This window comes from Canis aureus, chromosome X (genome assembly GCF_053574225.1).
Source record: "Canis aureus isolate CA01 chromosome X, VMU_Caureus_v.1.0, whole genome shotgun sequence".
Lineage (NCBI taxonomy): Eukaryota > Metazoa > Chordata > Mammalia > Carnivora > Canidae > Canis > Canis aureus.
Window position 1 is genome coordinate 33,318,151 of NC_135649.1, and position 144,179 is coordinate 33,462,329.

General features: G+C 38.3%; 1 protein-coding gene and 1 pseudogene across 1 annotated transcript; both read right to left on the minus strand.

The window, feature by feature from the left end:
• Nucleotides 1-2,130: 2,130 nt before the first annotated feature.
• On the minus strand, nucleotides 2,131-84,033 carry WDR44 (WD repeat domain 44). Its single transcript, XM_077889825.1, has 20 exons — nucleotides 83,539-84,033; nucleotides 55,387-55,420; nucleotides 48,875-48,949; nucleotides 43,607-44,243; nucleotides 42,980-43,110; nucleotides 41,737-41,832; nucleotides 39,887-40,023; nucleotides 38,994-39,077; nucleotides 35,348-35,454; nucleotides 34,437-34,588; nucleotides 29,762-29,900; nucleotides 28,474-28,538; nucleotides 17,256-17,369; nucleotides 12,448-12,570; nucleotides 9,007-9,198; nucleotides 8,724-8,825; nucleotides 8,199-8,314; nucleotides 7,219-7,346; nucleotides 6,507-6,641; nucleotides 2,131-3,244 (listed from the first exon to the last, which is right to left on the minus strand). The coding sequence occupies exons 1-20, from the start codon at nucleotides 83,613-83,615 to the stop codon at nucleotides 3,150-3,152; spliced, it is 2,739 nt and encodes a 912-aa protein (XP_077745951.1). The 5' UTR covers nucleotides 83,616-84,033; the 3' UTR covers nucleotides 2,131-3,149.
• A 26,375-nt stretch (nucleotides 84,034-110,408) lies between these two features.
• On the minus strand, nucleotides 110,409-111,216 carry LOC144309337 (18S ribosomal RNA; annotated as a pseudogene).
• Nucleotides 111,217-144,179: the final 32,963 nt, after the last annotated feature.

A 144,179-nucleotide genomic window follows, 5' to 3' on the forward strand; every position in this document is an offset into this window, starting at 1 on the left:
AAGACAGTTCCAAGCCTCTTACTTGTTTCTGTGGGAATCTTCTCCGCCAGACTGTAAGCTCTTCTGGCACAGGAATGTTGCCTTACTCTTCTCTAGTCCCAGCAGCGCTCTGTATATAGTAGGTGTTCAATAAACATTTGCTTAATGAATCAGTCAGAAAACTAGAAACAGTGAAACTGGGAGGGAATGTTTCTCTTTTGAAAAGTTATGGGGAAACATTAAATTTCAAACATGTCTCTACCTTGAATCCCCATAGTAATTGAGGTTATTTAAAAATATTCTACCCTTGGAATAAGCTGTTTTTCTTTAAAAATAACTGAAATGCTTAAAGAATATTTTGATGATTTTTTTTTATGAGTGAGGCTATCTGACCTCTGATTTTCAAAATTACACAATTGAAATCAGGACTTGAGAGATAATAAATTGTTAAATATATATTTCAAAGAATAAAAAGTCATTGCCTAGTCATTGCCTAGTCATTGTATCATTTGAAGATCAGAGAAGGTGGCATGCTAAATTATGTTGAGTCGTTAACAATTCCAATTAAGGTAAGCAAGAGAGAGAAAAACTCAAAATGACTTTTCAAAGAGCTTTTAATAAAAATCTTTTAAACTTGTTTTGTTCATCTAGCACAGTGGTTTTCATCTTGCCACATTAGGTCCATGATGAAATTTTCAAGGAAGGAAAAATTGGAAAATAAGGGAATATGGTTACTTTTTTGCCCAAAAGCTAGGTTTATTCACTTTAATAGATTGTTCACTGCTCTAAGATGATAAGATTGTACTTAACTTTTTAAACTATCAAATGTTCACTTTTCTGAAGAGGTGATCATAGATGGCTTAAAAAGTGTCAAGTTGGCAAAAAAAAATGTTGGTGCTTTATGTCAATACCTAAAATGATATTCATCTATGAAATCTCAAATGTCTAGAAAGCACTTCTATATACTTTTTTGTGGGGGGAGAAGTCTAGAGGGCACTCAGGGATTTGGGAAAGGCTGTGAGAAATGTACATTTGTTGAATACACCTACTTGTGAGGCAAAAAGCTTTATACATACATGATTTCTCAGTAAATCTTTACAATTTCAGTTAGGTGTTCTCATATTATAGATAAGGAAATGTAAATATAAGATATATAACTTACCCATGGAATGTACTAATAGAGGGAACCAAATCTAAGTTTCTCTGATTCTATAATCTGTGCTCTTTCCTCCACACCACTTATTAAATTGAGTTTCTAATACTCATTTTAGGGAGAAATATTAATCAGTTTTTCTTTGTATATATCTTGATTCTGTGTTCCCAAATTCCCCTTCTGACTTAGAAATCTGCAGTGTATTTACATAGTGATAGCAAACATTTAAAAAACTAAATTTAGAGACATTTGTATTATTCTCTCAAAATAGCATCCCAACTATTTTTTTTGCCTTTTTGTTCCAGAAACTGCATAAAACCTGTCAGGAAATAGTCCTATGGCAATGCTCCAAATATCTGCAGTTGAAATGATTAGCACCACAGTAGACTACAAGTCTTTGGACAGAAGTCAGTGAAAGCCAAGCTGCCTCAAAGAAGTTGAAGACATCAAATTCTCTGTAACACTAAACCAAACTCACTGCCACCCAGATTTTGAGATTAAAGAAACTGGTTACAAAGCCAATGGCATAACAATTCCATGTGTCAGGTAGAGTACAGAAGAGCGAGCAGGGGGGCGGTGGGGAGAGTACAGCACTGGAAAGAGAAAGCAAGGCAAACAATATGTAATTGTTTGTAATATGTAAAAAGCAAGGGGAGAAAGCAAGGCAAACAATATGTAATGAACCAGAATATCCAGAACACTCCAAGACCATGCTGATTAATAAGGATATGATCATGGCTCTCCAGCTTCTCACTCAGATATGGAAAACAAGTAGAGTAAAAAACACATAAACATACAGATGAAATCTTAGCAGTGTTCTTTTTAGAATTAGAAAAATTTTTTTTCTTAAAGGTATGTAGCTAATGCATTATAACTTAAGGGTCCAAAATCCAGTGTTCTGCTTGCTAAAAATCAAAGTATAAAACAAGACTTTATTTTTCTTCCATTCCTCAGTTTACCAAAGTCATTTGAAAATAAAGTCACATATTTAACAAGTGTTTGGCGACCAACTTTTAATAATACATATTTAATTTTCAGAAACATATGCTAACCATCAACAACATGATCAGGGTTCCATTGCCCCAGATGTTATTTCATTGGTACATTATATCAATATTTACAAAGGCTTTCAAATTCAACAACACAAAACAAAACAGCTTAATTTTTAAAACTACAATGCTTTAAAAAAATGTAAACAGTTCATTTTTACATTATTGTAAAAAAGAAGACTCACTCCTTAATGCGGCTTAATTTTTTTACGTGAGCAAAGCCTGGTGCTCATGGATAAAGAATGAAAAGAATTCTTTACATAGAAACATTGTGCTCCAGTGTGGCAAGAAAAAAAAAAGAAAAAGAGGAAAAAGAAAAAGAAAAGAAAAAAAAGAGAAAAGAAAAAAGAAAAATGATATATATACATACAAAGAAAAGAGTCTTAAGTCCACAATTTAGACCACAAAAAAAATCTTATCCCCAAATTGAGAAATTTATAAAAACCATTTATACATGGTTGTTGACCTATTGAAAACCTGTATAACATTTTCAAAACAGTAACTCAGTCAATACCACTTTCCTGAAAAATGAAGTTTTGTGCAAAAGAAATGGTTTAAGCTAGAAACAAGACTCCCCCACCACTCCCTGTAAGAGGCCAAAAGGGCCACTGAAATAATTTAACTGTTAGATTTAGTGCATGTAACCAAAAGGCACACACATGTGATTAATATATTAATATATTTTCATGCAGAAACCTGTGCATGTTCACAATTATGTAACAAAAACACAAATATAACAAAACATAAAGCCTAATGTCTGGCAATGTTATTCTAGCCACATTTCTTTCTAGTCTATCAGTCCAGGGTTTATAGATCATTAACACTGCCTCTCAAAAAATATATTATATTTGAACTTCCAATAAAAATTAAAACAAAAAGATGTTAGCCTGAAACACTATAATATACTTTTTTCAGTTCTGATACATATAGAAACTTACTGATATGTTTATTTTAAATGTCATTTCAAATTAAGATACATTTTTCCTTTTGTTAATAAACACTTTGATTGCTCCAGTGAAGTCAGCCGAAAGAAGAACTTCTGTATTATCTGTCTTCATAATACCTTAAAAGCATAAAAAAAAGGTTTTAGTTGATTTTAAAAGAATACAAAACCTGAGGTTATAAGTGCCACATGTCCATGACTCCACACCTTTCCCCCATGTTTATAGTCTTCTCCCACCTCCAAGATTTTTTTTTTAAGTAATCTCTATATCCATTGTGGGGCTAGAACTCACAACCCTGAGATCAAGTCACGTGCTCCACGGACCAAGCCAGCCAGGCACCCCTCAGTCTCTTCTTTCCAGCTCGCTCTTGTAATCTTTTCATTCTCTTGTACTCTCCTCTTTCTGAGGCTCACTTCCACTTACTGTGTGTTACCTGGTCTTTCCCTGGCTTGGAGAGATTACAGACCTTTGGGGCCTGGATGCCTGGATTTACTCCCAGGGAGCCCAGGCCTCTAAATTGTCCAATGCTTCACTTCATGGCAGGAGACTAGCATATTATTCAGCCCCAGGACTAGAAGGCTGACAAAACAGGATCAGCTGGGCCAAGTGTGTTGCTATCAGGGGGGTCTCTAATAAGGTTGACAGTAAGGTTCATTGTACAGCAGACATACTGCAATTGCCATGAAATGAAGTATACATGATCACTGTGTAAATACTGACAGCAACTTTTTTGCCTCTATGTTTTTTTTAAAGAGTTATTTATCCATGAAAGACACAGAGAGAGAGGTAGAGACACAGACAGAGGGAGAAACAGGTCCCCACAGGAAGCCCGATGTGGGACTTGATCCTGGGACTCCAGGATCACTCCCTGAGTCAAAGGCAGACACTTAACCACAGAGCCACCCAGGCGTCCCCAGCCTCTATGGTTTGTATTGAAGAGCTATATGGCTATGCTGAATGGCAAAATGCCTACCTCTTATATTTGCCAGCAAAAATCATTTAACAAACAAAGTTTGTTAACTATTATGCATAGGCAAAAGCTGTAGATTTATAAAGGACTGATCAGTAAGGAAGAAAATAATCCAAATTGAACTGAAAAGTTGTGTACAGAATGAGTTAAGACAAAATGGCTTCATTTAGATTCGCTAAAAACCTATCCTAAGCCTGTGAACATTTCAGAAACTTACTGATATATCCTTTGATCATATCTCAAAGTTGTGCTATGCAGCAGCAGCAAAGGACTTGGAATATGAGATATGAGAAAGGCTAGAAGAAAATAATTCATTGTGTACAGATAAATGCTTTGTAAGATACGACAATAATGATGTCTCCTATGCAGCAGACGTTTTGCTAGACACTATATATTCTCTTTAATTTTTACTACAACCTTATAAACTGGGTATTATCACTATTTTACACATGCGGAAAATTGAAGCGTAAATTGCCAACTATGTCAGAAATAGAGAGGACGATCAGATAGGTTTTATGATCTCATACCATAGTTTTCAGAGTTTATTCTTACATTTTACCTCAATGGGTACAAAACAGCCATCACAAATCTGAGTATAATGCATTAAAAGTTGTGCCTCTTTAAAAAGGATCCAGTGAGTCAATTGAACCCTGTTAATATGGTGGAGTTTTGAAAAGTTTTTTTTTTTAAAGTACTTTTTCATCTTTCCTCAAGTTGTTTTATTTTTTTAAAATTTTAAAGAGATTTTATTTATTTGACAGAGCGAGAGAGCACAAGCAGGGGAAGTGGCAGGCAGAGGGACAGGGAGAAGCAGGCTCTCTGGAGCCCAATGTGGGGCTTGTGATCATAACCTGAGCCAAAGGCAGACACTTAACCTACTGAACTACCCAGGTGCTTCTCTCAAGTTGTTTTAAAAGCTAGAATTTTCAGGGGCACCTGGGTGGCTTGGTTAGTTGAGTGTCTTGATTTCGGCTCAGGTCATGATCTCAGGGTCAGAGATCAAGGCCTGTGTTGGGCTCTGTGCTCAGAGTGGAGTCCCCTTGGGATTCTCTCTCTCTCTCTCTCTCTCTCTCTCTCTGTGTCCCCCTACCCCACACCATTCCATACTTTCTCTAAATAAATTAATTCTTAAAAGAAAAAAAGCTAGAATTTTCAGTGAAATGTGTAAGGGACATGTACAGAGTATAAAAAAGGTATCACTGGGAAAAAAAAACCCAAATGACTTAAGTTAAAAGAGAACACTAGATCTGATTCTGAGAAAAAAAAGAAAAAGTAAGTATTTCTAAACAGGCATTTAGTAAGGGTTTAATAATGCTGATTTGGTTTATTTTTAAATCTTGTAATTGAAGGACATACTAGACTGAAGTTTATCTATGCTGCCACAGAAGAAATAGTGTATTTGGTACAATGCACAGTGTAAATAATACTATAAGGGAAATTACTTGAGATTAAATGAAATAAAAATATTTATGAACTTTTAAGTATTCAAATACTTTTAGAAGCCCTGTTTGTATACTGTATCTTTTGTTGTGGCTTTAGAACTCTCTAAAAGGTCTGGTTGTAGTCTCTAGAGTGAAAAAGAACATTTAATAAACTATTCTGCAATTCATTTGAATAATAGATTTGTTTTCATTAACTAGTCCAAATTTTTTTTAAGATTTTTATTTTATTTATTCATGAGAGACACAGGCAGAGGGAGAATTAGACTCCCCATGGGGAGCCCGATGCAGAACTTGATCCCAGGACCCTGGGATCATGACCTGAGCCAAAGGCAGATGCTCAACCACTGAGTCACCCAGGTGTCCCGTAACCTGAGCATTTTATATAACTGAAATTACTCCTCATTTCTCTATGCATATGGTACAAATTGCAAAAAAAAAAAAATCAGAGGCTTGTAAATAGCTACAGATTTGAGAGGTTACAGAGCTATATATGTATGTGGCAAGTAGAAAAAGACACTGCTTTCATTTTGGTTTAATTCATTTGTTCAACACATGCCTATTAGGAGCGGCTACATGCAGGCAAGCACTGTGCTAAGCACTGGCATCACAACAATACATAGGACATTAGCAAGTCTCTGTCCTCAGAATGACAGTCCACTAGAAGAGACAGATAATAAAGAAATTTTGCATTTGTATGTCTTGTTTCCATTTCTCCAAGCAGAACTGCCCATAAAAAAATTATGAGCTTTTAAATTTTTCATTTTTAATTCCCAGGTAAATTTAAATGAAGTCAAGTTTGCAAGAAATAGGCCACTGAAATATTTAGCAAGGGATACTCCCAACAATTATGTTGTAAACAAGAAATATTCTTCATACACATGAAAACCTCACAATACCCTATGTAGGTCAATGAAGCTACTAAGTGCTGACTAGAAAAAAATGTAGGACAAATAAAATATGAGTACCTACCAGAGGGCACAGTATCCAAAACTTCAACATCTTCACCTTTTTCATTCCCTTCTGACTTTTCAGATTGCACATCCAAAGACAACATCAAACTTGGGTTTGGAGCAAAGATGGCTGATGTAACAACTGCATTGTGTGCTGGGGAAAAAGAATTTACTTCAGGATAACAAATAAATTTGATTCTAAACATCAAGACAAGAAGTATCATATGCAAAAAATACAGTAGTGTATGTTATATATGCTAATATCCTTTAAAATTAATACATAACTATTTAAAATCCAAAAATATATTCTAAAAAATATTACATATAGGCATACCGGAGAGACACTGCACATTTTGTTCCAGATCATTGTAAAAAAGTGAATATTGCAATAAAGCAAGTCAAATGAATTTGTTTCCCAGTGCATATATAAAAATTCTGTCTACACTGTACTGAAGTCAATTAATGTGCACTAGAATTAGGTCTATAAAGACAATGTACACATCTTAATTAAAAGGAGGTATGCCTGTACAAGTTCTGAGATTTCATGACTTCCCAAATTTTAGACAAGTTTTTCCTTGGTACAGAAAATTCAAACAAAGCCAAATACAAAGCAAAAGTGGTTATAACTGCCAAATTGTCTCTGAAATAATACCTGTACAAATTTACTTGTAATACATCTCCACTTTAACTTTATTCACTTAGGAAACACACAGAAGAAGGCATTTAGTTACCTTTAATACCTTCCCAAAAATCGTTACGGTCTCTCCTGACTGAAGTAAACTTGCTGAGGTCATGGTAAGTACTCCAGATATAAACATATTTATCTTCTGAACCACTAACGAGGTAACTAAAATCATGGCTAAATTTGGGAAAGAAAGAAAAAAAATCAGTTTTTTTTTAGGTTTTCCTCTATCACTGCTTCCTACTTTAAAATACCTAAGCCAACACACAAGAGAGCTTGTTGAAATCTAGACTCCTAATCTTACTCCAGAGGTTCTGAACATGCAGGTTTGACATAGAGGCCAGAGGCACAAGGATGCTCATTAAAGCTCTAGATAACTGTGCTGCTAGTTAACCCACATTGAGAGAAATACCTACTTAACAAGATGAAAGAGAGAAGCAGAACACTTCACCAATTAAATTTCTCGGTAATTACTGGGTAATTCAAGAAGAAAGGAGAACTGTTAAGAAAAGGGCTGAAAGAGGGCTATAAGAAGAGGCAGTTATTTCAGGAGAGCCTCCAGACCCCAAATTAAGAGTTCAAATAATAATGTTCTGTAAAGGTGTAAATATAGGACACTGTAACTTTAGGGTGTTAAAAGGCTTTATTAGCTTCAGTAACTAAAAGGATAAAGACCATGGGTGGGTGGCAGGTAAATTTCCTCTTAGAAAGCTTACATAAAAGTACAAAAGCACAAACTCTGGAGCCGGGAGTGAGTCTTCTAATCCTAGCTCTGCAACACCTAGTGACTTTAGACAAATTACTTAATTTTCTGAGTCTTAGTTTCTTTGTCTGCAGAAAAGGGGCAATTCCAACTCTATCTACTAAATAGGTGGATAAGGTGAGTACTGCATGATAATAACATGAGATCAGTTGTAAAAGTGCAAAGTAACTAGAAACACCATATAAACATAAGGCATAGATCAAAGAAAATATGGGAGTAGATGAGAAATATTCTGATCTCTTGAGAATTTCTCATTGTCAATTTACCTGAAACTTGCTTTGATCTGGCTGCTGCTGTTGACATAACCCTTATACTTCATGGAGAGTGACAAATCTCTAAGATCATATAGTCTGATTCTGGAGTCATTTGAGGTTACCAGTATCTAAACATAAATCAAAGGAAAAGTTAAAAACACCACCTTTTACTCTAAGTTGTTTTTTTTAAGATTTTATTTATTTATTCATGAGACACACACACACACACACACAGGCAGAGACATAGGCAGAGGGAGAAGCAGGCTCCATGCAGGGGAGCCCAACGTGGGGCTTGATCCCAGGACTCCAGGATCACACCCTGGTGTGAAGGTGGGCGCTAAACTGCTGAGCCACCCCTTTTACTCTAAGTTAACGTATAACCAAAAAGTGTATTACATATACATATACAGAGAGAATATACCTCAAAACTAAAAAAGACTGTATTCCATATGAAAGAAAATATAAGCCAAGACAGTAGGAACTTTCAGGAGTCTATTATATATAGTGTGAAAAGAGATGGTTCTGAATACTGAGTACCTTATTTTCTCCAGGTAAAGGTTCAATACCAGTAATTTTTCTTCCAACTTTGTTGCGTCCTCTGGTAGATCGGACATGTATTTGTGTGTGGTATTTCAGATGCTAAAATGAAATCACACATTTAAAATATGAGAATTAGAAGGAATCTCAAAGATCATCCAATCCAGCTTGCAGACAGGCATGGTATTACTTGCCCCAATTTATAATGCCCAGAGAGGATACACCACTTTACACAAAACTGCTAAGTATTCCATTATGAAATTTACACAAGATAATCATTTACCTCTGTATCATAGAAAATACATCTGCCATCATATGTCCCAATCACTGCGTATTTGCCATTCTGACAGAAATTTGCAGCTGTGATCAATTTTGTTTGACCGTCTACTTCATTCCATAAAGCAACTTTTTTGTCAGGTATGTTCCAAAGGCGGAGCTTTCCATCCAATGACCCACTTAGAAAATACCTGTCATCCTAAAGGTGTTGCAAAATAGAAAACTCTCATTTTACCAGATCAAGAAAAATTCATTAGGAAATCAAAACATAAACATATTAGAAATAATGTTTAAAATATGTAGATTCCATTTATAAAATATTATTCTTCAAGCATTATTTTTTTAAGATTTTATTTTTAAGTACTCTCTACATCCAATGTGGGGCCTGAACTCACAACCCCAAGATCAAGAGTCACGTGCTCCGAATGAGCCAGCTGGGTGCCCTCAAGCAAGCGTTATTAACTAAAAATAACAATTAGAAACTTCAGTATTCACTTTGGAGAAATGAATTTCTGACTACTTTATCATATCCTTAAACTGTTTTTTCCAACGTAAGAATGTTAATGGATAATGTACTGGGAGCATATATTGTGTAGAATGGTTCAAGAAGTTTGAGGAATTCTGGGTTACAGAAAGTTAAAGACGATTCTCAGTTAACATGCATTCTCAATCTCCAAAAGAGGAATAAACTAGGTAGTGTTTTCCAACTTATATAAGCAGGGACCATTTTGGGGGAAGTGGGTGTTGTGGTTGAGGGAAGTTAGGCAGGAACACCTAGCAGGGCTAGCACCTTCAAGGAACATGCTTTGGGAAAAACTATCCTATAATGATATGTTTGTCCATATCCTCCTCTGGGATACATGTAATGCTTGGGTAAAAGAGTAACACCGGTTAGCCCACAGAACCAGTTATTTTGTGGGAACTTTGACACCAGGTCAGTAGGAAATCACTTCAGTATTCAAATTCTCAATCTCAAAGCAGGGGTTCTTGACAGGTGGCAAAGCTGGCCCCACAGGGGACATCTAGCAATGTCTGGAGACATTTTTGATGGTCTCAACTGGGGGTGGGGAGTTATTGGCATCTAGTGGGTAGAAGCCAGGAATGCTGTTAAACATTTTTCAACGTACAGGATAGACTTTAATCCTTTTACAACAAAGAATTATCCAGCTCAAGGGATGCCTGGGTGGCTCAGCAGTTGAGTGTCTGCCTTTGGCTCAGGCATGATCCCAGAGTTCCGGGATTGAGCCCCGCACTGGGCTCTTGCAGGGAGCCTGCTTCTCCTCCCTCTTCTGTGTCTCTGCCTCTCTGTGTCTCTCATGAATGAATAAATAAAATCTTAAACAAAAAAGAAAAAGGAAAAAAAAAGAATTATCCAGCTCAAAATGGCAACAGTGCCAAGGGTGAAAAACCCTGCTATAAACTAAACCAGGCCTACCACTAAGCTGGTCTAATTTTTTAGAAAATATTTTTAGTTTATTTATTTATGAGAGGCACACACATAGACACACACACACAGAGAGAGAGAGAGAGAGAGGCAGAGACACAGGCAGAGGGAGAAGCAGGCTCCATGCAGGGAGCCCGATGTGGGATTCGATCTGGGGCCTCCAGGATCAGGCCCTGGGCCAAAAGCAGGCACTAAACCGCTGAGCCACCCAGGGATCCCCTGATTATGCATTTTTAATTTACCAAAGTTCTTAACCAAAGTCTTCTAAGGTTCAAAATTATTATGGTCTTACACTATAAGCCTGCCCAGGAAGGGAAATTATATTGAGGGGAAAAAAAAGTTCATTCTTCTCTATCTGGGGAAAAAAAGAGAAAGAAATGTAACTAAAATGTTCCATTAATATGACAAAGGTTCTTAAACATAGAGCGAAGAGGACATGAATAGAAATAGGATTTATACATTAACATAGGGGAGGGTAAGTCAGGTCAACTCAAATCCTCCACTTATTTAAATCTAGCTAGTGGAGCAGCACCAGCATGGGACTTCCCTTGTGCTTTTAGTTGCAGAGTGAAAATTAATTTAGCCTTACTCATTTGGTGGCTCTATCCTACAAGGACATAAGATAGGTCAGCAATTCCATGATGAATTTTCCTCCTTTAGTTGAAATCATACGAAATACTTCCTTTTCAGAGGAAAGAAACTGAGATTTTCTACATTGAAAATGAATTAAGATGGCTGGCTCATTTGGAAAAGCATGTGACTCTTGATCTCAGTGTTGTGAGTTTAAACCCCACACTGGATGCAGAGCTCACTAAAACAAAACAAACGAAACAAAAACCCCACAATACCCCAAAACCAAACCAAAATCCCAAAACCAAAAAACAAAATATTTTTAGATGTTAAAAGGGAATTCAGTATACCTTGTAATGCATTTTGGTCTTTGGCTCTTTCAGCCTTTTCTTCTTTGTCTCTTCCCACTCCACACCTCCCGCTATTCTTGCCTATTTGCTTCCCTATATTTAATTAATCTACCTGCTATCTCCTTTTCTTCCTCCATCTCCAGTCTCTCTTGTCTTTAACAGGACACGTTATTTTATTTATACTCAGCATGTCTTATTAAAGATCTGGGAAGGCTTTTCATTCTTACAGTTAGACCATAACATTTCCAGTTTTTCTAATACAGATTAGCAAAATATTTCCTTTCTCATTTTTTTTTTAAAGTAGGCTTACACGCTAGCCCAATGTGGGACTTAAACACATAACTTGGAGATCAAGACCTGAATTGAGATCATGAGTCAGATGCTTAAGGGGTGCCAGAGTGGCTTAGTTGGTTGAGCATTCGACTCTTGATTTTGACTCAGGTCACAACCTCAGGGTTGTGAGACTGAGCTGCATGCTGTTACAGAGCTCTGCACTCAGCGGGAAGTCTGCTGGAAATTCTCTCCCTCTGCCCCTCCCTCTCCCTCTGCCCCTCCCTCTCACGTTTGTGTTCTCGCTCTCTCAAAAATAAATAAATAAATCTTAAAAAAAAAAAGAAGGGCACCTGGGTGGCTTGGTCAGTTAAATATCCAACTCTTGATCTCAGCTCAGGTCTTAATCTCAGGGTCATGAGTTCAAGCCCCACACTGGGCTCCATGATGGGTGTGGAGCCTACTTTAAAATAAATAGGGGGGCCTGGATGGCTTGGTCAGTTAGGAGTCTGCTTTTGGCTCGGGTCATGATCCTAGGGTCCTGGCACGGCCTCACTTTGGGCTCCCTGCTCCATGGGGAGCCTGCTTCTCCCTTTCCCTCTGCCTGCTACTCCCCCTGGTTGTGCTTGTATGCTGTCAAGCGAATAAATAAAATCTTTTAATAAATAAATAAAACAAAATGAAACACTAAATTAAGTTGTTCTTAACTATGTGGCTGTTAATAACTTTTTTTTCTGTAGTCCAAAAGCCCTCAGGGACACCAGGTTCCCTTGCCTTCTTCTGGTCTAATAAAAAATACATAAAAATTACTTACTCTTGGATGGAAAGCTATGGCAGTGACAAAATCTATATGTTGAAAACAGCAAAGGCATTCTCTTCTGGAAATGTGCCATAACCTGACCGTTTTATCCATCGAAGAAGAAAGCAGGAAGTAGTTCTATCAAGAAATTGACATTGATCATTTTATCACCCTATGAAAAAACACTACTTGTACAATTAAAGGCTTTTATTTTCAGTCCTATGTATTTCAATAGTTTTGTTATTATACTTAGCATCAGAAAGAACAAGATTATCCAATTCACTTGGAAGATCCCATTTTTTCCCAGTTACATACCATATTCCTTCAATTCTAAGACTTTTTTTATATTACCTGTTCTGAAATTAGGAAAATCTTACCATCTATGTCAAAAGAAATCTGCTAGGCAACAAGAGAGGACTAAGGTGTGCCTTAGTTGTTATAGTCTGCATGAGGCTATGAGTATAAGGCATCCATTCATTTGACTGTCACTTCAGTTCAGTTATTTTGACACTGGCAACACTAATTTATTTTAACTCACACAAATTCCCTAAGTGACACTTAAAATGCCTTCAAAAAGATTACCCTATAATGCAGCAGGAAAATGAAAAGTTATTGTGCACCTGTCATACCCTAGGCAAGAAAATGAGAGAAAAGAAATTGTCAAACATCTCGGAATAAATCACAGAATTTTCAAAGCTATAAGAGGGTAGTGTAACTGCTTTAGGCACTATGATGGCTCAACCCAGGAACCAAACATATATCTGTCAAAAGCTTCCAGCTGGCAGAAGTTCATTAACTTTTCAGCATAATCTATTTAAGGAGAGAACTATGAGTTATAATGAAGGAGAAAACACAAATGAGACCCTAGTGTTCTTTGGTATGTCTAAAGGTGCTAAACAAATCAAAGCAATGATGACATTTATTGAGTACTTGCAATGTGCTAAAAGTTTTTCTCAACACTATGCTATGAGGTTGGTTACATTATTATCCCCCTTTACAAATGAGAACACTGAGGGACAGAGATATTAAATAATTGTCTAAGACTACACAGCTCATCAGTGGCAGAGTGGAATTCAAACTTAGGGAGTCTGCCCTTCGGGCCAGGCTGTAACCACTACACTCTTCTGCAGAGTGCTTAAGTAGAACATGTTTTAAAAAAAGCAATAAGATGCTTAGTCATTTGCTAAAAGTAATAAAGAATCTTTAACATTTGAATGTAAAAAGGCTTAAGTGCAAATATTGATTTGGATACATTGCTGCACTAATAAATATGTGCTATTTGGGGCTAGTTTTAAAAGTGTATGCGTTATGTGGTATACCTGTTTTATTTTTTTTTAAGATTTACTTATTTGAGAGAATGTGGCCATGTGTGCATGGTGGGAGGAGCAAAGGCAGAGAGTGAGAATCCTCAAGCAGACTCCTCACTGAGAGAGGAGCCCAACGCAGGGCTCAATCCCAGGACCTTAAGGTCATGATGTGAGCTGAAATTGAGAGTCTGACATTTAACAGACTGAGCCACACAAGCGCCCCTGTTTTTTAAACAGATAGCGTAACATACAATTAAAAAATAGAACTTTAGGGATGCCTGGGTGGCTCAGTGGTTGAGCGTCTGTCTGCCTTTGACTCAGGGTGTGATCCTGGAGTTCTGGGATCAAGTCCCACATTGGGTTCCCTGTAAGGATCCTGCTTCTCCTTCTGCCTGTGTCTCTGCCTCTCTCTGTGTGTCTCTCATGAATCAATAAATAAAATCTTAAAAAAAACCCAGAATTTTGATAAAAATGTTACTCAGACATCAAAAAGAATGAAATCTTACCACTTGTAATGACATGGATGGAACTAGAGAGTATTATGCTAAGTGACAATAAATCAGAGAAAGACAACTATGATATGATCTCACTCATATGTGGAACTTAAAAAAACAAAACAGATGAACATAGAGGAAGAGAAGGAAAAATAAAATGAGGTGAAATCAGAGAGGGAGACAAACCGTAAGAGACTCTTAACTTTAGGAAACAAAGTGAAGGTTTGCTAGAGGGGAAATGGGGTAACTGGGAGATGGGCATTAAGGAGGGGACTTAATGTGATGAGCACTGGGTGTTATATGCAACTGATAAATCACTAAACTCTATCTCTGAAACTAATATAACACTATTCATTAATTGATTTTAAATTAAAAAAATAAAGATGGTTTCTACATAGAAAAAAAAGAACTTTGAAAGATTTATAACTTTTGAAACATCTAATAACAATTATTTTTATTTTCAAGTTCCACTCAGTTCCAGAAATGTTCTGAAGAGTATGTACAGTTTTCTATTTTCAGTTCATTAATAAAACTGTATAAAACCCAAATCTATGTATATCAACAATATTCAGATAAAAAATAAAAATAAAAACCCCCAAATCTATGGTCTGCTCCCCATTAAACTCATTTTATTCAATTCTTGCAATACTCTATTGCTTTAAGCATATGAAAGAAATATGAAAACATCCCTAAAAGTGAAGATACTGAAGACTTATTAAGATTTGTTCTGTTATGCTAAGAAGATTCTGTTCAATAAATACTTATTGAATAAATGAAATTAAATAATTTTCTTGAACCAAGCAGTATCTTCAGAGTCAAAGAAATTAGATTTAAACCTAAGTTCCACCCATAATTAGTTTTGTGATCTCGGATAGGTCAGAGACCTAGTCTCCTTATCTACAAATGAAATATTGTCTACCTCACAGGTCACTTTAAGAATTAACAAGGTAGGTCGCCTGGGGTGCTCAGTCCCTTAATTGTAGGACTCCTCAGGTCATGATCTCAGGGTCCAGATCTGGAGATCAAGCCCAGTGGTATCGTTGGGCTCTGCACTCAGCAGGGAGTCGTTTCCCTCCTCCTCTCTCCCTTTGCCCTTTCCCCTGCTCGTGTATTCTCTTTCTCTCCTTCTCATAAATAAATAAATAAATAAATAAATAAATAAATAAATAAATAAATAAATAAATAAATAAAATTTTAAAAAAAGAATTAACAAGGTAATTCTCATTACCTGGCACAAAGTAAGTCTTCAATAGATAGAACAATCACTATAAATACTGATTATGCTAGATACTGAAGAGAAACAAAAGTAAAATAAAATCTGGTCCCTACTTTGGGCCTTAGAATCCTGTTGCAAATAATATCTAGACATGTACATAAGTAAACAGGTAAAAAAGAAAGCAAAAGAAAAGAGCACAGAGACAGATAAAGGCCTTATGAACAAAACCAAGATTCCTGGAGAAGAAATTCTGCCCTAAGACTCCAGTGTGACTCCTGCTGAATTTCTAGCCTGCCAGTCTGCCCTACAGATTTCAACTTGCCTGCACCCACAGTTGAGTGCTCCAATTCCTTGAAATAAATCTCCTTATGTATGTATGTTCTCTTGGTTGTATTACTCTGGAGAACCCTGACTGATAAGTGGTCAACGGAGAGCTCATTTCTTCCAGTCAGGGTTACATCCCATAAAAAATATTGGGTTGTTTTCAGAAAGTAAAACGAGTGAAGGTTCCCAAATATGTGTGTACTTTGTACTTATCCCCAATGAGTATGATTATTAGATTCTGGAAACTTCAGATTTGTATCTTCTGACAACTCAGATTTCACACAGGGTGTGGGAGGAGTATAAAGATACAATTAGGGCTCAGTTTAAGACCAGACTACCAGGTAAGGTCTAAGTTTTTTCCAAGTTAGAAAAAGACATTATGACAGATGGATTTTTTAAAGCATCCAGAATACCTAAACAATTATGACGGGAGCAGCAATTCATAAATGGAGTGATTCAAAGTTGGAGCTCAGGGAAAGCCTGACTTGCCTATATATACCAGTAGTAACTTTGTGGTACATGAGGTTCACTTGACACAGTGAAAATATATGTGCAACACTGATATCCCTCTGCTGGTATTTTGTTAACTCAGTTGACTTTTCTCAGTTTAAGGCTTTTATATTTTTAAAGCTTTTTTATTCATTTATTTATTTGAGAGAGAGAGAGAGAGAGAGCGCACATGCAGTGGGAGGAGGAAGCAGAGAGAGAGAGAGAGGGAGAAGCAGATGCTCTGCTGAGCAAGGAGTCCAATGTGGGGCTCGATCCCAGGACCCTGGGATCATGACTTGAATTGAAGGAAGACTTAACCAACTGAGTCACCCAGGAGCCCTAGTTTAAGGCTTTTAAATATTACTTCCCCCTCCAATTCTAAATATATTTTAGATCCTGATTACTGACAAATGTTAATCACAAAGGAAATATAGGGTATTATGCAAGAATTCCAAACAATGCTTCATGCTTCAGACGCCTTAAATAAAATGTAAAGTATCCCTTTAAGTTTCTGCAAAACTGCTAAGATACTTGTTCAGTGGTGGAACAGGCCCCTCTACTTCTGAAATAATTTTGCTCTAAGGGAAAAAACCAAAATGATGACTTATTAAAGAGTTACATATTGGTAAACTTAATGATTCAATAAATATAGATTAGCCAAAGCAGTCTTGCTTAGATCAGACTTCACCATTGTAGCTGCAGTCATATCCACTTTGCGAGGATAGTTACATTGCAAAATTACTTCATAAAGAAGAAAAAAGTATAAATATATAGAAGTTCGGGACAGAAGCTGTTAAGTAATATATACATTTTATTAGCCTAACTTGATGTTTCTCCTCTTTTTAACCGATTACTTTGTAGATAACTCCCATGAAATATATATAACCATTCAAAAACTTGACAGTGTGACAATCATAAGAAGAAAACACTTGTTTTTATCCCAAAGTCATAATTACATAGAATTAATACACTCTTCAAGTAAGAATTTCTTACTTTAGACCATGAAAGATCAAGAAGATCAGCGGTGTGTCCTTTATATTTGCAAAATGGCCGCTGCCGAAAAGGTGCATTTTTATCATCAGGATCTTCATCAGCTCCACTGCATACCTATTTAGATATAAAGACAAAGGTTAAAACTAGAAAAACAAAAGCTTCATACTCTTCCCACCCCATCCATTCTATCATTTTGTATGCTGCCTAACTGAAATCTTGATCTACCAGTAACAAACTCCCCTTTATGATGAATCTACTACTTATCACTCATCCATCTCCTTGTTCTAATAAACCAGGATCATCCCTGAAGACTGTGCTATCACAATCTCTCCCTCCTTAACAGAGCCCCTACTTTGTCCTTTTCTGAGCATCTGTTCCTTCCGGAGAGGTGGGAGCCAGCACCAGGGGATGAATCATGATCGGTCTTGAGCTCATTCCCTTTCCCAGTGATGATTGATTTAGGCATGGGCATGTGCTACAGTTTTTGTCAATTAGACATGAAGGAAAGTGGTGGGGGAGACAGAGGAAAGGCTTCCAGAAAGATTTACTCACTCTTAAAATGGGCATACTAAAGGGATGTTCTTCTTTCCTTCCTCTGAACATTGCTGTCCGTATGACACCTAAGACTGTAGTTGCCATCTAACTACCGTGAGGGGAACAAACCAAAGAACAACAGACAAAGAAGAGCAAAGCAGGAGGATGGCAGGACCCTGTGTTCCTGATGACACTACAGAGCTGCTGAATTAACCAACCCTGGTACCGCCTTACCTCCAGACTTGCTTCCTCATTGTTTAAGCCATTTTCAGTTGGATTTCTGTTATTTGAAGTCAAAAGCATCCTGACAGAGGTAGGTAGAAAATAATGCCATACATGTGTGCCATGCATTTAGTTTACAACATGCTTTTGTATTCATTATCTGAATGAATCCTAACAACTCTGTCAGGTAGGTATTAACATTATGAAGATGGAGATATTAAGAAAAAAACCTGAGGCTCAAAGAGATCAAAATAACATATTAAAGCTCACACAGCCACCTGTAAACAGCAGAACCAAAGCAGAAATACAACCATATGTCCAAAAATTGTCCCTCAAATGTTTTAGAGGATGTAGCATAGGCAAAAATACAGAGTTGTTAGCTAATAGGCCTTGCATATTTAGGTAGGATGATGAGGATGGGGGAAAAGCGTCTGGAGATATAACAGGGGATTAGGGTAAAAAGGTACTTTGAGACCAGATCATAAAGAGCCTCACATTTGTGGCTTAAAAGTTCAGATATTCTAAGGCAGTGGAGAGCCAGGACAGGCTTCTGAAAAGAAAAAAATAACACGATGTGACCAGTGCTTTGGAAAGAGAAAGCTGGGCAGTAAGGTAAAAGATGGTAGGGAGAAAGAGTTGGAGGCAGGAAGAGCAGTAAGTGTAAATAAGAATGAGGAAGGCTTAAACTAGGCCAGTGGCCATAGGACAAATAAAAACTACTACTACTATTTGCCTAGAACTTTACAGTGTATAAAAACATCTTTATATCTACTGCAAAGGTAGAACAGCTACAAGAGATGCTGTGACCTTTTGCCAAGCACTCCTAATCCTAGAGGACTACAGCTTCATCCTCTAGTTGTGTGTCAGCCTAGAGAGCACAGAAGAACACATAAAACTAAACAGGGTTGCCCTACTGCATAAAATTCAACCTTTTGCTAAATAACCATTTACATTTCATTAATTCCTCAGCATCATTCCTCTAGCACTGATTCCAGATCTTATTTTTCTCTTCAAACATCCATGTTCTTCTCCTTGTACTCTACATTTTCTTTCAAAATACTTTAATACATCTTTTTGATTATAAATACATGACCAGTGTAGACAATTCAGAAAGCATTGGAAGCAGAAAAACTAAAATTAAAACATAATTTGCTAACATTTTGATGGCCTTCATCTTTCATTTCTTAAAAAACATTAACTGAAATCATTGCACACATGATTCAGTATCTTCCTTTCCATTATACCATGAACATTTTCAGTAATTCACTCTCTGAAAACATTTACTAGCTGCATATGGATGTGCCATAATTTAATCATTCTCTAACTGGTCATTTAGACATTGACAATTTTTTGTTAGAATAGCAATTCAATGAACATCCTGGAACATGCATCTTTATCCCTATTTTATTATTAAGAGTATTACAGTTAAAAGGTTTAAACCCAAGACTTTTATACTATCTTCTGTTATTTGTTTTTAATAAAAGCAGGTATGTTTACTAAAGAAAATTTTAAAAGTACAGACAAGTATAAAGAATCAAATAAAAATGGCCTAAAATCTCATCATCTAGAGATGACTACTACTAATAATTTAGTAATTTCTTTTTTCCCCCCAAAGATCTTATTTTCAAGTGATCTCTACACCCAACATGGGGCTTGAACTCACAACCCTGAGATCAAGAGTCACATGTTCTACTGACTGAGCCAGCTAAGTGCCCCAACTTTAGTGTATTTCTTTGAAAAAAAAACTTTTTTTATAAGATTTTATTTGACAGAGAGAGTGAGTGAGAGAGCACAAGCATAGAGAGTGGCAGAGGGAAAAAGAGAAGCAGACTCAGGGAGCCCGATGCAAGGCTCCATCCCAGGACCTTGAGATTATGACCTGAGCCGATGGCAGACGCTTAACTGACTGAGACACCCAGGCACCCTTCTTTGAAAATTTTTTTAACCTCACATTTTATTTTGAATATTTTTAATGTCATTAGTCTTTGAAAATAATCTAAGGACTCCATAGTATTCTACTTCAAGCATTATACCATAGTTTTTATTTTCCAACTGTTAAAAATTTAAATTGTTTAAATTTTAACTATTGTTAGAATACTAAGATGAAAATCCTCTTACTTACATCCTTGAGCCTGATTATTTTTTTTAAAAAAGATTTATTTATTTGAGAGAAAAAGAGTGAGCATGAGCAGGGGGAGGGGCAGAAGGAGAAGCAGAGGCCTCGCTGAGCAGGAAGCCCTATGCAGGGTTGGATCCCAGGACCCTGGGATCACGACCCCAGCCAAAGGCAGACACTTAATTGACTAAGCCACTCAGGCACCCCCGATTATTTCTTCTTGACAGAATTTTTAAAAAAGATTTCATTTATTTATTCATGAGAGACAGAGAGAGAAAAAGAGAGAGAGAGAGAGAGAGAGAGAGAGAGAGGCAGAGACACAGGCAGAGGGAGAAGCAGGCTCCATGCAGGGAGCCCAACGTGAGACTCGATCCCGGGTCTCCAGGATCACACCCTGGGCTGAAGGCAGCACTAAACCGCTGAGTCACCTGGGCTGCCCTCATGACAGATTTTTAAAGGCAGAATTATTAAAGGTAGACTCAACCAGTAAAATGTTATGTATTCTATCTATATGTATTCTCTATAAGCAGATATCTACATCTAGAGAGATATTTATATCTCTAAATAAATATATATAAAACTTTATTATGGCCATTTCAAATATACATGAAGTAGAATAATGTAATAAATAGAATGAACTCCATACATCCATCACCTGCTTTAATGATTATGAATATTTTACTCATCTTGTTTTATCAATCCTTGCACGTTTACATATTTGCTTATTTTTTCTGGAGCACTTAAAGCAAGATCTAAACACCAATGATTTTACCAGTAAATAATCTTTATGTATTTCTAATTAATAAGCCCTCTTAAGTATAACTACCATGCCATTATTACACCTAAAAAATACCATTTGTATCATCTAATATCTAACCTATATTCAAATATCTGGTTATCTAAAAATGTCTTTTAAAGTTGGACTGCTATGAAAACTTGTAAGCCTTTTGATATTTATTAGCACTATTTACCAGTTATTGTGTTAATTATTTGAGATAAAATAAATAATATAATTCTTATCATTCTTATATTCTAGTCTCAGTATTTAAAAGCTAGAATGAATCTTTTAAAATATGTTAGATTATATTATTCTGTGTTCAAATACCCTGGCACAGAGTCAGGGCTCATAAAATGTTAGCTGTCGTTACATAAATTGATGTAGTACACTAAGTGCCTTTAACAGAAATATGAGCAAAATACCTTGGGGGCAGTGAGGGAACATATGAATAATATATACTGGATGCAGCAAGAAATGCTTCAGTGAGGACTCTTGAGTCTTAAACCAATTGGCAAGGCAAATGGGAACAGCATATGTAAATACATGCAATCAACAAAGAATCTGACATTTTTGTTGGGGTAACAATGAACATCTGAGAAATGGCTCAGAACACAAGGTTTGTGAAAGGGAAGGGTGAAAAATAACACTGAGAGCTAAGGTCAGGCTGATCTCTGCAAGACTGAGCCACAATAACGAATCTGGACTTAAATCTATAGGGAAAAAAAGAGAACCCAAAGCAGTGCTTTAACAGGAAAGGAACTAAATCAGGTATGTTTTATAGGAAAGTAATTCTGTTAGCAATGAGGATGAAAGACTGGAATCTGGAAGAATAGCTATTATGATTCAAAGTAAGAGGTAAAGGCCCAGATTACAAACAGTGGAAATGAAAGGCCAGATTCCAAAGACATTTCTGAGATCCAGTTGGCAGGATCTGGTGAATGAGCAAACGCTGAAGGAGAGAAAAGTAAAAAGTGATCACAGTTTTCTAACTCAGAAGATGGTATGGCTTTTAACTAACTGACATCAAATACATTATCAAAGGAGGGGTTATCCAGGGAAAATTATATATTTTTTTAAAGATTTTATTTATTTATTCATGAGAAACTCACAGAGAGAAAGGCAGAGACACAGGCAGAGGGAGAAGCAGGTCCCACGCAGGGAGCCCGACTTGGGACTCGACCCTGGGGCTCCAGGATGACGCCCTGGGCCAAAGGCAGGCGCCAAACCACTGAACCACCCAGGGATCCCTGGGAAAATGATATTTAATTCTGCTTTGGATATATATTATCATCACTGATGCCTGTTTTTCCCCATGCAGAGCTCCTTCACATAAACTGTCCATCGCATCTTTATACTTCAGTGCCTAACACGTAGTAGAAATGTAGTAATTGTTGTTGACCAAACCAAATCTAAATCAATGCATATTTTTGAAAGATTTACTTATTTTAGAGACATATTTTTTAAAATTTATTTATTTTAGAGGGCATGCATGAGGTGAAGGTCAGGGGGAAAGTCTTCAAGTAGACTCCCCTGAGCATGGAGCCTGATCTCACCACCTATGAGATCATTACCTGAGCCAAAACCAAGAGTCAGACATTTAACCCACTGAGCCACCCAAGAGCTCCTGAATGCACTTTATTTTTTAAAGATTTATTTGAGAGAGAGAGAAAACACGTGTGTGTATGTGTGCAGGGTTGGGGGAAGGGCAGAGGGGCAGGGAGAGAGAATCTCAAGCAGACACCCCACTGAGAACAGGACCTGATATGGGCCTTGAGCTCATGACCCTGAGATCATGACCTGAGTCGAAACCAAGAGCCACACGTTTAACCTAAGCCACCCAGGTGCCCTTCAATGCATATTTTTAAATAAAATGCTGCACATGTACACTTTCACAAAAATTACCTCTCACCTCCATATAGCTAACTCCTTTCATCTAAATTTTAGATTTTAATAATCTTGAAGGAGATCAGACTATGTCACCCCAAAATATTCCCTTCGCATAAAGATTATTTTGAACTGGAGGCAACTGAGAAAGAACAGACACAAGAAAAAGTCTCTGCCCTCCCTGCTTCTACTCGAAAGCAGAGCAAGAAATTCTTTGTGAGGGTGTCTCCCCTTCATCTCTTCCTTGCCAAGAAGGGGAAAGTACATCTTACCTCTGGAGATAGTTACTAAATAATCCTTATCCTCCATTAGTTTCCCCCAATATTTTTACCTGGTCACAATTTATTCCCTTTAGGGGAGTAAATTTGAGCTTTAGGCCCAACCCCTTTCCTTCTGGCCTGGTCACCTCTCCACAAACTTACCACCTTTGTTAAAATCATATATAAGCCCCTGGGTCTAACTGCTTCTTTAGGTATTCAGTATTTTTCTATGAAGGCCTCCATATACACATATAGTGAACTGTTTCTCCTGTGAATCTGTCTTTGGTCAGGTTATTCGTGGATCCCAGCTACAATCCTGGCTGTAGAACCTAAGAGAGTAGCAAATTTTTTTCCCTCCTTAAAATCTTCTCTCAAAAATTCAAAGCAGCAGTTAAATGCTATAACACCCATAATGATGTCCCACTAATCAAGCACACCAAACACAGATTTAACCCAAGAAAAGCACCAATTCCTATATAAACAACATAGTTACAACTTCTAGTTTCAAGCAGAAATTTTACAAATCTCTACCATACTGGAGCAAACTCGGCACATCCTCTTCCTTTCTTCCATTTCTTCCATTTACAGAGCTACTTTTGTAAATCAATAGGAATGGAGAGAGCATAATAGGCAGAATTCTAGGCTTGGCATGACCAATGAAGAGGTTAGGGATCTTGGGTGTGTCATTCTCTATGCCCAGCCATAGTACAGGTAATTCTAAGTACTCTATTTTACATGAATGCTAACAAGAATGAGGATGTAGTTCAGAAGAGATAAGTATATCACTATCATAAGAAAAAAAGAACACACACATCAGGAAAATAAATCAATGAATACACTGTATATACTGCCCCTCACTGTAGCTAGTGCTATGATAAAAGATAATATCAGATATCATACTCCAAAGGCATATGAAATCGAGGCCTCTTCTAACCACCCCCTAACAAAATGACAGAAGTGAAAGAAACACCAATCTTTTCCTGAAAACAACAGATATAAACGATACTCAACTACTATAGGAAAAAAACCTCAATACTCCAGGGGGTCACTACTTTTTGTATCAAAGAAATACTATGCTCCTCATTTTGAAAGCCTATATTTTGGGCACCTGGGTGGCACAGTTGGTTTAGTGACTGACTCTTGGTTTTGGCTCAGGTTGTGGTCTCAGGGTCGTGAGACTGAGCCCCCAGTCAGGCTCTGTGCTTGGCATGGAGTCTGCTTGAATTTCTTTCTTCCTCTCCCTTTTGCCCCTCCCCACACCACATACTTGTGTACAATCTATCAAATAAATAAATCTTTAAAAAAAAGGCCTGTATTCAAACAAGCTCAGGAATTACTTAGGTTTTTTGGGGGGAGGGGGAAATGAGGTAAGGGTGGATGGATGTAGTTAAGAATATGGGGGTGCCTGGGTGGCTCAGCCAGTTAAGTATCTGTCTTCAGCTCAGGTCATGGTTCCAGGGTCCTGGGATTGAGACCCGCATTGGGGTCCCTGCTCAGCAGGGAGACTGTTTCTCCCTCTCCCTCTTCCTGCCACTCCCCCTGCTTGTGCTCTCTCGTGCTCTGTCAAATCAATCTTTTTTTAAATTAATTCATTCATTCATGAGAGACAGTGAGAGGCAGAAACATAGGCAAAGGGAGAAGCAGGCTTCCTGTGGGGAGCCCGATATGGGACTTGATCCTGGGACCTGGGACCATGCCCTGAGTCAGAGCCAGATGCTCAACCACTGAGCCACCCAGGTGTGTATAAATAAATAAATAAATAAATAAATAAATAAATAAATAAATAAATAAATCTTTAAAAAAATCTGTCAGTAGGGGGGCTTTTGGGTGGCTTAGTCAGTTGAGATTCCAATGCTTGATTTCATCTCAATCAGGTCATGATCTCAGGGTGATGGGATTGAGACCTGCATAGAGCTCCAAGCTCAGCACAGACTCTGCTTGGTATTCTCTCTCTCCCTCTGCTCCTCACCCCCCCGTTGCAACTCACACGATCTCTCTAAAATAAATAATAAATGAAATCTTTAGAAATACATTAAAAAATCGGTTAGTAGGACTGTTGAAATAAGTATAATACAAGATGGTACAAATAGTTCCTGTTTTTTTTTTTTTTTTTTTTTTTTTTTAGTTCCTGTTTTTAATAGTAGTCAATGCCTGTAAGATTTATGGTGAATTAAACTAATAAAAGCAAAACCTTCTCTCTAAAGCAAAGTGGTTAAATTTTTTACCACTACATTAGTCAGTGAAGGCTTTATAGAGGAAGTGAGCCTTGAAGAAAGGGCAAACTTTGAATAGAAAGAAGGGAGGTTACAGGCATCCAGATAAGGAAGATAGGAACAAAGGCACAGAAACAGGAATTCAAAACCGATTCAGGCCCACCACAGTCAGGCATGCGGTTAGGTTCCAAGGGCACTAAAATCCATAGTACAGATTTTTGCCTTAAATCAGCCCAGAGCCTAGTCAGTGAGAAAAACTGCCAAAGAACACACAGTAGTGGTATCAGTGTCAAAGTATCTGTAAAGTTTTGTGAGAACACAAATGAGGAACAATTTTGCCTGCCTGATTCAGGGAAAATAATGAGAGAAGATAAGATATTTGAATTGAATCTTTTTTTTCCTTTTTGAACTGAATCTTGAAGGATGAATAGAGTTCTGCCCTGTGAGAAAAGGGGACAGGGAGGGCACTGTGGGCAAAGCAAACAGCAGACAAAGGCAATGAACGTGAAATAATGGTTAGGGTACAGTACAGACAGACCTAAGTCCAGTGTGGTGAGCAGGGTGCACAGGCACCAGGGAATTAGAACTGAGTTAAAAAGGTAAGATGAGGGGGATCCCTGGGTGCCTGCCTTCGGCCCAGGGCATGATCCTGGAGTCCGGAATCGAGTCCCGAGTCAGGCTTCCTGTATGGAGCCTGCTTCTCCCTCTGCCTGTGTCTCTGCCTCTCTCTCTCTCTTTCTCTGTGTCTCTCATGAATAAATAAATAAAATCTTAAAAAAAAGGTAAGATGACAGGGTGCCTGGGTGGCTCAGCTGGTTGGGCCTCTACCTTCATTTCAGACCATGATCCTGGGGTCCTGGGAAAGAGCCCCACATCAGGCTCCCTGCTCAGCGGGGAGTCTGCTTCTTTTTCTGCCCCTCCTCCAGCTCATGTTTGCACTCTCTAATAGAAAGTCTTTTTAAAAATTTGCATTTACTATCATAAAATATACATACATACACACACACATATAAAGGTAAAATGAGGCAATATCAGGAAGGGCCTTATTCTGTAGGCGACAAGAAGCCATCAAAAGATTTTAAACCACAAAATGGCATCAGATCTGGATTTTGGGTAAAAAGCTAATGGTAGTATAGAAAATGAATTGGGTAGAGACCAAAGACAGAAAAAGCAATTAGGAGGCTATAGCAAACATCTCAATCAACATTGAGGGCTGAGATATGTGAGTGACAATGGAGAATGAGGGGACAGATTCCATGGGGATTTGTAGGCAGAGTAGATAGAAATGTATAACTAATTTGATATGTGGGTAAGGAAAAAAGTAAGGAGTATTTTCTGATGGAGTTAAAAAAGTAAGGAAAAAAAGGTAATGGAGTATTTTCTGATGGAGTCAGAAACGTAACTTATGGATAATGATGCCATTAAAGAAGGCTCAAAAGAGAGAAGCAGGGCTGTGGGTAGGTAATATAAATATTTACATGAGTGACCATTAATATCTAAGCCAGTTACTGAAGCCAGCCAGCTGGGGATAATCCTAGGCTACTCACCAACAACCCCAGCTAGTCCATCACCAAGTGCCAGAGATCCTACATCTTCTACATCTCTCAAATTAGCTCATCGTTATAGTTTCTAGACCCACTGTTTCATAAAGTATTTGTTTCTCTCCTGGGTTAATAACCTTTTAAATGGTATCTCCCTCTGTAGCCTGGACCCCATCTAATTGATGCTTTACAGGGTTTACCAGAATGCTCTTCCTGAAACAAAAATCTGAACGTTTTAACTCAGCTCCTGACTGAAACCTCTCAGGACCTCTCCCCTCCTCCCCCCCAACCTGTAGCTTGCAGGACAAAGTCCAAATATCTTGGTTTAACACAAAGGGCCATTTAAAATGCTAATCCTGCCTTCCTCTCCTCCAACTCTCACACATGCCTGCTCTACTCTAACAACATGGGACTTCAGGTAGCAGCACCGTTAACATGCCATCCTGTTTCAGCCTCCAGGCTTTTCCACTGGCTGTTCACTGTGACGCTTTCCTTTCTTCCTTCTCTCACACACTTAGCTCCTGGCTCACAAACAAAGCCTCCAGGAAGATTTTCCCTCATGCTCTGATTTGTAAAGATAACTCCTATACTTGGGTAGTACCTTCTATAGAATATTACCATCTAATACTAGAATTGTGAATGTATCTATTTCATGAGTCAGCATAGTCTCTGAGGGCAAAGACTATGTCTCATTTGACTGCAGAATCTAGCAGTATCTGGCACACGTAACAAGCACTCAAAAAATATTTGTTGAGGGAATTCAATTTTAGACCTATTAATTGATGTGCTTGGTGAATACACTGACAGAGAGACTATAAATACTGCTACGTGAAAAGGGTAGCATGCCCAATAATATCTTATTGGTTAAAACCCATAAAGCTATTCAAAGGAAACAAGAATTATGAAGGTAGAGCCAATTCACTTGAGGCAACAAATGAATATGTCATATAAGGATGGGCAAGGATACAACCCTGAAAAACAGCACCATTTAAGTGGAAGAAAGAGACAGCAAGGGTGTAGGAAGAGAACAAGGAATAACAGAACCATAGAAAGCTGAGAGGAATATGTCAAATACTATAGAGACAATGAAATTTCAGGAAAATACTGTTGAGCAGGTGAACATTTTAGGTTCTTTGTTTACATCCCCTTGTCTAGATCAATACACAAGGAGCACAGGGAACAGCTTAGAAAAATATTCTCCATTTGGCTTTTTAGGTTTAACATTGGTTATTTTTAACCTTCCAGCTATCAGATCAAATGAAAATCATTAAGATATTTTAAACTACCTGAAACTGTCATAAAATATTTATTAAACCAATAAGATAGAAAAATTAAAATATTTCAATATCTTTTTTTCTTTTCTTAATCACCCCTTATTCAGTATCCAATGTTTTTTTAAATTGTAACATGGATTTGAGGGGAGGGGATTTTGTTTAATTCAAATTTGCATTACTAGTTTAGTAGCTGGAATAGTATCATCCACTGTATGACAGCTTTTAAATACCACAATTTTTCATTTACCAATTCTAAAAGAAGAAACTCTTGTTTCTAATGTATCTTAATTTACTGCTTTCATGTAACTATAATTGCTGCTAGACAATAAGGTACTTCATGGTAAACAAATCAAATTATAGCAGTTAACAAGAGTAATCAGAAAATACTGAACATACCCCTGTATCTGTATCAGACTTTGATGAATTCAGACTTTCCTGAGAAGGGGATGGGGACACACGTCCTAAAAACAATAATTATAAAAACGTATGTAAACACACACAAAACATCAATCAGAAATAATGATACAGCAACACCTAATTAATAGTCATATAATGTAACATTCTGAAAAAACACATTTTCTAAATAAGTGAAGCATTAATTCTTTGGCCATCAAAATATTGGTTATCATTTTTATCATAACATCTTTATAACCATATAACCAATGTAATAAAATATTTTAAAATCCTCATTATTCATAGTGAATACAAACAAGATGAACAATAAAGGGGCACAAAGGGCCTGGGGTGGTGTAAGTCTCAATGGCCACTAAAAACGTCTTTCTGCTCCAGGCAGGGCAATAAAAGAAATGTAAACATAGTTTAACTTTTTGCGAACCCATTATCTTAAATTATGTATAACACAATGCAAGCTATACCCACAGGACCACTAAAGTATGTGAGGCCTCATTTGCCAGTTTAGTGGATCTTCCTAGATTTCTATATTCCTCAAATTGGTGCTTCAGATATACTCTATACTCCAGCCCATGGCTACTTATTCTTTCTCCCATCCCTTAACTTCTTGGTTTCAGCCCTGGTTGACCGGAGTGAGGATGGGAGTGAAAGGAAGGGGTTTGTGAACAAAATTTATTGAAGTTAAACAATTATAAGAGAAGGAACCCATAAACATAAAACTCTCATTTCCATCAATTCTAACTCTCCTGGTAAGTTATCAACATACAGAACTAGTTTACATAGCTGTAATCACGTGTACATGTATCACATTCTGAGGTTTCCCTCTGCCATTTAACCTTTTTTTCATATACCTCTAATGTACTGACAAATCACATTTCCTTTTCATAGATGGGTCTCCTTTAGCTTTCTTTACGTATTAGATGGATATTATTATTTTCATTCTTTTTCTAGATTAATTAGGTTATTTCATTTTAAGCCAGGGGAGAACTAAAGGTTGTCAGGGGAAACCAAGTAACTTTGTTCTCAACAGCTGATGAAATAAACTCTGCACTACACTTCAAAAGGGATAAAGTCAAAAGCTTTATGGTAGTATTTTCCATGGGATTTATATGCTTTTTTTGGTGTTGACTTCTGTCCTACTTTTAGGTTTGTGACCATTATGAAAAGTAGTGGTTATTGCAAATGGTTGCCAGAGAAAGACATTATTATACCTAAAATATAAAAACAACAGATGTCTCTAGAGTTTTAAAGCCCACAGGTGAATGAAAAATACCTTCGGTATTGTATTTCATTCTCATATTGTTGAAATAGTCAAAAGCATTTTTTAGAGCCCATATTCTCACTACGTTATCTTGTCCAGCTGAGGCAAGTAATCGGCCACAGTGAGAAAATTTCATGGTCCACACAGCTCCCTATGAAAACAAAGAAAGGTTCAAAGTTATTACAAAGGGTGACGGGCACTGAGGGGGGCATCTGATGGAATGAGCACTGGATGCTATACTATATGTTGGCAAATCGAACTCCAATTAAAAAAAGTTATTACAAAGTTGAAACTTTTTTTTCAAATACTTTATTTATTCATGAGAGACACACAGAGAGAGGCAGAGACATAGGCAGAGGGAGAAGCAGGTTCCCCACAGGGAGCCTGATGTGGGACTCAGTCCCAGGACCTCTGGATCATGCCCTGAGCCAAAGGCAGAGGCTCAACCACTGAGCCACCCAGGTGCCCCTAAACCTTTTTTTTTTAAGATTTTATTCTTAAGTCATCACTACACCCAATATGAGGCTTGAATTTATAAGCCTGAGATCAAAAGTTGCATGTTCTACCGACTAAGCCAGCCAGGCACCCTTAAGAGTCGAAACATTATTTTAAAGCCAAAGTAAAGAATTATTCCAAATTATACATCCTAAGATAATGCTCACATTCTGATACGACCTGAGGCCAACAGTTCAATGATGCAACAGCACAAAGAGGAACTTTTAGGAGAAAGGCAGAATAAGAAAGCAGCATTTTACCATAATCTAAATTAACAAGGTCAAAGCACAAGCCTTGTCTACAAATTAAAGGAAATGGAGTTCCAAGATGGCCAGAAATCATTGTAAAAACACAAATAAAATCTCAGTCTCCTAGCTGAACATAAGGGGGAGTGGCATCAGAGGAGACAGAGCCCTCAGGATACCACTGATACTCTTGATCAGGGCTGAGGGAAATATAAGTTCACATTAGCAGTGACTTTCATTGCATTGGGCATTTATAAAGTGTTGGAATCATGTGGTCTCATCCTGTTTTTTTTCTCCCTAGAAACAATGTTTCACAGTATATGGTCAGAATTCCCAGATACTGGGCACCTGGGTGGCTCAGTCAAACACCTGCCTTCAGCTCAGATCGTGATCCTGGGGTCCTAGGATGAGCCCCAAGTCAGGCTCCTGCTCAGCAGAGAGTCTGCTTGTCCCTCTCCTTCTGCCCCTCCCCGCTACTCATGCTTGCTCTCTCTCAAATAAATAAAATATTAAAAAAAAGAATTCCCAGATACTGCTAACAAAGGGACGTATGTATGTGTTGGGGGGTGGGGGTGGGGTGATTAAAGAACGTGAACCCTTAAATTGGAAAACCCAAATGCTATTACAACAAATACTGTTAAAACTACTATTGTATTATAACACATATCTATGCAGATCAAAAAGATTATCCAAGTTATGGGGTGCCTACTTATTTGGGAGACCATGCAACTCTTGGTCTCCAGGTCATGAGTTTGAGCCCTATGTTGGGTGTAGAGATTACCTAAAAATAAATAAACTTAAAAAAAGATTATCCAAGTTAGAGGCAACAGCTCATTTACTGAAATAACATTCATTTCCACAAAATTCCAGTATATTAAGAAATTTGTTATTGGGAGCCTACTAAAATGAGACTTTACTTAAAACTGGAAATAATGAAAGTGAATCAAAACAGTACAAGGGTGAGTGGGTGACGGGCACTGAGGGGGCCACTTGACGGGATGAGCACTGGGTGTTATTCTGTATGTTGGTAAATTGAACACCAATAAAAAATTATTCTATTAAAAAAAACAGTACAAGGAAATTCCTCAAGGAAGTTATCAGAATCAAATATTTTATGTGGAGATCATAAGCACCAAAGTCTAAATTCTAATCTGGCTGCCATCTAATATGTTTACAGTTGTTTCCTTCTAGTTAAGCCAAATTTTGGATTTAAAATCTAAATAAATAAAATATTTTTAAGAATAAATAAATAAAATAAAATAAAATCTAAATAGACACAGATTCCCTGATCAAAAACTCATAGCATCATCTGTCCAATCTAGGAGTTTATTACCACCTTCCCTGTGTTCCTAGCCTTTTCAAGGGGTAACCTACAATATCACTTGTGCACTTTATAACTACTGTGGTACATTTTAACTCTGGTAGAAAACATGTACCTGTCTTCCCTGGTTTTAGCTGCCATTTGACAAAATACACTGACCTACTGCAATATTTGTGTTAATTATTTAAAATACACTCAGGGAGGGGCAGTTGGTTAAGCATAAAACTCTTTTATTTTGGCTCAGGTCATGACTCTGGATAGTGAGTTCAAGCCCCACATCGAGCTCAGTACTCAGCAGAGTCTGCTTCTCCTTCTTATTCTGCTCCTTCTGCTGCTTGCTCTTTCTCTCAAAAAAAATAAATAAATAAAATAAAATATCTTAAAAATATGCCCAGGAAGCATTTTAAATGTCTTCTAAAGACACAGACCACCCTGTAAATTTAACTGCTTTAAAGTTTGGTACCTTTACACAGCTTTCTTAATGATACAGGCCTAGAGTTTACTTATTCAATAACTTTCACTTCTTGAGGGATGCCTGGGTGGCTCAGTCAGTTAGGAGTCTGACTTAGGCTCAAGTCATGATCCCAGGGTTCTGGGATTAAGCCCCATGTCAGGCTCCTGGCTCAGCAGGGAGTCTGCTTGTTTGTCTGTCTGTCTCTCTCTCTCTGTTCCCCTTCCTGTGATCAGGCTTTTTCTCTCTCAAATAAATAAAATTTACAAAAATTCAAAAACTTTCACTTCTTGATATTTGCAAATGAAGTATCTGATAAAGGGATAGTATCCAAAATATATAAAGAACTTATCAAACTCAACACCCAAAAAAAGCAAATAACACAGTTAAGAAATGGGCAAAAGACATGAATAGACATTTTTACAAAGATATCCAGATGGATAACAGACTCATGATAAGATGCTCAATATCACTCATTATCAGGGAAATACAAATCAAAACCATGATGACATATCACCTCACAACTGTCAGAATGGCTAAAATTAACAACACAAGAAACAACAGGTGTTGGCAGGGATGCAGAGAAAGGGAACCCTCTTGCACTGCTGGTGGCAATGTAAACTGGTGAAGCCACTCTGGAGAATGGTTTCTCAAAAACCTAAAAATAGAACTACCCTATGATCCAGCAATTCCATTACTAAGTATTTACCCAAAGGATCCAAAAATTGAGATTCAAAGGGGTACATGAACCCTGATGTTTATAGCATTATCAATAATAGCCAAACTACAGAGAGATCCCAAATGTTCATTGACTGCTGAATGATGAATAAAGAAGATGTGGTATAGGGCAGCCCAGGTGGTTCAGTGGTTTAGCGCCACCTTCAGCCCAGGGCCTGATCCTGGAGACCCGGGATCGGGTCCCACGTTGGGCTCCCTGCAAGGAGCCTGCTTCTCCCTCTGCCTGTGTCTCTGCCCCTCTCTCTCTCTCTCTCTCTCTCTGTGTCTCTCATGAATAAATAAAATCTTTTAAAAAAAGATGTGGTGTGTATACACATATATATATACACATATATATATATATATATACACACACACACACAATGGGATACTACCCAGTGATCAAAAAGCATGAAATCTTGCCATTTGCAATCACATGGATGGAGCTAGAATGTATAATGCTAAGGAAAATTAAGCCAATTTGAGAAAAACAAATACCAATATGATTTCACTCATACATGGAATTTAAAAACCAAAACAAGGCAGCCCTGGTGGCTCAGCGGTTTAGCGCCGCCTTCAGGCCAGGGTGTGATCCTGGAGACCCTGGATCAAGTCCCATGTCAGGCTCAGGCTCCCTGCATGAAGCCTGCTTCTCCCTCTGCCTGTGTCCCTGCCTCTCTCTCTCTGTGTCTCTCATGAATAAATAAATTTAAAAAAAATAAAAAATAAAAAATAAAAAAATAAAAATAAAAACCAAAACAGATGAACATATGGGAAGTGGGGGGGGGAAGGAGAGGGAAACAAAGCATAAGAGATTTTTTTTAAAGGATTTATCCATTCATTTGAGAGAGAGAGAGAGAGAGAGAGAAAACACACATGAGTGGAGGGAGGGGCTGAGGGAGAGAAAAATACAATCTCAAGCAGAGTCCCTGCTGAGTGCAAAGCCCAAACACAATCCAAAACCCCCGAGATCATGACCTGAGTTGAAATCAAGAGTCAGATGCTCAACTGACTGACCCACCCAGGTATCCCAAACTGTAAGACTTTGAATAGAGAACAAATTGAAGGTTGATGGAGGGAGGTGGGTGGGGGATAGGCTAGATGGCTAATGAGTAATAAGAAGGAACTTGCTGTCATGAGCACTGGGTGTTGTACGTAAGTGATGAATCACTTAACTCTTATTCCTGAAACCAATATTGTACTGTATGTTAATGAACTAAAATTAAAAACAAAACAAAACAAAAAACCTTTCAGTTCTTAAATAATCCAGAAATAGACTGTATTACCTAGGCAATAAATCATTATTAGTATTAATTTACTCTTCTTTTTTTTTTTTTAATTTACTCTTCTTGAGTCAGGTTAGCAAAATTATATACCTAAGAGATTGGCTTTATAGAAGCCAATATACTTCTCTCAATGAAAACAGAGTCAATCCTGAAAAAAATAAAGGTTGCTTACCATATGCTCACCACTAAGATCTTGTACCACTTTGATCTGATCAAAATCATAAGGTCCTTTGAAACCATGTGCTGCTTTGAATTTGACTGGTCTTGTATATGGCATTCCTTCATCATCACTTGATGAAGGATCATCTTGATCAGTATGAAACACTGAATAGAAAAGCAATATAGAAATAATCACTAGCTAATGTAGACATAGCTATCATATGTTCATATCTACTCTTCACCAAGAAAATTCATTAAATGGAAAAGCAGTATCTATTACACCAAATAGCATATTGGTTAAGAACATGTGATCTGGTGCCAGACTGTCTGGGTCCAAATCCAGCTCTGCCATTTATTTGTCTATGTGACCATAGCCAAAGCACTGGACCTTTTGTGCCTTGGTTTTCTCATCTATAAAATGAAGATAATAACAGTACTTACCTCATAAGGTTTTTATGAAGGTTAAATGAGTAAATACTGGTCCAAGTGCTTAGAACAGTGTCTGGCACAAAATAACTACTGTATTAGTGCTTATTAAAAAAAAATAAATGAGTACAATTCCCACAAAGGCATAGGAAGTTAAGATCTGAGCAAATTTAGAATATATTCCTAATTTTGAAAATATTCATAAAAATGAAACAGCCTTACAAAACTAGCTTACAAACTGATCAATGAATACTCATCGCTTCCAGGTTGTCATAGTTATAGAATATGTAAAAATTCATGTTTAAGATGAACAAATTTATTTTTCTTCCTCTCATAAAATTAACTGATACCTACAGTACCATGATATATTGAAGTGCTAAGATGTTTGCTAAAAGGCTCCTTACTTTCAATAAAACAGAATGCTTCTTATAAATTATAAAGTATTTGAATGATTACAAATCAATTAAATATTCATTTGCAATGTTCTATTTCACTTACCTTCATCTCTAACACTTTTAACTTTATTCACAGCACGCTCACCATATTCCTCTGCAAGGTGCTTTGCTCTCTTTACTGATTTTCCTAAGAACTTCTTCAATTGAGTCCTTAGCAAAAATGCAAAAAAAAAACAAAATTATTTTTAAGATATTACCTATTTGAGACAGAGCAAGGACATGAGTAGGGGAGGGGCAGAGGAAGATGGAGAAGCAGACTCCCTGCTGAGTCTGCTCAGTCCCTGTCCAGTCCCAGGACCCTAAGACTGACCTGAGCTGAAGTTAGACTCTTAACTGACTGAGCCATCCAGGTGCCCCCCCAAACCAAAATTATTTATTAACTAACTATAAAAACTCAACAACTAACAAATAATCTCATCAGCTGTGATTAGTGTATTATAATGGACAGTATCATATACTCTGGAGTATTTGTTTTCTTTCTTTGTTTTTGAGGGAGAGAGCAAGTGAGCGAGCTCAAGCAGGGGTAGGGGATGGGCACAGGGAGAGGGAGAGAGAGAATCCCAAGCAGGCTCCTTGCCCAATACAGAGCCCGACAAGGGGCTTGATCTCAAAACCCCGAGATCATGACTTGAACCGAAGGCAGGTGCTTAACTGACTGAGTCACCCAGGTGCCCCTCAAGCATTGGTTTTCAATGGTGAATAATAAATTGGCAGGGATGGGGTGGGAGGGGAGTGTTTAAAGTGCATGAACCTGAGACCCACCTGCAGATCATATGATTTAGAGGGTCTGAGGTGGAGCTATTAATCTACAGTGAGAATGTCTTTGAGAAGACTACTTTAAAGAGCAATCCTTGGGACACCTGGGTGGCTCAGTTGGTTGAATGTCTGAATCTTGCTTTTGGCTCAGGTCATGATCTTGGGTCATGATACTGAGTCCCACATTGGGCTCTTGAGCTCATCAGGGGGTCTACCCCTCCCGTCCCCCTGTTTGCACTCATGCTCTCTTTCTCTCTCCTCCTAAAATAAATAAAGAACTCTTATAAAAAAGTAATCCTTAAAAAAACATTTTGCCAATATAAAAACTATAGGGGTGCCTGGTTGGCTCAGTCAGAAGAACATGTGGACTCTTGATCTAGAAGTTCTGAGTTTGAGCCCCATGTTGGGTATAGAGATTACTTAAAAATAAAATCTTAAAAAAGAAGCAAACTATAAGGAGGGGGCACCTGAATGACTCAGTCGTTTAAGAATCTGCCTTCAGCCCAGGTCATGATCCTAGAGTCCTGGGATGGAGCCCTGAGTTGGGTTCCCTGCTCAGCAGGAGTCTCCTTTTCCCTCTTCCTCTGCCACATCCCTGCTCAGGTTCACTAAATCTCTTTCTCTCAAGTAAATAAAATCTTAAAAAAAGAAAGAAAGAAACTATAAAGGGATATTTACTTACAGAATAAAATGTTTGGTACCCTATGATGGCCTTTTGTCTCTTCTCTTTCAGTTTGGGTATTTGCATGCAATACAGTTAGGCTGAGCTTTCCCAGGAAGTATTCCCAAACACAATGTAATACAAGTATGCACTTCAACTGTCCATAAACAGGACTTATTTATTGCTTTTTAAGTAATCTGTCTCAAATTTCATATATTAAGATCATAAAAAATAAAACACAGTACATAAATGATATTTAAAACCAAAACAAAATTTACAGGAGGCAATTTTTACCAATTCATGGAACTCATGATGTTAAAGGGTAGTATTTGAAAGAGTTGCTAAGCCATATATAGAAAGATGTTCACTGCCACATTATTTACAAAACATAAAAAGTAGGGAAAAAAGGCATAAAAAGTAGAGAAAAACTGAGTTTTCATCAACAGAGGAATGAATAGGTGCTGGTATATTCTTACAATGGAATGCAATAAAATAAATGAGGCAAACCTCAGTTCTTCAAATGTACCAAGCTCTTACTCATCTTGGGGCCAATGCCATGTTATTTCTGCCTGGAACATTCCTCCCATGGTTAATTTCTACTCATCTTTTAGGTCTTGGACCAAACAGTTACTTCTCAAAAAAAGCCCTCAAATCTTTTTTTTTTTCTTAATGATTTATTTGAGAGAGAGAAGAGAGGGCAGTGGTCGGGGGAAAGAAAGCACAAGAGCACAAGCAGGGAAAGCTGCAGAGGGAGAGGGAGAAAGAAGAAGAGTACCCCACACAGGGCTTGATCCCAGAACCTGGGATTATGACCTGAGTTGAAGGCAGATGCTTCACCAACTGAGCCAGCCAGGTTCTCCCCTCCTTGACTCTTTAGAGCAGATTTTCCTGTTTTCTACTCCCACAGTACCCCATACATTTCTTTTATTGCAATTACTACAAATGTAGTTAGATTTATGTTTCTCCTACTTAACTGGGAGCTCTAGGAAGGCAGGGACTACATTTGTCCTAACTATTGTATCTGCAGCACTGAATTCCCATATCTGGCTGATAGAAAGGCTACAATATATTTATTATTGGTACTGATATAAAGAGATGTTCATTACAAATCAGATATTTTTTTTTTTTTTTACAAATCAGATATTTTTAAAAAGCCAGCTGACAAGGGCACCTGGCTAGCTCAGTCAGCAGAACATGTGACTCTTGATCTCCATGCTGAACATGGAGCTTACTTTTGAAAAAAAGGCAAATAAAGCAAGCCAATAAACTATAGGCGCAGTATTAATCCTGCTTTTGTGAGGGAAAAAATTCTAGGCAGAATACACCTAATTATTAACATTGGTTATTTCTGGATGAGGAGACTTTCATTTTCCATATTTCTGTATTAGTTTTTTTGTTCTTGTTGTTAAAGGAATCTTTATACCTAAGATGGGGCTTAAACTCACAACCCTGAGATCAAGAGTTGCATGCTCCAACCAGTCCAGGCATCCTTGTATAAGTTTTGATAATAAAAAAACACAGATGATAAACCATTTTAAAAATTAATATAAGAGGTGCCTGGGTTGTTACGTGCATTGTGGGTAAATCTTTTCTGAGAGTTCTCAATGCTTTCTTTGATACACTTCCCATACTAAGGAAAGATCAGACTATAGTGAAGAATTTGCTTTGGGGCCTTAGACTCATCTGCCTTTGGCTCAGGTCATGATCCCAGGGTCCTGGGATAGGGCCCTGTGTGAGGCACTCTGCTCAGCAGGGGAGTCTGCTTCTCCCTCTCCTTCTGCCTCTCCCCCTGCTTGTGCTGTTTGTCTCTCAAATAAATAAAATCTTTAAAAAATCAGAAAACACATTAAGATAACATAAAATAAAGGTAAAATGTAATTTATGTAGACTGTAGGTGTCACTGAAATTGAGAAAAGGAAATTTACCATGAACTGGAGTAGTATGGAAAATTGTTTAGTTGGATTTGAAAGCAACGTCAAGAATAATCATGTTCTACTAACATTTCTGGTCCCTACCATCAGAAAAATAATACAGGCATGATGCAAAATTTATTGATCATTTACTATTTGTCAAATGCTATAAAAATGACCACCAATACAGCCTCAAGCAACTCCTGTTCCTGGGAACAGGAAATGGTGGTGGTAGATGGACATATAAACTAGATAGAGCACAGACTTAAAATAGTATGGCAATTCTCTTATTTTTTTTTTTAATTCTCTTATTTTTTTAAATAAAAGCTTGAAATAAAGAAAAGGAATGTACTGTAACTCACGTTTTCTGTTTTAACCTTCCACCATCAGTATCTGTTGTCTGAGATTGTAACTTCTCTTCATCATCTGACTGTGCTGCGTCATTACTACAAGAGGGGGAAGAAGTCATTTTAAAAGAAGCCATTTCCCCCTACACCTCTCAACAATCTCTATGTATATTTACTATATATTTACTATATACTCAGGTACTCAGAATAAGAAAAAAACTATGTTAACATACTTTATAGAAGTTTAATTTTAATAATGATCCTGAGACTGTAAGAAGTGAAAGGTCAAAGAATAGAATCTTTAAGCATGGTATAATGTACAAAATGCAAGTGAAAGCAATTTAGGAACTTATGGAAAACCTACTACCAACAAGGCTTCTTGCTGGACAAAACATGCTGCACAGAAATGACAAATTAACTTCCTCTTTGCTTTTCAGGCACATCATGTATTACACTTTATCAAGAACTACTTTCAATAATAATCACTTCTTTGATCTACATACATCTCAAAGTCAATCATCGCACTGTAAAGTCATTTTCTAGCCTACAAAGATAATACAATTACTTATAAAATTTGTAGTACTTAAAGCCAGGTTTTAGAAAACCAGGTCTTCATTCCACATGGCTTTTTACCCTCAATATGTTTCAATAATGTCTCTAGTATTATATAAATCATTTTAAAAGTGAAACAAAATACTATGAGATTCAAGAGATATTCTATTTTCCTCAAGTAACTTTATGGTCTTAAGAGAGAACAATATTGAAGAATTCATATATTAACTCTTAAATCCAAATTTTAAAAAAGAAGACTGCATGAAATCAAATTAGGGACTGCTATAGTTCATAAACACAGAAATCTTCACCACTCTGAAATATTACAAATGATAAATAATAACAATAGGCCATACCTTACATATTCCTTAGTCCTTCTCATGATGTGTAGAGTGAGAGGATTAATACCTGTTGGCAGTTTCTCTTCTGCAAGACTCAAAGGTATTTCTTCTCCAGTATCTAGGTTCTTAATCATGACACTGGCTAAAATTTCCTGAGATAAATAAAAATAACACCAAGAGGACCTATAATTTAATTATCTTTTTGAGTCTGCAAAATTCTCAATTAAGCTAAGGACTTTCTAGATATATTTAGTACTGTGTACAATAATTTTTAACTTTAGTGAGATACAATTCATACACTGAAAAATGCACTCATTTAAAGTGTATAATTCAATGATTTCGAGTAAATTCAGAGTTGTGCAACGATTACCTTTAAGTTTAGAACATTTCCACTACCTCAAAAAGAAACTCCATATCCATTAAATGCCATACCTCATTTTCCTCTCCTCTCATCCTCTCATCCCCTGGCAATGACTAATCTACTTTTTGTCTCTATGGTTTGCCTATTCCAGACATTTCATATAAATCAAATCATCTTGTATGTTTGTCTTTTGTGACTGGCTTCTTTCACTTAGCACCATGTTTTCAAGGTTCATCCATACTGCAGCATGTGTCAGAATTTCATTCCTTTTAATTTCCAAAAAAACAATCCATGTGGTTTGGATATACCATATTTTATTTATCCATTCATGGGTGATGAATGTTTGTGTTATTTCCACACTTTGGTTATTATGAATACTTGTGTACATTTTTTGTGTGGACATATATTTTCATTTCTATTTGGTATATACATAGATACAAAGGAGTGGAATTGCTGGGTCATGGTAATTCAATGTCTAATATTTTGAGGAACTGCCATACTGTTTTCCAAAGTATAATAATTTTTAAAAATATATTGCTTAAAAGAAATGAAAACTGGGGCACCTGGCTGGCTCAGTTGGTGAAGCATGTGCCCCTTGGTCTTGGGGTTGAGTCTGAGCACCATACTGGGTGAGATTACTTAAAAATAAAAAAATCTTTAAAAAAGAAAAAGAAAGAAAAAAAGACATGAAAAATAAGATTTTTGCATCAAAACTTTATTTGGAGTAAACTGGCCAATCGATGTATACTAAATTTTAATGGTAAGAAGTAAGCACTTAGTCTGTATACTGTGCATCACTTAGCAAGTATAAAAACATATAACATATAAAAAGAACATCAAGTTCTTTTTAAGCCTACCTTCTATTAAATTTGGACCTTGTTTTCAATACCACGTAATGGTATAAAAAGGTAAGTTTAAGTTAGAGTTGCAAACTCCAGAATATTAAAAAAAAAATCTGGGGTGGCTGGCTGGCTTAGCCAGTAGAGCATGGGACTCTTAATCTTGGGGTTGTGAGTTTGAGCTCCATGCTGGGTGTAGAGTTTACTTAAAAATAGATAAAACAGGGACACCTGGGTGGCTCAGCAGTTGAGCATCTGCCTTTGGCTCAGGGCATGATTCTGGGGTTCCAGGATTGAGTCCCACATCAGGCTCCCCGCAGGGAGCCTGCTTCTCCCTCTGCCTGTGTCTCTGCTTCTCTCTGTATCTCTCATGAATAAATAAATAAAATATTTTAAAAAATAGATAAAACAATAAAAATGTTGCTAAAAACTAAGAAAATCATCAATTTTCATTTTTTTCTTCTACATTTTTTTGCCTAACAGCGATAAACTTTAAATTTTTTTAAAATCATGGTAAAATATTTTTAGTTGTATATGCAGTGGTATTAAGCACATTAACAATGCTGTGCAACCATCACTACCATTCATCTTGAGAATTTTTTCATCTTCTCATTATGATTTTTATATTTTATGTTTTTAAGAACAAAAATAAAATCTAATTATACCTCATCAGTAAGCTCTCTTCCAGAGTTGGATCTAGGTCTCTGAGGGCCCATCACCTCACCTGCTACAGTCTGCCCATCAGGTGCTTTTCCATTTTCCTAAAATTACAATTTTATAAACAGAAAGTGACTGAGTCGATTTTTATAAACACTCAATTATTCATTACCACACACAGTTCTAAAGAATTCCATAATTCACATAATGGAGCCTACTGAAAATTTAAATGAAACACTCCATTTCAGTCTTTTATTATTCCCAGCATGCTGAAAAACACTAAGTATCAAAACCACTGCTGCCCATGAAATAATGTCTTAGTATTTGAAAGCAAATAAATGTTCTATTTGAACCTGACCCAAAAGCAGTTCTCTACTACCAGAATGCCAGCACTAAGACTGACATTAATCAGGACTATACTTGTGCTTATCTCGAAGGCAGGGATTGGCAAACTTTTTCTATAAAGAGCCAGATAGTAAATATTTTAGGCTTTCTGTTTCACATGTAATGTCTATCATGTATTCTTTTTTTTCACCCTACAATCCCTTAAAAATGAAAAAACCATTCTTAGCTCCGGGACCCTACAAAGACAGGCTACTGCCAGTCTGGGCTCTAAAGCTAGAGCTTTATGACAAGATTGAAGTGGCATATCACCAATGACAAGATTGAAGTGGCATATCTTCCAGTCTGCTAACCTGTCCCAACCACAGCTACTACACAAGTAAGCCTTGAGTCCCAGAAATTGGGCTATGGTAAAATTCATGCTATCAGGTGCTTTCTATTGCCTCCATATGGATATATAACGTAGTATATGAATGTTTTTTTCATGATCAGGTAAAGGAAATTATAAATGAAAGTCCTCAATTTTGACCACCATAGGTCAGGTAAATGAAGACTGTAGTTGATGCTTATTAACATTATAATAATATTACAAATAGCAGCATCTTCCTTTTTTTATATTGCCTACTGCATGCCATGTACTTGGCATAGCTCATTTCATCCTTACAAAACATCTTCAAGGAAGGTTGTTCCCTCATTTTATCACAGGGACATCTGAAAGTCAGATATTAAATAGTTTGTTAGAATCACCTAGCTATGTAGTAGCAGAGCTAGAAAGGGGATATAAGAAGGCCAGGTTTAAGGACAAAGAAATATTCTGCCTGGAGAAGAAGGAAGGTTCAACAAGCAACAAACCAGCCAGCTGTGGAAAGTTGTTAAAGCCTATGTCAAATATAACATGAATTTACCAACCTGGGCAGTAACTATTTTATCTCCACTGGTAGCACTTGCCAAGTCAAGAGAAGGTTGAGAATCCTTGACTGTATTCTCTGAAGCCATGTTCGTACTTAGGAGAGTATCAGATGTAATATTCTCTTTGGGAACTGCAATGACGATGATGATAATAATAATAATAATGATGATGATGATGATGATAATGGCAATAACTAGTATTTATATTTGGAACCTTATATAGAGCTTGAAAGCACTTTAACCTTTGTCTGATTCTTACAACAATCCCATGAGGAAAGTGGTTTTATTACTCTCATTTTATATATGACAAAACCAGGATTCAAACAAGTTATTTCAATTTCTCAAAGCTATACAACTTATACACGAAGAGATCTATGTCTTGAATTCAGATCTTAAGTCTCCAATGGTAACAGATTTGAAAATTTGAAGTCTACTAAAATGTTCAAACATAGTAATGTAACTTACTACCAATGTAAACATTTTCTCTTTTCATTACTAAAATAACTTTTATAACTTGGTCATGGTCATCAACATGGTTATATATAGCATAACTGAAACAAAACCAAAAAGTCAAATAGCTTCAGCTCCAAAATCTCTCCACAAGTTATTTCTCAATTAAATACTTGCCGTCTAGATCAGGTGTTTTAAGGGCCTCAAACTCCAATTCACTTTTCTTTTTTCTTGGTGGTGGAGCAGGTCGAGATGGAGGTGGGGGTCTAGGAGGTGGGAAATTAGTTGGAGGGGGAGGGCGTGCTGGAACAGGCTTCTTTGTACTTGCCACAATGTCAGGTTCTGGAGTAAGCTGTCTTGGGGGTTTGGCGGGAGCCACTTCTTCCATGGCAGCAAAATCTTTAGTAGATAAAGAGTTTGAGGACACAGGTTCTAGAACCTCACTTCCTTTGGCTTCCACAGCTTCCTTGTTCAATACTTCTGTTTCAGTTGCAGGCACATTATGCTGCTCAGTTGAACCTATTTCAGTTAACTTAGTGATTTCATCTACTGACTTCTCATAGATGTCATCAGAAGGAAAACATCTTTTTGATTCTAATTCAGTTTCTTCAATTGCATTCTGACTTTCTGCTTCTTTGGAATCTTCCTGTAGTACTTGATCTATGGCTAACAGTCCAGGTATATTGCTAAGATCTGTTCCAGCTACAATAGAACTGGCAGTAGCCTGATCAGAGTGTCTTTTTCCTTTGGAATCTGAGGAGTCATCTTCCAGCTGTAGTACTTTCTGACTCTCCTCAATAATACTTTCAATAATCTGATGAAAGGTTAAAAAGAATTTTTTTTAAAAAAATGAAGCTATTTACAAGAACATAGTAACAGCTAATCATTTACATAGTACTTACTATGTGCCCTGGGAATGTACTGTTCTTAGCACTTTACATTTTTTAATCTCTACAATAACCATATGAGTTAGCACTCTTAATATCATCATTACACAAATGAAGGAACAAAGGCATAGAGGGATCAAGTGATTTGTCCAAGGACACACAGCGAGTAAGTGATGAAGCTGGCAAAAATCCCAGGAGTTTGGTTCCAGAATCTGTTCTCCTAACCATTATAATAGGGAATCTGTTAGTATGCATAATCACAAAAGTTCAACCAACCCCGTAAAATAAAAGATCAAACCTAAATTTACATTCAGACTCTTCATACCCTTGTCCATTTACATATTTATGCCAAGTTAGTTGCAGTAACAACCTGCTGCTTTAGTTAACAAAACTGAGAATTAAAACCACCTAGCACAAGAATTCGAATTGTTTAGTTCTGAACTCAAGCCTATGACAGAAAAAGCTAGGAGATGCAGGGAGATTAACATCCTTTTTTTTTTTCAAGATTTTATTTATTTTTTCATGAGACACAGAGAGAGAGAGGCAGAGACATAGGCAAAAGGAGAAGCAGACTCCTCACAAGGAGCCCAATGCGGGACTTGATCCCAGGACCTGGGATCAGGACCTGAGCCAAAGGCTCAACCACTGAGCCACCCAGGTGCCTCAGAGGTTAACATTCTTAAACTATACCAAATGCTCCACTATTCATCGAAATGGCAGAACCACGAGTTCAAAAGCTCAGCTCACCTTGCCTTTTCCCCCCGTTTACTTCTTTTTTTTTTTTTTTTTAAAGATTTTATTTATTGGGATCACTGGGTGGCTCAGGGGTTTAGTGCCTACCTTCAGCCCAGGGTGTGATCCTGGAGACCCGGGATCGAGTCCCACATCAGGCTCCCCGCATGGAGCCTGTTTCTCCCTTTGCCTGTGTCTCTGCCTCTCTCTGTGTGTGTCTCTAATAGAGGGAGACTATTAAGACCTAGTCTTAATCATACTTTGACCAGAGGAATATTAACTAGAGTCCACCTACTTTGTCAACTAGGTGGTTACTGAGCACTGAATACCTTAGTGATAACAGAAGCCAGTGGGTTGAAGAATGAGTAAGAGTGACAACACAGAGATAGCACAATCTATGTTTTCAAAAAGCTTGGCTATAAATGGAAGAGGCTGCAAGAAAGTGACCCAGCATTTTTACAAGCTGAGGGGAAGGAGCCAACGGTAGAGTTAGATAAAGTTCTGGAGAAGAAAGGAAAGAGGACTATTGTGTATTAGACCAGTACACATATTTTCCATTTAATCTCTGCACAGGCTTTGAGGTAGCTAGATTATCTCCCTCCTACAAAAACAAGAATCTGAGGTAAAGGCATTAAGAATTTTGTCCAAGGTTCCACCACTAGTAAACTACAAGGTTCAAAACTGAAATCCAGATTTTTCTCAAAAATCCAGTGTTTTTTTTATATTATACCATGCTACTTTGGACAGGAAAAAAATAAGTTCTCAGACTTGAAAAAGAGGCAAAAGATGAAAACAAGTCTGCAGGTAAGGGAAGTGAGAGCAGATGAAAAGGAGTAAATTCAGGCTTCTTAGTCTTTAATGTCTATGTGTGGTAGGAAACAAGGTTATCTGCTTTTGAAAGCAAGCAGGATACTAGTGGGCACAGTGAGCATGAGGTGACTATTAAGGTCTGGAATAATCACTATGCATAATGGAAATGCTAATACCAGAAAAGGGGTTAAAATGAGCTTAAAAATCATAAGTCTTCCCCAATCCCTTATCCCTTCACTGAACTCCTATCATTCTTACCATTCACTATAGTGTGAATTATAATATAAACACAAAGTAGTATATGGGCTAGCTCTATATAAATACTTTCCCCATAACAGATAATTAGTTTTTGAAACACAAGGCCCATATTTTATCCCTCTTGTTATGCCCTCATAGCACCTACTTACAATACCTAACCCTGTATTCCCCGCCCCAACCCTCAGGTTTTAGAAGGTAGCAAACAGGGAAAGACGAAGAGAACAACGAGAATCAAGACCAACACAGAGATGAACAGGCTAAAGCAACTGTTCATTTCACATCACCTTCCTGCTTCAAAAAACTCACTGATTTTCCAGTAACTGTAAAATAGAAACCAGATGTTTTAGTATAACATAAGAGGCATTCCCATAGTTTGGGCCTAACTTTGGGCTCTAATGTCATTTGTAACCATTCTGCACATTTCTCTTTTCCATGCCTTTGGTTATGCCTTTCAACTGTCATCTTTGCCTGTCCAAATCTTAACCATTCATCAAGAACCAGCTCAGATGTTACTTCTTCCATTAAGTCTTCCCCATTCCTATCTTCAAGCAGAAAGTAAAGGCTCCCTTTCTGCCCTTATAGTTTGTAAGTTTATACAAACACATTTTACACTCAGTTTTGTGTTTAACTAATTTCTTCTACTAAAACGTAAGTTACTGGGGACAGGGATTGTCTTGTCTGGTGCACTGTATATTCCCACAGCTTTTATCATTCATATGTGATACTTAAATCAATTGAAAAGACTAGAACTTAAAAAGTGAGACCTAGTCTTAAGCTTCACTCAGCTGCTCTATAGTGTTTACTATTTTTTCAGTTTCTAAAGTCTCCTTAAAAATTACCTTTATTGGCCACTATTAGTTACCCATTTGTATCCTAAGAAAAAATTCTTGAAAAGGAAAACTAGTGGAAAAAATAGAAACATTTCAAGTTTTCAACAATAAGAATAACTAGATACATTGTAATATATTTGCTTCATAGAAAACTGAAACATCAAATGAAAACTGAGTATTGAAACTGTAGAAATACAATAAAAACTAATGATGATAAGAGGAAAAGGTAAAATATAGAATTCTATTTACACTATTATTAGACAAAACAAAACAAAGTCATGCAAATGGGTGAGAACCAGAAAGCAAAGCTGAAAAATTAAGATAGCTATTTGTTACAGTGTGAACTATGGGCTATTCTGATTTAAAAAGAAAAAACTGGTTACTACTTTTGTTCCCTTATTTATGCTGATATACAATAATACCATTTCTCCCCAAAAAATCCTTTTGAGGGAAAAAAGTATGATCAATATTAAAATAGAGAGTTCACTGGGCACTTGGGTGGATCAGTAAGTTCAGCATCGGACTCCTGATTTTGGCTCAGATCATGATCTCAGGGTTATAGGACAGGCTCCATGATGGGCAAGGAGCCTGCTTAAGATTCTTGCTCTCTCTATGCTCCTCCTCTCTTTCTCCCTCCTTCTCTAATAAATAAAATAAAATACACTTAAAATATGGAGTCCATTAAATTTATAAATTCCGGGGCACCTGGGCAGCTCACTTGTTTAAGCATCTGCCTTTGGCTCAGATCATGATCCCAGGGTCCTGGGATCGAGCCTCGAACTGGGCTCCCTGCTGAGCGGGGAGCCTGCTTCTCTCTCCCCCACTCCCCATGCTTATGCTCTTTCTGTGTCAAATTAATAAAATCTTCTAAAAAATTATAAATTCCATAAGGTTAGAACAATGGATTCTCATCAAGGGTGATTTTGCTCAGCACTCCTCCCCAGACATTTGGTGATGTATGTAAGATATTTTTAGTTGTCATGATAGGGTGCAAGTAGGGAGGAATCTATTGATGTCTAGTGGGTAGAAGCCAGGGATGCAGCTAAATACCCTACAATGCACAGAAACGTCTCTCCTTCCCTCCAGAATGAAAAATTATTCAGCCCAAAGTGTCACTATGGAGAAACTCTAGGATAGAGAATGCGTCATTTTGCTGGTCTCTGGAAACCCACCAGCCAGAACAGAGCAAGGGGTACAGAAAATACTCACAAGTAGGAGAACTGAATGAACACATAGTATCCTTTCTCCTCCCTTTTTATCCTGATACTGTGAACTACTCATTGTCAAAATTTTTATCTTGTGTTCAGTTTCTTCTAGTAAACCAAACTCTGAAGCTTTAAAGAATCAAATTTTTAAAAGGTATCAAAGGCACTATTACAGTAATGACTTTGTGCAACCTCTAACTCTTAAAGGCATCAGAATTTGCTGCACTGAGCCTTTCAATACCTTTAATTCTTGGTAGTTACCTCAAGAATAGCTACAACTTAGGGATGCCTGGGTGGCTCAGCGGTTGAGCACCTGCTTTGTGCTCAGGGCATGATCCTGGGTTCTGGGGATCGAGTCCTGCTTCGGGCTCTGCCTGTGTTTCTGCCTCTCTCTCTCTCCCTGTCTCTGTCTCTCATGAATAAATAAAATCTTTTAAAAAGATAGCTAAAGCTTATTCTAATAAAAATGCAAGCATAAAAAATCAAAATACATTACAAAACAATTTTGTACTGTTTCAAGGAAAAATTATCAATTAGTGTGTTTATGAAATGACCTCTAAAAAGCATGATGTGTCTTCAATCTCAAATTCAAGATTCAAGGAACATTTAGTGAATATCCACCAAGTATACTGCACTACAAAAAATATAGAAAATTTTCCACTTTAAATATACCATATGTATATGACATCTGTTAAACCAATACTGACATTGTATCTTACCAACCTTTTTAGACACATCTTGTTTCAGTTCTTGTACAGGAGACTCATTTCCAACTTTGTGTGCAGTGTTCTCAGTTTCCTATATTAAAAAGAAAAACAGATCAAATGATGACACTTTTTCTTTAAAATTCTTTTTAAGATGGGTACAAATTAGAAAACATAACCTTAATAAAGCAGCGGTCCATGAAGAGCTTAGATGTTTGTATATGGAAAGATGCCCAGATATTTTATGCCAACAGGGATAATGTGATTTGCATAAGGTTACGAATCAGCAATTTTCTATATTTCTATAGCAATAGGTTATTGCCCCATAAATGTGCCCATCTTTTTAATATTAAAAATTGTACAGGAAGATAAAAACCACCAACTACCTTTATAGCTTAAAAAGATGAAGGACTTAAAGCAAAGGGTTGAATCAGGATTGCTATCTTTCCCACAGTATTGCACCATAAATACACATAAATATAAAAGTACATAATACAGAAAATCACATTCAGAGAATAGTTTTCTTAAAAATACTACATGCTTTAGATGAAAGGAATCAAGACAACCAGAAGTTAAAGTTCCGCAATAATAGATGAAAAAAATTAAACCCACCAAAAATACATATATATCTACGTATACATTCATATACACATACGTACATATATATATATATTTGGGAGGTTAGAGAAGGTAGAGAGGGATACAGATTTTCTGCTGGGAAAAAATTCTAGTAAAATAAGACAATTACACATTTGCAAATATAAACATAGTATTCATCTCCATCCTAAATTGTCATTATGTTTATATAAAAATAGGAATTTGAATGCTACTAATGATACTGAGAAAAAAACTTTTCATATTTTTTGGTACACATCACAGAGTTAGAGAAGGTTCATAATAACCATTTTTGACAGATAAGCAACCTAAGGCACATAACGATGTATCTAAGTATCAGGGTAGCACTTATACAAGTATTAGGATATGACCATGACAGGTACTGTGATAAAATTACTCCAGACCAGTATAATGCTAAAGATTTAATGTGCTAGAGAAATTTCTGTAGTACTTCTGTTATCTTCAAGCTGAAAAGCTGTTTCATGGAATTTTCAGTGTCAGGTAAAATCCAAACTCTATCACAACCCATGAGGGCCTACATCTTTGACCTCATCTATATTTCTCACTTCCCCTGTCCACCACAACCCCACATTCACACTTTGGCCAATCAGATGACTCTTTACCATCTTTAGGGTGATAACTCAAGCATTATCACATCAGAAAAGCCTTCCCTGACCACCTTAAAATAGCCTTACCTGCTTAACTTTCTATCACATTATCTATATTTTGTTTCTTCATTGTACTTATTACCACCTGAAATGACCATTTACTTGCTTATTCTTTTGTCTCTTCCCTGCCCCACTAGAATGTAAGCTTCATGAGATCAAGGCCTTTGTTCCATCTACCACTATGTACCTAATACCTAAAGAGTGCTGGGCAAAAGTAATTATTTGCTAAATGAATGTTGAATAACGCATGGCTCTGGCTTTTCTTCAGTAAATACACGTACCTTAAGTTTATATATCCTTTAATCAAATCCTGGTTTTAAACTAAAAGAAAAAGAACTCTAATCAGAACCAGTTAGTAAGATAATCTTGACAAGATGGAGAGAGAATACTTGAAAGCTGATAGTCATTAAGAACAGTTAATGCATATTAGAGAAACACCTGTAATTATCTTACGAATTAAGTATATTTATCCAATTATCCTCCAATAACTGTTCATTAGTAGGAAAATCAGAAGTACTATACAACATTAATTCCATGGGTATGTTCCTTAAGTTAACCTAAGCAAAAATGCACACTACTAATTCCTCTACCTCAATATAATTTGTTTGAATTAAGTACTTAAAATCATCACAGATTAACATTCTCACATTGATCAAAACTGCCAAGCAGTGATTAGACTTCATTTTATTTGGCTTCAAAAAAACTCTCCTGGACTTTGAACCTTTGAAAGGTATCAAGCTCTGTAAGGTAAACTGTGGTTAAGTCACAAGTTTGATGGAGTGATATGGCACCTACCAGAGGATCTAATCTCTAGAGAAATTAATCAAGATTTCTTAGTAAAACTTGATTTAGTACATATATAGTCATCTATGATCCTCTCTCAGTGATGTCAAAGGTCCAGGTCCTTCCCCTAGCACCTTGATCAGGCTGTGGAGGTAAAGCAATGGAAGCCAAGAATATGCCTGCAGACGACACCAACTCAGACTTCAGACACTCATTTATTACCTCCTTCTGGAGATGGACTGCCCCATTACTAAAGCACGAGGCCTACCAAATCCCAGCTTCCCACCATCAGGCCATTTCTTTAACCCATTTCTATCACAACCCCAGAAATATACTTCCTTAAGTAGTATGTTGGGGGGGGTGGGGGCGCTGGGTGGCTTAGTTGGTTAACCATTTGCCTTCAGCTCAGGTCATGACCTCAGGGCCCTGAGATAGAGGCCTGTCAGGCTTCCTGCTCAGTAGGTGTCTGCTTCTCCCTCTCCCTCTGCCCGGCCTGCCACTGCCGCCAAGTGTGTTCTCTCTCTCTCTCAAATAAATAAAATCTTTAAAACAATAGAAGTATGGTAGGATCATTCAATTTCTAGCAAGTCAGACCACTGTCTCCCTCCATCTCTGTTGGATATTAGAGAACTGCCTGTACTTTCCAGAGTATTCAGTTCTACAGTTTGAGCTTTTGAATTTTAATAAGCACATCCAAAAGACTAATCATTTTCACAAATAAGTTGCACAAAAGTAATCTACACTCAGGGAAATCTTATTATCTACTAAAGAACAGTGAGCTAAAAATGTCAGTTTTTTAAAAATTCAGGTCACTTCTAGTTTTTACTAGTGAGGAAGGGGAAACTATTAACAGTGACCAAAGTGAAATTTTATGTATTTATTTATTTACTTTTTAAAGTTTATTTATTGTGTTTTTTTTTAAGTAATCTCTACCCCCAAAGTGGGGCTCGAACTCATGACTTTTAGATCAAGAGTCACATGCTCTTCTGACGAAGCAGCCAGGTGCCCCTAAAGTGACATTTTAAAAAACACTTTATAGAGATGTGATCTCTACTCTCTTTTGCTAAGAAGGGGGGGCGGAACCCACCACCACCAAGAAACAACTGTTAAATAATGGCCACAACAGTCCACTGATTCCTATCAACACAATCCCTTTGTTCAAGTCTTGACCTTCTAACTGCCTCTTAACCATTCTCTGTGCACTTAGTCTCTTGCCTCCAAACCATCTCCCACCCTTCCACTCACTCCATACCTTTAGTTAATTCCTCAGCAAAAAAAAAAAAAAAAAAAAAAAAAAACCTCTGAAGAGCACAACTGGTAAGACAGATAAAAATTGACTTTTAAAATATCTTAAAAATAAATAAATAAATAAATAATAAAATATCTTGCTTCAGGCAGCCCTGGTAGTGCAGCGGTTTAGCGCTGCCTGCAGCCTAGGGCGTGATCCTGGAGACCCTGGATCAAGTCCCAGGTCAGGCTCTCTGCATGGTGCCTGCTTCTCCCTCTGCCTGTGTCTCTGCCTCTCTCTCTCTGTGTGTGTGTCTCTATGAATAAATAAGTAAATAATCTTTTAAAAAATAAATAAAATAAAATATCTTGCTTCAAAATTTTAAAGCTCAGAGTTTTTTGAAAAAGATTTTATGTATTTATTTGAAAGCGGGGGGGGGGGGGCAAGGGAGAAAGGGACAGGCAGACTTCATGCAGAGCTGGAGGTGGAACTCGATCCCATGATCCTGACATGGGCTGAAACGAAGAGTTGGATGCTCAACCAACTGAGCCACCCAGGTGCCCCAAAGCCCAGAGTTCTTTTTTTAAAATTTATTTCTTTGACAGAAAGAGAGCACAAGCAGAGGGAGCAGCAGAGAGGGAGAAGCAGACTCCCCACAGAGCAGGGAGCCTGATGTGGGGCTCGATCCCAGGACCTTGGGATCGTGACATAAGCCGAAGGCAGACGCTTAACTGACTGAGCCACCCAAGGATCCCTAAAGCCCAGAGTTCTTTATTTTTTTTTATTTTTTTTTTAAATTTTTTTTAAAGTTTTTATTTATTTATGATAGTCACACAGAGAGAAAGAGAGGCAGAGACACAGGCAGAGGGAGAAGCAGGCTCCATGCACCAAGAGCCCGATGTGGGATTCGATCCCGGGTCTCCAGGATCGCGCCCTGGGCCAAAGGCAGGCGCCAAACCGCTGCGCCACCCAGGGATCCCAAGCCCAGAGTTCTTAAGCTGACATTCAAAGTTCATTGAAATCTGCCCCCACCTCACTTTTCCATCATTTCACTGCTGAAACATTTATATTGGTCACACCAGTCTTTCAATGCTCCCAGCAAATTCTGTACCTTTGCATATTAATGAGCTCATACTATTGCCTAACATACAATGCTTTCCCAATTTTTCTCTATCTGCCTATGCAGATCTCTTCCATTGCTCAAAGCCCAGCACAAGTTCTACCTCCTCCCTGAAACTTTTCTCTTCTATTCCAGGTACCCATGCTCTCCTATTGTTTTATCTCCCCCAAACTCCTTGGAGCACTTAGAAGTCTATTCTATTCTACAAACACCAATATCTCGTATACATCTCTCTTCTGTGAGATTGTAAAATCATCAAAATCAGGACTAAACCAAATTCTTCTTTGGATTGCTTAAAATATCAATAGATATGCTGTTATACATGATATTCACTCAAGAGTCTGAGTACATTCATGCTACAGACAAAGGAATAAACTGTTGATGCATGCAACAACTTGGATCTCAATCCTTTGAGGCAGTCTCAAAAGGTCACACACTATATGACTGCATTTATAGGATATTCTTAAATGACAACATTACAGAAATGGAAAACAGCTTAGTGGCTGTCTGGGGTTAGGGATGATGTGAGGGAGGGAGTGTGTGTGAATTTATAAAAGGGTAACACAAGAGATATCTTTGTGGTGATGAAATAGATCTGTATCTTGTGGTGGTAGTTATACAAATATACATATGTAATAAACTGAAGCAAAACCATATACTCATATTGTACCAATGTCAAATTTCTGGTTTTCATATTGTACTATAATTAAGACATAACCACTGGGTGAAATGGATGAAGGATACATAAGAGTTCTCTAAATTACATTTGCAGCTTCTTGTAATCTATAATTATTTCAGAAGTAAATAGCAATATCCAACTTTGTGTTTATTTACTAAATATGTATATTTTCTATCTAATTTTATTCAAGTTAAGCACAATCTATAATTACTGAGATAAAGTAAATTTCACAAACCTATTTCTTATAACCAATATAAATATCTTAGAGCTAAGTGGCTTTAAAAACCTACAGGCATAAACAGCAATCATCTCTGGATATGGGGATTGGGAGGTGGACAATGAGGAATGAGAGGGAAGCTACATTTTCAACCATCTACTTTTTTGTACTAAGCAAATTTTAACCATGTCCATGCATTATTTATAATTGTTTTTATCAAATAAATACAAGAGAACTTTTATAAAATACAAGGAATGAAGAATTATGATTTAATCTTAAGTACTCAGTTTAAGAAAAAAATTATCATTAGCTTTCAATCTCTTGCATATCCTCCTCCATTTTTATTATATTCTTTCTCCCTCAGACATGATTGATACCTTCAACTTTGTGTTTGTCACTCCCTTGCTGTTCTTTATACTCTGTGCTTCTATCTCTAAACAACACATTATTTCGTTCTGCATGTTTTTGATCTTAATATAAATGGAATCTTACTGAATGTATCTTACTGTGACTTGTTTTTTCCCCACCCAACACTATGGTGCTGAAATCCATCTATGTCATTGTATATAATCAATTCATTCATATCTACTGCTATAGAATATATACCACATGAACACACCACAATGTATCAAAGAGATGAATATCCAACGTGTATAAACAGAAAGTAGGGACACTAAAAAAATACAGCACGTTTGAGATTATATATACATTATATATAGTCATACACAAACATACACATACAGTATATACTCTATTTGATGTAAATAGTTCTGTTTGATGATATTCATGGACTTAAAATGGCTTTCCCTAGCATAACATCTCAATACCAAACTCCTTTGCTTGGAGATAAGGCTGGGATTGATTTTTATATATAGTAATGATACTGAAGCATGTGCCCATAAGAAGTATACAAGTTTTTGGTTATTCCACATTTTTGTCATGCAAATATTACTTTTTCAATTAACATACACACATATTTTATAGTATTCTTCTATTCTAAAAATTATAAAACAAAATTAGTGGAAATCTAAAAAACTTACAGTCCCTTCCTTGTAGCACAGCATTTGTTTAGAAATAACAATCACACCTAGTAAGATACAATGACAATATTACTTAGCAAAAAATAACAACAAAAGAAAACCAAGATTTACATAAAATAGAAAAATGAATGAAAAGTGTACACAATTTGTGGAGATATAACTCTCAGAAAACAAAACTTACCTTTAATGTTGAAATTCCAACCTTTCCTGGAGACCTGTACAGAAATAAAAGGAAGGAGGTGTTGAATAGTGGAGGCAAGAAGGGAAATACTTCTATACATTTATTAAAGACACTTTATTAAAGCCCATATTTTAAAAAACATTTATACATTTTGTGATTGGAAAAAGTCTTCTGTGCACATAGAAAATGTAGACAACACAAAAAGTAGAGAATAAAATACAAGTAACCCATAATCCTACCATCTAGAGATTTGAGTATGTACCTTTCATCTTCTCAGATACATAGAACATAGAACACTATAATAAGCATCCTTGTAAATAAAATTTTGTGCTCTTCCACGATAAATTTCTTGAGAATAAATATTCTAGGGACGCCTGACTCTTGATTTCTGCTTGGGTCATGATCTCAGCTTTGTGAGATCAAGAAGGGTTCTTGATGGTAGGGCTCCACAATGGGCATGGTGCTTGCTTAAACATTCTCTCCCCCCTTCTCCCTCTGCCCCTCCCCCACCCAGGTCATGTGCCCTCTCTAAAAATAAGTAACTCTTAAAAACAAAACAGTAGCTATATAAAATAGTGCCCACAATTTAATTGTAGTGCCTAGACAATATAATTCCATGTTAACAAAGGACAACTTCCAAGAATGAAAAATATATTCCCAATTATTTGGCTTCCCTGGCAAACAAACTGCTATGTAACAAAGTCCTCTTTACCCAGAGGTGATTAGACCAAGGCTATTCCGATATTTAAAAAAAGAAAAAAGAGGGTGCCTGGGTGGCTCAGAAGATTAAGCCTAGGACTCTAGATTTGATTCAGGTGATGATCTCGGGGTGGCGAGATCAAACCCTGCTGAGGGCAGAGTCTCCTTCTCTCCTTCTCCCCACCCCCCCTCACTCTAGTGCACTCTCCAATAAATAAATCTTTTTTAAAAAGAGAGAAGGAGAGAAAAGATTCCAAACAAAGGATGTCTAAAACATAAGTGCAATCAAAAGAACATAAAAACAAAAAACCTTGAAGAAGCCTGAATTTCTATGTAGCACATATTCTGAATGCCAATTAGGAAAAAAGAAATCATCTGCTTCAGAGGTGTAGCAGCAAAAGGAAATAAGATTTAAAAAATGTAGCCCCCCCCAAAAAAAATGTAGGCCCCATATGAGGTAGAGAAGAGAAGAAAGAGAAAATCCGTCTTCCTCATGAGCCTCACTTTGAGCAATCTGGCCAGGTTTTTTAGCTGTCAAAAAAAGGAAAAAAACACAGAATGGGGAGTCACATTTATCTGTTATGTAACAGATTTCATAAAGAGCACTTTCTAGCCATTGATTCACAGGATCTAAATTATGGGCCAATTGTTGACATATGTGGAAATATTCCAGCTTGGTTCTAACAGGACTTTACATATAGTCATGTACAAAGTATAAGGAGTAATTTATTACTTCCTTTTGAGAGCCAAGGGGACATAGTGAAAAGAGCAAGACCTTTCAAGCATATGGACCCTGCTTAAATGTTCTACCATTTACTCTACGTGCGATCTTGATCAAATCATTTAATTTTTCCAAGCTTCAATCTCCTCCTCTGTAAAAGAGGGTAAAGAGGGTAAAAGCACTCTACTTCATAGAACTTCTATAAGGATTAAGTGAGAGCACATGGGGCATGCACAGTTAAGTGGTAGTTTCTTCAGAAGCTTTAAATTTAAAAAAAAAAGCTTTAAATTGCTTCATTGAAACTCACAAATGAGATTCAGCCAGTTTCTCCAAGATACTGTCAGCAGTGGGGAGCCTGAGATCAATTTCTGAAACTCAGAAAAGATAACCCACAGGCTGTCATCAAGCTCCAGCCCATTTACCAACAGGGAATATGAATAAAATCAGATTATATTGAGCTGGTGATTAAAATGGAATCTGGTTTACATTTTGAGATGCCATTGAACAAAAAACTAGTAACAAAAAAACACTCATGTTTGAAACATTTTAAATGTTACAAGGTTGTTATGGTCTTGGTTAGCAGTAAAATGTCAGGCTACTATACCTTTTTCTAGGCTTATCAAGCCTAAGATTGTCTTTAACAGGGTAGCTTGTAAGAACAGCTTGTTTGTTTGTTTGTTTATGATAGTCACACACACACACAGAGAGAGGCAGAGACACAGGCAGAAGGAGAAGCAGGCTCCATGCACCGGGAACCCGACGCTTGTCTTTAACAGGGTAGCTTGTAAGAACAGCTAGCTTGCTTGCTTGCTTGCTTGCTTACTTACTTATTTATTTATGATAATCACACACAGAGAGAGAGAGAGAGAGGCAGAGACACAGGCAGAAGGAGAAGCTCCATGCACCGGGAGCCCGACGCGGAACTCGATCCCAGGTCTCCAGGATCGCGCCCCAGGCCAAAGGCAGGCGCCAAACCGCTGCGCCACCCAGGGATCCCTGTAAGAACAGATTTCTTTTGTGATACATTTTTGAACCATTTATAGAACACTGGCATCTAGTAAAAGTGAAAGCACATTTGTAATTTGTGAAGTTGGCTAAAATGATGTGTATCATGTGCCAAGATGAGAAAAGAACAATTCGTTTTACCCTAAGAAACAGTAAATCATTATTTAGTATTCCCACAGGAAGTGTTCCTAATGGGGCATTGTAATAATAATAAAACAATGGCCATCATTTATTAAGCAAGTGCCCAAAATCTTGCTAAGACTTGCCTTGTTTTAGCTTCTTTTGTCCTCACAACTTTCCTATGAGGTAGTTTTATTACCTTCCTTATTTTACACAACAAAAACAACTGAGGCTTGGGTCAGATTAGGTCATTTAAATTGCACTGCTAGTAAATAGTAGGGCCAGAATTAGACCCCAGGCAGTCTGACACAAGAGTCCACTCTCTAAAATACTTTGCAGTATTGCCTCCTTTCTGGGTAAGGCCTTAAAAGATGATTATGAAAATATTCTAATTGGTGCTAAGAATGTACGAACACTAAAGTAAAGGCAATTAGTGCTGCTTCTTGGGTTGGACTAGACTGATTAAAGTCAAAAGCTCTGAATTCTGATCTGCCTTTAACAACTACAATTAACACCTAATTGATTTGGCACTGCCAGGGAATAAAAATAATGAAATGTTCCATATATAAAATTTCAAGAGAGACGAAGCTTCTCTTTTAGTGCCAAACTTCTGAAAGTATTTTAATTATTTTTGAATTTCCATTTCAAAAGCTGCTTGTAAATAAGTACATTATAGGCTAAGCCCTGCCATTCCAGTAATCTTTCCCTTGAAAATACCTTCTTAAACAAAGGATATAAAATTTTCCCTTTCTTACTGACTCAGAGTAATTATGCTCAAATACCACACTACATTTTAATATAGTAATGCCCTTCAGGGACATTTATTTGTGGGGAATTTATTTGCCTTCACACTACAGGACCCTAGGCTATTATGCTTGGAATGTCTGTGTTTTACAGTTTTGTGTCTCTTTCCTCAATTTAAGTGGTCATTTTAATTGGTCAGTTCTTACAGTTGGCCGTGTGCCTGTCTTTAAAAGCTTCTCTCCCCATCTCCTTCTAATTTTTGCTTCTAATCTCCATTGAGCTGGGAAACCAGGTTTTTAAAAATGGAATTGTATGCTAAAGGAAGAATCCAGAGATTCTGAGTGAGGGTCTCCCCATGAGAATTTTTGTGCATGACTTTACTGTGGACTTTGTGGCACTATTTTTGATTGGTTAGAGGCTGTTTAAGTGATTATTTCTTATTTTCAGCTGTACTTCAGAATCCATTAGCAAAGTAGTAGTTGCCCAGTAAGCCAGGTATCACTAATCTTTGGTATCCCTGGACAAACACTCAACTCCTCTGTTTCTGAGTCTCTAACTTCAAAGTCGAGATAACATTATACTATTTCAAGCTGATTATGTGCCTAAAGAAAACAATTCATGTTCAAGTTTGGGGACAGGAGAAATGGGCATCTAGAGGTCAAGAAAATTGAGTTTTCCCAACAAACTAAACTGCATGACCTTTAAAAGCAGAAGTTTTTAGAGTTCCTGTAATTTTAGGAAATTTTAAGACCCCTCATTAGTTCAGGAGTGAATAGGTTAATTTGTACCACAACTAATGATCTAAATTTTATACCCTTTGATTTCCCTTAAACTTGAGATATACTGTAGGAAACACTGACATAATCCAACACACACATCCAGAAATGTCCAGTAATACTTTTTCTAGTTAACTAGAAAAATATTCCTTCAAAATGTCTGTAGATACTAAATATTGGAAATTAGATTCCTTCTTTTTTACAGGTCAAGGTCAGTAATTTTTCCTAGAAAAAGTCCAAATGCCTACATAAAATAACTTTTACTGCACCACACACAAGTGAAATCTTTAAAGAATTCTGAAGTGGGGTGCCTAACTGGCTTGATCAGTAGAGCAAAGGACTCTCAATCTCAGGGTTGTGGGTCCAAGCCCCACATTGGGTATGGAGCCTACTTAAAGAAAAAACAAAACAAAAAACTCTGAAGTACCAGGTAGACATATTTAAGTATTGGTGGTATACTTCACTTATAACCTAACAAAGCAAAAGAAGGTCTTCAAAAGTTCATTTAGAAAATTTTATCATAGGATATTTTCAAATGAAATATTTTCAACGTATTAAATATCTGATTGACAAAGCTTAAATAATAAATGTGCAAAAAAATGTACTTATGAAGGTGAACAAAAATATAAAGGCTAAACTTCCTTGATTATCTAATAGCAAAAGAAAAACTTCCAACATACTAATACTAGTTACAAACACAGAAAATCTTTGATTTTGTACCAGTTTCTGAAATTGAAGACACTATCTACCAATGGCACTATTATATTTAAACATGAAAAACAAGTAATTTCTAAAGCAGCTTCACAATAAAATCTGTTGTAAAAAAGTATTGATACTCTACTTAAAAAAACCACATTAAAATTATTTCTACTGTGGCTTCCACTTAGATTTTGAATATAAAAGCCATTTTCAAATTAGTACTTCAGTAACTTTCAACACAGAATATCTTAATTCACTATATCCTGTTTTTAAAAAGGTTTTTAAAATTTATTTGAGAGAGCAAGAGCAAGAGCCATCACAGAGGGAGAGGAAGAGGGAGGAGCAGACTCCCTGTTGACCAGGGAGCACAGGTGATGTGGGGTTCCATCCCAGGCCCTGGAGATCATGACCTGAGCCTAAGGCAGACACTTAACAGACTGAGCTCCCCAGGCACTCTTCATTATATCCTGTTTTGGGTAAGAAAGTTGTTTTCATACTTGTTGAGTTTATACTAACAAAGCTCATGTTTGAATATAAAATAATGTGTGACAGATGCTTTCTCAAAGTCCCCATCCATCTAGCATTTTAATTATCGTTTTCCTTTTGCAGCTAGGGTATTTGTGTTTAGAACAATTCATCTTAATGTCTGCACAATAGAATTTTTAAAATTTACATGGCTTCCAAACATTGCTTTGGTGATTTGGCAAGACAGTATAGTAACTATTTTTCTTTTATAAACTCTGACCTGATTTGGCAATAGCCTTCATATACCTCCAGCAAAATTTCATTAGAATAATAAGGTCACTACTCCCAAAGGTAGGTGCCTATTCACTAGACTTGGATCTGATGACAATGACCGCAACTTACCTAAAAGTTGCCCAAGTTTCCATAGGAAGCACAATGTTTAATCCTTTATAAGCTCTGACATAACAATACTGCATTCAATACAATTTCAGTGAAAGCTAACAAATATGTAAGCAACACAACGTTTTATTAACCCCTTTAAGATAGCTTGACTTTGGAACTTACTAAACCTGACTCTCTAGTAATGTTGAGAACAGTTCTCATATACTTCGGAAAAACAAAATCAATCTTATAGAAAATGCATAACAGTAGCCTACTTTTAAGAGATTTGGATGCACCACAACTGTGGGTTTTCTGTCACAGGTGTTAGACATGAGTCTATATATCTATTGATGTTACCTACTGTTAAAGGTATTTACAATAATTGTTTTTAAAATACTGAAAGGAAAACAAAACAAAACCCCAAAATCCTAAAAGGACTTTAAAAAAAAGGACTCAGAAGGGAAAAATAACAGTTATTAAAGATTTTATTTGAGGGATGCCTAGGTAGCTCAGCGGTTGAGCTGCCTTCAACTCAGGGCGTGATCCTGGAGTCCCGGGACCGAGTCCCAGACGTCGGGCTTCCTGCATAGAGCCTGCTTCTCCCTCTGCCTGTGTCTCTGCCTCTCTCTCTGTGCTCTCATGAATAAATGAATAAAATCTTTAAAAAAAGATTTTATTTGAGAGAGAACCAGGAAGCAGGGGGGAGAAGCAGAAGGAGAGGGACAAGCAGATTCCTCACTTAGCCGGGAGCCTGAAGTGGGCTCTATCTGGAAAGAAGCTTAACCACTTAGATCAATGAACTCATTTCACATGTGAGGAAAATGAGGCTAAATCATTTCCATTCATGGAAAATGCTAGGCACTGGGTGTAAGATTTTTTTAAAATTTATTTATTCATGAAACACACACACACACACAGAGAGAGAGAGAGAGAGAGAGAGAGATATGCAGAGACACAGGCAGAGGGAGAAGCAGGCTCCATCAGGGAGCCCGATGCGGGACTTGATCCCAGGTCTCCAGAATCATGCCCTGGGCTGAAGGCAGCACTAAACTGCTGAGCCACCCAGGCTGCCCGGCACTGGGTGTAAAACAGTGAACAAAGCCAATATGATCCGGACCATCCTAGAACTTAAGATCAAAGGCCTAGTTAGGATTAGGACACAAGGCTCTTTGCTGATTTTAACAACCCATGCAGCCTGTGAACTTCCCTAATAATTCTAAAAAAAAAAAAAAAAAAAAAAAAAAAACGGGTCATGGTTTCACATGGGTAGGTAGCCAATCAAGTAAAATTGGCCACTTATTAAGGCTTTGAAAATCCAAAGCTTTAATAATCCAAATCCACCACAAATTGCCCAGGGAAGAACAGGGGACCCAGAGACTGAAAGGGCAACATGACATCAATTTGGAAGTAGAGGGGCTAGAAGTTTAGCTATATAGTAAAATAACATGAGGATTCAGGAGATATGGGGTTTAGCCCTGAATCTGCTAGTAACAATGAATGTGACCACAGAAATATATTCTGGGGGAGTTTTTCCAGCTTTGAATTACGGCCATTTCAAATGTATACAAAATTGGGAGAACGTTATGAACCCACATAGACAACATATTGACAATGTTCAATAATGGTATCAATATTCTTCCCTCCACACCCCTGCCAGGTTATATTAAAGCAAATTCCAGAAACTGTTTTATTTTTACCCATAAAAATGTTATGTATCTAAAAAAGACTTCTGGGCAGCCCGGGTGACCCAGCGGTTTAGCGCCGCCTTCGGTCCAGGGCGTGATCCTGGAGACCCCGGGATTGAGTCCCACATTGGGCTCCCTAGAGACCCAGGATCAAGTCCCACATCGGGGTCCCTGGAGTCCCGGGATCAAGTCCCACATCAGGCTCCCTGGAGACCCAGGATCGAGTCCCACATCGGGCTCCCTGCATGGAGCCTGCTTCTCCCTCTGCCCATCTCTGCCCCTCTCTCCGTGTCTCTCATGAATAAATAAAATCTTTAAAAAAAATAAAAAAGACTTCTATTTAAAACATCACAGTAGGGGATCCCTGGGTGGCGCAGCGGTTTGGCGCCTGCCTTCGGCCCAGGGCGCGATCTTGGAGACCCAGGATCGAATCCCACGTCGGGCTCCCTGCATGGAGCCTGCTTCTCCCTCTGCCTGTGTCTCTGCCTCTCTCTCTCTCTCTGTGACTATCATGAATAAATAAATAAAATCTTTAAAAAAAAAAAATCACAGTACTACTATCAAATTTAACAATACACTATTATACAGTCACGAATTCATATTGCCCAGATTATCTCAAATTTTTTTTTACAGCTGGTTCCTTTCAATTAATACCCAAATAAGGTCCATGTGTTACAATCAGTCGATTGGCTCTCTCAATCAATAGGTTCCCCTTCAATCTCTTATTTCTTGCAGTTTATATATTGAAGAAATAGGTTTTTCATCCTGAAGAGGATTTTTAGGGCAGTGAAACTACTCTTTATGATACTATAATGAGGGGTACATGTCATACATTTATCCAAACCTGTAGAATGTACACCAAGAGTGAACCCTCAGGTAAACTATGTACTTCGGGTGATTATGTCAGTGTAGACTCATCAACTGTAACAAGTGCACCACTCTGATGTGGATGTTGATAATGCGGGAGGCTATGCATGTGTGAGTGGGAGGAGGTAAATGGGGAATCTCGATACCTTCCTCTCAATTTTGCTATGAACCTATAACTGCTCTAGAAAAAAATTAAGTCTTGGGGCACTTGGGTGGCTCAGTGGTTGAGCATCTGGCCTTTGGCTCAGGTCATGATCCTGGGGTCCTGGGACTGAGTTCCACATCAGGCTCTCCACAGGAAGCCTGCTTCTCCCTCTGCCTATGTCTCTGCCTCTCTCTCTCATGAATAAATAAAATAAATTAAGTCTTAAAAAAACCCAACCAAACAACAAAAAGAAACTAGGTTGTTCATCCTGTAGAAATTCTCATGGTCCGAATTTTGTTCACTGCATCTCCACAATGTCATGTCATAAAAAATATTTTAAAGGAAAACATGCAGAAGAAATTGTAGGGATGGAATGGGCACATATCCAAAGAAAACTGCAAAAACCTGTAAGAACAATATCAGAAAGATTGGTGCTCAGAATGTGCTGGTATTTAAAAAAAATACCAGCTTTGATTTATATTCAGAGTAAGAACAACAAAAGGTACAGGTCTGCTTATATGTATAGGCAAATATTAGAATGGAAAAGGCTGTCTCAATTCTTTCTTTTTTTCCAATTAAGATTACTGAGAGTCAAACCAGAAAAGGAAAAACAAATCATAGAATGAGGAAACTGAATCTCAAAGCATTCAAGGAGATAAAAGTACTTAGATAATCTAAATGAGTTCAGTTCTCCTGTCCTAGACAAATTATATCCCAGCATACCCTGAGAATTTACACAGCTTACTCCCTTATCTAAAACCTTTAAAGAATCAGAGTCTGGAAGAAGAAAATGAAAAAAAAAAAACACTCAATGGTTAACAGTGGAAAGTAGATGTAAAAACTATACACAGATTCAATTCTAAGCAAAATTCTTAAGTACATTAATGGTTTAAAGGCCCTAGGTGTGGGTAAAAGATAATCATTAAGAGTAAGTATTCACAGAAAGCCTGTCATATGAGATTAACCTAATTTCCTTTTCTGATAGGGTTACTGGCCTATGATATAAAGGGAATATTGTACACATGCAAAAAAAAAATATCTGGATTTAAGCACTAAATTTTATAATACTCTCACAATATCCTTTTTTAAAAAAAATATTTTATTAAGTAATCTCTACACCCAATGTGGGGCTCCAACCCACAACCTAGAGATCAAAAGTCACATGCTCTACTGACTAAGCCAGCCACAGATAGCCTTGTAGACAACAAACAGATGTAGGCTAGAATATATTCAGGTAGGTTTATAACTGGTTGAACATTACTCAAGGTAGCTGATTAGTGGATCAATGAAAAACCATAAGGAACTATTAAATAATTTCTCCTGTGTTCTATTCTACTTTTTTTCTTAAAGATTTTTTATTTTTTCTTAAGATTTTATTAATTTATTCATGAGAGAGAGAGAGAGAGAGGCGGAGGGAGAAGCAGGCTCCATGCAGGGAGCCTGACGTGGGACTAAATCCCAGATCTCCAGGATCACACCCTGGGTTGAAGGCAGTGCTAACCGCTGAGCCACCTGGGCTACCCATCTTAAAGATTTTTTTGTTGTTGTTTTTTTTTTTTAATTTTATTTATTTATTCATAGGGACACAGCTAGAGAGAGAGGCAGAGACACAGGCAGAGGGAGAAGCAGGCACCATGCAGAGAGCCCGACGTGGGACTCGATCCCAGGTCTCCAGGATCACGCCCTGGGCTGCAGGCAGCGCTAAACCGCTGCGCCACCGGGGCTGCCCTCTTAAAGATTTTTTAAAGTGATCTTTACACTCAATGTGTGGCTCCAACTTACAACCCCGAGATCAAGAGTCTCATGCTTTACTGAGTCAGCCAGGTCCCTCAATCCTACTTATTCATTTATTTTTAAAGATTTTATGTATTTATTCATGAGAGACAGAGAGAGGCAGAGACATAGGCAGAGGGAGAAGTAGGCTCCCCCTGGGGAGCCTGATATGGTATGGTACTCAATCCCAGGACCCTGGGGTCATGGCCTGAGCCAAAGGCAGATGCTCAACCACTGAGCCACCCAGATGCCCCCCTTATTCTTATTAATGTCTTGAATGTGGACACAGATGGTACATCTACCAAATTTGCAGATGACACAAAGTAGGAGGGATAAGGAATATACTAGCTGACAAGACTCATAAGTATTTTAATACATTAGAACAAGAAGCCCAATCTTAACAGAATGCAATATAGTAGGGATAAATGTAAAATGCATGATTGGAGAGATATGACTTAACAGCAAACCAGATCAAAACATTTAGACATTTTTGTTGATTGCTCACAGTAGAGGCTGTAATAGGGTGGCTGAAAAAAACTAGTGTAATCTTAAACTGAGTTAACAGAACTACTATGCCCAGGGCAAGGGGAGTGGTAAATTCTGTTCTACTTCACACTGATAAGAACACCCTTAAGAATACTGTGTACCAGTGACGCCTGGATGGCTCAGTCATTTAAGTGTCCGACTCTTGATTTCAGCTCAGGTCATGATCTCAGGGCCGTGAGGTCAAGTCCCATGTCAGGCTCCATGCTGAGCAGGGAGTCTCCTAGGGATTCTCTCTCTCTCCCTCTTTAAAATAAACAAATAAATAAAACTATGTACCACTGGGATATCCACATTTTAAGAGAAATACTGATGAGATAGAATATATCTGAAAAAGAGAAACCAATTTAGTGAATGTTCCAGAAACCAAGTAGAATGATATATAGAACTAAGGATACTAACTATCCTGGAGAAGATAAGGAAGAAATGAATGCCTCTTTACTTTTTGGATTTGGGATTTATTTTGCAAAGTATAGGCAGTGAAACTTTGCATATTATCTAATTTTCTCATTGAAACATATTTTTTAACTTCTAAACTGTTATTTTATATTTGATATGTACAAAGAAGTGTATGTAGTATATGCATGTCATTATGAAACATAACAAATAAAAGGAACCGAGATTTACCAAGTCACCTGAAAATGAGTATAGCATCAAGACCAGTATGGCTACTGTGTTGCTCTACTCTATCTGCTGCCTTTCCCTTAGAGGAAACCACTAGCCCAGATTTGTTTTTTGTTCTTTCTTACTTTATCATTTAAAAGCGTAAGTTATCCCTAAACAATACATTGTTAAGTTTCGTTATTTCTGAGCTTTGTTTTCACTGATGCACTTTCACAGAAAAAAGTGTTGGACTCTAAAATAAACACTGCACTCAAAAAATTTTAGTATTCCTGTCAGAATAAAGGCTACCTTTATCATTACACAATAGTTGTATTTAAATCTCACAACTATGCCCATATCCACCAGTCTCCTTCCACTTCTTCCCCACCTAGGCCTGCCAGATTTAGCAACTACAAATATAGGCTGCCCAGTTAAATTCCAATTTCAGATAACAAATACATTTTCTGTATGTTTATCTAAAATTGGAATTTCACTGGCAGTTCTGTATTTTATCTGGCAACTCCACTCCACACCCAAGTTAATTAAGTGGACAATTAACCCTATGATCTGTTAGTGTGTAATAAAGAGAAAAAGTGGGAGGAATTGCCTGGTCAATGTCATCATATAAATATTCATCTAAGTATTCAATAGTGTTCACTGATCAGGAAAAAAAATTGCACTTGTGTGAATTCAGTCAAAGCTTTCCCACAGTGCATTCAGTATATATGCCTAAATGCAAATACCACTGTATAAATGCAGTTAAGTACATTTTTCAAAAGCACTCAGTGAAGAGTAGGAAGGTATATTATTAGCTTAATTATGTTGGCTTATATTGTCCCCTCACAAAAAACAAAAACAAGATGGCTACTGTAACAAACTGACAAAATCTCTAGATATGTAAATTGACTTATAATCATTATTTAAAGATATCTATATCATTTTGAAGCTGTCCTCAGTCAACATGTTCAAAATGAGGTTAACTTATATAGGTCAACGTCAATAGCCAACTTTCTAGATCAATATCAATTAAAATTATGTTGTCATTAAAAGGGGATTCAACTAGCACCTACCTGGCTAAGTAGGTGGAGCATGTGACTCTTGATCTTGGGGTTGTGAGTTCGAGCCCCACATTGGGTACAGAGATTACTTAAAAAACTAAAACCTTTAATAATAAATAAATAGGGAGTGCCTAGGGGGCTCAGTCTGCTAAGTGTCCATTCTTGATTTTGGCACAGGTCATGATCTCAGGGTTGTGAGATCAAGCCCCTGTTGGGTTTGGCACTGAGCATGAAGCCTGCTTAAGATTCTGTCTCTCAGGATCCCTGGGTGGCTCGGTGGTTTAGCACCGCCTTCAGCCTAGGGCATGATCCTGGAGTCCCTGGATCAGGTCCCACATCAGGCTCCCTGTGTGGAGCCTGCTTCTCCCTCTGCCTGTGTCTCTGCATCTCTCTCTCGGTGTCTCTCATTAATAAATAAATAAAATCTTTTTTTAAAAAAAGGATTCTCTCCTACCTCTGCCTCCCCTGTGCCTACCCCTTTCACACACTCACGCTAAATAAATAAATAAATAGAAATTCAATTACTATATATACAAAATCTTTTTAGGGCACTCTTCATGTTATAAAAAGGATACTAGAAATATTTCAGATGTAGTATTTCTCAATCAAAATACTGCAATATGAGGTATGTGCTTCCCAAGTCTGTCATTACATAATCTCAAAATCCTTCCACAACCAGAATCACTAATAGCTCTAGATTTGGATTTAATCACTTAATTAATCATTTAATCACTAATAGCTCTAGATTTGAATGGCAATCAATACAAGTGTGTATTAAGAACCTTTATAGGGATGCCTGGGTGGCTCAGTGGTTGAGCGCCTGCCTTCGGCTCAGATCATGATCCCAGGATCCAGGATCAAGTTCCGCATTAGGCTCCCTGCAAGGAGCCTGTTTCTCCCTCTGTCTGTGTCTCTGCCTCTCTCTCTGAGTCTGTGTCTCTCATGAATAAATAAATAAATCTATAAAAAAAGAACCTTTATAAATTCCCCCAAATAGAAGCTAGTTGCATGCACTGTTTTGCCTGGCTTACTGCAAAACCCACGTTTTGAAATCAGGTATTGACATGTCTGACTATAGGTAGGATTCTTGGTTTTTCAGAGCTTCAGCAAGTGGTTTCTCTCCAGGCAATCATTGGATCACCTTTCCCAATTTTAAAATTAAATCTTCAGCACTCATATGATGAGGCTCTAGGTTAATGAGGCCTTAAAATCATGGTGCATGTGCTTAAGTCTACTTTTGAAAAGAACACTGCATTTCTGTGGTTTCAAAGAGCCAGATCCCATAAACCACCCTACCTCTAAGGTTCTCACCCTTTAGCTACAGACACATCCTTCTGCCTTTTGGGCTTGATGTTCCTTTACCTCTTACCTGAGGGTTGTTATCTGAAAAGCAAACAAACACAATCTGTAAGCCTTTTGAGAATAGGGAGGAAGGAGAGTGCAAACTAAACCTCTATTTGCCACCTGCTTCATAGTCAACTAAACAACAAGGAACTCAAAGACCCACCTCCTGCAGTACACAAATAAAATATTAAGAGCAATCTCACACTTAACATTCACATCTCTAGACTTCGTACTATACTAGGTGAAAATATACCAAGATAATTTGGCAACACACAAAAACATGGACAAAGTCTTCTTTTTCTGTCAGTAAGAGGACGCACCTTTTTCTAGGCTCCGAGAAAAAAAAAGGTGGTTGGCTCTTGAAGGAGCCTCTTGCAAAATTCCTGACAGACTCCTAAAGAGGTAAAATGGAACAATGATATGGAAGAAGGAGTATAAGTGAGTCAGCTGGAATAAAGCTGGGGAAACATTTTTTTTTTTTATAAGAAGATGACTACCAAGGGCTTAACAGAGAATTACCCTACAGCTTGATTTTGTTTTTATCCTCTTCTTTTTGCCTTTGCCATCAGGAAACTATAAAAGTAAAATAAGCTTATGCAGTTTGTCAGAGAACTGAATTGAGCAGAACAAAAAAACAGCTTGCCTGTACAAAGAAGGTGCAGGGATTCTAAGGTTCTTGAGGTGAATAGGCTATGAGCACAGATAAGGCCTTACCAAGTCATTAAAGTAAGCAGGTAATTAAAGAGTTTTGATTTCTAAAACCCAGTAAGTTGAAATAGGAAGATCTAATGGTAAACTAAGACCAACACACAAGTGGCTAAGTCTAAGTTAGGAATCAGAAGGGTTCTGGTGATCAGAAAACCCTGGCATGAAGATTTTCTCCCCACTTAGGCCAGGCAGGAAAACAACATCAAACACAAAGCCAAAAACAAAGCCAAAAAACCACAGAGTTGAACAAAAATTGTAAACAGTTCAAATTTAGATAAGATACCGTTTTAGCTTTTAAATCTTGCTCTAAGTGCCTTGTTTTTAAAACTGGAATTGAAGTGTTATATACTGATTTTATTATATAAGATTTTATTTCTTTGAAAGATAAAGAGAATGCATGAGCACATATGAACGTCCTTGAGGAGGAGCAGAGAGAGACAAGCAGACGCCATGCTGAGTGTGAAGCCTGAGGTGGGACTCAATCTCATGACTCTAAGATCAGGACCCAAGCCAAAATCAAGAGTTGGGCATCCAACTTACTTAGGTACATTTTTATGGTAAGTTTTATTAATCATATATGAAGGAGTAAAATCACTCATAGAAAGTGGTAAGTCAAATAACATCTTCAAGTAATAACAATACTCAAGTTAAAGAAATGAGATCTAAGAGAAAATCATTTGCTGGCCTTTCAAAATCAAATCATTTGTAAAAATAAACAAATTAAATAATTTGTGACAGTACCACACCTATTCTCACAACTCTAAGTTGGCTGCTACCAAAAGTGACAATCCCAACTCAACCTGAAAAGTCTAGGAATAGCAGGAAAGAAAGTGTTAGGCAATCACAAATGACTCTTATTTTCCTAGTACAGCCTTAATGTCATGTTTTAACTAAGCTGTTGAAAACGGACTCATTCATATTTCCCTAGATATATGGCAATACTAATTTATTAACAAGATTAACAAAAAGCCAAGAATATAGTTATAATTATCAAACAGGGAACTAACTGAACCCTAGAGATGTGAATTACTACTTCTATTATTCTTTGAAAGGCCATTTTTAGTTTTAAATACTATGAAAGCCATGAAGTAGAATATATCTAAAATACCTAATAACTGGGATCCTGGGGGGGTCAGTCAGTTAAGCGTCTGCCTTCAGCTTAGGTCATGATCCTGTCCTAGGATCAAGTCCTATGTCAGGGTCCCTGCTCAGTGGGGACTCTGCTTCTCCCTCTGCCCCTACCTTCTGCTCATGCACATAAACACTCTCTCTCAAATAAATAAAATATTTTTTCCCAAAGATTTATGTATTTATTCATGAGAGACAGAGAGAGAGGCAGAGACATAAGCCGAGGCAGAAGCAGGCTCCTTGCAGGGAGCCCAATGCGGGACTTGATCCCAGGATCACGCCCTGAGTCAAAGGCATACTCCCAACCGCTGAGCCACCCAGGTGTCCCACCAAATAAATAAAATCTTAAAAAACCCTAATAATGATTTTATCCATATTAATGGGAATAGGTGGTGAAAAAAATTTGGCACAATAGCTGTTTTTTTTAAAGCAGGTTTTGTGGCAACATTTATAAATAATCTTTAATAAAATCAAAGAAAACTTCATAAAGAAATATAAATCTAGTCACATATTTTTGTTTTTTTTAATCACATATAAATTACAAACTTAAAGGAGATCCTTAAGCAATGATGTGCATTCTGTCTAAAATGACAATCTGATTTTTCAAAACTGATTTATATAATTCATGCAGCTTTATGCCATATTCCTGAAAGAACATCTTGATAATCTATTTACTAACAAAAATAACAGAAAAATATATCTGTTCCCTGGGCCTACTCAAGAATTCTTTTTTTTTTCTACTCAAGAATTCTAAACTAAAAACATTCTAGTTTGCACATTTACAGACATTTAATAAATACCCACATTAAAAACAACTCCAGGAAAAGGCATCTATCTCACAATGTCCCAATTTGCCCAAGTGGGTTAGATAAAAGTCACATCTCTTAATGATTTTTTTTAAGATTTTATTTATTTATTCACAAGAAACACACACACACACACACACACACACACACACAGAGGCAGAGACATAGGCAGAGGGAGGAGAAGCACGCTCCATTCAGAGAGCCTGATGTGGGACTCGATCTTGGGACTCCAGGATCATGTGCTGAGCCAAAGGCAGATGCTCAACCATTGAGCCACCCAGGCGTCTCTCTCTTAATGATTTAAAGTAATTTCTAGTAAAATCATAACAGAAACAGGTAACTAAATTTATGACTGCCTAGAGAAGTCAATACTAACACAGTCATGCTAAATCACTTTGTAACTTACTCTTTAAAAATAAACAAGAGGCTGGGTGGGCTATGGGCCATATCTGAAGCTTTAGCAAGTTAATGTGCTAATATGATTTTTGCAAGTTATCTAAAACATGCAATAGTGTATTAATCTTAGAAAGGAAAAGGTGGGGGCGGGGCGCCTGGCTGGCTCAGTCGTTGGAACATATGACCCTTGATCTTGGGTTGTGAGTTCAGGTCCCACACTGAGTGAAGAACTTACTTAAAGAAAAAAAGTAAATGCCAATAGGATCAGCCTATATAAAAATTTGAACTTTAAAGAATCTGTCACAATCCTCCTTTAAAATTTTTTACATAAATCAATTCTATTGTCAGTGAACTTATTATTCAGACTTTGAGATTCTTCCTTTTTCTCCTTCTGAGTTTACTGCTCATTACCAAAGATGGGCAGAGGAACAAAAATCAAACCAAACCATTCTTTTTTTTTAATTTTTATTTTTAATTTACTGCTGTCTATGATAAAAGCCTCGATGGAAAAAGAGGTTGTAAACTAATGACTGAACTGAGGTTTTGGTGTAACTGATAGCTTTTAATTATTCATGTTCTCCTTCCATGTCATGAATAGAAAAATAAGCATACTTCAGTACATTTAATATTAAGCATTTTATTTTATAAATTTTATATTATATAACTATGCTTTATGTATTTGAATTTCTATTTTTGCATACTTTAATGAATATGTATTAAAGACTCAATACTCTAGAAAAATCTCAAATTACCTTAAATGCTTATTTACATAAAACATTCTGAGTGGCACATTTATTATTAATTATAAAAAAGGTTATTCAATCTTAGATCTTAAATAGTAATTACTGATAATGTTATTTTTCTAATTAGCTACGAGGAATGCATTTTTTCCTACTAATTTGACAGCCAAAAGAGGTTTGATTAGGTGGAAAATATTAATAACTACCACATGCATTCATTGTGACTGCTAGAAAACAGCTTTCAAGGAGAAGAAAAAAAAAGAAGCATTGTGTTTCCAATTAGTGGCTTGTAGCCAAAAATATGATCAGTTATACCAAAAAAGCAAAACAACGCCCCCCTCGCCAAAACTGTGGCCTAAGTAAACAAGTGACAACAATCTCCAAAAGAAACACAGAAAAAAAAATCCAGGATCAAGACTTTTTGATGAAGCACAGAAGCCCAATCAGCAATAGCTCACATCTTGAGGGGTTTTCTCTTAGGAACAAGGAACATACTCCACGAAATGTAGTTAGAAGTATCTGGGATTCCAGCTCTTGCAGCAGCAAGGTCATTTTCTGACCCAGCTACTGTACCATAATCAATTCCATCAAAGCTTAAAAAGAACATGAAAAATACTGCTTATTGTTTTATTTTTTTTTTAGAGATTTTATTTACTTATTTGAGGAAGCGAGTGAGCGCACAAGCAGGGAGAGGAGAGGGAGAAGCAGACTTCCTGCTGAGCAGGGAGCCAGATGCGAGACTCTTATCCTGGGACTCCAGGATCTTGACCCAAGCTGAAGGCAAATGCCCAACCCCCCGAGCCATCCAGGTTCCCCTGCTTTTTATTTTTCTAAACAATAAATTATACATACCCAAATGGCAGGAGAGTTAGTCTCATCACTCTAACAATTCACACTTAAAATATAACATCACAAATGTTTACAGTTTAGAAAAGGAAAGTAGGGAGAGACCTAACGTTTTATATTTTCATTCAAAACCATAATCTAATTACCACAAAGTAGTGAAGTTCCACTTCTGTTGGCTAGCCCTTATCTACCTTGGACTGAGTTTTATTTGCAAAATTAGGATAAAAATTGTCCTACCTATCCCACAAAAATTGTCCCTTCTGCCTCATAGAGCTGCAGGATAATCAGAAGAGATAATGTGACTAAAGAAGTACCTTTGAAAACTCATGCCCAACACTGGTTGACAGCATGGCATTATTCTTTACACATAACAACACACAGGACTATAATACTTATTATGAACCCATTCATCCCTGGAAGAAAAAATTGATAACAAGAAATTGATATGACTACGGGATAACTGACAACACCTCCCAAGGCTTCACTGTTCACATTTAATATTTGCTGAGTACAGGATGTCCTCAAGTTACAAAGGTTCCATAAATCCAAACCACTGTCCTTGCCTCAGCCCCCTCCATTTCCTCCGTCTTTACTCTTATAGGAACTGGGGTAGGAGTGGGGGTGCAGATTTGGGAAAACCAGGAAGTTCAAAAGTAGAAGAAAATGTGAAGAGAAGTGGAACACCACAGAGCATGCCTACTCACCATCCCTATTACCATCTAAACCTTTTGTTGCTACTACATAGCAGCTGTGAACATCTCTCTCTGCTGGGAAATAAGGCAAAAGTTAAAGGTCAACAGCCAAGAGCTATGGCCTGGAACAAAATAGGGACAGTAAAGTTCACTTAAAGGAAAAGAGACTGATCTCAGTCATTAGCCTTAATCTCTAAAGCCAACCCAATATAGATAAAATATCAATTGCAAAGTATTGACAAACCTACTCACTTCCACTCACAAATGTACTAGTTTTATCAAGCTACTACCTATTCATTCTGCTCACCTGTCTTCCATTAACCCAATAAACCTACCCCCACAAGTGGAATGCTAACCAATCCCACTTACCAACACATCTGCTATATCCGATTTAACCAATCTTTCCCTAACTCTTCCCAAAGACCCAGCTGTTATAGTGGCCATCACAGTCCCTTCTCAGTTGTAAGGGACAATAAGTTATTAAATGCTAGTGAATTTCTGTAGTAATGACACTGGGTAAACGAAGGAGAAAGCTGGGGGTAAATGAGATGGATATTAAGTTCATCCTTGGCTAGTTTTTCCAGTTCGAGAGCAATGCCAGAAAAAAACACTCCCACCTCTTCTCTTGAGCCTACTTAGTAACCAGGATGCTTGCTTCTGAGAAAGTGGGTTTGAATACAGCTTCTACATTCTATTCATTGGTTCTCTAGAAAGTTTGACCTGTGGTTCATAAGAATGCCTACAGTTCAACGAGTTTGTACCGGAATAGTCTATGACAATTAGTGGTCAAGTAGGTTTTATACAGGTATGGCTTGCTCTGTACAGGTTACCCACTGGAAAATATTAAGGTTTTCTGTCAGAAATTTCCATTTAAAAAAATTTTTTTATCTTCCCCCTCACTCCTCACTTTCTATATAAAAATGATCAGGATTAGGGCCCTATGGAAAAGTAAAGCTTTTATTGCCCTTAAATCTATTTGTGGAACTAAAATAAAGTTCTCTTTTGAGCATTATCAGAATTTCACCACAGTTTTGATTAGGATATATTAGTCTTAAAACGAAGCCATTCAAATCATGATTTCAACAAGAATTCAAGCCAGGAACATTTATTAATTCACAAACTTACAATCTTAGTACATAATCTTCTAGTTTAACAAGATAAACATGTTTTGAAAAGTAAAAAAATAAAAATAATCTTAATATTAAAATTCTACTTTGAGTTTAAAAAGACATTATTGTTATGTATAGAAACAGGAATACTGGCTAAATCTTTAGCAGATTAATAACCTTGTCCAATTCAGTTAACCTGAGATTATTAACTGTGCTTATTTGGAAGTTACATCATACAATATTAATAAGCATGAGCACCAAACAGTAACACAAATACTAATAATGCACAAACCAATTTTATAAATCCTAAATATTTCTTCAATGTTTTTTTTTAATTTTTATTTATTTATGATAGTCACAGAGAGAGAAAGAGAGAGAGGCAGAGAGACACAGGCAGAGGGAGAAGCAGGCTCCATGCACCGGGAGCCCGATGTGGGATTCGATCCTGGGTCTCCAGGATCGCGCCCTGGGCCAAAGGCAGGCGCCAAACCGCTGTGCCACCCAGGGATCCCTTCTTCAATGTTTTTAATTTTTTTAAAGATTTATTTGACAGAGAGAGAGAGAGAGCGCGCTGCTGCAGGGGGAGAAATAGAGGGGAGAGGGAGAAGTAGGCCCTCTGCTGAGCAGGGAGCCCGATGTGGGGCTTGATCCCAGGACCCTGGGATCATGACCTGAGCCAAAGGCAGATGCTTAACCCACTGAGCCACCCAGGAACGCCCCCCCCCCCTTTTAAAAGTAACCTCTACATCCAGCGTGGGGTTCCAACTCATGATCAAGAGTCATGCTCTTCTGACCGAGCCAGCCAGGTACCTCTTCAATATCCTTATTTTTAGCAAGACAAGTAAACATTTATTGAGGTTTTTAAGAGATTAAAAAGTACTTGTCAAGTAAATAGAAAGGCTTATAATAACGACCTCCACTACTATCCAGTCTTTACCTTTCCCTTCCCATTTATTCGAAGGCTGCAAAAGAAAGATAACCTTTCCTAATTTCTAAACAATTTTCTCAAGTTAGAATGAATTAATCTAAGAGTCATTCTTTCTATAACCCACAGAAATCATTATTGTTAGAAGTCAGATTGCTTATTTGGTAGCTGCTGATGAATCAAGGTGCTTTTATGTCACTTCAGCTAGTTTGTGATGATTTGCAAATTTATTTCTTAACTGATCACTCTTGATCTTGAAATTTATTCTAGCTGATATTACAAAAGGATGGCCATTGGATGTCAGTGATGCAATGTATTCAATCTTCAAGACAATGACTAACAATGGAACTGGGAACATTAGTGTGAGGAACTGTTGCCTAAATGCATTCTTTTTAAATTCTGAAGGCTTAAAATGTTTGGAGACAAAAAGTTTTTGCGGACTTAAAACTAATTTACCCAGATGGAATGCCAAACTATAAACTGCCAGACAGCTGCAGCTGGCAATAAAATACTAAAACCTGAAGAGCTTTAACAGAACCTGATTATATGGTAATCCTAGTAGCTGAGACAAGGCAAAGGAGCTAGAAGAATAACTGATAGGCTGATTGCTATGGCAACCAAGATAAATTTGTATACTGACTGGGGAAAAACATAGGGGTTGCCATCAGGTATGAGGCCCACATTAAGTTTCACATGCTTTTTCCTCAATTTTAAATCATGAGATGACAAACTAACACAAAGCCCACTCAGTCTGAAATAAGAGAATGGGGTTCTGCTCTAAAGAGTAAGGAAAGCCCCCAATTAAAGGTTTATCTGAATAATATCCCACAGCTAAAAGAGAACAGACCGAGTGAAAGTTTGTAGAAATTAGTTTAGCTCTGGGTAGAAAAACAGAAATGTAGGTTATTTATCAATTTAAGTTAGATATCAGGAGGACATCATAAAGTACCTACAGTTTTTGTTACTTTAAATTTTGTTTAAGGTATTTCTTATGGGCTATTAATCTCTTACAAAAAGGATTATTTAATTCACACTGTGTAGATGCGAATCTAAAACAATAGTAAATGGTGTGCTTTGTTTTATCTCAATTATCTACGCTCCAGGAAGCAGCCTTATAACCTGGTCTCTATATTGGCTACTGGGGCTATCTTCACCCCCTGTGCCTCAATCACCACCCCCATCAACCAAACCCTTCCTCCACCTACACTACCCCAGGAAGTAATTACCAGAATTGCATGCAGAGTATGAGGAGGAAACAAACAGCATCTTTAAGGGGTTTGCCTGGTAAATTCACCTGACTTTGTCAAAGTTAAAACAATGAAGAGAACACAAGGAAGGTTGTATAATGTAAAGGTTACCCAGTAAGTCTCAAATACCAAAAATCAGAAATTATTTACTGTTCAGTGAGCCCACCACTGAATTGCCAACATCCTAAAACTACATAGGTTTTCAACATCTTAAAAATTAAATTTTATCTACTCTATGTTATGCAGTAGGTTATCACAAGAGCCAAGTAAGCTTTTCAGTTTACAGGAGTTTGTACAGATTGAAAGTGAGCCCCCAAACTGCCATACTAATACGAACTGTCCTATCTCCATGAATCACCAATTGACAGTTGGAGGTCACTAAATTTAGAGCCTGAATTTACCTTACATGTAGGTCTGTCCACCACCACCCCCCCCCCGCCCCGCTTCAACATGAAATTACGTGGGTGTGATAAACAGCTTTTACAAATATATTTCTATCAATCCACAAAGCCAAAAGCAATCAATAATCTGGGATTTATAAATATAATCTGATTAAATGCCAGTCTATGAACAGCCATTTTAAGGAATCTTTCCTAAAGTAACCCATATTGCACAAATGTTTTTAATCGAAATTTGTATCTATTTTCACTTCAGAGGGAAATATTTCTGATGCCTAAGTAAAGTGAGAAGCTTAAGTTTTCAACAAAGGCGGCTATGCAACTTTTTGTTTTCAGATTGAACAATTCTTCAGGACAGTCTGATCTCAGTTCTCATGACTTAAAAAAAATAAAGACTTCACCATTACTCCAATCTAAAATGAAAGACTAGTGGGGCACTTGCCTGGCTCAGATGGTAGAACATGCAACTTTTGATCTCAAGGTCGTCAGTTCAAGCCCCATGTTGAGCATGGAGCCTATTTAAAAAAAAAAAAAAAAAAAAAAAAAAAGACTGACTGGGGCTCCTACTAGACTCCTGAAACTAAACTGAGTAACAATCACTGTTCTTAGATCAACTATTCTGCCACCGGTTTTCATCCTGATCTGGAGAAAATTAGTGGGCAAAAGCTAGAATCCTAGACAGAACAGTCCATGTCCTCTGACATCAGGGCATGACAAAACAGAACCACCATAGATAGGAGACCATCTTAATACCCCACTAATAGGGTAAGTGCCAGTAACCTAGAGCAGGGATAGCTAGCAATACTTTCCCTCCTTCCACAGACAAGGCAGCATGGTACAAATGAAGAATCAGGAGACCTGGGTTATAGTTTCAAGTCTGCCACTAATCAGCAATGGGTTGACCTTCCCTCTCTAAACCTAGGTTTCTCTCAGTTAAATGGGAGGGTATGGGACGCCTGGGTAGCTCAGCGGTTAAGTGTCTTCCTTAGGCTCAGGTTGTGACCCTGGAGTCCCAGGATCGAGTCCCATGTCAGGTTTCCTGCATGGAGCCTGCTTCTTCCTCTGCTTATGTCTCTGCCTCTCATGAATAAATAAATAAAATATTTTTAAAAAATCAGAGGGCTGCATTGAATGATTTCTCATCCTTTCCTATCCTAAAAATGTTACCATTCTATCCATCCTTTCAAAGCCTCAAAAATATTTTGGTTGCCACTAAAAAATATAGAATGCTCAAAATGTCACATTTATTTTTATAACATGTTCTTACTGCCAGTCTTTAGTGTATGTATGATCCATTCAACTAGCAGGAGCATTCATCTGAAAATCATGGAAAGATTTCCCAAGAACAAAAGCTTACCAATAAAAGCACACTATTAAACCTCAACACGATGACAGACTTTTAGAGTTGGAAGTTCTCAGGCTGTAATCTCAATTTAAAGATGAGGAAATGAAATGACTCAGAGTCCAGGGCTTTTTCTACTATACCACACTTCCTCCTCCCTTTCCTGCTTTATCAAAACATAGCAAAGTAGCAAAAAGAATGAAAGACTGCAAAACTGACCTGGATTCTAGTCCTAATTGCCATTAATTTGCTGTGGCACCTTGGACAAGTCACTTTCCCTCGTTAGGCTTTGGTTTTCTTATTTATGTATGTATGTATGTATGTATGTATTTATTTATTTATTTGGTTATTTATTTATTTAGCAGAGAGAGAGTGAGTGAGTGAGAGAGAACAAGCAGGGGGAGCAGCAGCGGGAGAAGCAGGCTCCCTGCTGAGCAGGGAGTCAGATGTGGGGCTGCCAGGCTTGAACCCACCAGGGTCCTGAACCCTGAACCCAAGGCAGACACTTAAAGCACTTAACTGACTGAGCTACCCAGGTGCCCCCACAATAATTTATATGCAGAAATTTAACTAGATGCCCCTTCTAGCTGTAACATGGTATGATGTTATTAAATCCCTATCTTAGGGAACCCTCTTGGGTCCCCTCCCTCCTCAGAAGCTTTGTACTCTCAATAAATTTTGCTTTCTGCCCACCAAAAAAAAAAAAATCATATCTGACAAAATAAACATTCCTGAAAGAGAAAAGTGGGAATTTCTAGCCAAGAGAACTGAAAAGTGGGCTGCCAGTTTTAAATAGATGCATCAGTTCAATTCAGCAAGCTGGTCCTAAAGCATTCTACTCCAGAATCTCTACACACACTTACACACAGTGTGGCATAGCTATGATGTACTGGAAAAAAAAATACTGGACTATGAGTCTGAAAAACTGGCTTCAAATCCCAATTCTATCACTTACAAGCTGTGTTTCATAAGCCAATTCATTAATCTCTCTGAGTCTAAGGTTCCTCATACGTAAAAATGGAGAAAACAAGGAAATCTGACCTAAAATATCAATCAAACTTAAGCATTATAAATGTGGTGTTATAGGGGCGCCTGGGTGGCTCAATTGGTTAATCATCTGCCTTCAGCTCAGATCAGGATCCCAGGGTCCTGGGATCAAGCCCAAGTTGGGCTCTTTGCTCAGTGGGGAGCCTGTTTCTCCCTCTCCCTCTGCTGCTCCCCCTGCTTGTGCTCTCTCTCAAATAATAAAAATCTTTTTGAAAATTAAAAAAATACAGGATCCTTGGGTGGCTCAGCGGTTTGGCGCCTGCCTTTGGCCGAGGGTGTGATCCGGGATCGAGTCCCACATCAGGCTCCTGGCATGGAGCCTGCTTCTCCTTCTGCCTGTGTCTCTGCCTCTCTCTCTCTCTTTCACGAATAAATAAATAAAATCTTAAAAAAAGAAAATTAAATTAAAAAAATATAAACATATGTGGTGAATATTGCAAAGCTGGGCAATTGGAGAAGATCTGCCACTGTGGAAAAGTAGGCAGTACTGGAATGAAGTCTTTCTATTAAGAAACTGGGCTGATCTTTAACCTCTAAAGAGTAGAACAAAACTGAAGACACCACTGAAGGGAACAGAAGAAATAAATCAATTTCAGGAAATGGACTGTGTATTTGGATTCTGATTAACAAAACATGAGATAACTTTCACTTGTGAATCAGTTTACTACAATTTGTTTTTCTTTTTTAAAGATTTTATTTTATTTATTCATGGGACACACAGAGAGAGAGAGGAGCAGAGACACAGGCAGAGGGAGAAGGAGGCTCCATCCATGCAGGGAGCCCGACATGGGACTCGATCCCGGGTCTCCAGGATCACACCCCGGAATGAAGGTGGCGCTAAACCGCTGAGCCACCGGGGCTGTCCGGTTCACTACAATTTGATGAAATGATCTATGTACTGTGGTACACCCGTCAGCAAGGAAAATTTCTTAAAGTTTGCAAACTCAGCTTGTTAAATTCTTAAGAGTCTGTATGGTGTGCCACTGCAGTTCAATCAAGGGACAGAAGATATTTCTGGTGACCAGATATCTAGTGATACCATCTATTTCCACAAATCAAGATTTCTCATTGCATTTCTCTTCAAGGTACCTTACACGAAAGACAAAACCTGTCACAACAGAGGAAATATCAATGATGCCACAACCATTTTCAGTCCTCCCAGTACTACTAGTTCTTTTCAGATGCAACTGTCCGGACGAACCTAATTCTCTTCCAAATCCCCCCTACTAATACAGATGGGAGCCATGAAATTCACAGACTGACACTATAGCTTTACCCATAGAGTTCAACACCATTAATATTTGGAGAAGTTAGAGTTAAAATTAGAAGGTTAGGTCCCAAGAGACGTTTTTACTTTTCACCTACTATCAAAGGATCAAAGTACTTGAGAAGCTCTATTATCCCAAGAGGCAAGAAGTGATTCTATCAATTCTATCAAAATGACTCACTGGATTTAAATAAGTTAAATAGCTCCAAGTTCTGCATACTTCCTCTCAAAGTAACCACTGTGTGAAGTTAAATTTGTTAATTCCAAGAAAGGACAAGGGAATGGACATTTGGGTTCTTTCTGTGCCAAGTACTAGACAAAATAAACTCCTGATATAACTGTTCTTCAAAATTAAATGTTTCGTTCACTGAGAAGGAACAATATTCACATATTTCTAAAATGATTACAATCATATACATAGTTATTTCCTTCCCCACTCCACACATACTCAAAAGCATTAATCGATTAGGTATATCATTCAACCTAAATCGACAGTTCAAAGGGAAAAGCAACAAAAACAAAATTTAATTTCAAGGGAATCCAAACATTTTGGAACGCCAAAAGTATTTTCAATCCTGTACCATCTAGCTATGAACTTGTTTCAGATACTGAACTTGAAGGAGACTCAGTGCCAACTCAAGATTGGGCCTTGCCACCCAAAAATCTCGTAATAGTGATAGGAAGGCTGGTGGAAACACATCTGCCATCTACAACGTACATTTCTTTCTGATTTTGCTGCTGTGACTTTTTTGCTATATGTTATATATAAAATATATTAAGCTTTAGAATGACTTCTAGAAAGTACAAATAACTTTATTTGCATCAAGCAGTGTTTCTTCCATGGGGAAAATTTGGGAATTGAAGGCAGCTAAATTCCTGTAACCGTATAAGTGTCTACTTACATTAATATACAAATTTCACTAATTCTCGAGTTCTTACAGCATGAAAATATATTTCACTGCCTCTATTTCCACCCAAGTCCGTAGAGGAGTTCGGCAAAATAGCTTTAAATCCTGTTTCAACTTTTAAAAGTGGAGGAGTCGGTAAGTAGAAGTCCCAGTCAAGCAGTCCCAGACAAGCAAAGCATTCCAACTACTGCACTTTCTTACTCAGAATCTCTCAAACTAATCATCATTAAAACATTTTGCAGAATTAGATAAACAAGACAAAGCTGTGGCTCTTCCAACGAACAGATTACTCAGCACTTGTTTGTATTTCTGTAGTTGGTTATGTACAATTGTAATTGTGGCCGGCTATCCTTTTAAGACGGCATTCTCCCTAATGGTAAGGACCGTGTCTTCGATTTCCTTTGCCTCACGGTGAGGTACTATTTTAGTAAAACACTGATGATGTAGGTACATCAGCTAGAGGACTTTCCTAAGTAAATATCCAACCTTTCCCTCTGCCGCTCCTTTTCTTTCTATACAACGAAGAGGGCGGTGGATAATTAAAGCTACCTTCGAAACGAATAGGTAAGTTAGCGGCAAAAGAAGAGAACCAGCGGGAAGTGCAATTTCTTCTGTTACTGCTCTGTGGTCCCCAAGGCCAAAACGGATGTTTCGAAGGTAAAACGCTGAACCTCACAAATACAAATCGCCGGCTCTCGGACACGTAAAGTGTCCCACCTCGAAGAAAGCAGGGCAAGACAAGAAAGGGGCTCCTTAGCCCCAGGGACCGCTCCCCAGGGAAAGGAGGAGGTTTTGCCAAGGTGGGCCATTCCCCCTCCCCCGAATCCCTCTGTAGTGCGGGAGTGAGAACAGAGAAGCAGCGGTGGCGGACACAGCGAGACCTGGGAGGGGTGCCGGGGGGAAGGCACAGGGGAAACCGGGGGACCGGAGCGCCCGGCTTCTGGGCCATAGCTCCAGTTACTTACCCTACAGGGTAGCCGCCCCCTAGGTGCACATCTTCAGGGGCATCAAAGAATTCCTCGGTGTCGCTTTCCGACGCCATTTATAGGACACACCCGCGGGTGAGGGGGCCGGCGCCGCCTGGAGGGAGGGTGACTTTCGTCTCCTCCTTGTCGTCCTCCTCCCCGGCGAGACCGTGAGGAGGTGGGTCCCGGGCGAGGATAGGGACGGAGGAGACGATCTAGAGTGAGGAGCCGGTGAGGAGCAGGGGGCCGCCGTCAGCTGCCGCGCTGCGGGAACGACCAGTCAAGCGGCAGCCTGAGGAGGTGGCGGTGGGTCCAGGGACTGTTGCAGCCGCCGCTCCCGGCGATAGGTGTACAGGGAGAGTGAGCGAAGAGGCGGTGGCTCTCTGTGGGGGAGGGCGGGCGCGCCGACGACAGCGGCTCCAATTTCTCCCGCAGCAGCAATTACAGCAGCTGGGAGAGCCAGATGCCCGCAAAATACGGACGCGCACCTAACCTCGCGAGATTTCGGGAGGGGCCGGTTAGAGCGTGGGCGGGGCGAAGAGGAGGCGGGGGCGGTTCCAGAGCGGCGGCGCTCAGATTTCTGCTACCCGAGAGGCCTATCAAAACGGCGCAAGCGCGTTGAGGGCGTTCGGTGACGGACGGAAGTAGCCGAGGAGGGTGGGGAAGAGCCTCCTGGAGGGAGGAGCCTACAACCTGCGCAGGAGCGGGGTGGTGCCTCGGCTCCTAGGCAGTGCGCCCAACGTAGGTGGGGTGTGGCGGATTGTCTTACCCTGTAACCCTGGAGTTCGGAAGACCCGCATCTTCAGAGGGGTGGTTTTGAGTCTGCTTTTTTTCCTTGTGAGGAAATGATGTCGGGAAACCTTGGCGTTGTGGTTTGCATTTACGTCGTCTTCATTTATCCAAGCCCAGAGTATCCCACCCTAGGGCATAGGCAGGTCCACCACCGCTAGCGTTACGGGAATAACTCGAGCTGTTTACTACAGGATCTCTGATTGAGGTCCCTAGAGACGATCCCGCCGGCCAGAGGGTGGGGTCCATGAGATCGTGGGGAGTGTGCCAGTTCCATGAAGTAATGATGGATTCATTGCTGGAGCGGAGCCAGCATAAGGCTTCCAGTTACTCTTTCTCTAAACAAATATTTGTTGCTGCCCACACTTAATGTGAGAGAAATTCTTACAGACTGGCCAAGATGTGGATCAGTCAGTGGTAAATATTTATTGAACAGATACTACTGTGGCAGAGCTAAGAGCTAGTCACTTAATTCTGACCCTAGATTGTCCAATGTCCAGTGATAAAAATAGATAAGTACTTTTTGAAAGATCAAGATGTTCTTTCTTGACGGATCATTGACCACAAAAGTGATAACATTGACTTTCTAGGTGGTCGCTGAAACGCTTTTGTTTCCCGTTGACGTCATGACTGGCGGGCTTTCGGAACTGTTTGCTCAGCCTCAACTACTTCTCAAGATGGCAGCAGGAAAGACTGAATTGGCTCTGGGCTCTTTGCCTTGGAGGCTAAAATGGGGTTCTAAATTTCTCCTTGTAAAGCAACTGGGAAAAGATCTAGCGTTGTCTGGCGTGCTTGAGTAAAACCAAATGCCATATACTGTAACTTCTGTAACATCCCAGGGAATTCAGGGGAAACACTGCATGTTCAAATATGGTAATATTTTTTGTAGCAAACCGTATGATTATTCATACGGGGTAAATGAATACCAGTAAATAGCCTCATCAGTTCAGGTTAGATAGTACTGCCAAATAAGTTTAGGTTAGATCAATTTGACTGTCAAATAAGTTCCTAAAAATACAAAACATTTTCAGTTTCCAGGACTTTTTGGATTTCAGAATTGCACGCAAGGGATTTCTGAGTCCTTGTGAGGATGTGATTTTTGTTACAGTCCAGTAATTATTAGCTTTTATGTGTTTTAAACATGTTAATTTCCCAGGTATAAAACGGTATCTCCAAATACTAACTTATTATTTTTGTTGCTCACTAGGAGAGATATGCTTATTTTCCTTATGGATTGTGAAAAGAGCAAACAAACTCCCTGAATTTATTCTCTTCCTAGTCATCTAATAGTGAATTTATGTTTGCCTTAAAAATTGAGTTTGGTGTTGGGGTGCCTGACTGGTTCAGTTGGTAGACCATGTGGCTCTTGATCTTGGGGTCCTGAATTTGAACCTCCCCTTGAATGTAGAGATTACTTAGAAAAAAGACAAAGAAGATAATTTAGTACCTGTCTTCCAGGAGCTCACAATCTAGCAATGGATCCAAATATGGATTCTTGAATTGGTGCTTTTTTTTACTATACCATATCACATCTCTTGGGTCTTCTTTTTTTTCCCTCTATCTCTCGGACCTTTTAAGGTACCTTAAACATTATGCTTAGAAAAAGTCTAAGTGGAGAAATTATAAGCAGATAGCATTTTTAGAGCTATTAAAGTTGCCTGTTTAAATGCTTTTATCTACTATGTGAGAAAGTAAGTTTCTGGTAACATCAAAGCATATGTGTACTGCATGTCATAATTTTTAAAACAGATTTATTTATTTTAGAGAAAGAAAGCATGAGTAAGGGAGGGGGCAGGGGCTTAATGCAAGACTTGATCCCATGACCCTGAGATCATGACCAAAACCCAAACCAGAAGTCAGATCCTCAACCCACTGAGCCACCCAAGTGCACCTCATAATTTTTTTAAAAAGATTTTATTTCTAAGTAATCTCTATACCCAACGCGGGGCTTGAACTCATGACCCTGAGATCAAGAGTCACATACTCCACCAACTGAGCCAGCCAGGCCCCTACTCCCTATCACCTGTTACCATTTTTAAGAATGTTTTGCCTGAATCATCTAAAATTTTAAAGCAGCAGGTTTTTTATTTAGTCCAAGGAAGTTAAAGTTTTTCCCTTTATTAGAAATGAAATTTTTTAATCAAATCTAATTTCAGGTAAAATTCTACTTATGATAAAAATAATAACTGCACCAGTTGAAGCCGAAATAGTTCAGGTCTCTGAGCGTAAAGAGACTGCCCCAAGGTGTCATTAAAAGAAATTGGAGGCTATTGGTCCAAAGCAGGGATTGGCAAATTATGATACACTGGACAAATCCATCCCACTGTCTGTTTTTGTAAATACAGCAATTCCTCCTTATCTATGGTTTCGCTTTCTGCAGTTTTAGTTGCCCAAGATCAGCTGTGGTTCAGAAACAGATGCTCCTCCTTCTGACATGTCATCTAACAGTACATCAGAACACCTAAATCAATTCCCTTCCTTTATCTCATCACATAGGCATTTTATCATTTCATATCACCACAAGAAGGGTGAGTACAGTACAATATTCACCACATTCACGTAACTTTTATTAGTCTATTGTTATAATTATTCTGTTTTATTATTAGTTATTGTTAGTCTTCTACTGTGCCTATTTTATAAATTAAACTTTATCATAGGTATGTGTGTATAGGAAACAACATAGTATATATAGGGTTCAGTACTATCTATAGTTTCAGGCACTGCAGGGTTCAGTTTCACTGGGGGTCTTGGTACATATTCCCCAGGGATAAAGGAGGACTACTGTAAAGTTTTATTGGACACAGCCAGACCTTTTTGTCTATGTATTGTATGTTTACTTTTAGAGTTGAGTAGTTGGGACAGAGACTGTATGGTCCACAAGGCCCTAAAATATTTACTATTAGGCTCTTTACAGAAAATTTTACCCACCTTTGGTCCATAGAATATTATTTTATGAGGTGCCCCAGAACTGAAAGTACATGCATATTAAATGGTTATTTGAATTAGTTTCACAACAGAATTGTATGATGCCACAAAATCATACATAGAGATAAGAATGAGAATAAAACCTTTTCCTACCTGACTCCTTTCTAGTGACTTTAAAAAATACCCAGGTCTGAGGCTAAAGTGAGTTGAGGAACATTTTTATGTCTCCTTATCTGAAAAGCATAAACTCTACTTAGGAGTTCCAAAGGCAATAGGTCACAGCCAGTGTATGGAACAATTTGTCTATGGGATGTTCACTCTCTTCTCTTGGCAAGAATAATACAAACTGGCAGTATACTTGAAGCCAATTTTGCTCCAAACTCAGGTACTCACTGGGAGCATCAGTGACAAGACTGTCACAAGTGTAGGCTTTAATTTTTTTTTTTTTTTTACAAACAAGAGCTAAAGTGATAAATCAGGGGAAAACTTTTTATATGCAGAGTTAGATGATTTGAGATACAATATTGACATGAACTGATTTAATATTGCAATCTCTGTGAGAGTTTTTATGGATTTTGAAGTATCAGAATCCATAAAAGAAAATTATTCTGAAACTGGCCAAGAATTCTTAGGTCCAAGCTACAATTCTGTAATCAACCTTTGATTATGTTTGAAAGGTCAGTTGTGTTGTAGATTATGATGTTAAGTATTATTTTAAAAAAATCACTTCTATTTGGCTTTGGAATCTTTATGTCTTTTTAGGGTCCATATAACCTTCTTAATGATCTTTTCTTTTCTTTTCTTTTCTTTTCCTTTCTTTTCTTTTCTAAGATTTCATCTATTCATTCATGAGAGACACACAGAGAAAGGCAGAGACACAGGCAGAGGGAGAAGCAGGCTCCCTGCCCGGAGCCCCATGCAGGACTCCATCCCAGGACCCGGGGATCATGACCTGAGCCAAAGGCAGATGCTCAATCACTGAGCTGCCCAGGTGCCTGTTAATGATGTTTTCTTGATATTAATATTGAAATGACTTTCAATCTTTGAGTATACAAAAACCAAAAGTAGAGAAAGATAGTCTAGAAATTTGTTAAGAGATTCAGGAAAAAAAAGAGATGCAGAAAACTAGTTTGGGATTTAAATTGTCCTACTATGTAACTGAATACTAAGTAGCCATGTATTACTGTTCATATAGACTATGGAATAAAACAGATTATTTTAAACAACAACATAAAGAGAATTTATTCATTTGCATAATCAAATATGGACTGCTATAATACTTGTCTATTCCTTTGTAATTAATGTATTAGAGAAGAATTTGAGCATAAAGCAAATTTTGTATTTGCTTTAGTGTGATTTTTGTCAGCCAGAAACACTAGGTAAAAGCAGAAAAATACACTCAGCTGAATCAAGTCACATAGGAATGCACAAAATATACTTACATCTACCTCAGTTCATTGTGTGTATTTTGAGTTACACCCGTCCATATCTAAGCATTAGAATTTTCCTTCAGAGTCTGATTTCAGATAACTCTCCCACCACTTCACAATAACAAGCCACAACTCCTCTGACGCCTATTTCCACAAGCAAACTTCAGGTCTTCAAAATATAGTGCTCTATTTATTTCAGTATTTATGTGTTTATTTCATAACCACTTAATAGGTATAAAACTGTGCTACTACCATTTTTATTAGGTTTGTATGTTTTTGTGTATGTGTCACGGACAGAAGTTTTTGATTTTGGGTTTTTGAGGGTTTTGTTTTTTAGAACAGTCAGGTGTTATTCGGTCTTCATAAACACATAATATTTTCTTGGTAGGGTTTTTAAAGATTTTTTTAATTTGAGTATAGTTAACATACAGTGTTATGTTAGTTCCTGCTGTATAATATAGTGACCAAGTTTTTGAATGAATGTTGTACTCCTAGCCTCATTTTCCACATAAACCATGGGGTTTTTATTGAACAACTTTGTGTAGTAGAGTGATTTTTAGGAAAGCATATGTTACCACATGGCAGCACTGACTAGTCCAGATGAAGTAGCTTTAGGCATGGCTGGATCCAGGGTCCAGTATATCAGTCTCTTTCTTCTTGCCCATCTCACATCTTTGCTTATCTCTGCTGCTTTTTGTGATTTGGTTTCAATTTTCCTATCACAGCTTCCTTCTTGAAGTCAGTGAAAAAGGTTACAGGCAACTTTAGTTTATAATGTCCTAATAATTCTCAATCCCAAGGGAAGTGAGACTTTTTTTGTCCCAGTGGTCATATATTAAATCTCAGAGATGATGTTGATTGGCCTTAGGAAATTCCTCTAGCTAAGGGCATAGAGAACTCTTATTTGTCAGCCTTAAGTCAGCTGATTCCTTGCTATACACCAAGTAGGGAGAGACTGCTATGAATCTCTTTCTCACTAGGACCACATGGAATATGCAATGGTTGCTTTTTCCAAGAGAGAGTTACTAGGAGACAGGAACAATGTGCTAACCACAGTCATTAATGGTTCAGTCTCTGTATTCATTGACGTGACAAAAGCTCATGATGTGTTAAATAAAAACAGATGTTATAAAATATTGCATATGGAGTATAATCTCATTTATGTAAAATCATTTATCTACGTATATGTGTGCATAAGCATGGAGGATTCTGGAAGAATATTAACAAATGATTGATGATAATGGTCTTTGGCTGCTGATTAAATATTAAGAGATGTGTGCCTTATTTATACCTTTGTATAATGATTGAGTTTTCTACAGTGAATGTATATTACTTTTTATTTTTATTTTTTACTTTTTAAGATTTTACTTTTAAATAATCTCTACATTTAAGATTTTACTTTTAAATAATCTCTACAAAGCCGGGCTTTAACTCACAACCCTGATCAAGAGTCACATGCCCCATCCACCGAGTCAGCCAGGTGCCCCATATTACTTTTTAAATGAGGGAGAATAGTAAAAGAAAATATATAACCAAGCATATACAAGGTACACTAAAATACAAAATAAAGGCCTGAGATTTGTTGCCCATATAGTACACGACTGTGAGTCTTGGGCCTATTGCAAGCATCCCACTTAGCTTCTAGAACAGTTCAAATAAGTGCCACTAAGAGGCTGAACTTGGAAAAAATACCCACAAAGCAAATCTTGGAATGTAGTTGAGTCTACCAGTAAAAAGTATTATTTTTATTTTTGCGCTGCAGGCCTAACATCCAGAGAATGGTAATGATAATTTCCAAAGGCACTGTGAAGCTTCTAGAGGCAAAGCATAATATTCAAAGTTCACTTCTGGGACACCTGGGTGGCTCAGCGGTTGAGCATCTGCCTTTGGCTCAGGGCATGATCCCGGAGTCCTAGGATCGAGTCCCACATCGGGCTCCCTGCATGGATCCTGCTTCTCCCTCTGCCTGTGCCTTTGCCTCTCTCTGTGTCTGTCATGAATAAATAAATAAAATCTTTAAAAAAATTTTAAAAATATAGGTTCACTTCTAATAATATGAACTAACCGTAATTTTGTTTTTCAAAACAATAAGCAATATATATGGCCTGATCTAAACAGGGGTAAACTAAGACATATGAACTTTATGCTTCAAAATATTACTTCATGGGACACCTGGGTGGCTCTGCGGTTGAGCGTCTGCCTTTGGCTCAGGGTGTGATCCCGGGTCTGGGGATCAAGTTCCACATCAGGCTCCCTGCATGGAGCCTACTTTCCCTCTGCCTGGGTCTCTGCCTGTGTCTCTGCCTCTCTCTCTCTCTCTCTCATAGATAAATAAAATCTTAAAAAAATATATTACATCAGACCAAAAACTGGGGTTTTTGTTTCCTGTGACGTTTACATATATTTTTAATTGCTAAAGCTGACTCAAATGGCAAACATTTATATAGAAATATCAATCATCAGGCTAATACACATGTGTGCATACACACATGAGACATGTATTTAATAGCAAAAATTAGAATTTCATGGACTCTTAGAACTAGAAGGGATTTTAAAAATGGCTTGTCCAAACCTCATATCTGAAATAGGGATTCCTTTTACAAGCTTTCCTGATAAGTGGTCCTTCAGGGACATGGAGCTTACTATTTACCCAATCCACTTTTTAACTATTGTTTTTATTTTATTTCATTTTATTTTTTAAGTAATCTCTATGTCCAATGTGTGGTTCAAGAGTCATGTGCTGCTCTACTGACTAAGCCAGCTAAGCACCCTTACCCAATTCACTTTTTTCTCCTTCTTTTTCCCAATCCACTTTTTGATAAATGTAAACAAATTTCTTCAATGTATTTAGCCCAAATCTGTGTTTCTAGTTTACATCTACTGGTTATAAATCTGGTTACTAAGTCTAACAAAACCTTTAATCTATTTAAAGATGGTTACCAGTCCTCTTTATTATTTTTTATTTTGAGAATATACACTGATGTGTTTACACTAAATGTGTTAAGAGACAAAGACAAATGGAAATTTCAAATGGCCAAATGTACATTAAATAAGTATGGGATAATATGTGTACATACTAAACATGTTAACCTATGTATAGGGTACCTGCCTAATGGTATGCTCTCTGTGTGTACCTAGTAATATTGCATTAGAATAGTTCTTTATACTTTCTGAGATAGTTTCAAATATCTTATGTCATTCAGTGATAATAAAATAGTAATAGTTGCTATCATTAAGTTAGTGCTAGGTACTTTATTAAGTACTTTGCATATATTATTTCACTTAATCCATGTAATATGAGGAATATACTATGTTGTAAGTAGGGAAAAAGATCTAAAACAGTTAAGTAACTTGCCCAAAGTTTCACAGCTAGCATTTAGTGGTCAAAATTTGAGCCTAAGTTCACACTTTTATTTTATTTTATTCATTATCTCCCCAGAGTTTGCTCTAGTTTTACCAGCCTGTAACAACTGAGGCATGTTAATGAGTGAAGTGTCAGAAGTGATAATATCATAATAAAAAAAATTAAAGCAATTGGTTGCTATTCCTTTTTTTTCATTTTTGTAATGGTTTTCTTTCTTTGTGTGTGTGTGTGTGTGTGTGTGTGTGTGTGTAATGGTTTTCTTAACCTCAATGGGTGCATCTCAACATTGGGAGTTGTGGTAGGCAGAATTTTAAGATAGACCCCAAGATTTCCTAGCTCTTAGTTTACTCACCCTTCCTCCCAGTTATTCAGTTCAACACGAATCTAGGTGCGGCTATGAAGGGATTTTTGCCGATGTCATTAAAGTCCCAAATCAGTTGACTTTAAGATAGGGAGATTATACAGGTGGATTTGACCTAATCACATGAGCCCTGTAAAAGCAGAGTTTTCTCTGGCAGATGGGGAAGAGGAAGTCAGAGAAATACACTCTGGCTGGCTTAGAAGAAAGCAAACATGCTGTGAACTGCAGATGAGGTGTGGAATGTGGCCTCTAGGAACTGAGAATGGCCCCCTGCTGATAGGAAGGAATTGGAGCTCTGGATCCCGCAGATGCAAGGCACTGAATTCTGCCAACAGCCTGAATGAGCTGGGAAAGGGAGCCCATGCTCCATATGAAAATGCACCATGGCCAACACCTTTATTTCAGCCTCATGAGGCCCTGAGCAGAGTCTGGCCACACTGGACCCAGACTTCTAACTTACAGAACTGTGAGATAACAAATTTATATTTTTTAAAGCCACTAACTTTTGGATCATTTGTTATAAAGCAATAAAAACTATTACAGGGAGGGCCACCTGACTGGCTCAGTCAGTAGAGCATGTGACTCTTAATCTCAGGATCCTGAGCTCAAGCCCTATGTTGGGCATAGAGAAAGAAAAAAAGAAAGAAAGAGAAGAAAGAAAGGAAGAAAGGAAGAAAGAAAGAAAGAAAAAAGAAAAGAAGAAAGGAAGAAAGGAAGGAAGGAAGGAAGGGAAAGAAAGAAAGGAAGAGAAAGAAAAGAAAGATGAAAGAAAAGAAAGAAAGAAAAGAAAAGAAAAGAAAAGAAAAAAAAACAACTACAGAGATAAATATCCCTACCCTCCCTCTGCCAATTAAGAAGGACAGATCTAGGAGCACCTGGCTGGCTCAGTTGGCAGAGCATGCAACTCTTGATCTCTGGGTTGTAAATGCAAGCCCCACATTGGGTGCAGAGATACTGAGAAATAAAATCTTTAAAAAAATGGATGACAGATCTAAGTAGGTCATGGTAAAAAAAAAAAAGTGTAATATGTCAACAGATGCTGTTTGCTTTCTCAAGTCCTTAAGTGCACTTGGGAATACATGTAACAGTGGAGTGAACATTAAGGTATAATGTAACAGAAGAGAAAAACGGTGAACTAAAAAAAATAACCTACTAGGCAGCCCAGGTGGCTCAGTGGTTTAGTGCCACCTTCAGCCCAGGGTGTGATCCTGGAGACCCAGGATCAAGTCCCACGTCCGGCTCCCTGCATGGAGCCTGCTTCTCCCTCTGCCTGTGTCTCTGCTTCTCTCTCTCCCTGTGTCTCTCATGAATAAATAAATAAAATCTTTTAAAAAATAATAAATAACCTACCATGCATTTGTAATATGAGAGAAGTATCTTGCTTCACATACACTCATACAGAGACAGACTACACCCCAATTCACCTCCATTTGCAAAATATCCTCTGAAGCCTTGTAATCCTGCTACTCAACCATATATTACAGACTGTTTGATCCCCTGCTTCTATGGTCTTTTACCCTTGAGTGAACCTGCTTACATCCAGAATTTGGGTTTAGTTTCAATGTTAATCTCACTACTGACCTTACAGTATTGTTATCCTGTTACCGGCTTCACTGTGGTTGCTTCATTATCCATTCATTCATTTAACAGATGTTTATTAAGGGGTTACTATACGCCAGGCATTGTGCCATGTAGTGGGTTAACAGTGGTATGGCCCAATCCTTCTAGGTTGGGCTTTTTATCCTTGTCATCTTAGTTCTTGATTTGCAGGATGCAAATTTGCAGGTGGCTCAGCGGTTGGATGCCTGCCTTCAGCTCAGGTCGTGATCCCAGGATCCGCGATCGAGTCCCACATCAGGCTTCCTGCAAGGAGCCTGCTTCTCCCTCTGCCTGTGCCTCTGCCTTTCCCTCTCAGTCTGTGTCTCTCATGAATAAATAAATCTTTAAAAAAATAAGTTCTTGATTTGCTTCAGTACTCTGCTCCTGGAATCTGACACATATGACCCATCATCTGGGAATCAGGCTTCCAACAGTCATTGCTCAGCCCCTTAATAACTAAATCTAGCTTTTCACTTACAGCTTTTGCTTATGTTCCTTATCTTTGAAGACTGAACTTCTGGACATCAGCCTTTTCTAGTTTTGGAGAAGCCTTGACCACAGTTTTCCTATGTTACCTGGTAGTGCTAAGTAATGGACTTGAAATTCTAGTTTGCCATGCCAGATCTGTTCACCTACTTCAATTGTCCTGTCCACCAGAGTCTTATTAGCTGGCTGTTCTGGTTTGTTAATAACTATTCAATCCTTAGACCTACCATGCCCACATAGATCTTGGGGTTGAGAAACAGTAGATATACTTTTAACTTTTCAAATTTTCTAACAAAGTTTTATACCCCAAATAATCATTTTGTCAAAAGTAGACAATCTGTTTAAAAACTAATCATTGGGGCACCTGGCTAGCTCAGGTCAGTAGAGCATGCACCTCTTAATCTCAGGATTGGGAGTTCAAACCCCATGTTGGGCAAAGAGCTTATATTAAAAAAAAGTTAAAAAAATCATTGATCTGGTCTCAGTCTTAGGAAAAGTTTGATAGTCATGGCCTAAGAAGAACAATGGAAGATGAAAAGAGAATGATCATTTGTTTTGTACCAGTGATCTGGCCGACATTTTACATCTTATTTTAGTCATTCAATTTTCAAACCTTTCCCCACTGTGTTTTTACTTTTATTTTATAGGTGGGGACCTGAAGCACAGTAGCTGGGTCAGAATTTGAACTTAGGCAAACCTGACTTTTTTTTAGGATTATTTATTTATTACTTTATTAGAAAGAGAATAAGCATGAGGAGGGGCCGAGGGAGAGGAAGAAGCAGATCCTCTGCTGAGCAGAGAGCCCTGTGTAGGACACAACTCTAGGACCCCATAATCATTACCTGAGCTGAAGGCAGATGCCCAACTGACTAAGCCATCTAGGCATCCCTGAACCTGTCTTTTATTTTTAAAAAATTTTTATGTTTTATTCTGAACCTGTCTTTTAAATGTATGCTTTTTCTAGTATACCTCACCTATATATATATATATATATATATATATATATATATATATCTGTGTGTCTCTCATGAATAAATAAATAAAATCTTTTTTAAAAAGTAAGTTAGAGAGAAGAAAATGTTATTAAGAAAATCATGAGTGGCACCTGCCTGGCTTAGTGGGTAGAGCATGTGGCTCTTGGTCTTGGGGTTGTGAGTTCAAAGCCCCATGTTGAGTGTAGAGCTTACTTAAAAAAGAAGAAAGAAGAAAATCATAAGGAAGCGAAAATAACTTATGGTACTATATTGTATTTATTGAAAAAATATCTCCATATAAGTGGACCCATGCAGTTCAAACCTGTGTTGTTCAAGGATCAATTGCACTGCCAATACAAACCTATTTTAAGCTACATTTCTGATATGAGGTGTTTTGACTGTATAAGTAATGTGAATTCTGGACCCAAACATGCCTGAGTTCAGGTTTGTGGTTATGATGTCTAAAGGGAATTTATCTCTCTCTCTCCCTCCTCTTTTTCTATTCTGTGCAGAGCCAAAACCAAGCAAGCATGTATCTCTACCATCTGCTTCTAGGTAGTGTTTTTTTGTTGTTGTTGGTTTGTTTTTGTTGTTGTTTTTACTCTGTTCCTCCATTAAGAGCATCATTTCTGGGGCTATGACTTTAAGCAGAGGAGGGAGATGCTGTGTGCCTGATCCAGCTTGTAACCTTGGCTGGACCCCTGGATTTGTTCCTTTTGTCCTTTGCTTGCACTTGATTGGCCCATTAAAACTACTCTCTGGGGTTTCTAAGAAGCAGTAGCTATCCCAAGGTAAGTGCCAGCTTTATAGCTTTCTTTCTTTCCTCTACATTAGTGCTGACATGTTCTTACTGGCTCTTATTTTCCCACCATCTCAACCATCAGCCCTGCATTTAAAAGGACATGATCTGGGGATCCCTGGGTGGCGCAGCGGTTTGGCGTCTGCCTTTGGCCCAGGGCGCGATCCTGGAGATCCAGGATCGAATCCCACGTCAGGCTCCCGGTGCATGGAGCCTGCTTCTCTCTCTCTCTCTCTCTCTCTCTCTCTCTCTCTGTGCGACTATCATAAATAAATAAAAAAATAAAAAAAATAAGAAAAAAAAAGGACATGATCTGGGGCACCTGGGTGGCTCAGTCTGTTAAGTCTCTCTTTTTCTTTTAAAAGATTTTATTTATTTATGAGAGACACACAGAGGCAGAGACATAGGCAGAGGGAGAAGCAGACTCCCTGTGGCAAGCCTGATGCAGGGCTGGATCTGGGACCCTGGGATCATGACCTGAGCCGAAGGCAGATGCTCAACCACTGAGCCACCCAGGTGCCCAAATCTCCATCTCCCTCTCTTTTCTTAAAACACCATATTTTATTTATTTATGAGAGACACAAAGAGAGAGGCAGAGACATAGAGGGAGAAGCAGGCTTCTCTCAGGGAGTACAATGGGGGACTTGATCCCTGGACCTGGGATCACACCCTGAGCTGAAGGCAGATGCTCAACTGCTGAGCCACCCAGGTGTCTCCCAAGTTCCCAACTCTTGATTTCGACTTAGGTCATGGTCTCAGGGTCTTGAGGTCAAGCTCTGGGTGGGGTTCCTCATTGACCATGGAGCCTGCTTAAGGTTCTCTCTCTACCTCTGCCCCTCCCTTTGCTTGTGCTCACTCTGTCTCTTGAAATAAAATCTTTAAAAGGACATAGTCTATCTGTCCTCTTGCTGTCTGTCTCTCTCTCTTATCTGTCATTATAAGATGTGCTATACTAGAGATATTTCTTCAGACATCTCTGCTGATGTATTACCTCAATTCAGTCCTGCTCCACAGAAAGATAGGGCTTTGGGTAGGTAGATTGGTAAAAAGACAATTCTACCAAGACAGGAGGCTGTCAGAGAAGAAGTAAAACAGACTGTACAGAAGCTCTGCCTTTGGGTTTATATTGATTAGGTTATAACATAGTTGTTGTGGTGGCTATGTTGTTACCAGATTTATAATGTCTTTGAAAAAATAAGGATGTTTGAGGTTCTGGAGCAGGTAGTGTGTCTTATCTAATACCAGCAGCAGGTCCTGAAGAGGATGCTTTCTGGACTGGAGAAATGCAGAAAGGGGATCAAGCACTGTTTGGGCAGAAAGTGAGACTCCATTCTCTCTGGAAGAGTATAAGGCTATCAAGTCTGCCTAGGAAGTACAGAGGTTCAATCTGTTTGGAACTTGTTTTAAAAAGGAAATCTTAAAAAAAAAAAAATTCACTTAAGCATCTGACTCTGGATTCCTTTGTTAAAAAAAGATTTTATTTATTTATTCATGAGAGACACAGAGAGAGAGGCAGAGACATAGGCAGAGGGAGGAACAGGCTCCCTGCGGTGAGCCTGATGTGGGACTCAATCCCAGGACCGCAGGACCACATCCCAAGCCAAAGGCAGACACTCAACTGCTGGACCCAAGGGTCCCCCGACTCTGGATTTCAACACAGGTCATGATCTCAGGGTCCTGGGATCAAGCCCTGTGTCAGGCTCTGTGCCCAGCACAAAGCCTGCTTAAGATTCTCTCCCTCTCTCTCTCTCTGTCACCTCCTATCCCCCCACTGCTTGTGTGTATATGTGAGCACAGTGCCTGCTCTCAAACAAACAAACAAAGAAACAAACAAACCTCTACATCCTGTTTTGTTTTTTTGTTTTTTTTTTTTAAATATTTTATTTATTTATTTATGAGAGGCACAGAGAGAGAGAGAGAGAGGCACAGACACAGGCAGAGGGAGAAGCAGGCCCCATGCAGGGAGCCTGACGTGGGACTCGATCCCGTATCTCCAGGATCACACCCTGGGCCGAAGGCGGCACTAAACCGCTGAGCCACCAGGGCTGCCCCTACATCCTGTTTTGGGTTCCTCATCAGATGACCACAATCAAGATCCTGACACCTAAAGTAAAGAAAGCTATGTAAGCAGCATGTCGTACTGCAGTGATTTTCAAACTATATATTCATGTGGGGAGCCTGTTAAAATATACATTATGGGACTTTACCCTAGACCTGTTGAATTCTGATCTTGGGGAGGACCCTGAAATCAACATTTTATTTATTTATTTTGAAAAGTTTAAGAAGTTTATTTAAGTAATCTCTACACCTAGCGTGGGACTCAAACTCACAGCCCCAAGATCAAGAGCTGCATGCTCTACCAACTAGGCCAGCCAGGCACCCCTGAGATCAGCATTTTAAGAAGCTTCGCCCAAATGACTGTGATGCAGGTAGTGCTTTGGCAACACTTTAAACAAAGTTGATTTGAAGAAGCTTCACATTTTGTTTTTATACCTAAGGATTGCTGTTTGGCCATTGGACTGAAGATTTCAGCCCTAAATACTCAGGGGCATTTATAGAAAATAAATTCCTTCCATTCTCAAAGTGACTGTGACATTGGGGAGGGGAGGTCTAAAAGTGGAATTATTTAAAAAAATAGATATATTTTGGTATACATTTAAATACATATTTCTACATATGTAGTCCCACACCCAATGTGGGACTCAGACTCATGACTTAGAGATCAAAGTTGCATGTTCCTCCAACTGAGCCAGCCAGGCACCCCAGGACTATTAAAATATAAATATAAGAATTTTAAGCAGCCCGGGTGGCTCAGCGGTTTAGCGCCTCCTTCCGCCCAGGGCGTGATCCTGGAGACCCGGGATCGAGTCCCACATCGGGCTCCCTGCATGGAGCCTGCTTCTCCCTCTGCCTGTTGTCTCTGCCTCTCTCTCTCTCTGTCTCTCATGAATAAATAAATAAATAAATAAATCTTAAAAAAAGAACTTTAAGCCTTTGTAAATGCTTAATGGCAGTTAGTGTATGTATGTGGGATGGTTCTGAAGATACATGTTGTTCAAGCTGGAATAGGGAGAAAAATTGAACTGGAGGGAGGGAGGTAAGGAAATGCAGCCCTATATGTTGGAGGAGGTGGGTGTGATATCTAGAGTTAGGTTTGTAAAAAAAAAAAAAAAATCCAAAATTCTAAAGTGTTTACTGCGAAAGAGAGAAGAGACAGAAAATGTGTGGGACAACCAGAGTTGGGGACAGAAAGAAGCTTAAGAAAGAATATATCATGAAGTTGGAAGGTGCAGCAGCCAGGGAGTCTAGAGAGAGACAACAGAGAAAGACTGCAGACCATTTAGGATGCTATGATCCTAGGGGCAGGGATAGGAACAGTATGGGATTAGAGCCGCAGGGAGGAAGAGATAGTAACAGGACATCCTGGGAGCAACCATAAGGAAACTAGCCCTGTTTCAGGAAGTTAGTGCTATTTCAATCTGAAGCCCCAAACCATGTCTGCTGAAGGCTAGATAAGAAAGGACTTTGCTCCTCAAAAGACCAAAAAGTTTATATTGTAATCTGGGATTAGAAGGTGCAAGTAGGAAAAATTAATTAGAAAGACTAGACTTCCAGGTCAGAGTCTACTCATGATGGAGAGTCCTCTATGCTATATAGAATGTTACCATGACTACCAGAAGGACCTAGTTAGTAGCCGAGGCTGTGCCAAGTTGAGTGGTACTTTGCCATTACTACAAATGTAAACACCTTTCTCCCAGATTTTCCTCTCAGTTCTTCAAGTTAATTTGTGTCTGGAATAGACCAAGGGAGTGGGTCAGTAGATACACAATGATGATCGCATTTCATTCCATCAGCAGCCCCCACAGATGTTTCACTTGAAGAACAAGATGCTCATCCTCTAAATCCTGAAAAGAGTAAAAATGTTTGCCATTTTCATCTCCAAACGGCCCTCCTTAGACCAGGGCCAAGGCCAACAACTAGCCTCCTGGCTGTAGCTTTAGCTTATGCTTCTGCGTAAGTTTATCGGTACATATTCCGACTGCTTCTAAACCCTGGCTTTCTTGTTCTAACTACCCATACACCAAGGCACTTTCTTGCTGCCAGCCTATGGCCTTATCAAATATTCAAGTCTCTGTTCTTTTAGAAAGGTTTAATGGTCCCAGTCCACGAATACTCTATGTGTGTCCAGGTCAATGAGGCGAACAGTGAAGACCCTTTAATGGGACACCCCTGCCAAAGCAGGACACAGATTAGGGGACTCAGACCCAACCCAGATCAGTACTTCACATTTCCCCGTGGCTAAAGACCTCCCAATCATGGTTAGGCACTTCTACCTAGGATAAAGGCCCAAGTTTTCTGGTGTCATCTTTGTTGTGGAATGACAACAACAGATGTCCTCTATTTCCATAGTCTCTCAACTATCTCTCTTCTAATCCCAGAAATATCTTCAGGTTCTTTGGGCTAGGCTAGCTGAGCGGTCCTCAGGAAGTTTTAGCTAAGCAGCTGTTGATAAGAATGTGATGGTGTAATGAAGGCATCTGGGGAAGCTGCTCTGGGGATAAATTGTCCTCAGTCTCAGGATCAAGTTCTATCTAAAAAAGAAAATTTTAGGTGGCTTCATTGCACTCTGTATCTAATACCAGGCCCTGGAATGTTTCTGCATGCCAATAGTAAATCTATCCCCATAAGATAGGCCTAGCTAGAATTATAAATAGCTTTTGAAGAGATTTATTAATTTGCCTACAATGGCTTTATGATAAATTATTATAGGAAGCTAAATTTATTTACAGATGGTTGTATCTTTGAGCAGATTGACATAGTTGTCAGTGAGGACAATCATGTTCTTTATACTATTGGTGACAATATTTAGTTTAAATCAGCAAGACAATTCTTACATTCTTACAAGGTAGTGTTGCATCATATTTTTACAAAAGAGAACTTTATGTGGTTATAACAAAAATATTAATGGAAGGGCATCTGGCTGGCTTAGTTGCTCTTAGGGTTATGAGTTGAAGCACCACGTTTGGTGTGAAGCCTAGTTAAAAATAAATATTCATGGAAACTGTGTTTTTATATTACTTATAAAGTTTATTCATTCATTTATTTATTCTCCATAAGATTACAAAATTGAGAAAGATATGTTTTATTTCCTCAAAGACCTTAGAGTTTAGAAAGGAGAACAAATATGCTAAAACTGATTGAAATATAGTATAGTGATAGAGATATATGGTGGCAGTGGTTCTCAACTTTGTTTTTTTATCAAGAGTTTATTTATTTGAGAGAGAGAGAGCGCGTGCACATGAGTAGGGTGAGGGAACAGAGGGAGAAGCAGACTCCCTGCTGAGCAAGGAGCCCGATGCAGGGCTCGATCCCAGGGATCATGACCTGAGCTGAAGGCAGATGGATAACTGACTGAGCCACCAGATGCCCCTGGTTCTCAACCTTGGATACACATCAGAACCACCTGTGAGCTGTGGAAAGTTCTGTTGCCCAGAGGGCACCAGAGGGATGGCCTTTGCCTGAAAATAGAAGGAAACTCTATAGCTGAATTCTGAAGGATAAGTAGTTCATCAGGTTAAAAAGAAGAGGAAGAGCCTTATAGGCAGAGGAAATTGTACTTGTAAAGGCACAGATGGGGAAACTGCAAGGCTGAAGACATCATATCCTAGTATGCAAAAGAAAGGGCTATGAAGGATGTATTTGGGGGTGTCCAAGTGGCTCAGTCGCTTAAGCATCTGCCTTCAGGTTGGGTCATGATCCCAGGGTCTTGGGACTGAGCCCCGTATCTGTCTCCCTGCTCAGTGGGGAGTCTGCTTCTCCCTCTCTGCCCCTTCCCCACTCATCACATGCTCTCTCTCAAATAAATAAATAAAAATAAAATCTTTTTAAAAAATAAAAATATATTTGGAGAAGTAGGAAGGGGCCATGTCTTTAAAGGCCCTAGAGATATGTACTTTATTATATATGGAGCTACTGAGGGTTTTTTTAAAAATATATTTATTTATTCATGAGAGACAGAGAATGAGAGAGAGAGAGAGAGAGAGAGAGAGAGGCACAGACACAGGCAGAGGGAGAAGCAGGCTCCATTCCATGCAGGGAGCCTGACGTGGGACTCGATCCCGGGTCTCCAGGATCACACCCTGGACTGAAGGTGGTGCTAAGCCACTGAGCCACCCGGCCTGCCCTACTGAGGGGTTTTAAGCGGGGATTGCCATGATCATGGTCAGCTTTTCAGTTTTATTTATTTTTAAAAATATTCAATTCATTCAGAGAGAGGAAATGAGCAAGGGGAGGGGCAGAGGGATAATCTCCAGCAGACTCCCTGCTGAGTGTGAGCCTGATGCCTTGCTCACTGTGGGGCTTGATGCTCAGTGAGAGCTCAATGGGGGGCTCAATCCCATGACCCTGAGATCACTACCTGAGCTGAAATCAAGATTTGGACATTTAACCAACCGAGCCACCCAGGCGCCCCAGCTTTTCAGTTTTATAAGCTTGTTCTGGTGGCAGTGTTAAGGAAAGGAGGAGATGACCCAAATTGGGTCATAGAGACCTATTAGGTAGTTATTACAGAAATCCAAGTGAGAAGTCCTGTGGGGTTAGACCAAGGCCGTGGCAGTGAGGGTAAAGTAGAGGAAATGGACATGAGAAATACTCAGGAGGTAAAATGACCTTGGAGCACGGAGGCAGGGGATACATGAAGAAAGAGGCACAGGACTGCAGAGTTTCTCATTAGGGTGACTAGAAGAATAGAAACATCATTGACAGAAACAGAAGTTAGTCTGGGGAGGCACACGTTTGACTTCAGTGTTTGGTTAAATATGAAGGGACCAACAAGCAAGAAGAAATTGCCAGGACGTGCACTTGAATGTACAGTTCTGGACATTTGAAAAGTGATCGAGACAAGCAATAGAAAGTTTAGATTTGTACCCATCCAAATGATAGGAAACAGGAGTAAATAGAGGCTCTGAAGTTTGAAAATTTTGTTTCTTCACTTTTGCTTACCTTACCTGACAGCCCTCTAGTGACAGTAAGCACACACTGCATGTCTTTTTTTTTTTTTTTTAAAGATTTTATTCATTTATTCATGAGAGACACAGAGAGAGAGAGGCAGAGACACAGGCAGAGGGAGAAGCAGGCTGCACGCAGGGAGCCTGATGCCGGACTCATTCCCAGGACTCCAGGATCACGCCCTGGGCTGAAGGCAGGTGCTAAACCGCTGAGCCACCCAGGGATCCACCCCCCGCCCCCCCACTACATTTCTTAAAAGTGCCTCACCTCAGTTAATGCAATCATGAAATGGATATTCAGAACCCTGGTTTGGTCAAAGTATTATTGTGTCAATATTCCAGTATTCGTATGTGGTAGCACATCTATGCAGCAAGGGTCTCAGATGGAGCCTGATGTTGTTCTTTACACTAATTCTGGGAGAGTCAAGAGGATTTGAAATTGACCTACCGGGGATCTATTTGTATGAGAGATCAGGGAGTCCTCCATGAAAAAATTCATTCTTATAGCAGTGGTTGTCACCTTCCACTACAAGTCAAAATCACTTGGTGAGCTTAAAAAAAATTTCTAATGCCCATGATGCATCCCAGACCAATTAATCAGAATTAATTGGCTAGGCATTAATATTTACTTTTTTAAAAGATTTTATTTCTTTATTTGACAGAGAGAGAATGCACAAGAAGGGGAAGCAGCAGAGACAAGGAGAATCAAGCTCTCTACCGAGCATGGAGCCTGAGGCAGGGCTCAATAACAGGATCCTGGGATCCTGATCTGAGCCAAAGGCAGCCACTTAACCGACTGAGCCACCCAGACGCCACCCCCCCACCCCCAGGCATTAATATTTATTAAACCTCCTCAGGTAATTCTTTCTATAGCAGAGATTGAGAACTGCTGCTCTAGAGGTTGAGAAAATATCCATTTACAGGGTTGTCAAAGATATTGGCAGAAGGCAGCCAAGGAGTGGTTTTGGGTGCCATGTGAGTCTACGCATCAAATTGCCCTTGGGTTCACCCCGCAGGGAGTCCTACCTGTGGCCCCACCTGAATTGCCATACTTGAGACCTGCATCTAAGGAGCTACAAAAGAGTAAACAATGAGGTGCCTGGCTGGCTCAGTGGAACATGCAACTTTTGATCTCAGGGTTGTGAGTTCGAGCCCCATATTGGACAAAGAGATTACCTAAGAATAAGACTTTTTAAAAAGATTTTATTTAGTTATTCATGACCGAGAGAGAGAGAGAGCGAGAGAGAGAGAGAGAGAGAGAGGCAGAGACATAGGCAGAGGGAGAAGCAGGCTCCCTGCAAGGAGCCCAATGTGGGCCTCAATCTCAGACCGTGGGATCATGCCATGAGCCGAAAGCAGATGCCCAACCACTAAGCCACCCAGGCATCCCAGGAACTTTAAAAATAAAAGAGTAAAAGTTAAAATACAGCGTCCTATAAAACTATGTAGGATAGTAAGAACATAAGGAGTTAACAGTTCTGACATTGGCAGCAACATTGGTCATGTTGGTGAGGGTGATTCCTTTAGCAAAATTTTATTGGGAGCCTGTACTATGTGCTAGGCACTGGGCTAGGTGCTAAGGATACAGTGGCAAAGAGGACTGACAAAGTCCTTTCTCTTTTGGATCATGGATTCTAGCAGTTTTGTTGGGACAGATGGACTAACAAAATGCCAGGCAGTGAGAAGTGATGTGCAGGATATTAAGTAGAATGACATGATAGAGAATGAATATCTATTTGGATTGGTAGGTCAGGGCGGTTGCTCTCTGCAGAGGGGACATTTATTTATTTTTAATTTTCTTTTTTAAAAATTTTATTTATTCATGAGAGACACACAGAGAGAGGCAGAGATACAGGCAGAGGGAGAAGCAGGCTCCTTGCAGGGAGCCTGACGTGGGACTCGATCCCAGAACTCCAGGATCACGCCATGGGCTGAAGGCAGCACTAAACCGCTGAGCCACCCGGGCATCCCCAGAGGAGACATTTAAAGTAATGAGTGAATGACAAGAAGGAGGGAGCTATAAGGAATGCAGGGAGAAGAACATTGTAGACAAAGGCAATAGCAAATATAATGCCTGCAAGGCAGGAACAGCTTGGCGTATTTGAGGAACAGAAAGGAGGCAATGTACTGTACCTGATTGATTGAAGAGAGAGTGGCACAAGATGAAGTTCTAATGGTTGTTGGAAGTCAGCTCTAGGCTCATGTCGAGCCTAGTAAATCATGGTAAAGTCTGAATTTTGTTGGTGTTGTTAAGTCTGAATTTTAATTAAGTGTAGTGGAGAGGCCCTGAATGGTTTTGAGCAAGGAAATGATTAAAGCTAATTTATATTTTAAAGGATCATTCTTACTATTGTTGTGGAAAATGGATTGGATTGGAGAAAGAATGGAAATGGGGGGAACACTTAGTAGGGTATTTGCAATAGCAGAAATAAGATATAATAGTGGCTTGGGTTAGGATGATAATAGTGGACTTGGAAAAAAGTCAGCATATTTGAGATATATTTTGGAGGTTGAATCTTTACAATTTATAGATTAATGGGATGTGGGGGCAGGAGAGAGGTATCAAGATGATGGTGATTCGCAGTAGCAGCAACATTGGCAGTGTCATTGTTGAGGACAGTAGCTCTTTTGGTAATGGGACTAGTACAGGTGGCTTCAGCTAAGACATCAGCTCACGGGGCCTTCATGGGCATTTTAGCATACAAGCCACTCTTGGTCATGAAAGGAACAAGAGACATCAAAACTGGGGAAAATAGTAGGCACCACATAGCAGCAAAGCAAACTCATTTATAGAGCATATTGTGATGGCCTCTGACGACTTAACTGCCAGAAATATTTGGGAAACACTTAAGAAGGGTTATTTATAACTTCGGCAGAACAGAAGAAATGGAGTCAGAGCTATATTATTATTTTGTGATTCCATAAGCTGCTTTGACAAAATTAATCTGGATTACTCTTTTTTTTTTTTTTGGATTACTCTTAAAAGAGGTCACAGTTGGGGTGCTTGGGTGGCTCAGTCGGTTAAGTGTCTAACTTTGGCTCAGGTCATGATCTCAGGGTCCTTGGATCAAGCCCCATGTCAGGCTCCCTGCTCAGCATGGAATTTGCTTCTCCCTTTCCCTCTATTCCTCCCCTCTCTCACTCATTCTCTCTCTCTCTCAAATAAATAAAATCTTAAAAAAAAAGAGAGATCCTAGTCAAAGCTATAGTAAAATAAACATCATCAAATATATTTTTTGTAAAACTTTTCTCACCAACTATGCAAACATTAAGATTTTGTATTACAATTATGCAAGAAATCTTCAGGTACATGCTTACGAAGATTCAAATAATACAGAAGTTAAATGTTATAATTGTTACTCTTCCTCCAGCTGTTTTCTGGTCATATTCCCCAAGAAGAGGTAACCATAAGAGTTTAGTGAGTTTCCTTCAAAATGTTCTATGCTTTTATATATATACATATATATATAATAATATGTATATATATTAAAAAGTACATACATATATATGTATGTGATGTGATTTTTAATATATAAATATGTAACATTATATATTTTCTTATATATTGTGATATAATATGTTATATATACATGTATAAAAGTATATTAGAAAAGCATATATATGTACACATATACAAAGACATAGAAAAATATTTTGAAGGAAAAGCATATAGAAAAAAAGCATATAAAAATAGCATATATGTAACATTTATGTTACTTATGTGTATAAACACACATATAGATTTTTAAATTTTCATTTATTGTTAAGGAAAATAATTAAAAATAATAAAGATAATATAAGAGAATTTTATTTTTTATTTTGTTAAACATTTTTTATTTCTAACTAATCTTTACACCCAACATGGGCCTCAGACTCACAACCCTGAGATCAAAAGTTGCACACTCCATTGACTGAGCCAGCCAGGCACCTCTAGTTTTTTTAAATAAATAAAATCATACCATTTTTAAAAAGATTTTATTTATTTATTCATAGAGACACAGAGTTTAGCAGTGCTAAACCGCTGCACCACCGGGGCTGCCCAAAATCATACCATTTTAATTGTTATTATTTATTTATTTTTAAAAGATTTTACTTATTTATTTGAGAGTGAGAGAGCACGAGCAGAAGGGAGCAGCAGGCAGAGGGAGAGGGAAACGCAGCCTTCCCTGCTGAGCAGGGAGCCCAATGTGGGGCTTGATCCCAGGACCCTGGGATTATGACCCAGGCCGAAGGTAGACACCTAACTGACTGAGCCACCCAGGTGCCCCAAAATCATACCATTTTTAGTATATATGCTGCCAAAATGAGCACAAAATTATACCATAAATATTGACCTGCATGGTTTTTTTTTTTTTAAGATTTCATTTATTTAATCATGAGAGACACACAGAGAGAGAGGCAGAGACATAGGCAGGGAGAGAAGCAGGCTCACTGCAAGGAGCCCAATGTGGGACTCGATCCCGGGACCCCGGGATCATACCCTGAGCCAAAGCAGATGCTCAACCACTGAGCCACCCAGGCGTCCCCCTGCTGGATATTCTACATTAAATCCTGAGACTAGTTCAGATTCTCCTTCGGTCAGGTCGAAGGGGGCTCGGTTAGTTTCTGCTAGGGTAGAGGTAAGTCATATTATGGCTAAGGGTCAGGTGGGGAAGATTGGTCATATATGTTCTTGAGTAATAATAAGTGTGGATAGTGTAAAAGATCCATTTATTAGTAGTACAGAGAGGAGGATAGTTGCTAGTGTGACTTCATATGAGATTGTCTGAGCAACAGCTCGAAGGGCTCCAATTAGGGTGTATTTGGAGTTTGAAGCTCATCCTGACCAGAGAATGGAGTATATGGCGAGGCTTGATATTGCTAGCATAAACACTACTCCTAAGTTCATGTTAATGAGGGGGTAAGGCATGGGGAGGGGGATTCATATAGTCCAGGGCCAGCGATAGGGCTAGGATGGGTGCTAGGGTAAATATAGATATAGAGGATGTGAGGGGTTGTAGAGGTTCTTTTTTTTTTTTTTTAAATTTTTATTTATTTATGATAGTTACAGAGAGAGAGAGAGGGAGGCAGAGACACAGGCAGAGGGAGAAGCAGGCTCCATGCACCGGGAGCCCGATGTGGGATTCGATCCCGGGTCTCCGGGATCACGCCCTGGGCCAAAGGCAGGCGCCAAACCACTGCGCCACCCAGGGATCCCTAGAGGTTCTTTTGTGAAAAATTTTACTGCATCAGCAATGGGTTGTAGAAGGCCATATGTACCTACAATGTTAGGGCCTTTTCGGAGTTGTATGTAGCCTAGGACTTTTCGTTCTACAAGGGTAACAAAAGCTACAGCAAGGAGGATTGGGACAATTAATGAAATGATATTAATAAAGAACATGGTGTTAGGGAGAGGAGTTGAACCTCTGGGGATAAAGGTTTAAGTTTTATGCAATTACCGGGCTCTGCCACCCTAACAAAGTCCTCTTTCTTGGGCTTATGGGGAGATAAACTGGTTAGATTGAGCTTATTCCATCTATTAGTTTTAAGGCGCTTTTATAAGGTGGGCCTTATTTCTCTTGTCCTTTCGTATTGGGAGAAATTATTAAATAGATAGAAACCGACCTGGATTACTCCGGTCTGAACTCAGATCACGTAGGACTTTAATCGTTGAACAAACGAACCCTTAATAGCTGCTGCACCATTAGGATGTCCTGATCCAACATCGAGGTCGTAAACCCTATTGTCAATATGGACTCTTGAATAGGATCGCACTGTTATCCCTAAGGAAACTTGTTCTGTTGATCAAAGACTATTGGATCAATAAATGATATAATATTTTGACTGGTAAGTCTAAATTTTAATCACTCGGAAGTTTTTTTATATTCCGAGGTCACCCCAACCTAAATTGTTAACCCATAATAATGGTAACATGTTATACCTAATAGGTTAATAAGATCTATGAATTTGGGTTAATTAATTAAAGCTCCATAGGGTCTTCTCGTCTTATTATGTTATTCCCACCTCTTCACGGGAAGGTCAATTTCACTGATTGGAAGTCAGAGACAGTTAAACCCTCCTGTAGCCATTCATACAAGTCCTTATTTAGAGAACAAATGATTATGCTACCTTTGCGCGGTCAGGATACCGCGGCAGTTGAACAGATGTCACTGGGCAGGCAGTGCCTCCAATACTGGGGATGCTGGAGGCGATGTTTTTGGTAAACAGGCGGAGCTTATGTTTGCCGAGTTCCTCTTACTTCTTTTAATCTTTCCTTGGGTGCATACCTGTGTTGATTAACAATGGGGTTGATAAGTATTTTATTTTTGGATTAATTTTATCATATTGTTAACTATCAGTGGTCTATCTGTTTCAGATATAAGCTTATGCAGGGAGAAATAATTCTTGTTACTCATACTAGCATTGTTGCTTCTATATTTAAATAGATTAACCCAGTGTCACATTGGAAGTTAATTTAATACGGTTGGAATTAAGTCATATTAATTGTTGAGCTTGAACGCTTTCTCAATTGATGGCTGCTTTTAGGCCAACTATGGTAGCATTAATATATACTCTCTAAGAAAGGTTGTATCCTTATTCTAAAAAGCTGTACCTTTTTAGATTATATATTTTTTATTTTTTTAACTTTTTTCCTTTTTAGATTATATTTTAAATTTACATTAAAATTTTAATTTTTTTAGGTAAATTTAAAGTTGAACTAAAATTCTGGTTTTGGGTAACCAGCTATCACCAGGCTCGTTAGGCTTTTCACCACTACCTATAAATCTCACTATTTTGCGACATAGATGAGTTGATCCTTGTAGATTGTTCATAGGTAACTCATCTGGTTTCGGGGGGCTTAGCTTAAGTTCTCTTTGTTAAGTTATTTCTGGCTAATTCATTATGCAAAAGGTAAAAGGGGTAATCTTTGCTGTTTTGTACTGTTAAAATATCTTTCATCATTCCCTTAGAGTACTATCTCTATAGCTCCAATTAAAATTTCTATCTCCTATACTTTTATGGTTTAACTAATGTTTTGTTTTATAATATTGTAGTACTTTAGTTTGAGGTTTAGTTGGGCTAGCTTTTGTTCAAAGTGGTCATAATGTATGAAATCTTCTGGGTGTAAGCCAGGTGCTTTGGTTAAGCTACACTTTGGTTAATCCAAGCACACCTTCCGGTATGCTTACCTTGTTACGACTTATCTCCTCTCGTGTTTTGGTATAGTTAATATGTTATGTGTGAAGTTTTTACTTGAGGAAGATGACGGGTGGTGTGTGCGTGCCTCATGGCCCTATTCAATTAAGCTCTCTATTCTTAATTTACTACTAAATCCTCCTTCGGTTTTTAATTTCACAAAAACTTTTATAAGATGTTCTTAAAGTAGAAAATGTAGCCCATTTCTCCCCATCTCATGAGTTACACCTTGACCTAACTTTTTTATGCGACATGATTGTGCTTACTACTCTTCCTTTTAAGGGTTTGCTGAAGATGGTGGTATATAGACTGCATTAGCAAGAGATGGTGAGGTTTATTGTTTTTTTTTTTTATCGATTATAGAACAGGCTCCTCTAGAGGGGTATAAAGCACCGCCAAGTCCTTTGAGTTTTAAGCTGTTGCTAGTAGTTCTCTGGCGAATTATTTTGTTATAGAATAGCTTATGTTTAGGGCTAAGCATAGTGGGGTATCTAATCCCAGTTTGGATCTTAGCTACCGTGTAGTCAGAAGTTTTAAAGTCACTTTCGTAGTATATTTTATGGTAACTGTAGCTTTTTCTGGCTTAGTTAAGTTTTAACTTTAGTACGGTATTATCTTAACCACGCTTTATGCCGTGGGCCTATTTGGGTTAATCCTATGACCGCGGCGGCTGGCACGAAATTTACTTTTACCAACCCTCTTTAGTATAGCTTAGTCGAACTTTCGTTCATGGCCTAATTTTTATCACTGCTGTATCCCGTGGGGGTGTGGCTTAGCAAGGTGGTGTGAGCTACTTTAGAGTGTGCTTGATCCACTCTTAAATGCTTAGTGATTTTGAGGGCATTCTCACTGGGGCGTGGAGGCTTGCATGTGTAAGCTTACTAAGGACTAGTAGGAAGGCTAGGACCAAACCTTTGTGTTTATGGAGTCTTATGACTCATCTTGGCATTTTCAGTGCCTTACTTTATTTATTAAGCTACATTAACAGGTGTTTTATGGTGTTATATATTATGTTGATGAGAATGTGGGTTTGGATTTTTGTGAGTTGAATGGAAGGGGTGTAGTCAAGGAAGTCCTATCTATAGATTGCGTAATTAGGCATATGAAGTTATTTTGTTGAATTAACTAGAGTTGTGGTGTAATTATATGAAATTTAGATGTGGCTTATGAATGTTGCATTTACTTAGTCCTTTTCTTGGGGTTTGGCGGGACATAAATAGGTATATTGTAAATAATATGAGTTTATGGGGGTAAGGGAGGTTTGGATTAGTTAATTTAATGTTTTGTGAGTACATGCATATGTGTGTACGTGTGTACGTGTATACGTGTGTATGTGTATACATGTGTACGGGTATACGTGTATATGTGTGTACGCGCATACATGTGTATGTGCATACGTGTGTAAAATCTGCAATAAACCAGAGGCATTTTTCCATGTCAGTACATTTTCTTTTTTAACATATATTCCATTATATGAATATCTTGTAATATGTTTTATCAGTCCTGTATTTTTTAAAAAGTTTTTATTTATTTATTTATTCATGAGAGACACAGAGAAAGAGGCAGAGACACAGGCAGAGGGAGAAGCAGGATCCCCACGGGGAACCTGATGCAGGACTTGATACCAGGACCCTGGGATCATGCCCTGAGCTGAAGACAGATGCTCAACTGCTGAACCACTCAGTCCTGTATGGGTGTTTTGTTTTGTTTTTTTCATCTATACTTTGTCCACTTATGCAAGTGTATCTGAAGGCTACCACTCTAGAAGAGGAATTGCAGAGTTGAAAAATGCATTTAATATTTTTTAGATATACAACCAGATTGTCCTATAAGAAGAATGTACCCAATTATACTCTCACTAATAATATTGGAGATACTCTGTTTCTCTACACCCTCACCAACACTGGATATCATTAGCTGTTTTTATTTGCCAGCCAGATGGGTAAAAATTCGTATTTTATTATTGTTTAATTTGTTTTTCCCCAAAATATTAGTGAGGTTGAATATTTTCCATATGTTTACTATTTGCATTTTTTCTATGAATTGTGATATTCTTTGTAATGTTTTTTTGTTTTTAATTTTTAAGTAATCTCTAACCCAATGTGGAACTCGAATTTACAAAGCCGAGATCAAGAGTTGCATCCTCTACTGACGGAGTCAGCCAGTTGCCACCCATCTGTTGATATTCTTTACTCGATTTTTTTGGTGGGTTGCTTGTCTTTTTCTCATTGATTTGAAAGGATTCTTCATGTATTTTAAGTATTAATTTTTTTCTCACGTAGTAGAAATCTTTCCTTTCTGCTCTATTACTTGCCTTTGAATTTTGTTATCCTTTTTTTAAAAAAAAAGATTTTATTTATTTATTCATGAAAGAGAAAGAGAGAGGCAGAGACAGGCAGTGAGAGAAGCAGGCTCCATGCAGGGAGCCCAGTGTGGGACTTGATCCTGGGACTCCAGGATCACGCCCTGGGCCGAAGGCAGGTGCTCAACCACTGAGCCACTCAGGTGTCCCTGTTATCTTTTTCTGTACAGAAATTTAAAACCTCGATATAATCAAATCCATAAGTCTTTTGGACTTGGGGTTTGGAATCTTGCTAAGGAAGGACCTCCTAATTGAGGATTAGATAAAAGTATGTTACTGCATTTTGTTTTAATCCACCATTTTTCTTTTAAGTGTTTTTCTTTCCTATTTCACTACAACTTAAACATTTTATTTTATTTTGTAAATAGCTTATTTTTTAAAGATTTTATTTATTTATTGACAGAGAGAGAGCACAGCCCGGAGAGAGGCAGAGGGAGAGGGAAAAGCAGACTCCCCACTGAGCAGGGAGCCCAATGTGGGGCTGGATCCTAGGATCCTGGGATCATAATCTGAGCCGAAGGCAGATGCTTAAATGACTGGGCCAGCAGGTGCCCCACTACTTAAACATTTTAAACTATTAAATGTATGTTATATAAAAAATAGTACAGGGGTACCTAGATGGCTCAATGTTGAGTGTCTGCCTTTGGCTCAGGTCATGATTCCAGAGTCCTGGGATTGAGTCCCACATCGGGCTCCCTGCAGGGAGTCTGCTTCTCCCTCTGCCTATGTCTCTGCCTCTCTCTTTGTGTCTCTCATGAATAAATAAATAAAATCTTAAAAAAATAGTATAGGCATAATAAAAATAAACACCTGTGTACCTACCATCCAGCTTAGAAAACAGAAATCATTAATATCTTAAAAGGCCCTTGTATTCTCTTCCTCATTTATGTCCCCTTTCATTACTGCCAGGAGTAATCACTATCTCTCTATTTTAAACATTTCTTTGTTTTTTTTTTCTCCCTTGATATATTAACCACCTATGTATCATGTATTTTGTTTAATTTTGAAAAATTGAGTAGTAAGCACTAATCTCCTTAGGAAAGGACAGACACTATTATTGCCATTGTTTTTTTAAAAAAGCTTTATTTATTAATTTGAGAGAGAGTGTGGGCAGGGGCAGAGGGAGAGGGAGAGAGAAAATCTCAAGCAGACTCCATGATGAGTATGGAGGTGGATGCAGGTTTCCATCTCAGTACCAGGAGATCACTATCGGAGCCAAAATCAGGAGTTGACTGCTCAACTGACCAAGCCACCTAGGGTCCCCTATTGCCATTATTAAATAAAGGCTTTCAGAAGAAGAGTCCCTGGGGGCTCTGGCCAACTTCCCTGAGTGTTTATAAGAATTCCCACTGAGGGAGTTCATGGGCAAAGTCATAAGTGAGTGCTGCTGTGTTACATGATGGTGTGTTGGAGCTGGCTTGTACTGACTGATGATTACATTTTTGGAATTTTTTTAAAAAATTTTATTTATTTATTTATGAGAGACACACAGAGAGAGGCAGAGACATATGCAGAGGGATAAGCAGGCTCCCCACAGGGAACCTGATGCAGGACTCAATTCCCGGACCCCGGGATCTTGACCTGAGCCAAAGGCAGAAAGATGCTCAACCACTGAGCCAACCAGGTGCCCTACAATTTTAGGAAATTATGTCATGTTTGCACCTTGAAATTGGCCAGTTGGCCATAATGGGAATATTTGCATCATGAAAATTGACAAACTCTAAATTTTGGGCTTTTGTTTTTGATTAAAAATATTTTGGAGTTGTCTGGCTTGCTTAGTTGGAAGAGCGTGCAACTCGATCTCTGGGCCATCAGTTCAAGCCCCACATTAGATATAAAGATTATAAACAAACAAACAAACAAACAAACAAACAAAAGACTTTAAAAAATAATTTGGAGAGCCAGCTACCCAGCAAAGCACCAGTCCTGAGAAACAGGGCCCACAAGAGTCAGGATATTTGGCAAGGCTGTAGTAGTGTGGACCAACTTTTGTACATTCTGCAGAAAGATGACTAGAAAGAATAGGCTGCCCTATATTTTTTAAGCTCATCAGAGTCAACCTCTAGCTCTTAAGGTGAAAACATAACATTCTGTGTTTGTGTGTTGGGAGTACGGGGAGAATCTTTATCTGATCTAGGCATCAGAGGTTTTTAGAAATCTTGCCTGTTTGAAATATTTTTAATTTACCCTGTCACTTGATTAATGGTTTGACCAGCATAGAATTTTAGTTTGGATGTAATTTTCCTTCAAATTTTGAAGGCATTGCTCTAGTGTGTTGCAATTTCCAGTGTTACATTGGGAGGTGGTTCAATTAAAGTAATTATAAGATTTAGGTTATGGTGGTGGAAGTAGGCAGTTGAAGTAGCCTGGAGAAAAACATTACTGGATGTGAGCAGGTTAAGGAATTGATTGACTAGAGGGGTTCAGTGACGATCCACGTGAATATCAAAGGCACCAAGAATGACAGTAGTGGTTTTGGACAGCAGGATGTCATATTGATGCCAAAGTCATAGGTGACAGAGTGCTAGATGTGTGGAACTGGGGATTTTAAAGGAGGAATGAATTGGAGATGGCCACGACGACAATGGGCAACAAAGAGAGCACTTTACCTCCAAGTCTAGCAGTGTGACTTCTGTGGAAGAGAAACAGCCTCCACCTGGCAGAGCTTTGGGGAAAGCAGTGTGCTTAGGGAAGTGTGCAGTTTTAGGGAGAACAAGAAGGGGAAGGAAACATTTAGGGAAGAGGCAGGGGTTTAGCAAAGTTTAATGTTGATAATAATTGAGTTTCAGAGGTGCCTGGGTGGCTCAGTTGGTTAGATGTCTGCCTTTGGTTCAGGTCATGATCTCAAGGGCCTGGGATAGAGTTCCACATCAGGCTCCCTGCTAAGCAGGGAGTCTGCTGGTCTCCCTCTGCCTGCTGCTCCCCCTGCTTGTGCTCTCTTTCTCTGTCAAATAAATAAATAAATAAAATCTTTAAAGAAAATAACTGCGTTTCAGAGGACATAGTAGAAGAATTTGGAAAGGTAAGGAGAGTGAGAGATTTGGTTACCTTAGAAGAGGATGAGTACGGTATTCGAATTAAGATATAAATTATGATAAACGAGGTTTGTTTGTTTGTTTTGATAAACGAGGTTTGGATGGCAGTTGTGACTGAAGGAAATAGGATCTATAAGGCACATTAATGCAGTTGCTGGATGAGTGGGTATGCATACACACGAGGAATTTTAACAGATAACTTAATATATAATGAACATTTTATTTTTTTAAAGATGTATTTATTTATTGTAGAAAGAGAGAGAGAGTGCGCACGCAAGGGGGAAGGGGCAGAGTGAGAGGAAGAGAGAAACTTTAGCGGACTCTGTGATGAGCACGGAGCCTGATATGGGCTCTGATCCCATTACCCTGATATCAAGACCTGAGCCGAAGCCAAGAGGTGGATGCAGTGCTTAACCAACTGTGCCACCCAGGTGCCCGTACAATGAACATTTTAATAGAATTTATTGTAGAACTTATTTAATGGTCAATAATTTGCCTTCTGAAAAGTTTGAAGCAATTTACAGTCACTCTCACCAATAGAGTTTAAAAGAGTCCATTTCTCCCCACTCTCATCAGTAACATTGGATATTAGCAAGCACTTGATTGTTGCTTTCCTTTTTTAAAAGTTTTTATTTAGATTTCATTAGTTAACGTGATTGCTTTCATTTTTGCCAATGTGATGGTAAAAAGAAGAGGCTTCATTGTTTTCATTATTATTGAGGCTGCACATTTAAACATGCCTTATTGGATGGGCTGGCTCAGCGAGAGGAACATGTGACTCTTGATTCTGGGTTCGTGAGTTGAGTTTAAGCCCCATGTTGGGTATAGAGATTACTTGAAATAAATACAAATTTAAAAAATGTCTTATTGGTGAGGTGCCTGGGTGGCTCAGTTGGTTAAATGACTGACTTCAGTTTAGGTCATGATGGGGCTCCCTGGTCAGCAGGGAGTCTGCTGGTCTCCTTCTGCCCACTCCTTGCTTACACTTGCATGTGCATGCACATTCTCTCTCAAATAAATAAATAAAATCTTTCAAAAAATACCCACCGTTTGCTTCGATGTGGATAGAACTGGAGGGTATTATGCTGAGTGAAGTAAGTCAATCAAAGAAGAACAATCATTATATGGTTTCACTCATATGGGGAATATAAGAACTAGTGAAAGGGATTATAGGGGAAAGGAGGGAAAATGAGTGAGAAATATCAGTGAGGGTGACAGAGCATGAGAGACTCCTAACTCTGGGAAACTAACAAGGGGTAGTGGAAGGGGAGGTGGGGGGGTGGCTGGGGTGACTGAGTGACGGGCACTGAGGGGGGCACTTGACGGGCACTGAGGGGGCACTTGACGGGATGAGCACTGGGTATTATACTATATGTTGACAAATCGAACTCCAATTAAAAATATATAAAAAATTTTTAAAAATATCTTATTGGAAATTCCTATTTTTTGTCTTTGAATTACCTGTTTGCCTATTTTTTCTTTGGATGGTCTTTTCCTATTGATTTGAAGAAACTCAAATCAATTAAAAATATTTTAATCCTTTGGGTTTTTTTAAAAGATTTTATTCATTTGTTTGGGAGAGAGAGAGAACATGCATAGGAGCTGGGAGGGGAGGCAGAGGGGCAGAGGGAGAGGGAGAAGCAGAAGCAGACTTCCCACTTAGCAAGGAGCCTGACCTGGAGCTGGATCCCAGGACCCTGAGACCCTGACCTGAACCAAAGGCAGGCACTTAAAAGACTGAGCCACCCAGGCACCCCAATCCTTTAATTTGTAAACATATTTTATCCCAGTCACTTTATCTATCTAGTCTATCTATCTATGTATCTATCTCCATGCCCAATGTGGGGCTTGAACTCAGGACCTTGAAATCAAGAGTTGCATGCTCTACCCACTGGGTCAGCCAGGTACCCCACATTTATTAGTTTTTAAATAATAACACTTGACTTTTGTTTATTCTGTCATTTGTTGTGCAGTTTTGAATTTGTATGCAGTCTGGCCGATTAAAAAAAAAACAACTCTTTTTAAGTAGTCTGTACAGCCAACATGGGGCTTAAACTCATGACCCTGAGATCAAGAGTCACATGCTCTGCCAACTGAGTTATCCAGTTGCCCCTATGCTGTTTTGTTGTTGTTGTTGTTTACTTTGTAGCCCCTGGCTTTTGTTAGTTGCTTAGAAAGCTTTTCCTATTTCAGGGTGCCTGGGTGGCTCATCTGCCTTTGGCTCAGGCCCTGATCCCAGGGTGCTGGGCTCCAGCCCCATGTTCTGTAGGGCTCCTTGCTCAGTGGAGAGCCTGGTTCTCCCTTTGCCACTCCCCTAGCTTGTACTCTTTCTCCCTCTCTCTCTTTCTCTGTCAAATAAATAAATAAAATCTTTTTTAAGAAATAGCAAGCTTCTCCTGTTTCAAAATTGTTATAGCAGTATTTTGTATTTTCTTCTATTCTTCTATGTTTTGTATTTTACATTTAAATCTTTAATCCATCTGGAATTTATTTTTGTATATGGTAAAGAGATTCTGATTTTTTTTCTCCAAATGAATAGGAAACTGTACTGACCTCATTTATTAAATAATCATTTTCTTCCACTCTGATTTGAATGCCACTATTATCACATACTGGAAATACATAGATATGTTTCTAGACTTTATTTATTGTTGCTGCTTTATGCAAGTTTTGCTCCTAGTAAAGCAAGTTCTTTCTCATTCATATTTTTAAAAAATTTCTGAGATATGCTCTTCTGGATGAATTCTACAATTCTTTAACCTTTCCAAAAATTTCTTTAGGCTTCTTTCTTTGTTTTGTTTTAAGTAAACTGTGTAACATGGGACCCCAAGATCAAGAGTTACATGTTCTACTGACTGAAGCAGCCAGACACCCCTGTTTTTCCATTTTTTAGAAATGTTTTTTTAGAAGATTGTTTTTATTTATTCGTGAGAAACAGAGAGAGAGAGAGAGAGAGAGAGAGGCAGAGACATAGGCTCCATGCAGGGAGACTGACATGGGACTGGATCCTGGGTCTCCAGGATCCTGCCCTGGGCTGAAGGCGGCGCTAAAGCGCTGAGCCACCCAGGGCTGCCCTTAAAAAGGGTTTTATTTATTTATTTATGAGAGAGAGAGGCAGACACATAGGCAGAGGGAGAAGCAGACTCCTCTCAGGGAACCTGATGCAGAACTCGGTCCCAGGACCCTGGAATCATGACCTGAGCCAAAGGCAGATGCCCAACCACTGAGCACCCAGGTGCCCCCTGTTTTTCCATTTTTAAAGATGTTCTTCTATGTGCTTCAGTGAAGTTTTACGGTTTTCTTTTTTTAATTTAAGATTTTATTTATTTATTTGACAGAGAGAGCATGAACACAAGCTGGGGGAGTGGCAGAGGGAGGGGGAGAAGCAGATTCCCTGTTAAGCAGGGATCCCAATGACAATAACATGGGGCTCAATCCCATTACCCAGGGATCCGTGACCTGAGCCAAAGGCAGATAGATGCTTAACCGACTGAGCCACCCAGACATCCCTATGGTTTTCTTGATACTGATTATACACAATTTTTCTAAGTATTTTATAGTTTTGCTATCGTCATGAATTTTTTTCATTGCATTTTTTAGTTAGTTATTATCATTATACTGAAAGCAATTGAATTTTATATGTTCATCTTTTATCTTGACTCCTGTAATTTTATTAGTTTTTATTTTATACTTTTTCAAGTTAGGCTATCATATTATCAGCAAATAGGTTGTCTCTTACTTTCCAGTATTTAGCACTCATTTTTTCCCTTTTTAAAATTTTTTGTTAAGATCGGTATGGGGAAAGTGGATATTTTTTTCTTGTCACTTAATCCTAATAACTGTAATCATAGATGACTGTTAAGCTTGCATCTCTTGCATTTTATTTTTTAAAATTAGTTTTATTAGTTTTATTATTTTAAAAGATTTTATTCATTTATTCATGAGAGACAGAGAGAGGCAGACACACAGGCAGAGGGAGAAGCAGGCTCCATGCAGGGAGCCTGATGTGGGACTCTATCGATCTCAGAACTCCAGGATCACGCCCTGCGCCGAAGGCATGCACTAAACCGCTGAGCCACCCAGAGATACCTAGTTTTATTATTTTTAAGTAAGCTCTAGGCTCAACATAGGACTTGAACTCATGACCCCGAGATTAAGAGTTGTGTGCTGCACTGATTGAGCCAGCCAGGCACCCCTTTATTGCATTTTACTTTATTTATTTTAAAAAAAGATTTATTCATTTATTTTAGAGAGGAAGAGAGCGGAGGGGCAGGCAGAGGGAGAGAAGCAGACTTCCTGCTGAGCGCGGAGTCCAACAGTCAGGGCTGGATCTCAAAAAGTTGAGATCTTGACCTGAGTGGAAAGCAAGAGTCAGATGCCTGGGGTGCCTGCATGGGTCAGTCAGTTAAGTGTGTAACTCCTGGTTTTGGCTCGGATCAGGATTTCCAGGTTAGGAAATCAAGCTCTGCTCTGAGCCCAAAGTGAGGCTCCAGGCTCAGTGGGGTGTCTGCTTCCCTTCTGCCCCTTTCCCCTAACTCTCTCTCTGAAATGAATAAATAAATCTTAAAAAAAGTGTGGAAGCTTAACTGACTGAGCCACCCCGGTGCCCTGCCTCTCTTGCACTTTATTTTTTTTAAAGATTTTATTTATTTATTCATGGGAGAGACACACAGAGAGAGAGAGGCAGAGACACAGGCAGAGGGAGAAGCAGGCTCCATGAAGGGAGCCAGACGTGGGATGGGATTCAATCCCCAGTCTCCAGGATCACGCCCTGGGCTGAAGGCGCCACTAAACCGCTGAGCCACCTGGGGTTCCCCCTCTCTCTTGCACTTTCTTTCTTTCTTTCTTTCTTTCTTTCTTTCTTTATTTATTTATTTATTTATTTATTTATTTATATCTCTTTTTTTCTCTTGCACTTTCAATTAAGATTTGGGTTTTCAATGTTGGCTGGGTATTTCCCAGAACCTTAAACTCAGCATGTCCAAAATTGAATGGGAAGTCCTGATTGCCCACACCTGCCCAAACCTATCCCTAGTACTCATTTCTTTATTTCTGTTACTTGGGTTCAAATGACTCAATTGTTTTAGCCATTCAGGTTCAAAACCTTAATCATCCTTGATTTTCTCCATACTTCTTTATTCCCTTCTTCTACTCCACCCCCCCTTACTACTGTTGTTCAGAAGTTTTTCTTGATTTGGTCTTTACCAGCTGTTATATCACATATCTCCTCCTTTCTATTCTTACTGTTATTACTATTATATTCTTAAATTTAACTAACTACAGTACCATGTAGTAGATGCTACAAGAACTATAGGTGTAGGGGAGCCTGGCTGGCTCAGTCAGAGGAACACGTGGGGTCCTAATCTTGAGGTTGTGGGTTTGAGCCCCTCACTGGGATTTGAGATTACTAAAACAAATAAAGAAACTTTAAAAGAAAAAAGCTGTTTATATACAGAACTACAGTAGCTTAGAGGAAGACGTGATCATTTCTGTTTTTTGCTAAGTCAGAAAGGTTGACATTTAACCTCAACCCTGAAGGATAGATATAATTTTTTTAGGTGGAAAAGGAGGGGGCGAAGAGGCATTTCTGGCAGAGGAAATAGCATGAGTATATGTCTTATATATTTATTCAACAAGCATTTATTGAGTGCTTACTATTTGTCAAGGGTTGTACTAGGTGCAGCTCAGTCTTGTGGGGGAAAAATATATGTGAAGAGATAATCACAATAAGACATTATGTATAATATAAGTGATTCTTTATTAGACGAGTCAGTTCACTCAATGAAGATGTGCTTTTGGCCAAATATTTGGGTAGAGAAGCTATATATGTTCAGTGCTAAAGAATCTTAACTAAATTTGACTGATTTCTCAAAATATGTTTGTGACTGAGTTAGTAGCCGATTTTTCACCTCCCCCAAGGCATTCTTCAGTTTTGGGGCAAGGAGTGTTGGGGTAGGGGAATTGGTTTAGTAAGCAACTGATAGGACACAGTCCTTTTAATTTGTTAATTTAATCAGCAAGCATTTATTGTAGGCCTATTGTGTGCCATTTATTATTAGACTCTGGGGATACACAAGGAGTAAGACAGAGTGTCTCCCTTTAGAGAAAACTGCAATTGAATGGCTTCACTGGCACACAAAAATATAATTATAATTCAGTGAACTACAACTGTGATAGAACTTTACATTCTGTATTATAGGAGGATGTATGAGAGATGCTTGAGAAAGTACCAGGGAAGATTTCCTGGAGGGAATGATATCTGAGTTGAGCGTTAAGGAACATATCAGGATTTGGCCGATGAAGGGGGTAGGGGCAGCTGAGGCATTCTTAGAGGGAAGAGCACCAGCAAGTCAGAGAGAGAAGTACAAATAGAGAACTGTAAGCACTTTGAATTGCCAGAGCATGGGATACAAGGTGGAGAATGGAGAGGAATTACAAAAGTCAGAGGAGGCTGGATCATGGATGACCTTGTATGACATGTTGAGAAATTTGAATTTTATCCCCCATGTGCAAGGGAACCACTGGGAAGTTACATGGTCAGTTGTGCATGTACAGTCATTATGTTCACTGTGTTGAGGATGGATTTGAATGAGAAAATTAAAACAATAACAACAAAAACAGATTCCCACCGCCAGCAAGATAAGATTGGCATGGAACCTAAAAGTACATGGTATTGAAGGGGTGCAGGAAGACACCCCAGAATGTGCCACTTTGGCATAAGGATTATTTTGAGTTAAAAAGTAATCAAAACTCTGCTGATGCAGGTAAAGCACTCTGCTTCCCCCTCGAATGCCTAAATTTACATGGGAAAGAACAGCCTATACCAGGAAGTGAGCTATTAACTGAGACTGCCCTCTTCTTAAGGAACTTATCTGCATAATAGAGCAAACTTTGTTTTTTCACATATTTCCTTTCACCTTCTTGCAGTCCTTAGGGCCTTAGCCCTCTCCTTAGCTCATGTGAGCTTCATGTTACCTAATTGTTTTTGGAATTTCCATGTGTTTGTGGATTCCCCCGTATGTAGCCCTATTAAATTTGATTTTCTCCTGTTACTCCATCTCCTGTCACTGTAATTCTAAGTCCAGCTAGAAGAATCATAGGGCAAAAGAAGGTCTTACTCCCTGACAGTATCTTTTGAGAGTAGTTTAATGTGAGCTACAGTGGTGGATTGAAAAAGATCTGGTGCTAAATGATCCTAAAAACAAGATGGATTGTGGCCAAATTGTGAAGGTCTTTAGTTGTCAAGCTAACCAAGGAGCTTGATATATTTGGTAGGCACCAAAGAATTTGAAATAAATTTGTATTATGACCAGATTTGTGTTTTAGGAAGATGATTCTGCAAACAGCAAGATTAATCATAGCTTTAGGGAGAGCTACATGATATTATCAATGGAGACAATTTTCTGGAACATTTGGAAATTAAGAATAAGTAGGAGAACTATAATATTGTGATTTATAAGAAATATAGGGGTGTGTGGCTTGCTCATTCGGTGGAGCATATGACTCTTGATCTTGGGGTTGGAAGTTTAAACCCCATTTGGATGTAGATATTAAAAATAAAATCATAAGAAAAAAAGGAAAAAAAAAGAAAAAGAAACACATATTTGGTCATACAGATGACCAAAATATAATTCTCATAAATACTTGGTTTTTTGGAGAGCATGTGATGTAATGAGCACTGGGTATTATATAAGACTGATGAATCACTGGCCTCTACCTCTGAAACCAATAATAAATTACATGTTAATTAATTGAATTTAAATAAAATAAAAAATAAAATATTTTGGTTTTGTTCAGTGTTCCTGGTTTATAGCTGCCAAAACCCTTAGAATTTCCTGAACATAAGGGTAGTGGGAGCATCTTTTGTTATATTTGGTCTCCTCTCCTCAGTTCTTGAAATCTTTTCAGAGCCATAAAGGTGAAATGGTTTTTTTTTTTTATTTATAACAATCCCCTTTCCACTACAACTAGGTCTATGTTAAGGAGGTGAGTTTTGGAATATACCTAAGGATGGGGGCTGGTTGCCAGGGGAAGTCAACCTGGAATAGGAGATTGGAACTTTCAGCCCCATCCCCTAATTTCCAGAGATAGGAGAGGAGCTGGAGGTTGGATCCATCACCAATGGCCAATAATTTAATCAATCATGCCTATGTAATGAAGCCTCTATCAAAACCCAAAAAGACAGGGTTTGGAGAGCTTCTGAGTTGTTGAGCTTGTGGAGAATTGGGGAGAGTGGCACACCGGGAGGGCATGGAAGGCTCTCTGCCCTTTCCCCATACCTTGCCCTGTGCATCTCTTCCATGTGGCTGTTTCTGAATTAAATCCTTTCATACTAAACCAATAATCTAGAAGTAAATGGGTTTTGTAGAGCCCACTTTTAGGCAACAGGCTTTAGCACTGGAATGTAGAAAGGGTCCACAGCAACCCCCTGGCTAAATCCACACAGGTCCATCAGGTGACCCACCTCAAAATATCTGTAGTCCCTCACTGACCAATAGGCTGCTTAGAACCAGGCATGTTGCCAAAAAAGGGAAAATGCCATACATCGCCATACTTTCTCACCTTCCTGCTTTAAATACAGCCCCCATGTACTGCCTTGTTGCAGTTTTTCCTTTGCAGCCCTACCAGTAGCTCCCTTCTGGTGTTTTCAATAAACTTCTATCTCCTTTCTTCTGTTTTGGGTGAATCCTTTCACCGCCTGTGCCACTGTCTTCCACCTGATCATCACCCCACATCTGGAGGCTTCCATCCCATCGGTAGGGAGACACTCAAACACAGGTTTCCCCGAGTTCTGAGAGGTGCTCTAGCAAATTAAAGGGATCCAAGGAGGGGGTCGGGGGAACTTCTGATTTATAGCCGTCAGATGTACAGGTAAGAACCTGGACTGGTAATTGGTATCCTGAGTTGTTGGGGGGTTGTTGAAACCTCTGATTTGTATCCTGTGGGTCAGAAGCACAGATGACAACCTGGGTTCACTTCTGCTGTCTGAGGAGTGAGTGTGTGTGTTTGCAGTCTTCTGGGACTGAACTCTTAACTTTTTGACACCTAATGTTGTCTTCAGGTGGATAGTATCAGAATGAAGTTGATTTGTAGGACACTCAGCTGATATCCAGAGCATTGCTTGTTGGTGGTGCGGAAGAACTGCTCCCCACCCCCAAAACACACATTAAAATTGGGAGCAGAACCCCAAATAGGAACCCTTTGGGTCTTCTGGGTCAATCCTATACTTTTTGAATCATAGTAGTGTGCTCAACGCTATTGTAATTAAGTGTTTAATCTCTCTTTACCTTCACTATACACTAAACTGTGAGGACTGGAACCATGATTGTTTGGTTCATCATGGCATCCAGGAGGGAGGGCATCCTCCCTCCTGGTATATGGGACATAAACAATACACAGTAAGCATTTGTTGAATTATTGTATTCTTGATCTCAGTATATGTTTCATAAGTCTGGGTACATGGGAGAGTATTTAGGGAGAATGTTTTTCCAGATGACTGGGAGTTACTTGTAGCAGAAGTGCATCAATTATGTGTGGGCTTCTCTCAGACCTATGGAAAGTCCTTAAGAAAGAATATCTATCCTCCCATCCTCCTGTTTGGTTTCCATCTCAACAAATGATGCCCTGGGTAGTTCTGCACCTCAGCTAAGCATTGGTCTATTTAATGTTCTTCTGCTTTCCCTATTGTATTGTAATTCTACATGATGCTAGGTGGATGTATAATTTTTTAGGCCAGGGGATCTTTGAGGATGGAGTGATCTCTGAGATTCCTTGGTATTCTAGCTTATGTGATAGGGCATTTGGTTAATGGATGTGAAACAAATATATCTACAAGTATTGCCCTCCTTATTTGTCAAAACAGTTTTCTGATTTGCCCAGTTACCCGATGGTGTTCTAACCTTAGGATCACAAGGACTTGAGGACTTTGAAGTAGTATGTCTACAGCTAAAACACACAATTCCTGTTTCCATACTATGTTCTTAACTTCAGTCAAAGGCAGATTCCTTAAGATGTAGGTACAAGAGTAAGATAATAGAGTTTGGAGGAAACCTGATTAAGGCATCTATCCATGGGATTAGAGGTTGGTTTTGTTATTTTTAAATTTTAAAAAAATATTTATTTGAGAGAGAGAGAAGGTGAGAAGAAGAGAGAGGTTGAGTGAGAGTGCAGAGGGAGAGGGAGAGACAGAATCCCAAGCAGACTCCCTCCTGAGTATGGAGAGTGATGCTGGGGCATGATATCACGACCTGAGCCAAGATCAAGAGTCAGACACTTAACCTACTGAGCCACCCAGGCACCCTTCAATTTTTATTTTTAAAATTTATTTAAAATTTTTTTAAAGATTTTATTTATTTATTCATTCATGAGAGACACAGAGAGAGGCAGAGACATAGGCAGAGGGAGAAGCAGGCTCCATGTAGGGAGCCTGACGTGGGACTTGATCCCAGGACCCCAGGATCATTACCTGAGCCAAAGGCAGATGCTCAACCACTGAGCACCCAGGTGCCCCTCTTTAAATTTTTTAAGTGATCTCTATACCCGAAGTGGAGCTCAAACTCATAACCTTGAGATCAAAAGGTCGCATGGTCTTCTGGCTGAGCCAGTCAGGCATCCTGCATTGAAGGTTGGTTTTAATAAATTAGGAGCATGTTGGGGTGTGGGAGGCAAGGGTAAAGGCAGAGGAAAACAAGGATTTCAGTTGCTGGCATGTTGTGACTGCAGCTAGGATTTAGGTAGAAGCTTTCCTTCTCAAGTTCTGTTAGTAAGGTTACTAGGGGGGTGATGGAAAACTGGGGGAACTCCAGTAATTGTTTGATGTCCTTAAGAGTTTAGGGGGTTTTCCACTCCCAAGATAATGATACTTTGTCTAGCATCCTGAAGATATGTTAGCCCTAAAGAACTTGTAGGACCTCTATGTACCTCTGAGCCTTCTAAGATAAACATTTCTGGGTTGGCTCAGGAATGATACATCGTGACAGCAGAAATACAGAGAGTTCTTCAAGACTAGTGAGACTCTGGTCAGGACATTGTGAGAAATCCCAGTGATTGGTCTTTGGAAAATGGTCAGAGGGTATTATTAGATATTCTACCTCTCTAAGATACATCTGGAAGGTTACTTTCTTTTACCACATTCACTCAAGTCCAAATGAGCATGTGTCTTGGGAGATTGAATTCTGATTAGACTTAGATGCTTCAGAGTGTGTGTCATGTCAAAAAATAAGTTCATGGTGGTCACTTATAGTTAATACATTGAAGATGCAGTGCCCTGGAAAATCAAGAGCACTATATTTTTCTTCTTCGTCGTCTTCATCTTTGTCTTTGTCTTCTTCTTCAAGATTTTATTTATCTCACAGAGAGAGGCAGAGCAGGAAAGGGAGAATCAGGCTCCCCACAAAGCAGGGAGCTTGATGTGGGACTCAGTCTCAGGACCCTGGTATCATGAGCTGAGCTGAAGGCAGATGCTTAACCAACTGAACTATCCAAGTGCCCCTATACTTTCCTTCTTTACAAAGAGCACCAGGACATTATGACAACTTGTTAATCATTTGGTGAAATGAAGAGCCTTATCTTACACTTTGCACCAAAACATATATTTTTTATTTTTTTACCAAAACATATTATATATTAAATGAGAACAGTAAAACACAAAAGTACAGAATGAAATATAGATATATATTCATATAATAAATGTCTTCTAAACATGAAGACAAAATATAAAAGGAAAAACATGGTAGATTTGACTTCATAAAATTTTATAAAATTCTGAAAAGGAAAAAAGTACCATAAATAAAATTGAAAGACAAATGGCAAACTTGTTAATATTTTTACATGTAAGTCTAAGTGAATCAGCATGAGTTTGCTCCTTGGTGAGTCCAACTGCACCAGGTTGAGTTGTCCCACAGAAGAAACCTTATTTGCAGCAATGAGATCATGGGGAATGGCTTCCAAAGCCATGAGTTCTCGAGAGAGGGTGAATGGATTCCTTTTTTTTAGTGTTAGGATGGATATTTAGATAGGGAAGCCTTGTCATCCTGTGTAGAGGCTGGCAGAAAGTCACACATGCACCCTAAGGCAACATGCCTATATATACATTGTATGTTATGTAAATGAGGCTGAGGCTCCTCCTTGGGCAGAGATTTTAGTATTATAATGAGGTAAAGGTAACTGTAGGTCATTCTAGACGTCACTTCATAGTCCATCAGCACAGATGTGTGTCAGATTTAGCTCAAAAGGTCTGGGTGGTCTGGGCTAGTGAGATGTTATGAGGGCAGTTGCCATCAGCTGGGGAGAGGTTTTGAGTTTCATTTGCCTGAGTCAAGAGGAAAGTTGGAAGGAAGAGCTTAGAGGAAAATGTAAGGCAAAGATTAGTGACTACAAGCAGGTGGGCAGTAAAGACCAGGTCTTAGGGTCTAGTTAGTAATATAAGGAGTTTTCATAAATCAATAAGATAGATATAAAAAGATGAATAGAATAATAAGCAAAGATTTTGAGCAGGAAATTCACAAAAGTACAAATAGACATAACAAAATTTGTCAACTTCACTAATACTTGAAGAAATGTAAGCTTTAAAGATTATAATAAACTAGATTTTGCACATTTTGGTCAAGTTTAGTGACCTCTGTTCAAGGACTATGAGAAAGAGCACCTTATATATTGCTACTGGCAGTTTAAATTGGTACTGTGTTTTGTAAGGTAATTTGGTAATAAGTAGTAATAAGGTAATAAGGCCTTAAAATGTATGTGACATGGATAATTTTTGAAATACCTCAGTGTGTTTCCTTTTTGATAATCTGATACCTTTCCATCATTAAGTCCTCAGGGAATGGAGAGAGTGAATGGCACTTTGAGAAGGAAGGGACATTTTATCTTGTACAGATAGGAAGAAGTAAAATATAACCCTTTCTGGTTCTTATGGGGGGTAGCCTAGGAAAGAGAGTGGGGAGTGGTCCCAAATAAGTCTGAGAGATTCTGAGAGCAGTAGAGCAGTAGAGTAGTAGAGCCTGCATCCCTAAATGCAAGCTGGGGAAATGGTAAGCTCCCGTAGAGAAGTAGCATGTCCAACATGATACTACCGAGATAAAATGGTGAATTGGAAGAAAGCAAAAATCATTCCCTAGTTTCCCAGGACATTAAGATTCATGTAGCTGGGACCTGGAGAAGGCTCTGGAAAGTTACTGGAACATGGGCCAACTTACTTTCCAAATGACACTGGGATGGGATGCCAACATATTAAAGTGTTTATCTTTGAATCTTGGAATTTGCAATGATTTTTGTATATTTTTCTTTTTGATGAAACATTTTCTAATTTCCTTCTAATAAATGTATTTTGCGAAATTAAGGGGAGAAAAGCAAAAATTATCATAAAGTTCCAGGTTCTCTGAAGCAGAGCTAGGGTATCTGGTTGGCAGATTCGTGGCAGTTGTTGATGTGTCTTGTAGAAAAATGTGGTGGTCATGCAGGACTGGCTACCTAATTGGCCCAGCCTAGTGTAAAATGAAGATGCTTTTTTTTTTTTCCAAAAGCAAGAAAAATTGCTGTTAAAAGTACTAAAATATAAAGCTTTGTTCTTCCATATTATTTTCTTGGCTCATGTGAATGATCCATTGTCCCATTGGACTTAAAACACATAAATTCAAAGATAAAATTATTAAGAATTTCAAGATGACAATAGCAGAGCATTAAATCAAGCACTGGCTCTTGTGAGTGGGAGCTCCCTGTGACTACGCAGATTGTACTTCCTTGAAGTTCTCTTTGTGATCACAAAGGGAGGAAGCTTAGTTCTGGATACCACTGGCCCAAGGCACTCATGAAACTATGGCAGTGTCTGTTCTACCAGCTGTAGAACAATTGAGAGTGAAATACTTAGTTGGGATTCAGATCAGGCCTCTCTGATTTGGTGTGCAAAGCTGATAGTTTATCTAGTATGTATCTGGAATCCACTTCAACTTATCCTGACTTCCATTTGCTAGTGGACAGCATTGAGCCAACCGATTGTTTCTTTATTTGTGGGTTACATGTTTCCTAACAGTGACTGTGGATGTGTTTTGGATAGAAAAAATGGGGACCTGTCCTATCAATGTTTAGTGAGAACTTTAGCCAAATCTACCAACGTTTTCCTCCTCACTTTGGAGGTAGTTCCTGAGCTTTAACTTATGCCTCATGCAAAAGTATGTTATCAAAATCTTGCTATCTTGCTAACTCAGCACTTCTTACCACAGTTCTAGTACAGTCCATGCCAGTTCTTGACAAGCAGGATTGGAAATCCCAAGTCCAAGCAGCTAGTGGCAGCTTCCCTGGTCTGCAGTTCTGTCTCAATAGGATGAAGTTAGGCTGAGAAGGGGTGAGAGGTAGAAATGACGGGTTCCTGAGCTGAGGACCCCTAGTGTGAGAATTCTGTAGAAAGAAGTGGGGTGGAGGTAATAGAGGGGTGAAGAATTAGAACAAAATTTGGGGAAAGGGAAAGATGGTTGAAAAGAGATGTGTGAAGAGGAGCAAGGACTCTCAGAGAGAAACTTGGCCAATTTTATTCTTAGGGATATATTAAAAAATAAATGTTAATGGAATATTACTCAGCCATTAGAAATGACAAATACCCACCTTTTGCTTCAATGTGCATGGACCTGAAGGGTATTATGCTGAGTGAAATAAGTCAATCAGAAAAGGACAAACATTATATGGTCTCATTCATTTGGGGAATATAAAAAATAGTGAAAGGGAATAAAGGGAAAGGAGAGAAAATGAGTGAAAATATCAGTGAGGGGGACAAAACATGAGAAACTCCTAACTCTGGGAAATGAACAAGGGGTAGTGGTAGGGGAGGTGGGCGGGAGGTTCGGGTGACTGGGTGATGGGCACTGAGAGGGGCACTTGGCAGGATGAGCACTGGGTGTTATACTATATGTTGGCAAATTGAACTCCAATAAAAAAATAATAATAATTAAAAATAAATAAATAAATAAATAAATAAAAAATAAAATAAATAAATGTTAAATGAAGGTGAAAATTGTGCTATATTTCAAATGTATATATTTAACAGATTAATTTTTTAAAGGATTTTATTTATTTATTCATGAGAGACACACACAGAGAGAGACAGAGACAGGCAGAGGGAGGAGCAGGCTCCATGCAGGAAGCCTGCTGTGGGACTCGATCCTGGAACTCCGGATCACACCTTGAGCCAAAGGCAGACACTCAACCACTGAGCCACCCAGGAGTCCCTATTTTTTTCTTAGTACGGACAATACTGTGCAGTGTAATAGTTCAGAATATTTGCTGGATTTGTATAAAGATTTGTGGTATGTACACTATATAGGCAGTTATTGGAAATGAGAAAAAAGATTGAAAGTTATATGACCTATATATCTTATTTTGTTTTTTAAGTAGGCTCCACACCCAGTATGGAGTCCAACATGGGACTTGAACACAGGACCCTGAGATCAAGACCTGAGCTGAAATCAAGAGTCGGACACTTAACTAACTGAGCCACCGAGGCACCTCTGACCTATATATCTTAAAAAAAATTTTTTTAAGTAGGCTCTACTCACAATATGGGGTTTGAGCTCATGACCTTGAGATCAAGAGTAGCTCGCTCTACTGACTGAGCCACCTAGGCACCCCTAAAATTTTTTTCATTTTATGTATGCATGTGTGTATGTATGTATTTTTTAAGGATCTTATTTATTTATGAGAGAGAGAGAGAATGCATGTCCTCACACCTGTGCATGCGTGGAGGGAAGGGCAGAGGGACAAAAGACTCCCTGCTGAGCAGGGAGCCTGATGCAGGGCTCCATCCCAGGACCCTGAAATCACAACCTCAGCCAAAGTTAGATGTTTAACCAACTGCAGCACCCAGGTATCCTTATAATTTTTTTTAAGTAAGCTCTAGGCCCAGTGTGGGCCTTGAACTCACAACCTGGAGATCAAGAATGGTCCACACCACTGACTAAGCCAGTCAGGCACCCTTCTTCTGGTTTTTATTGCTGCTGTTTAGATGCCTGCTGTCAGTTTATCTTGATGATAATCTATTTTTCCCTCTGGCTGCTCAGAAATACACACACACACACACACACACACACACACACACACACATATATATATATATATATATATATATATATGTATTTTAAGTAGGCTCCACACCCAACCTGGGGCTTATTCCCCACTGAGCCTGGAGCCTGACACGAGCTCTATCTCACAACCCTGAGATCTTGACCTGAAGTGAAATCAAGAGTTGGATACCCAACTGACTGAGCCACCCAGGCGTCCCTTCTTTTTAGGTTTTTGATTGCCCTTGTTTCTTTTATGACTTTTGTTAGCTGTGTGTCAGGCACATTTTTTGAAGGTTCCATTTGGCCTCAGTTGCATCAGCTGCCCGATGAGGATAATAGCTTCAGTTTTGCAGGGCTGATACAGAATTAAGTGGCATGACATGTAAAAATGCTTGGCCTAGTGCCTGGCACCAAAAAGTATTCAAGGGATGTGAATAGCATCCTTTTTTTTTTCCTGTATCCATTTGCCTGTCAGCACTTAGGCAAGGTGGGACCAGGGCTGGTAGAAGAGGTAGTAGTAGTAGCAATTATAGCCCATGACAAAAAGGGGCTAGTAAAAGGGAGGAGTGTCCTGTGATAGAACAAAAGGGAAATGGTGACTGCCACCCCAATGGGGCAGCCATTCATACATAATTTGGGGATATAGAATCAAAGACCACCTACTCTTGCATATCTGGAGTTGTATGGTAATTTTTCTTTTTATAAACAGAACGTAAAGACTGCTAACTCTGGGAAACGAACTAGGGGTGGTGGAAGGGGAGGAGGGCGGGGGGTGGGAGTGAATGGGTGACGGGCACTGGGGGATATTCTGTATGTTAGTAAATTGAACACCAATAAAAAATAAATTAAAAAAAATATAAGCATTATTTCAATCTCATGCAATTTAGCTAATCCATGATTCTTAGAAAACCAGCATCAAAGGGAAAAAGGAGAGGATGGGAAAGAATCTAGACTTAAATCACAGTTCAGAGGAAAGAAGATATAATTTCTGTTACTTCAAATAAATGGAGTGCATATTTAATGACATAAAAATGCTTTCTGGAATTTCATTAATTGGAAAAATATGTTTTCAGAGGAATAATTTGCCAGATGCAAATTACTGGCTTTAGTTAATATCAAAAGACCTTACTCTATATAACAGGCAATGTAAATAAAAACAAAATATCATCTATTTAACATGTTACATATTGCAGTATTAAGGTATAGTACTAAGAATTAAAAGCAGAGTTTTAGTCTCATGTCTTAATTTATGAGGTTCTGGGTGATAGAGTTAGATGTTATAGTAATTTGTGTAGGCTTGCTTCATGGTTTAATTTTAACCATATATTGCTGTTCCTAATTCAAATGTCAGAGGCTTAGATTAAGAACTTAAAGAGGATTTAAATTATGGGCTTCTGCTGTTTTTCACTTGCCTGATTACCAATTGCAGTAAAGCATGAATTATAGCCTTGCTATTCTCTGGAAACCATGACTAATACTAGAAATAATAATAATTGTTACCTCTCCTAAATCAAGAGACACAGTATAAAAGCAGTAACTGATATGGGATATGGACAGGAAATTTATTTTAGAGTAAGAGTGAAAAATTGGTGATTTGCTTATACTGTAGGGGAAAAGATATAGGACTGGTTTTGTGATAATCAGGCAATTGTTAATCAAGAGGGACTTTGAGAGACTTTATAGAGAAGAGAGGTTATTTTGGAAACTAGGATGTTGGAAGAAGGACCTGTGTATAATTCAGAGGTCAGGATGCAGCTCAGTTGTTCATATATATATATATATATATATATATATATATATATATATATTTTTTTTTTTTTTAAGAGGGAAATGAGGGAAGGGGCACAGGCATAGGGAGAGAGAGAATCTTAAGGAGGCTCCACACCCAGTGTGGAGCCCATTGTGGGGCTCAATCTCATGACCCTGAGATCATGATCTGAGCTGAAATCAAGAGTTGGCCCCTTAACCAACTGAGCCACCCAAGTGCCCTAGTTAGTATATATATCTTTAAGTGCATCACTGAAGAAAGAGGACCATTGTTTTAGAATCCCTATTTTCTAATATGACTTCTTAACTATAAGACAAAAATCTAAATATCAGTATTAGGTATATTAATTGACGTATTTAGTTAGGATTGTGTTCTATTGAATGTAGTGTAGAGTGAGGACTGTTATTCTTAGCTGTGTAAGGATTTTCAATAAATTATATGCAAAAGAAAGTTGAGTCTTAAGAACAATGAACTAATGTGCTCCTGGTAAATGTACATCCAGGCCATTCCTGCCATACCGGTCAGTCAAGCTTCAAGAAAACAGTCTTTCCCATTTCTCTTCATAGCCCTTCTCTATAAAAATGCGCTATTGGTCATTTATCCTAAAGCCATCAAAGCTATGATATTGGGGTGGAGGTGATAGAGCTCAGTTGTAATCTAAAGCCCATTATAGGTACATAGAATACTGACAGAGTCCAACTTAAGTAGGTAGGTGTCTCTCATTTGTCATTGATTCATTTAGAGAAACTGTGAAATCAAGAAATTAATTGAGTAAATACAAACAGCAACCTCATTTTTGTGTGTCTATTTTTTGCAACGTCATTTTTTTTTAAAACAAAGTTGCTGCTATTATATCTACTCCCCCCATCCATCATCAACAGAAGTGCCCAATTCCAAGATGTCTGGCTGGCTCATTTGGTAGAGCATGTGACTTTTGGTCTCAGGTTGTGAGTTTGAGTCCCATGTTGGGTGTAGAGATTACTTAAAAATAAAATATAAAAAAAAGAAATGCCCCATTCTTTTCCTAGTGGAGTGGTTGAGTTCAGGCTCTGAAATTAGTCTGGCTTCATATGAGACTCTACCACTTATTGGCTATGTGATCTTTGTCAAATTATTTAGCCCCTCTGTGCCCCCTTCTATAAAATGGGGATAACAGTGCTTTATTTTATAGGGCTGTTATCAGCCTTAAATGTGAAAATACATGTAAAACACTTTCCACTTAAAACACTTTTCACAGTATCTGGGATATACTATATAGTGAATGCTCAGTAAAAGTTAGCTGTCATTACTCTATCCCAGCATGATAAATGACAACAGAGTTAATATGTCACTTTGATCAGCATTTTGCCCATCTCAACAGCCACTGTTTTGATAGAATAACATGGCTTAGTGAGAGCAGTAGCACCATTTTAACTGTTAGGTTGGGAATAGTAGAGTCACAGTTTAATTTATTAATTATTTTGGGGACATTAAATAGCTGCCAGTCAGCTGCATATTTAAATAGACCTACTTTATTGTTATCTTCCATTAGAGCGAATATTTTTTTAAAGATTTTATTTAGTTGGGGAGGGGAGGGAACAGAGGAAGAGGTAAACTCCTCACTGAGGAGGAGGGCCGATGACCTGGGGCTCCATCCCAGGACCCTGAGACCGTGACCCAAGCCTAAGGCTGATGCCCAACTGACTGAGCCACCCAGGCATTTCCAAAGCAAATCATTTAACAAATGCAAGACTTCATCTGATGAAGAGGTACACAAAGGGGATGGCAAATTTAAAATGTGGAAAATATTAGAAATGATGCAAAACTGAGCTTTCATAGTGGAACAACATGTGAGGCAATATTAGCGAAGTAATCCTATGACTGGAATCTCTGACATTTTACTGTGTTTTTGCTTTTAGTCATTCTATTCTGTGACATTTTGAGTGAAACATGTTACTTATTATTTTAATGTTAATCACATTGTTTTCCTCTAAAATATATAATTGAAGATTCTGCTGCATTGGTTTAAGTGTAATTTTTTTTTTAATAATCAGGGCCCAAAATTCTTTGCAGGGCAATGTGGCTCCAATGTGGTAGGCAAGTCAATGAAAAAATGAATTCCTTAAATTCTGCTTTATAGTAAACTTTTCAGAAACTTAGCAGTTGTATTCAGTTAAGGTTACCCATGTACATTCAGTGCCATAGTGTGTGATTACAGGGGAAGGCAGAAACTATGGTCTCCCTCAACACTGACTACAGCTTGTGTGTCATAGCTAGAAATAGAGCAAGGGGTTGTTACAGAGAGTGCTGCTTTGGTAGCATGCATTTAGTTCCCTTCCCCCCATGACTAGAGACGGCTGTCCTTTTTCCAGCTGTTGTGTTCAGTTGTCTGGGTTATTTTGGGTGGCAGTGGGTTGATTCCAGTGGGGAAACAGTTGTATATCTCTGCTTTTTAAAGTGTTCTGTTCAAATGTGTTATGAGAAATTTGGGGGTGGAAATCAGTCTTCCTAAAACCGAGTTCTGGGGGATTGGCCAGGTTGTAAACGTCAGAAGCCTGCAGAACATAATAAATACATAAATCATTTATTAATTTTAAATCCCACTGTAAAAGAGGTTTCAGAATAGTTTATTGAAGAAGGGAATGCTATTGACACTTTACAGTAAAATATTTGGCTCTTTGGATTACCTTTGGGCAAGGGTAAATGGAGGGATGTGAGTGGAATTGATAGATGATAAAAGCAATTGGATTGGTAGCTAGCTCATTACCCAAAGAGATGGATTGATGAGATCCTGGAGGGATCCCTGGTCTCACCAGCAGAGCTCTGCTAAAGCCTTATTATGTGTTAAACATTTTCATCAATAATGTGGGTGGAAACATGGAAAGCATGCTTGCCAGTTTTAAGGGTATCATAAAGATGAATGCTATGGATCCAGAATGATGATATAAAAAGAGCCTGGCCACCTGGTCCTATGGAGTAAAATGATGAAATTTAACAGGGATATGTTCAAGGGTCTATACTTGGAAACAGCAATGTATTATTGATTGGCTGAATAGTTCATACTTGTATAGTCTTAGTTTCATTACTACCTGTGTAACCTTGGGCAAGTCACTTAACCTCGTTTCAGCCTCAGTTTCCTCATTGGTAAATATATGCTCATGGTAAAAAAAAAATTCAATAGTGCAAAGGGACATACAGTGAAAAAGTAAGTTCCTCAGGCTCCCAGTTCCCCAGTCCTTTTCTCCAGAAATTTGAAATGCAATCTTCCAGGGGCACTTGGGTGGCCCAGTCTATTAAGCATCTGACTTGGGCTCAGGTCATGAGCTCAGGGTCCTAGGATAGAGTCCAGCATTCGGCTCTGCACTCAGTGTAAAGTCTGCTTCTTCCTCTCTCTTTGTCCCTCCTCCTGCTTGTGCTCTCTCTCTCTCTCAAAAAAAAAATATTCCAGAAGTAGTGTGTGTGTGTAAACCTTTTTTTTTTTTTATACTAAACATATACTAAATTTCTCCATGATTTTTTCACTTAATTTGTCTTTAGGTAATTCCATGTCAACATACATATATATGTAAACTACATAATTTCCCCCTGTGATTTGTTTTATTTAATCTAGTATACAGATTAAAAGCACAGATTCTGAAACCATACTACCTGGATTCAAATCCTAGATTTACCACTTATTTGCTGTGTGACCTTGGGTAAGTACTTAACCTCTCTGTTGTCTGCCTACAGGAGATACCTTGCCTAGGAGCTGTTTTACTTTTAGAAGCCTGTGAAATGTTTTAATTTCTTTAAAAATCAGAAGTAGGGGTGCCTGAGTGACTCATTCGGTTAAGCATCTGACTCTTGATTTCAGCTCAGGTTATGATCTCAGGGTTCTGGGATAGAACCCCCATGGGGCTCCATGCTCAGCAGGGTATCTGCTGGAGATTATCTTTCTCTATTTCTGCCCCTCCCCTGGCTTGCACATGCACATGTGTGCTCTTTCTCTCTCAAATAAATCTTAAAAAAAATCAGAAATAAAAATGAATATAAACTAATGAGCATATATTACCAGAATTTAGCCTGGTATTATGTTTGTTATCTATAAAAGCTGTTTTAAAATATAATTTTCAATATTTGTTTATGATGGAAGTGTCCCACAACAACCAAAATATCTAGGGCTCAAGGAAGTCATAATGTGACCCTGAGTTTTATTGTTAATGTTCCTGGGTTTTATCGTCTGTGAAGTGGAGATAATAATAGTACCTACCTCATAGGGTTGTTATGAAATACACCTGAAAATAATATTTAGAAAGCTAATAATGTTTGGCACATGCCAATTTCTTTTTTCTTTTTCTTTTCTTTTTTTAAAATAAATTTTACTTATTTATTTGAGAGAGAGAGAACACAAGCACAGGGGAGGCAGAGGCAGAGGGAGTGGGATAAGCAGGGAGCTCATGAAGACAGACACTTAACTGATTGAGCCACCTGGGCACCCCCTTTCCTTTTCTTTTGGGAGAAAGAAAGAGCCCGGTGGGGGGACAGGCAGACGGAGAGAGAGAGAGAGAGAGAGAGAAGCAGACTCCTCATGATTGTGGAGCCCAACCACGGGGCTCAATCTTACAACCTTGAGATCATGACCTGAGCCAAAATCAAGAATCAGATGCTTAACTGATTAAGCTACCCAGGTGCCTTGGCACATGCCAATTTCTAATTGGTTATTAAATACATAAAAATAGTTTCAAAAATTGGGAAATTACGGACATAGTAAAAACCTCAAGGAGTGTTTTGAAAAATGTATGCTAAAGGAAGTAAATCTCTGTAATCACTGAGCCCAAGTCCATCAATTTCCTTCCTCAGAAATAACCACTTTTACCATTTTTCATGTGTCCTCTAGAGATCACTTGTATAGTCATATAGATCTTTATTTATTTTTAGTTTTTAAAGATTTATTTATTCTAGAGAGAGAGCGCGAGCGAGTGCAGGGGAAGGGGCAGAGGGAAAGGGAGAGAAAGAATCTCCAGCAGACTCCCTGCTGAGCAGGGACCACCCTCCAACATAAGGCTCTATCCCATGCCCTAGATCATGACCTGAGCTGAAATCAAGAGTCAAATGCTTAACTGACTGAACCACCCAGATGCCCCTATTTATTTATTTATTTATTTAAAATTTATTTTTATAAATAAAATAAATTACTTACTTACTTATTTGTTATTTTTAAGTAAGCTCCACGCCCGATGTGGGACATAAACTCATCATGACTCTGAGATCAAGAGTTGCAGGCTCTACTGACTGAGCTAACTAGGTGCTGATTTTTATTTATTTAAACTCTGTCCTATTTGATGGGCATTTGATTATTTCTAAGCCTTGCTATTGCAAACAGTGCTACAATACATAACCCCTATACATATGTCATTTCATAAATGTGAGAGTATAACAGTAATATAAATTCTCTGAAATATAATTGCTGAGTCAATTATTTTAAATCTTGATAGGTCTTGCTAAATTGATCTCTATGCTGGTTACACCGATTTATACTCCCATCAGATATGAGTGGGGTGCCTAGGTGGCTCAGTTGGTAAAGCATCTGACTTCAGCTCAGGTCATGGTCTTGAGGTCCTGGGATGGAGCCCTTCATAGTGCTCCCTGCTCAGTGGAGAGTCTGCTTTTCCTTTCTCTCTCTCTGCCCCAGCTCTGCTCATGCTCTCTTTCTCTCTCTCAAATAAATAAATCTTAAAAAAAAGAGAAATGTAAGAGTACCTATTTTCTTACACCCTTATAAAATATAGTGTTATTAAACTGTTGGATCTTTCACAATTTAATAGATGAAAATGGTATCTGATGGTAAGCATGCATCTTTTTTAATGTGAGTGAACTTCAGTAATTTTGACATTCTAAAAACAATTTCCTTTTTTGTGAACTGTCAGTTTGTATCTTGTCTTTTTTTTTGTATCTTGTCTTTTTTTTTTTTAATTGTAGGGCTTCTTTATATATTAAGGAAATAGTGCTGTGTGTGATATGAATTGCTAATATTTGTCAAGCCTGTCTTTTAAGTTTGGTTATAGTGTTTCTTTCTAGGCAGACATTTTAAATTTTTAGGCATGTGAATTTTTCAGTATTTTCTTTATGGCTTCTAGATTTTATGTACTGTTGGGAAAGTTCTTCCCCACTTTGGAATTATTTTTAAGAAACTATTTTGTATTATTTTTAAAATGTTTAAATCTTTGATTCATCTAGAATCATTGTCAAGTAGAGAGTATTTTTTTTTCCTGCAGAAAATTTTAATTTTTATTGTTGTCAACTATATAAAAACTTTCCTTATGGCTTTTGTATTTTGTGCCTTGTTTAAATGGACTTTTCTTATTCTAAAGTCATAATTTTTCCTAATATATTTTAGTTTCTTAAGAACTAATCCCATCTGTAATTTATTTTGGTATAAGGAATGTGGTAGGGATCTAGTGTATGCCTAGCCAGTTGTCACTATGCCATTTGTTGAATATAACAATTTCCTTCACTGATTTGAAATGTGACTTTTATTCCTCAAGTTCCATATATGTTTGTCTCTATTTCTGGACTGTATTCTCTTCTGTTGCTATGACTGTCTTTCTGTTTATGCATCAGTACCAAACGGTTTTAAATACCATGTTAAGTAAGTCTCTATCTATCCTGAATTTATTAAGAGCATTTGAAATACGCAGTCATTGTTGAATTTTGTCAAATACTTTTTTGGCATCTATGAAAATGATCATATTATTCTTCTTCCTTGATCTATTAATATAGTGAATTGTATTAATGGATTTCCTGACATTAAAAATTTTTTTCGTTCATAAGTAGACCACTTGGTGATTGATATTGTAACTCTTTTAATAGGCTCCCTAATTCTATTTGTTTATATCTGGAATAATCTATTTGCATTGATACTCATATGTTAGACTAAGCTCAAGCTTTCCTTGAAATTTGAAGAAGGTAATTTGGATTCGTCCCTGCCATGAAACAGGTGAAATCATTTCAGTTATTAAGTACTTGAAGATTTGGTAAAATATCTGGGTCTCCTTGATTCTTTAGGGTATTCTTTGACAACATTTCCAATTTCTTTCACAGTAATTAGTTTATTTTTCATCTCTTCTTGGGTTAGTTTTGGTGATTCAAATTTTCCTAGGAAATAATCCTTTTCACCTGGCTCTTAAATTTATTTGTATAGAATCAAGCAAAGTATTCTACGGTAGTTCTTTTGATTTCATCTCTATGCTTCTCTTTTTAATTTTATGATTTTTCTCTATATCTATAGAATGGGTTTTTAAAAACAACTTTCATGAGATATGGTTAACAATACATTTACCCACTTGAAGAGTGCACTTTAATAGTTTCAGTGTGTTCACAGAGATCTACAGCCAGCACCACAATCAATTTTCAGACACATCTAGGACACAAAGGACTGTTTCAAGGACGCATACCCAGAAGAACCCTCTGGTCATTAGTGATCGTTCCTAATTTCTCTCCAAGGCCCTGAGGTTTAGGCAGATATTAGTATCTGTATAGATTTGCCTATTCTGGACATTTCATATAAATGGAATCATAGCATATAGTCTTTGTGATTGGCTTCTTAGCATGTTTCCAAGGGTCATTCATGTTGCTATAAAGTAGGTTTTAAAATGTAGATTTGTACTAGTTATTACAATTTCCCTTGTTAGTTTACCATCTGTATTAGTCAGATTGGGCTGCCATAACAAAACATCACAGACTGAATGGCATTTTAAACAACAGACATTTATTTTCTTATAATTCTGGAGTCTGGATGTCCAAAATTAAGTTGTCACCAGGGTGGGTTACTTCGGAGGCATTTCTCCTTGGCTTGTAGATGGCCACTTTCTTGCTGCATCCATATGTGGTCTTTGCTTTGTGTGTTTGTGTCATAATCTTCTCTTACAAAGATACCAGTCATTGGATTATGACCCACCCTAATGACCTTGTTTTAACCTAATTAGCTCTAATTGGGCCTTTGCCCAATCTCCAAAAACAGTCACATTCTGAGTTATTGGGGATTAGGTCTTCAAAATAAGAATTTTTTTTCAAAATAAGAATTTTGACACAATACATTTCAGCCCATCACACCATCTTATTATGTTTTTAAAGATTTTAAGTAATCTCTACACCCAACAGGCTTGTCACAACCTCAAGACTGAATTGCATGCTCCACCGACTGAGCCAGCCTAGGTGCCCTAGTCCATAACACCACCTTAAAGAGAAAAAATATATCAAGCTTGTATACCTTGGTCTGTTTCTGGATACACACACACACACACACACACACACACACACGTTGTGTTTTTTTTTAAACGTGGGGTTGAACTCACAACCCTGTGATCAAGGCCTGAGATCAAGAATCAGATGCTTAACTGACTGAGCCACCCAGGTGCTGCATGTTTCTATGTGTATTTTTGATTAATCTGATTAAGTCAAAATGCTCAGGCTAGTTTGTGTGTATGTTTGTGCATGTACAAAGTCTCAGTCTCTCCTTTTTTAAAAAAAGATTTTATTTATTTGAGGGAGAGATTGAGATATATAGAGAGAGTACAAGTGGGGTGGAGGGGCAGAGGGAGAGGGAGAAGTGAGCTCCCTGCTGAGCAGGGAGCCTGAAACAGTGTTCGATACCAGGATCCTGAGATCATGACCTGGGCTGAAGGCAGATGCCCAGCCGACTGAGTCACCCAGGTGCCCCAAAATCTCAGTCTCTTAATTAATTTTTGAATTATTTTTTCTGATTATAAAATTAATATATGTACGTTGTACCAGATTCAAGTGCTACAGAAATACCTAAACTGAAAAGTGAGTCTTCCATAGCCTCCACTGTCAATAGGAAACAGTTTATTTCTCTAATTTGTCTTCCTTATATGCAGATACCAACAATGAATATGTGATTAAACTAAAGATAGCATTTTACAGTGTATTTTTTCATTTAATATAGCATGCACATCTTTCTCCATGATGGTACTGATGAATCTGTGTCATTAAAATATACATATATTGCATTTTATTGTGTGCATATACCATAATTTAAATATCTTATTGATGAATGTTTGGGATGCTATCAACCTTTTAGCTATTGCAAAAAAACATGAACAATACTGTAGTGAATATCCTTGTACACTCATCTTTGTGCTCTAATGGGATTCAGTAAAATAATTTCCTAGAAGCCAAAAGACTATATTCAAAGGTTATGAACATTTATAATTTTAAGAAATGCTGCTAAATTTCATAGCAGTTTTTAACTTGAAGGCAGTTTCTCCAGAAGGTGAAGCATGTTGGCAGAGATGACTTTTCCTCCAGGTGATTTAGAGGTCCATGTGGACTTTATTATGTCCTGTCTTTTTGGAAGGTCCATTTTGGAGAAATGCTGATATAAAATTATCTTTTAAACTTTGTCTATTATGCTTAGCAAAATTTAATGAGAAATGCACTACCCATGTTGGAAAACCTATGTATATGATATTGCATTGTTTGATGCAAATACTTTTTTTTTCTTTTAGTCTTCTCTTCCAATAGCTAGCATTTGGCTTATTTCCATTTCAGCAATAGGATTATGAATTATGATTATGGCAATTCTCCATTTCCATTAAAGGTAATGAACTCACTCATGGGTACATTTTATAAAATATGTTCATAATGATGCTGCCACATAAGCCTGAAAGAGTGTAATTATCTTATATCTCTGTTGTGTGTGATATGTTTCTGTTCAAGATATACTCACATGGCACAGTTTACATCTCAGAACTATGATTTCTGTTTAAAATTAGCCCTCATACACAAAATGCATGTTATCGTATTCATGATATAATATGCTCATGATTTATGCTAAGATTTTTATACTTGCAAATATACAATATTTATGTGGAGTACAAATGTATTTGCAACCCAATGTACAATGAATGATACCTGCCACTCTCTCATTACATTTTTTTTTCTTTTCCTGTTACCATACTAGCAATTTTAACACTTTCCTTGTCACTGTAAACTGCCAAGATTAGCATTCTACTTGGAATCAACAAGGTCAGGGGGCGCCTGGGTGTCTTTGTTGGTTGAGCCTCTGGCTCAGGTCACAATTCCAGGGTACTGGGATGGAGCCTTGAGTCTGCTCAGCGGGGAGCCTGCTTCTTCCTCTCCTTCCTGCTTGTGCTCTCTGTCGCTGTCTCTGTCTCTTTCAAATAAAAATAAAATAAAATCTTAGAAAAATCAACAAGGCCAGCCTTATCCTATTACAGCCTAAGAATGGCTTCATCTTCAAGACTAGCTGTCATCTCTCTCTGTCTCTCATGAATAAATAAATAAAATCTTAGAAAAAGGGGATCCCTGGGTGGCTCAGTGGTTTAGCGCTTGCCAGAAGGGCCACGCCCAGGGTGTGATCCTGGAGTTCCAGGATTGAGTCCCACATGGGGCTCCCTGCATGGAGCCTGCTTCTCCCTCTGCCTGTGTCTTTGCCTCTCTCTCTGTCTCTCATGAATAAATAAATAAAATCTTAAAAAAAAGACTAGCTGTCATGGGATAGCATAGGCATTGCTTTA

Excerpts from the sequence above, each read along its gene's own strand:
- WDR44 (XM_077889825.1), bottom strand. The coding sequence starts at position 83,615 with ATGGCGTCGGAAAGCGACACCGAGGAATTCTTTGATGCCCCTGAAGAT. Across the intron at positions 44,244-48,874 it reads AACAAGATGTGTCTAAAAAG|ATTATTGAAAGTATTATTGA; the intron begins GTTGGTAAGATA and ends ACCTTTCATCAG. Across the intron at positions 35,455-38,993 it reads GGAAGGTTAAAACAGAAAAC|GACTCAATTGAAGAAGTTCT; the intron begins GTGAGTTACAGT and ends ATTTTTGCTAAG.